A 121896-nucleotide genomic window follows, 5' to 3' on the forward strand; every position below is an offset into this window, starting at 1 on the left:
GTCAGAAAACCCCTTCATTTCGTTTGTTAGATATTCATGACCGTCGCGGCTATGAATATATAATGAGCTCGGAGGACGCATTTTAAAAAATCCAATTCGGGAGTATTAAATACTCTAACGGACAAAAACTTTCATAAAACGGAGTAATAATGTTTTATTGTACCTACAAAAATTATTTCATAATTTTATGTATCCAAAAATAAGAAATATGAGACAAAAAACATTACCCTCTTTGTGCAGAAATAATGGTCTTCAAAAACGTCATCTTTTTAATATTTAACCAAATTGTGCAGAAGAATTTTATAGATGGACTGTTAGGTAAACTATTGATGTAGTCTTTCGCTGTATTCGTTATTTCCAAGGTAGCTCGAAACAGTCAAGTTCACCAAAAGAATCCGTCTTCGTCAGCGTGACCGTTCAGAATCGAGAAATCCGCCATGTCTCGCTTGTAAAATGAGAGCCCACACGTGATTGGTCAAAACATGGACCATGCTCAATGTCCTATATAACTAGTGTAACCAATCAGCTGCTGCGTAAGGAAACGCTAGTCATTTGCCTAGCGTTTCCGTACACTTCAGTCATGTCTGGTTCCCTACTTCAAACGTTACACTGATTAATGCGGTGTTGGGTAAACATTGAGGTACCAGGCTTTTCAAAGGATTGTGCATTTGTCTAAAAGGGATTCGTTTAAAGAAGGTCTGCCGTACAATGGCTAAATCCATTAAAATTATTTTTTGAAGCTTTTTAATATGCCATTCCACCGAAAATGGTAGTAGATATTCGCTGTGGTTTATACCTTGATGAAAGAAACACTATTGCATTTCAAGGGTCCACCATTACTTGCCCATTTTCATGCTTTTATTCTGTGAGGATTGGTCAATTGTTAACAACATATTTTTTATTAAACACTGCAACATTCTTTTCTTATTTCATTTATTAATTTATTTATTTGATTCTTTCAGCTGTGGGAATGTCTCATGCAATTATCCACATTTTCCTTTACAGAGTCTTAATTATTTAAATAATTGTTTAATGCTAGGTCAGCTCAGAGAAAAATTACAAAAAAGTTGTTACAGGAACACCCAGGTATTAGGAGATCTGTAAACATATAAAGTGGAAATTATACTTTCTAATTCAACTAGTTTCTTATTTTCCCTATTATCTATAAATATCACAAGCAACTTGCAATACAACATTAAGTACTATTTTTGTCTGCCAATGATATTGATTAAAATAATGTAATTTATCTTGATGGGAACCCTGTAAAGCAATGATTGAACAATGCTTACTCTTTATCTTAAAGTTATTGTACAATACTATTGGCAAAGATCTTTTCGTTGAAAAGCTTACTGGTCGTTAAGTTCACATTTGAACTATATTTTCTGTCTCTGATCTGAAATGAAGGTTCACACTTCCTGCGAATGTCAATGCGATACCAATGTTGATATCAAAAGTTCACAAATAACTTGCAGAGGTTGAATTGTGCGAATATTGCATTGTGCAAATATCGCAACGAAAACAGAGTTGTGATGTAAAATTCAAGTAAAATCCATATCGAATTCACATTCGCAGTAAGTATGAACCAGGCTTAAGACTTTAAACTTTAAATTAAAAAAATATTCAGAAATATAAATTCACAAGCATGCAAAAGTTTCAACTCAATTCGGGGTCTGTTAGCTTGAGAAAAAAAACCCCAGCAAAACATTTCATTTAGTACGAGGTACTAAAGTATCTTGTAAGAAGGTACGAAGTGTCAAAGGTACGAAGTGTCCAAGGTACGAAGAGTCCCATAGTCAGTTCGTACCTTGCAAAGGTACGAAGCGTCTAGGGTGCGAAGAGGCAAAGGTACGAAGTGTCCTGACACCTTTCATCTCGGAAGACTGTTATTTGACCCATCCAAGCCTAGCGATACCAACTACATCTCTGAGCACGGCATTCCCGAACAGTCATAATTACAACACTCCGTAGAAATCTGGCTGGGTTACAACATCAGGAAGAAACCAGTCAATGTTCAACTTCACGTTCTCCGACAAGTACTTTGTGACGGAATTATCCAAAAGCTAGAAACAACGGTAGGTCATCAAGGGTAGGCCTGAGGTTTGGAGGGAAAAAAAGTATCATAAGATTTTAATTTTACATTGTTTAGATCCCATCATATAGTTATTTAAAAAAAGGTTGACAGAAATAACCAGGCTAATTCTCATTGTATATGGACCTAAACTGGGGGCACTGTACTCCGTAGCACGCTAATATAAGGTTTGCGGTAGACCTAGTGACTGGGGCGCTGTACTCCTTTTAAACAATTTTTGACTTCATCTGTCGTACTAGCGAAAAACAGGGTATTTGTTAAAATTCTGTGCCATTCCCTGGGGCGCTAGTACGACAGATGAAGTCAAAAATTGTTTAAAAGGAGTACAGCGCCCCAGTCACTGGGTCTAGGTTTGCGGTATAAACACATCCGGTTATTAAAAATTTAACTTTGTATAATAAGATGACAACTAACATGACTAAAGAAACAAATATATTAATGCAATAAAACAAAGTGCAAGTTGAAGACAAAAACTTGTGTATTGTAAATATCATGTCCAAAATAGCCTAGAACTGTCACTGACTCACTGTGTAGTACGAGCATGGAGGGTCTATTTCTTCCTCCATGGTATAATTATAACAACGTGTAAGTTAAACCAGGTCCCTACTAGTACTACTTTCTGATATTTAAAAAAATGTTTTATAAATACATGCCACGACGACGACGACGACGAAAGACAAAACAACTAAACAGCAGCCCCAGAAAATCGTGTTTACTGTGACGTCACGCAACAATGAGTGCCGCAACAACGGAGAAATTTGTGATTTCTCGTGAAATTACGAGGCCGAAAACACGACAACGGTTGAACGTGCAGAAGTGAATGTACCATCAATAGGACCAGAAACCCTTCGTCTACCATAATATCGACCTCATTTGTCTCCATTATGCTCGAAACAGTCAAGTTCACCAAAAATGTGAGGCTATTCTTCGAAAAGTGTGAAAACTTAAGTACACTTCAGTTGAAAATATAAATGTCTTAGAGGGGTTAAATTCGGTAAAAATTGGGTTCTAAATCTTCGTTAGATTGTCGAGAAGGCTACTTACCCCACCACGTTGGTCTAACTCCGAAGGAAATGTACTTCCCATCGGTTTGAAGGCGCAGTGTCGGAACGCTCGCATTTTCACGCGAAATCTCGAAGGGGTCCGAGGCCAGCTCTCGCTGCAAATGAAATCGAGCGCTATGCTTCATTATCGAGCACGGTGCGCACGGACTGTCTTCCTTGGCCTGGTGCCAAGTTCCTGGGTATACACATGCTTTACAGAGGGAGCCTGCTGTAGCGCCACAGTACTCCCTAGATCGGTAACAAATTATCCACAACTATGACATCATCCTAATGGTATGCACGTGGTATGCAATAAAATTCACGACATTGCAAAACAAATCGCATTCGTGTGCGCACATATTCACGATTTGGTTCACGAGATTGCATACGTGTGCGCACATATTTGCGATTTGTTTCACGACATTGCATTCGTGTGCGCACATATTTGCGAATTGTTTCACGACATTGCATACGTATGCGCACACGTTTACGATATGCGATGTCCCTTCAGGGCCACCATAATTATTGCATCAGCATTACACACACGGTGCATTGATCACAGCATTGACACACACGGTGAATTGCATATTGCTGGCTCGCACGTGGCATGGGGGAAATGGGGGTGAAATGCGAACCGATCAGAGTTGGGAAGGAGGTTTTAGAGACGATCGTAATAGAATTTTATGGTTTGTAAACCATGATTTGTGTACGCAACTTTTTTATGGTTTGTAAACCATGATTTGTGTGAGTGCACATTTTTTTAATGGTTTGTAAACCATGATTTGTGAGTGGAAGTTTTTTTATGGTTTGTAAACCATGATTTGTGAGTGCACGTTTTTATGGTTTGTAAACCATGATTTCTGAGAGCACATTTTTTATGGTTTGTAAACCATGATTTGTGAGTGCACGTTTTTATGGTTTGTAAACCATGATTTGTGAGTGCACGTTTTCATGGTTTATAAACCATGATTTGTGAGTGCACGTTTTTATGGTTTATAAACCATGATTTTTGAGTGCACATTTTTTATGGTTTGTAAACCATGATTTGTGAGTGTACGTTTTTATGGTTTATAAACTATGATTTCTGAGTGCACATTTTTTATGGTTTGTAAACCATGATTTGTGAGTGCACGTTTTTATGGTTTATAAACCATGATTTTTGAGTGCACATTTTTTATGGTTTGTAAACCATGATTTGTGAGTGCACGTTTTTATGGTTTATAAACCATGATTTTTGAGTGCACGTTTTTATGGTTTATAAACCATGATTTCTGTAGTGCACATTTTTTATGGTTTGTAAACCATGATTTGTAAGTGCACTTTTTTTTATGGTTTACAAACAACGTTTTTGAGATGTGCAAATTTTCATGGTTTATAAACCATGTTTTTTAAGAAGTCTCAATTTTCATGGTTTATAAACCATGTTTTTTAAGAAGTCTCGATTTTCATGGTTTATAAACCATTGTCACAAACCATGATTTTATGGTTCATTTGTTATGGTTTATAAACCATGATTTGTAAACCACGATTTTTATCTTAAATTTTCATGGTTTGTAAACCATGTTTTTAGATGTCTCAATTTTCATGGTTTGTAAACCATGATTTGTAAACCATGAATTTGATGCTTTATTTTTTATGGTTTATAAAACATGTTTTTAAGATGCGTAAATTTTCTTGGTTTATGAACCACGATTTGTAAATGTTTTTTGTATGTTCATGGTTTGTAAACCATAAACTTAGACACAACAAATACTTTTCTGGTATGTAAACCATAACAGGATGTGGCAACAGTTTTTATGGTTTACATCTAATTGCTGTAAACCATGGTAAAAACATGCCTTAAAATTGTCAAACAATTAATGGACAAACGGCGCCCCATAGAAAACTTTCATTTTCTGTAAAAGCAAAAAAAACCCATCATCAGTTGTTTTCCACCCGGAAACACCACTGAAGGGAATATTTGGGGGGTTTTCAAGTCAAAACATTATTGCATTAATAAAAAAAGTGAAGCATTTTCACTGTGTCAATGTGTGTTGAAACATCCACAGAATAAAGCATGGTTTATTACTTTGATTGTGGCCAAGTTCAATCAAGGGACATAAAGTTGACTATTGTCGACCATAAGGCGATTTTGCCTGGTACACAGGATTCACTTCATACATAGGTAAACATGGAACACTGACTAGTGGGTGACAAGATTGTCGCTGATCGAACTTGCTCCATATTGAAGCATTGACCAGTGTTAAATTGTACATTCTTGGACCTTAAATTGTAGCCTTGAAACAGTGTTAGAGCAATTTATAAACGCAATTAGTTTAAGTTAATTAAATTAAGTTAAGAGACCAGGGTTGCAGTGCACACAGTTTTAATGACACAAGAAGATACAAATTAACTGAATGTTCTGCCCTTGTTCGGGAGCTTTATTTACACACAACAAGTCATTATACACGCGAGAGAAGGCCCAAACCAGAGGACGCCCTCTCTGGCGAGCAGATTCCCCGATCGGACTGCAAGGGCCGCCATCAGTGTTCTGACTAGACTGTGGGCCCCTGTCTTTATCCGTCAGATGTTCAGGCTATGTTCCGACAGGAAGTCATGCTGGCGTCCTCAAATGGTCGATCGGCACAGCCGCTCCAATATAGACCAAGTGACTTTTTTTTACAAAAGTGGGACTGGGACCTTGTACATTTTAAACATTCTTGGGCATTTTGACCAGGCAAGATCAAGCCTGATACATCACAGAGCCAACGAAGGCGATTACCTCCATGTCCCCTGGTCATTGCGTTGGTGCCCTTGACATGCTCGAGTAGAAATTTACAATTTCCTCATAGGATGCCCTTTACCAAGGAGAAAATGCCTTGGTACCCTTGCCCTGTAAAAAATGAAGCACCAACTTCTCTGTTAGACTGCAGGCTGGTCGCTTCATGTTTGATTTCTGTTTACCTTTCAAAGTCATTGTCACTGTCCCAGTGTGCTAAGGATAATGGCGGCCATCGTAACTAAACAAGCTTAGTAATGGTTGTTCGGACAGGTATTTCACTACTTCTCACTGACTAGGCTAAGACCGGCTTATTGCACCAGGCTTAAAGGCACTGGACACCTTTGGTTATTTTCAATGACCAGTATTCTCGCTTGGTGTATCCAAACATATGTATCAAATAATTTTGAACTCTATTGATCATTGAAGTTGCGAGAGAACAATGGAAGAAAAAACACCCTTGTTGCACAAGTGTGGTTTCAGATGCTTCAATTCGAAACCTCAGTTGAGGATGGTTGAGGTCTCCAATTCAATTCAAATATTTCAGTGAGAAATTACTTCTTTCTCAAAGCCAACAGTACTTCAGTTCCTTGCTCTATGTTCAGCCGCTTCTCACAATGTTTTATACTCCATCCACAGCTCTCCATTGCTTGTTACCATGCAGGTAAGTTTTTATGCTAACAATTATTTTGAGTAATTACCAATAGTGTCCATCCCAGTGCCTTGATTGACTGATTAAGCTTAGACTGTCAAAGGTGATAGCTGGCTATAACTGCCTGGTCTGAGACCACTGGCTAAGACCATTTTATTGCTGAATGCCCAGGATTGAAACCCACATTTCACCACTCTCTTTGCATAGCACAAGATATATTGAAGCCTTTTACATCGGGAACCCTGATCAAAGGGTTTAGTTTTTTGCCATAAGAGTTCCTTAACAACCAGAACACCACTGTCTTTCTATAGCACAATGACTCGTCCATTCACCATCGCTGACTCGCTGGTATGGTTGTTATGTCACCTTTTCTTCTTTCCTGTTTTGGCGGCAAGCTCTAAACCTTGGATGTGTTTCTTTGGGATGTTGTAATGATCTGTATGCACATAAGGGGGGAATTAATAACAATAAATAATAACTAGATTTTATACAGTGCTTTATCTTCATGCATCTCGAAGCAGTTTTGTTTTTAATTATGAGACTATTTGTAGCACTTCTTAAGGGTTCACAAGGTGCAACGGCACATTCAGCAGCTACTGTCAGAAACACAGAAGCAAACCCCTTCAAATAGTGATAAGTCATGTTAGTGTTTACTGGGTTCTTTTACAACACACAGGACCTACAACTTTAAGTCCCATCAAAAGGAAAAAGAAATAGCGGTTAAGCGTCTTAAGGACACAAGTTTCAACGCCAGAGCTTAAATCAAGTGTGCAACACAGGGACTTATTTTTTCCTCTTTATAAAATCTTTAAATACATCAGAGCATGATGTTAACACCACTGTGTAGACATTTAATTTAGGCTTAAAGAAACTCAACACACAAAGTTAATATTATTGCCCCTTAGAACAAAGCTTTGCATAAAAACCGAAAGAAAAACAAGGAGAAAACAAAGAAAGACTTTTACTGACCCGTTAGTAGTGTCTCAATGAACCGAATCTGTTTCCCTTGTATGATGACCTGCGACCCTGACCCTTGACCTGGCATCTGACTGATGGAGCTACTGGCTGCCACGCCTACTTGAAGTCGGTGTGCAAATTCCTTGGGCTCTATGCCATAAAACTCCAGGTTTTGTATGACTGTAACCTGCACACACACAAACACAGAATGAGAGAAACGTTTTTACCTGATCATTTTTCAAATTAATGAAGAATAATCTGATGCACACTGCTTAACAGCCTCAAAGGCTTTGGGTACTTTTAGCCCAACACAAACACAAATTCCACAGATTTACATTAAACTTGGAAGTTTTAAGATAATGATGGTAAAAAGGTTCCCTTAAAATACTACTTGCAGAGGCACTGTAGTTTTTGAGAAATAAGTATTAAAAAATTTCACAAAACTAGATTTCGTCTCAGGAGATGGTCTAGTCGTGAATATCCGGGGCTCGAATTCACGAATTCATCGTCACATGAGTTGTCAGTATCACCAATCACCATAGTGATTTGAATTGTGACATCACACTTTACTAAGCAACTACGATTGATTTGCAGATAAGACCAATCATAGTTCTTTGTGAAACCATAGTTCTTTGTGACATTTTGAAAATATTTTTAACCTGACGGGGGCCTATTCCTAGGCATTATTGACAATGACTATCACAGAGAAATCAATGAGATGAAATGGAAAAAAAATAATATATATCTTTTCTTTTGGGGCAACATTGTTATACTTTTCTTAAAGGCAGTGGGCACTATTGGTAACTACTCAAAACAGTTATTATCATAAAACCTTTCTTGATTACGAGTAATGGGGAGAGGTTGATAGTATAAAAAATTGTGAGAAAACAGCTCCCCCTGAAGTAGTTTTTGAGAAAGAAGTAATTTTCCACGAATTTTATTTCGAGACCTCAGATTTAGAATTTGAGGTCTTGAAATCAAGCATCTGACGCACACAACTTCGTGTGACGCATTGAGCGACAAGGGTGTTTTTTTCTTTCATTAATATCTCGCAACTTCGACTACCAATTGAGCTCAAATTTTCACAGGTTTGTTATTTTATGTATATGTTGAGATACACCAAGTGAGAAGACTGGTCTTTGACAATAACCAATAGTGTCCGGTGTCTTCAAACTGTTTCTGTGTAATTTTCTTATGGCATTTTTACTGTTATATGCCCTTAAACAGGCTGGTCCTGGAGACAGCGCAATAAAAATTCAATAAATTATAATATAAAAAAAGGCAAACTTACATTCTTATTGCCAGATTTTTTCTCAATCTTGAGCTGGATTGGCTGCAATTTTCCCTTTCTTACACTTTTTGGATTTGATGACCTTTGACCTCCAACTAGGACCTCATAGCCAGATGTCATTTTTCCATTACACCTTTTCCAGAAACAAGACAAAAGTAAATTAATCCGTAACTTTTAACAAATTTATTTTTTATAAAACTCAACTCAGCCTTTAGCTGCGTTGTTTGAATGTCATAATAGAGGACCAGATTTAGACATTTTTTTCATATCGAGTCACACAAATTGCAAACGTTTGTTTTATTGTTGATTCTTGTTTATAGGGTGGTTATTGATGACATATCCAAAATCGGACGAGAGTTTCAAGCCAGAAGTGACCTAATTTGCATATTTAAATTAGGTGGTAATTAGCAATCTTTAAGGTCAATTATCTCTAAAACTATTCATTTTATGGACAAGAATTGTGTTAGAGGTGAATAGAAACCTGACCTTCAGAATCTAAAAAAACACATTTGTATACTCGATTGACCCTTTCCAAATAACTAGGTCAAAGGTCAAGGGGTAAAACATGCGTTTAATTGGTTTTCTCCATTAAAATGCATTTACATGGCATATCATGACAGTGTAATAAATACCATGAATTAATTCTTCGGGTTGAATGAATCCCCCTGTACCAATTGACCTTTATCAATGACATTCAATTAAATAAATTTCACTCAAATGACCTCTCTAACCAGCTAGGTCAAAGGTCAAGGTGTCAACTTCATGTATTTCAACAATTGACCAGAGCTGGATTGTTGTCCCTTTTCTCTGGTAGCAAACATTCACCTCTAACATAAACCTTGTCCATAAAATGAATAGTTTTAGAGATAATTGACCTTAAAGATAGATTGCTAATTACCACCTAATTTAAATATGCAAATTAGGTCACTTCTGGCTTGAAACTCTTGCTGATTTTGGATATGTTGTAAATAACCACCCAATAAACAAGAATCAACAATAAAACAAACTTTTGCAATTTGTGTGACTCAAAAGTCTAAATCTGGTCCTCTATAAACCAATAATAATAATTTAAAAACAATATTAATTGGTACAAAAAAGGAAGAAGAAAATCACAAAGCAAGGACTTAGGTTGTAGTGTTGGTACAGGTCCTGGGGCTGCCACTTAAAGGCAGGGTATGACTTGGGTTATTTCTCAAATAATTCATGGCCATAAAAATGACTTGGTGAGAAGCACTGCAGCTGTTGATAATGTATACCATTTTGAAACTGAGACCCTTCTAAGGAATGTGGTTTTAGAGAAAGGGATTCTAAAACATGTCAATCTGAGAAAGGTTTCATTCGCATATTGTGTATTTCAATTGTGTATTCCTGCTTTGACACAACTGCTCCAGATATTTGGCGATATCTCAGAAATGCTACCACAAGTTGTAGGACCTATATATCTACATTAATAGAGGATTTTGAGATGTTGAGATTACTGACTGACCTGCTAAATAACTGATCCCATCTTAGCTTGTCCACATAGCCTTCAGATCGGTTGATGAGAGCATCGTGCAATGTGCCGTCTAAATAGACAAACCTGTAAAAGAAGTAGAAAGTCAAATGCTCGGTCAAATGTCTCGTTTGATAGGAAAAAAGCTTTGTTATACTTTAAAATTTTGGTTCTACTTTTGCATGACCAAGACCTTTCTTATCATTATCCATTGTTTGTTCATAAATATTCTTAAATACCCCTGACAGTTTTGCTATTTCTATTGGTGGAGAGCGCATCAAGTGGGGGTGTTTAAACAGTTAATAAAGACCAGCCGGAGCTGTTTAAGACCTGCTGGGTTTCCGCGTGTTGGGCCCGCAAGCTCATTTACGCCAATTTTATTACGCGGAATGCAATTAATCATAGCTTTTATAGAAACAGTGCGTAATCTGTTTTTAAACACGAACACACAAAACCCAACACACACCAAACAGATTGTTTAGAAAGTTTTTGAAACAAATATGTTTGTTACAAAGGGGCATTTATGAATGGGAATAAAAGAGTAGTGACTCGTTCTTAAACAGCCGTTTAAAATCTTGCAGGGATGGACAAGCATATTACTTGAATTGTAGTTACAGAGATGCAACCAGGTGTTGAAAAAAAAATCTGAAAATGTTTGTGGTGATGTTTTGGACACTTAACGCAATAAACCACCCCAACCTCGCACCCAGAAATAGTTACAAACCTGGACTGATTTGTTGCGGTCGCCGAAGGTGAACATACGGAATCTGTATATTTTACTAGTTTGGGGGTCAAACAGACTTTGGGTCGCACAAAAAAAGTTTCAACAGCCCAATTGTAACATTAATGCAAAAAAAATTCAAAACATTAAAAAAAAAAAAAAAAAAAAAAAAAGTTTTTTTTTTTTTTTTTTTTTGACGATCTTACCCGCTAAAAATTGTTTTTTTTAAATTCTGCCCTTAATAACACTTTTTTTCGTCAACAGCCATTTTCATGGGTTTATGATTTGAAGATCGGTTGTATAAAAAACTTATTTTGCAAAAAAAAATGTTCGGTCAGCAATGACACTTGTAAATAGCGCGGAGGTAGAAATACATGTACCGGTACAAATATTATGTAGGCTGGTAGGGTCCTACCTAAATACTTCCTTGCCGTTAACTAGTCAACTCGCTAGGTGCCGTCATCTCGCTGTCAACACCTCCAATTTGTTTTTAAAATCCACAAAAGAGGCATAAAACTGTAGTGCATTAGCTTAAGGAGAAGTTTCATAAGTTTTAGGTAACATTTCGGTGTACAAATTTAGGTTTTTTTTCTCATGAAAAAATTATCTCTCAGCAGAGCAGAGCTGCAGTCGGCCGCCATCTTGCATTTCACAGGCTTGTACAACACAACAACAGAGGGGTCCTTTTCTGCATTTGGAATAGTCTTGACCTAAGTCATCAATGATCGGTACTGCATGGTGTTTTATGTACTGTGCTAGGTGTAAATTGATCGGTGCCGTCTTGGATCAAGACTAAAACTTATTCATGCCTTCCATATCTGCGTGGTTTAGAGTCGACGACGAATTGACTGACACAAGCGGGTTGATGGCGAGTTGGTGGCAATTAGTAGGACCGGGTGCATGCGTTGTGATTCGCGCGCGATCGCTGACAATACCAGACGGGATTGTGTTAGTTTCTCCATGGTTTTAACGGCGGTAAAAATAAGAAAAGTCGGTTTTCCAATTTAAATCGGAAAAGTTGCGTCTCTGTAGTTCTTATTCTCGAGACCATGAAAAGCTTCAAACATTACTTACTTGGCATCAGCTTTATCAACAAGGTCATTGAGTCTGATGTAGTTAGTCACAGCATCTCTCAAGGTTTCATGGGTCATCCAATCACCTTTGCTGAAATGATGAAATGGTATTGTAAAACATTATATATTTGTAGGATTTGAAACTTTGCATGGTGGAAATACGATATAGAAAGGTTTGCTGTAACACCATGTAATGACTATCTCTATTGAGTTGGGGTGGTTCTGAAAAGAACTCGTTGGTTTCAACTCAGCGTTTCGATCAGTTCGATCAGAGCATACTGATCGAAACGTCGAGTTGAAACCAACGGTTCTTTTCAGAACCACCCCAACTCAATACAGATAGTCATTACATGGTGTTACCGCAAATCTTTCTATATTAAATATTTGGTTTGCGGTGACACCATGTGTGCATCTACTTGCTAGGTAGATTTTGTTCTTTTGAGAACTTGTCTTTCTTTATATTCTACTACCACTAGTGTAGTTTTTTGGACTTCGAGAGACTTCTGAGTTTTAAAAAGAACTGTCCTGTGAAACAATTTTATTGTGAAACAATTCCGAATCTGAAGCCTCGGGCATTGTCCAAACCTCGGCTCAGGCTCCAGATGCAATTTGATGGTGGAGATCATCTATAATGCACACTGCACACTGATGATGGAGCCCATGTTGGAGCCTAAGCCTGTGCCTAGGTTTAGAAAGGCCCATTGTGACTTTGTGTACTGAATGAAAATAAATACTGGAGGTTAATAACATCCACTTCAGACTGGTGCTCAAGATTTGCGCCGCACCTAATTCTGAATACGGTACGTAACAAGTTTGTCATCTGAAAACCATTTAGAAGTCGAAAGATCAACTGTTGCAGTTGCTTAGGTTAACATTAGTTCGCCTGTCTTAAAGCCATTATACACTTTCGGAACAGAAATAAAAATAAAAGTTCACACATTTACAAATAGCTTACAGGGTTTACAGAAGATAATGGTGAAAGACTTCTCTTGAAATATTATTCCATGAAATGCTTTACTTTTTGAGAAAACATTAAAACAATTATCAATTATCGATAGCGAGAATTACGAATTTATTTTAAACACATGTCATGACACGGCAAAATGTGCGGAAACAAGGATGGGTTTTCCCGTTATTTTCTCCCGACTCCGATGACCGATTGAGCCTAAATTTTCACAGGTTTTTTATTTTATATATAAGTTGTGATACACAAGTGTGGGCCTTTGAACAATACTGTTTATCGAAAGTGTCCAATGGCATTAAACTAAAATTTATTTGGGTTGACCTAGAGTCGCTCCTAACTAATCTATTTGGTTCAGCCGACTCTAGCGCGCCTGTCTTTCACCGTGGTGCAGCTATTCTTCATTTACTAGTCAGCTCATTAAAAAAGGTAGATCTAGGAAAAGCATGACATTTTATCAATATAAGGACTCCATGTCAGACCTGTTGTGTGATTTTAATAGCGTTTGAGTGCAATCTCCTTTTTACAATTATATAATTATTTTCTTATCAATGGCAGGGGTCTGGTTGTACACATCTTAAGATGACAGTTTTTATACTTTTCTATAACCTTGACAGCCCCTGACCAGTTTGTAATCATTGTGATGTCTAAAGATTTAAAATAAATAAATCAATAAATAAATCTTACCTGTACCCCGACGAGCGTAGTACTGGCAGCATATCACCAGAGACACCACATAGAAGTTTGACCTGGAATGAACCACCACCAGACGCAGCAGGTTGATTCTTACTGTCCCTAGGGTCCTGTGTTTCACTGGTTGATGTTGGCACAATGAATGAGCGCAGGCTACAAAAGATTTTTGTTTAAAACATGACAAGATGATTTGTTTGTATTTCATAACAATTCTACATATTCGTTTGAAGTTGTTATTCAGCCGGCAGATAATTAGTGTAATTTTGTGGATGATTGAAGAAGTTAAAAACTTAATTTTGTGGATGAATGAAGAAGTTTAAAACTTCCCAACCATTACCTGCTTCACTATGACAAACAAGGACAGACGTGCCTTGTGAAAACCACATTTTTTGCGACCCATCCGAAGGATGCAGCAATATTGTCTTGCTTAAAGACACTGGACACTATTGGTAATTGTCAAAGACCAGTCTTTTCACTTCGTGTATCTCAACATATGCATAAAATAATATGCATAAATGTCACACAAAGTTGTGTGCTTTCAGATGCTTGATTTTGAGACCTCAAATTCTATATCTGAGGTCTCAAAATCAAATTCGTGGAAAATTATTTCTTTCTCGAAAACTACGTCACTTCAGAGGAAGCCGTTTCTCACAACGTTTTACTATATCAACCTCTCCCCATTACCAAGCAAGTTTTATGCCAATAATTATTTTGAGTATTTACCAATAGTGTCCACTGCCTTTAAGGACACAAGTGTCACGACTGCAACTCAAACCCACACTCTTCTGAACAGAAACACCAGAGCTTGAGTCCGGTGCTCTTATCCGCTCAGCAACGACATGCCACACATGTGTGTAAACATCTCTGTGTCTAAAATGTGCAGTTATAAACAGAGCAACTTATACAGAATCCCTTATTCATGTTAACTCGGTCTCAAGAAACAATGAAGTAAATATCTTACTCTGGATGGTCTTTGTCCACAGACACGATGAAGTCAATTCCTTTCTTCTCCTCTTTGACCTTGAGTAACCCTTGACCTTGCAGCATTTGAAGGAACTTAGACAGCTTCTTGAAGCTGGACTTCTTCATGTCCAGCGTCTGGTCCTCTGGACTTGGTAAAAGAAAAAATACCTTCAATCAGGGGGTGAGAGTAATTGCTGACAAAAACATCTCAAACTGGGATCCATACTTTAGGAGGGTATGTTGCAATGCTGACATTTCCATCTGTTTGTGAACATCAGGGCCCAATCTCAAAGAGATGCTTAAGCATAACATCCGTCGATATATCGAAAATACTCAAAAACTCGATATTTTTTTGACATCGAAATCGCCGATGTCACTTTTATAATCATATCGTAATATCGGATTTTCGATATATCTAAAATTTCGATGTTTTGAAAATTTCGATGTTCTTAAATGATATCGAAAATACCAAAAGAGTGTCCGATTATTTAAGAGAAATCTGTGTATGAGTACTAGAAAAGCCGTCGTCGTTATGTAGTTTCATCATTTTGAGTTGCCGTATTAAATAAAATACGTTTTACAACCAAGTATGTCTGCTTGTTCTTTGGGCTTTCGCCGTCAGCCGCTGGCCCGCCGCAGAAGTTCACGACTCCGCGGCGAGCGTACGGTAAAACCTCAAAAGAAATCACTGCTACTTTGCAAAAATACCCCGCAAAAAATTTCCCCGAATCAACAAGACATAACAAAATAAGGAAGAAAACAATCTTACGTTATACAGAAAAATAATCTTTCTATCAATCCAAGGTATCGTTATGGCGTCATTTTGGTCAAATAAAGCCTACACGTTGTGTTCGTAAACAAGCTAACATTTCCGAGGAACTATGCTTCGCAGACCACGTTGTCGACGGCTATTGCGTGCGTACCAGCGAAGACTATGGTGTTGTACGGTTTAAGCGTGCACACCAGCGTGTGTAGTTATGTATTCGGGGGGAAAACCCGTTTGCCCAAGCATGCACAGACACGTGCAGTCTTTTGTCAACGCGGTATCGCGTGATGCACTGCGTTATTTTGACAATAGAGGGCGTTCTAGCATTCAATGTTTCATGCCTTTATAGAATGCTAAGTGCTACGAGCCTTTATTGGAGAGTATGTGACTGCATGCTGTTTGCGTTGTATATTGTGAGCGCAGAATGGTAGGTCTGTGTTTCGCGGGACTTTCTAGTGATTTTTTTTTCGATGATTATCTCAACCATTTTCAACCGTAAAGGTAGTGTAACAATATTGCCGTGAATTGTCGTTATTTTTGAGGGCATTAGACTCTGAAAAAGTTTAGTAACTAATTCATTTAGTGTTGAAGTTTGAAGCGCCACGCTCCCCTAACACACTTCACTCTCCACATAGAACAGCGGGCCTGTCGCACCAATTTTTTTTCCACATCGTACCAAAGATCTCAACCCAAAGCCGCCCGCCCGCGCGCCCGTCGGACAACTTGATTGACACTTTTACGTCAATGCATCGGCAACTGACACCTTAATGTCGGCGAGTCACGCAACTCACAAAGGCTCCGTGTCATTTTGAGACGGTCAATCATGGCCAATCATGAATCGAGAATTGTGGTGAGCGTTCACCAATATTGGCCAAGCCAGCGGTAGCGGCGATCATACTTTGTTGTAAAACCAGAAATAATCGGGGCGCGGGACTACGCAATTTGAAATTTTTGAACTACAAACAAGGTCGGGGCCCCCCAAAACAGGTTTAAATGTAACCCTATTAAACTGTCAGTCTACGGTATATATATTTCTACTCTCCATGAGTATACCAAGTGCTGTTTTTAGGCTTCATCTTGCGCACGGGAAATACTCGATATATCGAGTATACTCGATATTACATTTTCGATATATCGGTAATGGGAAAAAACCGATATCGACGGACGTTACTTAAGCACAAAAAGTAGCATAAGTACAACAACATTATGCTTACCAGAACAGGGTTACCAGCCAAAATACCATGTTACATATAAAACAAATTGACTGGTATCCTGCTCATTCCTTTTCAGCAGAAGATTGTTAAGCAGCTCTATGAAATTGGACCCTGGTGATGTAGATTTGTAGGAGCTGCTGGGAACAGTATCTCAAAGAAATAATCAAAGAGCATGATTTCCTGATATGTAAGGAACACAAGTGCGCCCTCAGTGTTCTAGTATCTGATCTAGCATATTTACAACAACAAGGTCAAGTTTGGGGTCGCAAATTTGGGGCTCAATCTCTTTTCCATTTTAGCTTTGAGGCTTTTATGGGCACTTATGTGCAAGCCACCTCTGATGGCCACTATGGTCTATAAAGGGTTAATACAAGAGTAGTTTATTGGTAAACTTCTGCATTGTCAATCTGTGGCACTGATCGATCATGAATATTTAAAACATTGGGAATATGTGTCACAGGTTATCTCCTCACGTCTGTGTGCACAGCATATTATGAGGCATCTTCTAGATAAGGCCTGTACATGATTGGTTTTTGAAAGGGCAAGGGAACCAAGGCATTTTTTCCTTTGTAAAAGGCACAAGAGTAAATTGTAATTTTTTACCCGAGCATTTCAAGGGCACCTGAGCAATGACTGGGGAAACTAGGGGAAATCACCGCCGTTGCCTCTTTGAAGTATTAAGCTTGCATCTTAGAGTACATGTATGTGCCTTTATAGGAGGGTTACTAGAAACTAAGACAAATAATAAATAATAAGCTAAAACTCACCAGCAGGGTACAATATGAGACCTATAGAAGTTGCTTGTAAGGAGGGGTAAATCAGTGGACTTGACAGACGATTTGAGACAATGCAAAGTGCATTGGTATAACAGCTTATCCATCCGATCTGCAGAGGACCAACCAGATAATAAACACTGTTTGAAAGATGAAAAACAAATACCCATTGTAAAACTACATGTTGTAAAACTACTATTATGTCTTCTTTTTTTAAAGGCACTGGACACCTTTGGTAATTACCCAAAATAATTGTTAGCATAAAAACTTACTTGGTGACAAGCCATGGCGAGCTGTTCATAGTCCAAATCATTGTGAGAAACAGCTCCCTCTAAAGTAATATAACTTTTGAGACAGAGGAAATTTCTAACCCAAATAATAAAAGACTTCATGCCTGAAGCCTTGTATTATACATCTGAAAGCACACAAATTTGTGCAACAATGTTTTTGTTCTCTTTATTGCAACTTTGATGACAAATTGAGCCAAAATTTTCGCAGGTTTGTTGTTTATATTTAATGCATGTTGGGTTACACCAAGTGAGAATACTGGTCTTTGACAATTACCAAAGGTGTCCAGTGTTTTGGTTTTCATTGGTTAGTCAACACACCGAAGGCAGGAAAGTTTCTTGCAAAATGATCAAATCTTCAAGATGGCTGCCTCATCTTACCTGATGCAGATATCGGATCTTCTTCTTCTACTTCTTCCTGCTCCCCAACTCTTACATCATCACCTGCAGCCCTGGCTGAAGCATCTTCAAGACTCAGTCCATCAAGATGAAGTCCCTTCTCATCCTGACCAGCATCAGGAAGAGGATTCCCCTGCTCCGGAGACGATGATGGGTCAGAGGAGTTACGGTCTTTGGAATCAACTTCTAAGTTAGGCAGAGGAATATCAGGCAATGGTGATTTATCTCCAATGGACCTGCATCACAGAGGAAATCATACGATCAGCGCAACAAGTTCAAAACTCAGCTCCGTCAAAAGGTCACATTATATAGATTTGTCAGTACAAGATTTTATAATCAGTCTGGTTACCAAAATCAATCCATTAATAGATGTTAAATAGATGTTAAATTTGCACCAGGGATAAAGAATATTAATTTTTGGTTTTTACCCATACATTGATGTGTGTAGCACTGTATACTCAGTACTTTCCCCCGAGCCCTGTGAAAAAAATCACAGGCATTTTACTCGGGTGGGATTTGAACCCACGCCCTTTGCAATTCTAGAGCAGTGTCATACCAACTAGACCACCAAGTTGCCCGGTAGCTAGAGGCAGTTCGAATCCTATGTTTTTAGCAGCGGGTACTGCAAATCAATCCAATTGAAAAGTATTGTATTAACTTACGCATAGGCATTGGTGGCAAAGACTCTACTTCAAAGTATTCTAGCGCTGTGCACACAGCTTTATAATAACACAATAGTACAAATACTTGCTTTTCTGTCCCTTGGTCTAGAGCTTTATAAGCTTTACACTCGAAAAGTCAAGACATTTACACAGAGCAGAAGGCCTAAACCAGAGGATGCCCTCTCTAGCAAGCAGATTTACCGAGCGACCAGCAGTGCTCCGAAGGGGAGTCATGCTGTACCACCTACCAGTTGAGCACTGCCGCTCCACTATGCTCAACACAACAGGGTTTTACCCTAACTTGCATAAACCTTAGAAGCTTGGGAAAATCTTATGAATAAGTACCATAGGTTTTATTCACTCCATCAGTCACTAAAATAGTTGTACATCGCAAGGAATATTATCGCAAGGTAAAATTTGGACTGTTCCATTTCACGAGACAAAGCCGAGTGAAATGCAACAGTCCAAATTTTACCTATACAATAATATTCCTTCCATTCCACGAATTAAAGCCACTCAATATTTGTTTTATATAACTGACATATAGATCCTTGTCATCTGATGTATTTTAAAAGTATAATATTATGAAAAATCACACAAATTACTGACAACCAAAAATCATATAGCGCTGCGTAGCGGCAACGATGCACAAATCGGATCACAACCTTTTGCACAGGTGCTCCTTTGTTTTAGCAGCGGCGCGGCGGCGCTGTACTGCTCAAAAACATTGAGAACAAGGATGATTCTAACTGTTGAATGGGAAATGCTATTCTCCATGGGCAAATAGGTCTTTTTGATCGCCGGTGTGGATGGAAGTATTAGTGAATGTCACGTGAAGTAAGTTCCACCAATCAAATGACAAGGATCTGTATGTCAGTTATATAACTACAAATATTATTTGTTAAAGGAACCTCCTTTAAATTTGTCACAAAACTTTCATTTCAAAGCATTTTCCTTTTCAAAAAGGGAGATTTTTCTTGGCTTTCCTTTAGTGCTCAAACCAAAAAACTGTTTATCTGGGAGATGTTCTAGAACTACCATCAACCACTTACTTTTTTCCCCTGATTTATAAGAGGTACTCACCAAAGCATATCTTTAAAACAATGAATGACCTGAACACCTCTCCCTTTCATTCCATTGGCTACCATATCAACGGTTGCCATGGAGGCGCGGCCTATAGCAACAGCGGCTTGATTTCCAACCAGGGCAATTGCACACAGCTGGCCTTTGCTGAGTTGTGGTAAACCTCCATTCTGTGGTACAACGCCTGGTAGCATTAGGTCTGTCAACATTTCAAGGGATGAAGGAAAACACAATTTATGTGAATGAAAAAATGCCATAGCCATCTGACCATTCAATGTCATCCACTTTGGTTTTGAATATGGGAATAAAAGAATGATCACAAGGTCCTAAATGGCCGTTTAAAATCGGCAGGGTCTTGGTCATGTGACAAGGAACCTGACATATCTGACAGTAATGTTTTTCAGATATCCATTTTGGGGGATAAAAAATGCGATATCTTTTTTCATAACCGAGTTTCCAGTGAAATGATTCTCAACACTTTTTACTATAAAAAGCTACCGTACTTCTGAGTAAGATTTTATTGCCATTAATTTTATAAGTAGTTACCAAATGTATCCTTCCCTTTATTACAATAAAGCATTCAAAGTTGTTTGATGATTTCCTATATGAGTTATTAAATAACTGACATACAGATCCTTGTCATTTGATTGGTGGAACTTACTTCACGTGATATTCACTATTACTCCCATCCGCACCGGCGATCAAAAAGACCTATTCGCCCATGGGGAATAGCATTTCCCATTCAACAGTTAGGATCATCCTTGTTCCCATTGTTTTTGAGCAGTACAGCACCGCCACGCCGCTGCTAAACAAGGAGAACCTGTGCAAAAGGTTGCGATCCGATTTGTGCATTGTTGCCGCTACGCGGTGCTACATGATTTTTTTTTGTCAGTACTACTTTGTGTGATTTTTCATAATGTTATACTTTTAAAATACATCAAATGACAAGGATCTATATGTCAGTTATATAAAACAAATATTGAGTGGCTTTAATTCGTGGAATGGAAGGAATATAATCCCTCGGTAAAACTTGGACTGTTCCGTTTCACTCGGCTTCGCCTCGTACACTGGAACAGTCCAAATTTTACCTTGACACTCTGAGCCACTCAATATTTGTATACTATAACATACTACCAACAGCTCTGGATTTGTTTTTTTGACCCTGTGAGTGTACTGTCAAGAAAAGTTTAAACATTGAAATGACGCATAGTTAGATTAGTTGTGCGAAAATAAGTCCAACAAGATATAAATGCTATGGAAGACAAGGAAAGGATTGTAAAAGATAACGGTTTGTGAGAGATAAGGGAAAACAGTAGACATTCCCCATCCACCTAAAAGAACCTAAAACAACAAAAAACATCAGTTTAGACAGACCTGCTCCTCCAGATATCTTGTCCAGGACTGGCGGCCATGTTGATAGACTGGGAAGTAGATCTGGATGCTTCCACAGTGTGTAAACTGCAACATCAAAATAACACATCATCATTATTAGTGACAGTTTCTTTGGTTCTCTGCATTTTATACACACTGTACTCAACACCACTTTAAAATCTTAAAGGCACTGAACACCTTTGGTAACGTCAAAGACCACTATTCTCACTTGGTGTATCCAAACATTTATGCATAAATTAACAAATCTGTGAACATTTGGACTCAATTGGTCATCAAAGTTGCAAGAGAATAAATGTGTGTGCTTTTAGATGCCTAAAAGGTCAAAGATTTCAGGCCCGAGACCTTTTAATATTTGAGTGAGAAAAAACTTCTGTCTCAAAACTACGATACCTCAGAGGTAGCCATTCCTAACAATGTTTTATACTATCAACAGCTCTCTATTGCTTTTTACCAAGTAAGTTTTTATGTTAACAATTGTTTCGAGTAATTAACAAACATGTTCAGTGCCTTTAAGCAAGACACTTCACCATGTGATGATTATTGGGTGATTTTATATGCGTGGTATTCAGTGAGTATGATTTAAAGGCAGTGGACACTATTGGTTTCCTTTCAAAGGCTAGCCTTCACGGTTGGTGTATCTCAACATATGCATAAAATAACAAACCTGTGAACATTTGAGCTCAATTGGTCATCGAACTGGCGAGATATGAATGAAAGAAAAAAACACCCTTGTCACTCTAAGGTGTGTGCATTTAGATGGTTGATTTCGAGACCTCAAGTTCTAAATCTGAGGTCTCAAAATCAAATTCATGGAAAATTACTTCTCTCTCGAAAACTATGGCACTTCAGAGGGTGCCGGAATGCCGTTTTCTCACAATGTTTTATACCATCAACCTCTCCCTATTACTCGTCACCAAGAAAGGTTTTATGCTAATAATTATTTTGAGTAATTACCAATAGTGTCCACTGCCTTTAATGTGTATTTCGATATTTTTAGACAAGCAAAACCAAAGTGCATTTCACTGGTGTGTCGTGAACGAGCGGATAAGGCCACCGGTCTCAAGCTCTGGTGTTTCTGATCAGCAGAGTGTGGGTTCAAGTCCCGGTCGAGACACTTGTGTCCTTAAGCAAGACACTTAACCATTTTCCATTTTCCTTCGGATGGGACGTTAAGTCGTAAGTCCTTTGTGTTTGTATTGCATGTAAAAACCCTGTGCACTTTTTATTAAGAAAATGGGTTTTCATCAGTCCCGACCTGACTGAATGGGCTTTTCCTGTAATTTTTCTATAGGGATTTTCCTCAAACATCTTACTGAAACTCTCTCTCCATTGGGTTCTTAGTTAATTATGGTGATTAAGTTTGCTTTTCTGAGAGTCCTTGCTCACAGGCGAAATAGATAATAATAACAGTAATACCCTTTTTATCATACCCATAGGGTGGCACGGTTGGCTTGTGCGTAAAGCGCTCGCCTCTCACCAAGGTGCCCCGGTTCGATTCCCGGTCGGGGCCATATGTGAGTTGAGTTGTGCGTTGGTTCTCTGCTGTGCCACGAGGGTTTTCCAGACTATCCGGTTTTCCTCCCTCAGGAAAAATCAAACACTTTCGATCTCTGGCTTTGCTCCGTGGTCATGTGGTCATGCTCCGTGGCTGGCAGCCAGAGGCGCCCTTGCTTGCCTGCTTCTCGAACACGTTGTAGCCGCGTCCTTCGCAATTCAGCACTTAGCTGCGAGTAAGGATGATTAGCCCCCAAATTATTAATTAATTAATTAGGGGCGAAACAAAGTGCCCAATATTTTTCTTCATCATGGCCTTCATCATTTCTTATACCACCATATAGGCCTAATGGTTTTTACAAGGTGCTGTGCACGGAGCATGCTACCGAACAAACCGGGAAAACTGGGGCGAACCCCTTCTCTTGAAATGAAATGAAATGAAATCATACCTGTTGGATAAAGCTGTTTCTCAATCTGGAAAAACACAGGTGTCCCCGTCAAGCAGTAGACATACACAATACAATCTGCATGGGTAATAATCTTCATGACAGTCATATCATCTTTGTTGGGCGTGAGTTCGGCAACTTGATCTGCATCCAACCTTGGAAACTGCTCACAGATTGTGCTGCGAAGCTTGCGCCTGCACATTAGGTAAACAAAATAAACAAGATAAAAATAATTCAAAAAATGAAATAGACATTTGTAAGTAGTTTATCTTTAAGTAGGCTAAAATCGTTGATTCTGATTGGTCGATCCATAGCAACAAGAGTGTAATATAAACCTATATAGCACGGCCCATATCACACCGTGCGCCTTGTGTGTTCTAACTGCACGCAAAGTTTAGTTGAAGATACGTTATCAAACACGTCCTTGTGGAGTACAAACGTGCGTCTGCGTCCCATTATATCCAACTCGGCCTCGTTGAATATGTGATAACTTGCAATAGCAAACAGCCGCCCTTAGTATTGCCACAGTTGGGACCTCCACCACCTTTATCTGGACCTTCACCAGCGACAATTCCCAAAGAAGAAGTTGGAGTAACTTGTAGAAGTGCCCGCCATGGTTTCCTGCCTTCTGGTTGATGCAGTAATGCCATCCCTCTACGCCGTTGTTGGTTCTGATACATGAATACTGACCATTACAGACTCTTGTCTGCAATATTTAGGCAATGAGCAAACTCCAACAGTCCATCATACAAATGTAGATGCCCCAAATCACCTCGTCTTTAAGGTACAGTTCCACCCCCTAGGGCCTCCTTGTTACACTTCCTTGCAGAGGATTTAGGTCATACGTAGGAGTAATCGTTGAATGTCCTTGGTTCTTAGTACTTATCAAGACAGTACCAAGTACAATTAGTTCAATGCATCTTCCTAGTTGCGATAACGTAACCCTCCTCTCTTCATCGGGAGGAGAGTTCTGATGCAACTAGCGTCATCCATGCTCTGTCCTCACCTCTTGTTTGGAGTTATCGCAATTTCCGCTAGGCTGATTTTGCTGAATTGCCGAAAGGCACCGTATGGGAAGGATGTACTTCTAGAAACTATAAGGCTCCCCCATTAGCCTTATAGGGGTCTTTCATTTTGGGCCTCCTTAACGCTATATGTTTTTAGGCGTTGATAGATGAAAGTTTTACGACCGTTAGCCACCAATAACGGAAGTTTCCTTTGAACTACACCACCAAAACTTATCCCACACACTCAATTATACATTCATAATGCTTGCTATGCCTTTTTGATGAGTGAAATTAAAAAACATCTTAAAATAATGCAATTTTCTGCTCGGTACTCACTGTTGTTTTTCTGCCGCACCGCCCGTTTTTTGACTTCTCAATATGCTCAACGCTTAATTGTTTGGGTCTCCAAGTGCTGAACCATCGGGTACCAGCCTATTGGTTTGATGAACTGCCGAGCTGCAGCCGAGTTGGACTAAACCATTCTGTGAAAGGGGTGTTATAAGGCAGTGCGGCAGTGCGTGCAAGCTATATGCGTGAATGGCGGGTATTATAAGCGGGACAGCGCCCAAGCACTGCCGCACTGCCTTGTAACACCCCTTTTACAGAATGGTTTAGTCTGACTCGGCCGCGGCTCGGCAGTTTGTCGGTCTAGTAGGCTGGTGCCCGCATGTACAGCGCTTGGTGACCAAATACATAAAGCGTTGAGCATATTATGACGTCAAAAAATGTGTGATGCGGCAGAAAAACAACCGTGAGTACCGAGCAGAAAATTGCATTATTTTAAGATATTCTTTAATTTCACTCAACAAAAAGGCAATGCAAGCATTATGAATACGTATATTGAGTGTGTGGGGAGAGTTTTGGCTGTGTAGTACACAGGAAACTTCAGTTATTGGTGGCTAACGGTCGTAATACTTTCAGCTATCAACGCCTATTTTTTTAAAACGTATAGCATCAAGGAGGCCCAAAATATTAGACCCCTATGTATGGCTCACAGGGGATCCTTATAGTTTCTAGAAGTAGGAAGGATGTATACCTAGAACTATGTATTGAACTTGTATCTGAGCACATAAAGGTCTCAGCTGGAGGGGGGCAAGTCCCTCGCACAGCTGATGCACCAAACGGGGGTTGAACACAGGTTGGGTTCAGAAACACGACTGACTCGTGGCTTGGCCGACTGAGAGCAGCGGCTGAGCCGCGGTCATTTCATAAAACCCCAATGGGGCTAGCTCACTTATGTACTGTATATCCTCCTCTTACCAGTGTTCACGATATTATGCCTTTTTCTTTGAATTGGGAAAAAAACAATGATGCCTTATATCAACCGATGCCCTAGTTATCTTAATATGAAGTATGCAAACATAACTTGATGGACATTGAAATGTTCACACCACACACCCATCTTCGATGATTTCAAATTCTACCTCCATGTTTCAACTGGCCCCATTTGTTTTGAGTTTTTCCTGCTTTTCACGGCAAACAAGAAAGTATGGTTTCCCGCTGAAGCCATACATGGAAGAAACATCTGCAGTGACTAGAAGTGTTCTTCGAGACTCTGTGTATGAATCTATAGCCAGCAGTTGTCTTCATTTTATTCAAAATATTGGTTGGATTCCTATTTGTTTACTAAATTCTAAAAATTACCATGGTAACTTGCAAAAAATTTTAAAAATTAAAAAAATAATAAAAAGTTTGAATAATTAGGCCTACTGGAGTACTGGCTTTTAAATCTGATTTTTTTGGCAAATAAAACCACACAATTTAATCTAGGGACTGTTTACATCGTACCTATCAGATTCTAAAAGCCCAGTGTGGTGGACGGCAGTCAGTACAGTACCGGTAAGTGCATGGAATTCTACCTCCATTTTTAATATGGTCAGTGCCACCATGGAGGTAGAATAGAATAGTGGTGTGCCACCACTGCAGTCTGCACTCCACTTTTGGATTGGAGTCCAACCTGGTCTGGATGCACAAATCATTCTCACTGCAAAATCGTTTCAAAATATGGTCTCTTAAAATGTGTCATTAATACTTACCGATCAGACCCACGAATGGCGATATTCGACCTGGTGTGGAACGCTTTTCGAAACATTTTTAATGTTAGCTGTCATCAGACGATATGAACATGTGTGATCCCTCCCGGCCTTTGCAATGAGTTGTTGTGAAATATTTTATGTGTTTCATACATACCGCCCTCAATCGGTGGTAATTTTTAGAAATGATTATGAAAGATAAAAACTTGCACAAAATAATTAAAATAGTAATGTCATTGAAGTGAAAACTATTATTCACGCACTCGGATTTAGAAAGATTAAATTATCATACATTTTTTGAGGAGTATTTCCACTTTTCAAATTTCAACCAAAAAGGCTTTTCAGATAACAGGGTACTTTGATATAGGCCTAGAGCAAAAAAATGCTCTTTGTCTATAAAAAAAAACCGGTCAGATTTATAATACTAACATGAAATTAAAGTTTTTTAATTGAACATCTTACGGTTTGTAATGTCCGTCCCGCCCCCCCCCCCCCCCCCCCACACTCCCCCAGATGCACACACAACACACAAAGGGACATTTTGTAAGTGTACCAAAAAACTGTAATTGTTACAATATGTTTTAGTTTTTGCTACAAATCATGTTTAAAAAAACAAAAACCACCCACTTTGAGCGAATCTGACAACAACTGACATTCTATGCATTGTGAGGGACTTCGTGCACTCATATTAGGCAACTATTATGATTGTGGAAACATTTCTCAGGAGATATAATTTCAGCTCACTGTCAGGGGGGTCGGTGGGGGACTCTAACCATCTGAAATGTCTAACACAACTGAAGAGTGCAATTCTACATTAAAATAATTTTTACTTAAGTGAATGGGGTGGGGGGGGGCGTGAGACAAAAAAGAGAAACATAACAATGAATCAATTCAATCACAACTCCATTCATGATGTTTAATGATTAAATTCTACAGAATAATGATGCCATTTGCAATATTAATAAACAAAACAAATCTCTCTTAGGACAGTTTCTACTTGAGAAACAAAATGACAAAATGGAAGTTTGGTTTCATAATGTTAATAACTCTACAATAATAATTTTATAAATGAAGCACATTTGATTATAAGGGATGGGTTTGGCAGGGGATGTTACCTAACCTTAATCCTTTGCCTTTCTGCGTATAAAGTTCTTTTATTCTAACTGGATCTGACAATGCTGCTTACATTCCATTCTCAAAATAAAGAAACATCAAACAGCACACCATGTACATTTAAAATTTATTTAGTGCCAAATCCATCAAAATCAATACTCCATTGTGCTTACAGAGTACAATGATGGTTCAAATGGTGGAAAACTTCTTTGGAAATGTTTTTACCTGAAATGCTACAATTTTTGAGAAACGCATTTTATGAAACAATTAGCAGTTAGTTTTTGAAGTCTGAAATCCGATGTGAAAACAGTGATAAGATTTTTACTATTTTTGAGTGACTTCTTAAACATTCATAAGGTTTATTATTTCATGTGCATATTGGGCTACACATGCAAACATTAATCTTTGACACATACCAATGTTTGCTTTAAAAATACATTTTACTAAACAGCAAACAAACTGTAAAATAAATCACATTCACAACACCAGGGAGTCTCACTAATTTTTGTATCTTCACTTTATATAAAAACCAACTACAAATGGTCCTGAGAATGAAAGAATACAATTGCATACAAATTTTGTTACAAATTATGCCCTGCAGAAACTTGGCACAAGTAACAAACAATTCTTTCTCACAGCAAATGATGTGAAGAAGACTGCACTTTCGTTAAAAGGGTGTATTGCCATGATTAAAAGTCTTGTGGCTGTACATTGAATTATTCATATTAATTTTTGTGTTAGCAGTTAGCAGTTAGCACTGTGTGCTTGACAGAACTTTCTCGAGCTCTGTGAACAAATCACAGGCATATTACTCTGGTTGGATTCGAACCCATGACCTTTTCAATTCTAGAGTAGTGTCTTACCAACTAGACTTATGAAATGATTCTCACCCAGTTACTGCATGCTCAAATCTTCCCTTTATATATATAGAGAGTGCACATGTGCATGCTGTAACTACATGTAGGTGCGAGTTCATAATTCTATGTACAGCCAAAGGCCTGCTTTGATAATGACGATACAGCACCTGAAAAAAAATTATACACCAATTGTTATGAAAGACCCTAATTCTCTATTAAAAACAAAACATAGCGCTAACCTGTAAAACAATTATGCAAATAGGGTATAGTCACACTTTGATCAAAACACTGAATAAAAGTTAAAGTTTGTGTGGGATTTTACGAATAATCACATAAGTATGCTTAATAAATATTGATTCATAGGAAAAATTGAAATAAGAAACTTAGAAGAAACTACATGGTCGCAGAACAGGCTAAACAGTTCTCAGGACATTTGATACTGATACCAAATTTTTAAAAAGTAAAAGCTTTAAAATGAAAAACAGTGTTGTAGACCGTAACCAGTCATGTATTTTATACATACTTTATTTATAACCAAATCCAGCATTGTAATGAAGACATAGAAAGTGCAAGACCTCAAGACAAACAAATTTAAGTACATTTGACCATTTACACCATCAAGCAAGGAACATACCAAGTTCAGGTCATTGCTCAGTGCCAGTGTTTGTGCTACTAATTAGACATGTAGGGCACACTCTTTCTCTAGCGTTACCCTGGTGCTTTGGTCAAATGTGCCAGCAGCCTGTGTAATGAGTAACAACATTTAAAACATGGCAAGTCCAAATAATGGTAGAAAACACTGCGACAGGACATTTGAAAAAGATTGGTCTACATTCAACTACAATGATGAAATGTCCATTTTATGCTTATCTACTCCATTTCAATAGAGTTGGAACTCTATACCCAAAATCGCACTTAGAGGGTTTGGGTACTTTTTGTATGACACAAAACACAAAATCCACAGATTAAAATAAACTCATACACGGTTTGAAGATAATGATGGTATATTACTTGCTAAGGTGCAGTGCTGTAGTTTTTGAGAAATTGAGTAAAATAATTTCACAAAAATAGTTTTCGTCTCATGTGATGAAAATTATTTAAGCATCAACGTATGTACTGGTAAATACAGTGTACATGCTAAAATAATACCATATTTACTTGTCTCTCCTGAAAACATTGCTCTGTGAGTATCACTTTTTTTCCTCAAAAACTTGAAGACTCATGAAGCAGAAACTTCTACAGGTAAATTATATTACATACATCTTCATTCACCACTGTGAGTAGGGATTCACGTCATGGCCCAAAACAAAAGGTAGGCCTATCAAAACCCATAAAAGCAAGGGGAGGGCCAATTCAATTGGATAAATTTGTTATATTATAATTCTCTATCTCTAAAATCAGTCAATGTTATTTTTACATGAAATTCATGGGGACCTACTCTCAATGTTGGTATAGATATATTGTGAAGAATATTTCAGATAATAATTTATGACATTATTTATCCTTTCATATTTTCTGTATTTCATTGAGAGTTGGTCTTTCATAAGAGAACCGACAATGCAGCAAAATATCTAAATCAAATTTATATTGCTTGCTCCACTGCATTCTTTCCTCCTGGCATCATCAATCCGTCTTCTTTGACGTCCGACCCCGGGCACGCGCCATGTTGGCATCTCTCTTGGCTTTTCTCTTCTTATCCTTTTCCTTCTTATCAATATCCTTCATGAGGATGTAAGACAAGATGGCGCTGATGATGAACAGCGGAGTTAAGCAGAGGAACACAGTGTACAAAAATCCATAAGGGTCCTTGGCAACCCACATGATGATGTTCTTCTCCAGCCAGTATCGCCAAGTTCCATCATCCACCCCTGGGAATTCTTCCGCTGCCCCTGTGGGTGCCGTTGGGTCTTCTGATCCGTCCTGACCATCCGCCATTTTTACAGATATCGTTCGATGAGTAACAAAAAGTTGTTGACTCTGTAGAAAACAATGAACATTTATCATAAGATTGATTAATTCTTTCTCTTCACAGTTATGAGTTTATGAAATTAAATGTTGTAAACAAAACAAATCGAGTGACATTAATTTCATTATTTGCTCTTGGCTCATAACAAAAAACTATGTTTGTTGTTTGTTTAGAGTAGGGGATATTATAAACACCAAGCTGGCAACAGCCTACTCCTAGAACTACATGTATATCAGGTTCATTTCGCTATCAACTCCACGAATGAGACAATAGCGGAAAAAACCATAGTTTTACACAATGTTCTAGGACTCGGAGTATAGCAACAGCCTCCTCCTAAAACTATGAGGTTCACTCCGCTATCATATCCATGAACGAGACGATACCAGAACAAACCACACCTCAAACTCTCTCGAGTGCTACAAACATTTATTTATTTAAGCAGCAGGAAGGTCTATGATCGATTATGATTAATGAATTGCACAAATCAAGAAAATGTGATTCTTCAGTAACTTTTGTTTTTGATCAATATAAAATACAAACAATCAATCAATTCAGTAAACTAAGAATGAAGAATTAGCGAGTTTGGAAGGATTCAAATCCACAACTAAAAGTCTAATAATGTCAGTCAGTGTCGTGATTGCAACTTGCAAGTTCTGCACTCTGCAGTCTAACTACCTGGACCATGGTTATAACGAGAAAAGACTAATATTATAAGACAATATTTGATATTTAAGTAAGGAGCAGAACCATTATTTTGGAATAAGATTTTAAGAAACACTTTAGACAAATTGTGAAAAAGCGCCCTCTCGTGTCTTGGCCTTCACTCTTCAGGACTTGCCCTTCTTAAATTTTTAAGTTCTTGTTGGTAGCCTAAATAAAATAAAACAAGGAATCGTGTGAAATTAATGCTTTATTCACAACATTTTGCATAAAACGTTAAAGGAAATAGCTTAAATCGACTTACTCTTAATAACAACGCCAACGGCTTGCTAATTGTGTATTTCCTTCAATGTAATCGTTCTCAAAAAGTATTACAGGACGTGCAAATCAGCAGAATGTAAATTGACTATGGGCGCTGCCATTATTGTACACAGAATGCTGGGTAATATTAGTCATTATTTTATACCAAGGAACACAGTCGAAAATGAAAGTTCGTAATCTTTATTTTTTTAAAATAATAGGAAAAAAAACTTAAAATCAGAAATAAGCTTTAAATATTATTTGATTTAAAAAAAATGGATTTGTAGTATTTTATACATTTGTATATATTTTAACCATTTGCAAGGCTGTTACAAATATAAAAGAACGATTAAATAACGTATTACGCAAACTTTCCTAATACACTCTCACGCGCGTGTAGAATGCATAGAAGTTGTTTGGTTGCGGTAACGTTTTCTTGCACTTCCAATTTTTTGCAGCATTTATTCTTAGTTTTCCCCTTTTCAAAAACGGCAAGCGCTGTTGGTAAGTTATCATTGTTTAGAATTAATAATAATATGTAAACAACTGAATTTTAAAAAGTTGTTCGGGTCAGCAAACTCGAACACTCACCTCTGAGTCTGACACTCCGACTCTGCTGATCTCAGTCTGAGGTCTGAGTCTGACTGTCACTCAGTCTCATCAGACAACGATATGATTATGATGATGTCTGACTCTGCTCTGAGCAGTGAGTTCTCGAGTTTGTTGACCCAAATCACCCCCCCCCAGCTCTCAGTCTCAGTCACTGTGCTGTGTGGGTCAGTGAATGCGTCTCGTTCATTTGAATTTAGTAAAGAAAAATAAACTTTACTAAAAAAAAGTCTAAATAGTTAAAAAGTAACTTAAATTAAATACTTTATAAAGTTTAAAAGTTGAGAAACTTTTTTGAGAAATACAGTGTATACTCCAGGTGAGTCCGGCGCAGGGCATAATAAGGTTTATCACGATTCAGAACCTCGATGCGTTGTGGGAAGGCAGATGGGGCAGTTTGCTATGATGTGTTGTGTGTTGTCTTGCACGACTCGCGCACGCATCACCTATATCTTTGTGTGGAAGTGTGGGTTCAATGGGGCCCTCTCTTGATATTTTGCTATTCGCGATAAACCTATGGAGTTGACCCTCGCCTCAGATGGCTCTCTTTTCTTAGACTAGAGTTATGTATACTCTTTGGAAGGCTTTAAATGCAATTAAGAAAAAGAAAGAAAAACCTACATACAGAACTAGGTTTAGTGACAGCAGAATATTTATTTAGTTTTTATTAAGACAGAACAAATTGGTGTCAATGTTGGAACCAGTTCCACCAAACTACATAGCCCAGTTGCAACAATTATCCCTCAATCCTCCTAAGATTTAAATATGTTTTTAATTATTGATCTGTTCACAGCAATAACTCACAGACAATATGGGCGGTGCCAGCTCAGCACAGGTCCAAGCTTCCACACTAGCGACGAGTATCATACCCTCCAAACACTCATCAACAGAGACATTAGATACTGACAATGTGAACAGAACAGTAGCACCACCAAAAGAATGTCCAATGCACACATCTAAAGGAGATGGTGATTCTTCATTGGACATTAGGAAGATGGCTCAAAGTGGTCAAATACCCAGTGGATGTCCAATGCATAAGGGTGGGTCATCAACAGGAGCAGCAGTGTCTGGAGGCGGGGACTCGGTCAGCGAATGTCCAATGACTGGTGCAACGTCTGCTACACTAATAACTGATAGTAGAACGGACGATATAGATCCACAGAACATGGTGAGTGAGTTAAGACCTCAGACGATGGGCATGGTCGCCGGTCAGCAGGCCTTGAAATAATCCACGGCACCCCCAGCAACAGACCGATGCAGTAGGCTCCGCCCACGACGCATGTGTGAGCAAGAACACATGAGCCTCTCCAATGCTTTTCTGCACAACTCTGTCGCGCGTGCCAAGCATATGCGCACGCATGGCGGACCTTATTTGTCGGACCTTTGTTGCGTTGTGATTGGTCAATACGCAAAGGGGCGGAGCTTAAAGGAACAGGTTGCCTTGGATCGGTCGAGTTGGTCTTTGAAAAGCGTTTGTAACCGTTTTTGATAAAATGCATATGGGTAGAAAGATGTTGTAAAAGTAGAATACATTGATCCACACAAACATGCCTCGAAATTGCACGGTTTTCCTTTTACCTCCTCGACTAACACTGTCGGCCATTTATTGGAGTTAAATTTTGACTCCAATAATGGCCGACCGTGTTAGTTCGCACAGTATAAGGAAAACCATGCAAGTTCGAGGCAAACGTGTGGATTATTGTATTCTACTTTTAAAACATCTTTCCAACCATTAATGCATTTTATAAAAAAGGGTTACAAATGCTTTTTATAGACCAACTCGTCCGATCCAAGGCAATGTGTTCCTTTTGGATTGGTCTATTGCAGTGTTGCCCTGTGTTTTTTACTATGGTGCCCTTTGCAAGGTTCAAATACAAATTTTAATTTTACTTGAAGAAGTGCCCCCTTGCCACTCTAATATGAATGGCCAACTGGATTCTACAACTGTTTACACTAATTTTTGCTTTGATAATCTTGCAGGCCTGGAATTTCATTCTTCTTTTTCATAATGAAAGGGCAAGGCCATTTTCATTTTGCAAAAGGCACTCCCAATGGAAAATCTTAAAGTGAATAGGAACATTTCGAAGGGCACCAAGGCCAACACGAGGGGCAATGGAGCCTGTATTGTTTTGCCAAAAGTTTAGTTTTTATACCGTACTTTAACCCATTAATAATTGTATCGACGTCTGTGTTATTTAATTAGTTAAGTTTCAACCTATTCAATCCTCAGATGCCACCACCAAATCAGAGACCCGCTCCCGATCAGCCTTTCTCCCTCCCGATAGATCGTCAAGTCTCCAGCATCCCCAAGGGGGGCAAAGAGAACGAGAAGTGGGTTTACCCTTCTGAGCAGATGTTCTGGAATGCTATGCTTAGGAAGGGCTGGAGATGGAAGCCTGACGACATCTCTCAGAAAGACATGCACGACATCATCAAGATACATAATGCTAACAATGAACAGGCATGGCAAGAAGTCCTGAAATGGGAGGCTATGCATGCCAAGTAAGCAATTTATAAATAAATGTGATCAAGCTAAACGAGTCCTTCGATGGAGATATCAGTATGAAGAAACAAGCCAAAACATGCCAACAGTGTTATTTTCAAACCATTTTCAAAATATATCTTATTTTGTATAAGCAATTTTCTTCCTGATAAATAACACCAAAACAACTTTCATGCACAACTTTGTGTGCTTTCGGGTGAAGAGTAAAAGGCTCCAGGCCTGAATGTTTTATTATTATTATTTTATTATTATCTCAAAAACTTTGTTTCTTCGGAGGGAGCCATTTCTCACAATGTTTTCTACTATCAAGAGCTCTCTGTTGCTCGTTACCACGTACTTTATTATGCTAGCAATTGTTTGGAGTAATCACCAGTTCATCATATTTAATTTTATTTAACAGAGAATGCGGAGACCCAAAGCTTTTGAGCTTTGGTGGCAAGTACACTGATGTTTCACCTCGAGCAAAGTTCAGGATGTGGCTTGGGTAAGATTCAAAACAATTTAAAAATATTTCAACATTACGTGAAACGGAATAAATAATCTGTTTCAATTCTGAAAGTGGAAGTTACAATTGTCATCATCATTGTGCAAACAGGTAACAAGACAAGGCTGTTTTAGTGTGACATGTTCATGATTGATATTATGACCTGCCATCCATTTTATTATAATTTTTGATTTTGTTATAGCTATGAACGTCCATTTGATCGCCACGACTGGACAGTTGACAGATGTGGCAGAAAGGTCCGATACATCATTGATTACTATGACAGTGGAACAGTTGAGAAAGATTACAAGTTTGCCCTCCTTGATGTCCGACCGGCACTAGACTCTCCTGGTGCTTTGTGGGATAGAATGAAGGTCGCTTACTGGAGATGGATGTACGATAGCAAACAGGATTAGAGCTCATTCAAGTTTCATTTCATGTATTTTGTATTTGATGTTTTTCTTGAAAGTCAAGTTGTTTTTTTCATTTAAAGTCTTAAATCTGTGTGTATCACTCTTCTACTGTGCAATTTGATGGTAACTTAAGATAACATTGCCGTGGCTATCAGAAATCTTGATGTCTGAATGGGTTTTATGTCTTGATATGATGTTGTTTGAAATTGATAGACATTTCAACATCAAGTTGTAAAACAATGTTTCAGACAACCATGTTTTGGTAGCTTGTCAATGTATTTTGGGTGATCATGCAGTTGCAGTTTTTTTACATATAATTTAGGGGCAGTTGGGTCAAGCAAGTGCCATCTATCTTTGCCTTCCACCTCGGGGAGCCTGGTTCAAAATGGGTTTTCAGTCCCTACCTGACTTCGTGGGTTCTCCTGTGAATCATTCTCTGGGTTTTTTTTTCCAGTATCTAAGTATAGACTTCCTTCTTTGTCTTCTTTCCATTTGGGTTCTTCGCTAGTACAATGATTAATGATAATGATTTGCCTTTCTGAGAATCCTTGGCCTCACAACCAGTATTAACAAATGAATAAATTAAATTATTTAAACATGTCAACATTCACAGAAATTGTAAAATTTTGCTACACACAAGATTGTAAACCTTTGGTTTTACTTGAACTGTTTTCTTTTGTTCCTTGAAAATTCTGGATCTTTGCATGAACAGAAGTTGAAATTATGTAAAATTTGAAGTGCTGCATGGTGTAGGACACTAGAAGTAAGAACCAAGTCGGTTGATAGGTAACGACTATTTGTGAGTAAAATCGCTACCGGGAGAAGCGTTTGTTTTGAGAAGAGCTGGGGTTGAGGAGATATACATAGTGCATGTAGTTCGAGTCTCAACATTTTGAATAGAGTGCTTCTGCGCTGAAATATGTGTGCTAGCATTTGTCCATGTTAACTCGATGGAGCACCCAAACAAAAAAGAGTGTGTTAAGTAAATCTTTCTTAAAGGTTAGCACAATTTAAAATGTTTTAATGTTTTAAATTCGTTTGACTTTGTACTGTTGTGGAAATAATAATGGTATCTTTTCCAAGAACTTTGCCAGCTTGTGGAATAATTTTAATAATACATGTACATATAATTTTAAGGAAAAGATTGTGTTGTAGTTTGTATGGAATAAATAGTCCATGTTTTTTTTCATTCTGCAGAAACATGTGGACGTGTTTACTTTAAAAAATAACTTGAAATTTATAGCAACAATTTTTAAGGAATTGTTTATTTCAGGGAAACTAAAGTCATTTAAATTTGTTTCAAATTCCTGATGCAATCTTGTAATTATTAAATGTATAGTGATAACATCATTTACCAATTAAAGCATTTTTAAATGGAATTTGTGAAAAGACTGTGTTATTGGTTTGATTATTTCTTAATAATTCTTGTTGCTTTGGCAAGGTTTTAACATACTATCGTGTTCTATATCTGCCATCTCTCATTATTGAATCTCCCCTTTGGTCTTTCACTCTTAGCGCCTTGAGCATCACTGGGTGACAGATATGTGCCCTAAATAGACCATGTGAACTTTGTTTACAATAAGTGTAACCTTGTACATTCTTTGAGTTTTCTGGCAGGCACAATACTGCACAGGTCCTATGAGAAAGTTTACAATTTGTGTCATAATTTCCACATCAATCCAAGAATTATAAAAGTAAAAACTGGACAAGTTTTTAGATGTGTCCCTTTCATATCAAAATTGATAAGAATTAGAATCTTCACAAAATATAGGATTTTATGATTTCTTCCATTAGGCTGTGTACAAATCGTGCCTGCAGGAAGTACAGGCTCTTTGGCTCGTTTGTAAACATGTGATGTCACAGGTCACATTGTCTATAGGAACCCACTATTTTTTACAATTGTTGAAGAAACTAAACTTCAACAAGTACATCACAGTTGACAAACCCGGTTGTATCTGTGTACATAGAACATTGATAAAAATTAACAGGTCCAGATTGCATTTAGTGATATTTATATTTTTAATGAAACACATCTCAAATCTGAGTACGAAAACTTCTATTCTACTTGGACAAAATCTGGTTGGCACAAAAGTCATTATGGTTAACAATCCTTATAGAATTTGTAAGAAAAAAACTTGTCCATGTTCACATATTTACATACCAACGTACCACACTGCCAGCAACTGTTCTGTAATGTTACTTTAACCAAAAAAAACCCATTAAAGCCATTGGACCCTTTCGGTACAGAAAAAAAAAAAAATGTTCACAGATTTACAAATAATTTACAGGGTTTATAGAAGGTAATGGTGAAATACTTCTCTTGAAATATTAGTCCATGAAATGCTTTACTTTTTGAGAAAACGGTAAAACAATATAAATTAGCGTTAACGAGAATTACGGATTTGTTATAAACACATGTCATGACACGGCGAAACGCGCGAAAACAGGAGTGGGTTTTCCCGTTATTTTCTCCCGACTCCGATGTCCGATTGAGCCTAAATTTCCACAGGATTGTTATTTTATATATAAGTTGTGATACACGAAGTGTGGGACTTGGACAATACTGTTTACCGAAAGTGTATAATGGCTTTAAAGCAACAAACTGTAATGAAAGTGCATACATTTTCCAAGTGTACATACATTGTTTGGGCACAACTATTTCAACTGAAAATTAACCAACCTAAAAAACAAAATCCAAAATGAAAACTTAAAAACAGAACTGTATTTGCATTTATTTAGTAACATTTAACTTCTGTTTAATTATCTACTTCTGCACAACTCAATGTTTCTTTGCAAGGCAAGTATTATTTATGTTTAAAAATGAAGAAAATATTTCAAAAATACTCGAAACACTTTTTTGAAAGACTGGACGGTATCAAACTAAACAAAATATTGACTTTAACTTGTTAAAGGTAAGCCTTGAATTATAAATTATAATAATATTAAAACAAAATATGAACAAAGGACATCAAATGCCAAGCTCTGGAATAAAATGCATACTACTGCTTTATGGCAATTACACACAAAAAGAACTCAATACAAATGGGTTTTCTGAAAAATAATTCTTAAATGTACTTGTAGTAAATTTAATATACATTGTGCACTCTGACAAAATGGCAAAAAATTATTCAGACTAATTTTCGGTTTCTATGTGTGCATACATCATGTTCTGCAAGATTGGTTTGGAACTATGTAAACTGTAAAACTAATCTTAAAAGCCATTGGACCCTTTCGGTTCAGAAAAAAAAAAAAGTTCACAGATTTACAAATAACTTACAGGGTTTACAGAAGGCAATGGTGAAAGACTTCTCTTGAAATATTAGTCCATGAAATGCTTTACTTTTTGAGAAAACAGCAAAAACAACATAAATTCTCGTTAACGAGAATTACAGATTTATTTTAAACACATGTCATGACACGGCGAAATGCGCGGAAACAAGGGTGGGGTGTTCCATTGTTTTCTCCCAACTCTGATGACCGATTAAGCCTAAATTTTCACAGGTTTGTTATTTGATATAGAAGTTGTGGCACAAAGTGTGGGCCTTGGACAACATTGTTTACCGAAAGGGTCCAATGGCTTTAATGAAGATTTTGCTGGAGGGCATTTTAGATATAAAGTAAGTTGGGTAGTTCCAAACCTTGTCTTGGGCTCCGTTATCAACTTTTGAAGTCGTGTTACAAGGTGTTTCCAACATCCAACATACCTGAAACCTGAGAAGAACCCCAAATTTGGAAAATACTGATGGTCTATTATCATGTAAAGCGTGGTTCATGTTCTGCTGAATGCTTCGAGCGAAAGTGAATTTCACTGCGTCTCTCTCAAAGGGAAATGGAGCCACACCAACTGTTGCATCACCAAAATACGCTTCGCATTTGCATTTACAAAAAGTTTGAACCGGATTTTAGATGTCCACATTATTAAACCGGCCTTCTTTAAAGCTCACTCTTTTCAGCGTGTTGTTTCACATCCTTCCTGCTGACAATCTCAGACCCTTTAATGTTGCGCAACTCTTCCATGTACCTGACGTTAAATCGCTGACCTTCGACCTCCATGACATCATCCATTGTCAATACGTCCTTGTCATCAGCCATGTTGTTTCCAGGTAGAGTGTGTCGAAACTGGATATTGATGCTGTATAGGAACCTCACCAGGTTGGGGTAGTTTAGTTCACCTTGTCTTTCCGCGCTGAAGCCTAAATGGTGTAAAAAGTTGGTCAAAACAAAATAGTGTTAAACTCTTAAAATTTGATGCAGCATGTTTTACTTCATCTGGGTTGCTCTGATTAAATTTGCATCGGGATAAAGAATATTAATTTTTGGTTGTACACCCATACACTGATGTGTTTGAGCACTGTATACTCTGTGCTTTTTTTCTGCGCCTTTGATCATTTTGTATGTAGGGGGCGCAATATAAATTTTAAATATTATTATTTATATTATTATATTCCCTTGGGTACCGCAACAATTTAATAGTTAGTAATTTGATCTGGATAAAGCATATATAAAGCCACTTCCATCTAATAAACGAACAAGCCAGGTTAAATTAGACCCCCCTCTCATCATCCATACCAATGCTCTGAAACTTGTAGTCGCCCTCTCTCCAAGCCTCCTCAGTGTCACCATCGTCCTCATAATCCTCAGACACCAGAGCAAGGAGTCCTGGGATAGCAAGGTCATAACTCAAGTTCTCCAGGTCAACAGAAGTTGGATTTCTGACCACACCAAAGTGAAAATAGCGATTGTAGTGTAGCGCTATGGACTTGAATCTGGCAGGCATTTCATTCTCTGGGAGATGGAAAGACAATATAGGTTTTCTCGGTCAATTTCAGAAAATGAGCAACCAATTTAACCACCAAGCTGTTCTGTTTTGCGCGACAAGGGTAATTCAATTACGTTTTATGATTAGTAAAATGTAATGTTGCGTCATTCGGTTTAACAAAATAACCATTTAATTTAACAACTCATCAAAGCAGCATTTAAGTTCGCAGACGCTTCTTGAGGCGTGTGTGTCATGAAAAAGAATGACGACGCGCTAAATTGAACAGAGTGCTGTAAAGGAATTTGCCTCGACTCAAAACGAAAATGAATAGCCGAATTCTGAATTTGAAACGCAGTAACTACTGGAGAGGCAAGACAGCTTTAATTCAAACTCATGAAAATTAAATTGGCTGCTCATTTGACGAGAAAACCAATATTAAAACATTTAGAAAACTAGTTTATGGAAAAACAACCCCTTCAAAATTTTTATTTTAAAGCATGCAGACAATGTTGGCAATTTCCATAACATAAAGTGTCCTAACATACACATAACAAACTGTAAAAGAACAAACTGAATGGATTGTTGGAGTCACAAGCAAAATATAATATGATTTCATTCTTTTCAAACATTCGCTAGCCACCGGTTGGTGCATAAAAGAGTTAGCAATTAAAAAAAAAAAACCAAGGAAATGGATGCATTTGTCTCTTAAGACCTCCTCGAGTATCACTAGAAACCCGTAGGAGAAATGCCAGTCTTACAATGGTGTATCTGATCTCTCACAACCAACTACCATACATAAATCCACTCAACTTTCTGACTCTTGTTCCCCCCGGTAAATCAACAACCAGTTACCATCCACTGAAATATAATATCCTTTTTACCCGGCACCAACATTTACAACAGTGCCCCCCTCTCCAGTTCAAAACCACTCTTAATCTACCCTTGTTGCTTCATCGGTCAAATGCATGCGTAATCTTGGCGTGATATCCCATCATGGGACTTTGCCGATTAGTAAAATTAGAAGTAGAAGCAGCCTACAGTACAACAACTCAGGGGGGTGGCAAGCTTACCAATGACGAAGACTGCAGGCAAACATGGTGGTAACATCAGATACGAGTCATAGATAAACTGGTTCATCTCCTTGAGGTCAATCGTCTCGCTGATATCTGGTAAACTATTAACAGCGATTCGTTCAGCCTCCTTGGGTGACTGAACATCTACCCATTTACCCTTCTGCTTTGTGCCGCCATATGGATAAACTCTTGCAGGCGGATTCTTCCGAACATTGAAGTCCTGTTGAGATAACAACAACACTGGACATAGTGACAATTAAAAGATATATCATGAAGAGACATGTATTCATTCACAGTGAGTAGGGAATAGGGATTCATCTTATATGGCCAAAAGGTTGAACATTTAACTGGACTTACAATTTCTTCTAAAAGGTCCTCTTGTTCTAGACGATTCAGAATACCAAACCACACGACACCCCTGAGCGACACGGCTAATGTTTTCCATTCTTTCTGCAGCATTCCTCCGGTGAACAACACAATCCAGGGATCCTCCGTATCTAAAACCATCTCCTCAAAATTATCTTCTGTCAACTCGAACATGTCTTTAAATTTTTCATTTTCGCTGAAGTTTTCAGTCGCAGAACCTGTGTCCAGACGGATTGTTTTCTTGGTGACATATGTTTCCGAGGTGGTGTTTTTTATTGAGAGGAGGCATACGAGCAATAGGAATAGGCAAAATGATGGGTTGGGACCAGCTGAAATGACTGGTAAGCTGCACATTTTTTCCGAAGCTCAGTAAACACCTCAACTCTTTAGTGATCAGCCAAATTATCTGCTTGAAAAGAAATTTTCAGAAAGTAAACATTATTTGAACATGTTTAGGTTGAAGTGTATAGTAATATTTCACAAAGACACACAAAGCAATTGCCTCAATGCCCTAAATGCCCCATTACCTTGGTTGTGCCCCTGTAAATGTTCATACTATGTTGAAACTAAACTATCATAGAAATAGTAGACCTCTAGACGTACATTACCCTTGTTTTAGGAAAGTACAATTTAGGCCTAGGTACTAGCCCCATTTGGGGCCAATCAACTTTGTACATCTTTGTCCCCAGCGCCGGAAACAATCATATTTTTCTGCCTGATGACTCTTGAGCATTCTACAATTTACTTGGAACCATCGCACTGTCGGGGAAAATCAAATGATTTTCAAGAGTGAACTTTACAAAAAATCCTTGTTGACAACTTTCTCAAAACCAAGTTTTGTAGGGCCCCCTCAAAAACTTCATCAATCTGACTATAAACTGGGTTGGTACCAGACTAATTTACTCTGCACGGTGCGGATCGGGTGCTTCATTGGGCAGTGGGCACAACAATATATTTGGTGATTGGGCCGAGGATATAAAGTGGTTGACCCCAAATCAAATGGGGCTAGGCGTATATGTTGGGCGCGATCGGTTAATCTGCGCGATCAACCGATCGCGCTGCCCTATTAAACAATCAAATTAAGATCAATCGGTCGCGCAGCAATCGGTCGATCGCGCAACAATCGGTCGATCGCGCAACAATCGGTCGATCGGGCAATGACATCTTTGCGCGATTGACCGATTGCGCTACGAGTATTTTTTCCCGTTATCAGCGGATCGCGCAGGAAAGGCCTTGCGCGATCAACCGATCGTGCAGGAATGGGTTTGCGCGATCGACCGATAGTGCAGGAAAAGTTTTGCGCGATCAACCGATCATGCAGGAAAAGTTTTGCGTGATCTACCGATCGTGCAGGAATAGGTTTGCGCATTCGACCGATCGTAGATCGTGCAGGTAAACTATTCCTTGAGGCAATTTCTCAAAGCAATAAAATTCACAGCACATCAAATTTTCAGTATCACCCTAGTGATTTATATAGTGACGTCACACTACGATTGATTTTCAGCTACAATCATGTTACATCTTTGTGAATTCGGCCCCTGAACATCAGCCGATTCGCGCCAAATAGTTCCTGCACAATCGGTCGATCGCGCAAAAACATTCCTGCACAATCGGCCGATCACTCATAACCATTCCTGCACAATCGGCCGAACGCACAAAATCATTCCTGCACAATCGGCCGATCGCGCCGAGCCATTCCCGCACGATCGGTTGATCGCGCATGTTCGTTGCCGAATGTTGCGCGATCGACCGATCGACCAATATATATTTCAATAGCGCAGCGCGATCGGTCGATAGCGCAGCGCGATCGGTTGATCGCGCAGATTGACCGATCGCGCCCAACACATACATCTTCATATAAAGCTTTGTAATAATAACTACCAATACCATAGCATTTTTAGGACTCTTGGAGTTCAGGACGAGCCTACCCAGAGGGCTTTATAGGACCTAGGATATCCCCACTTGTGTTGCCAAGACTAGGGAAAAGTTTCCGTATGGCGCCACCACTTTTTCATTCGAAATAAAATAATATAGTATCTAATTTACCTGATTGACATATCCCTTTTTGTAAAAATTAGTGAAAAAGTGGTGGCGCCATACGGAAAGTTATCCAAGACTAGCGCGGTAGAGTGCACTGTTTGTGATATTTATAAAGGCCTAAAAAGGCTAAAGCTTAAGAATTACTCAATACCAAACAGTGCAGTTACATGTCAACCATCCATAGGAAACTAGTCAAAGTCTGTGGTGCCGTGATAATGTGGTAAAAATGTGGTATAAACATATTACATTTAATCATGGAGGTAGAATTAGTGTCAAATTATTAAAGAAAACAAAATTATTTAATTTTTAGAAAAGCATTTCACATCAAATTTTACACCAGCATCGATGATTGTTTAGCCGCAAGGATCAAATATATTTTAGATTCAAGAAATAAACCACAACACAAGCCAAGGCTCGGTTAACTTTTACAGAAACTGGCTATCCCCACTACAATACACGCAAGTTTCACAGGGCAGGGTGCCGGAAGAGAAAAATAAACGTGCACACAAGTATGCGCAAAGTAAACAACATTTGAGCCGTTGGGTTTGCGCAAGTTCCAACATACGCACGCAAAATGATAATAATGTCGTGAAATTAGTGCGCTCCTGAAAGAGTTGCGCAAAATGTCACAAAGTGAGTTGCACAAACTGTGGAGGAGGAACTTTAAAAGTTTTGACCTAAGATAAGGAAAGTGAATGTTTCATGGTCATGAAGCGAGCAGGAAAATGGTTTAAATAAAGCATTAGCCTAGCAAACAGATGAGGTTCATGCTGCAACTTCTAAATACATCATTCTACACTACAGAATGTTTTAAAACCGGCTTTTAAAACAATCAATACTCACCCAAAAGTCGGCAAGCCTATGATTATGAGATCCACACACTACACTTTCAGTTCACTGCATTGCACTCCTCTGGTTTGTTTTCCTGGGGACGAGGTATTGCGCAATCGATCCCAAATGGCATTGTTTAAGTATTGTACACGTGTACTTATGAAAATGGCGGGCGTTCAACTTTTGATGCATTTCAAATGAACTTTGCGAAATTGATAACCATGGTTCGCATGATGATTGTTAAAAAAAATATTAAAAAAAAAAAAAAAAAAAAAAAAGTAGGCTATGCCATAGTTGCGATAACGTAACCCTTCTGCCGACGGCGGTTACGTTATCGCAACTAGCTATGCCATATATGTCTTAAAGTTGATTTCAAAGTTATAACCCAACATCAGGTCTAATACTTCACGGAGGCGACGAATGCGATTACCTCCGTGTCCCCTGGTTACCTCCGTGTCCCTCCGTGTCCCCTTGGTGCCCTTGAAATGATCCAGTACAAATTTGCAATTTCATCAAAGGGTGCCCTTTACCAAGAAGAAAATGCCTTGGTGCCCTTACCCTTTCAAAAACGAAGCATACAGCCCTGCAACATTTTTGTTTTGCATTTTAAATTGAAATGCTTGTATTGACCAAAATTAGTGAAAGGGATACCATAGAGTGTACACTTGATAAACAAGTATCCTCGTGAATCAAAAGTTTCACTAAGATTTCTATGTTTAAAAATCTTGATTTATTCAGTTGGTCATCTTCATAAAGATTGATTTATTCAGTTGGTCATCTTCATAAAGATTGATTTATTCAGTTGGTCATCTTCATAAAGATTGATTTATTCAGTTGGTCATCTTCATAAAGATTGATTTATTCAGTTGGTCATCTTCATAAAGATTGATTTGTTTAGTTTTAGAGTGGAAATCCCGACCACAGCATCCGTTATTGTAAACCAAAAAAATCCATAATGTTTTTCTAAAAGGTTATTAACTTTTACACAAATCTATTCATTTTACCCAAGACATTTTTTAAACAAAATTCAAACTGAAGTATAAAATCAACACAGGAAATCCAATTGCTTGTTAATACAATAATATAACTTTTATTTCTTAATTTATAATTTTGTACAAGTTTTAACAAACAAGAATAGTTGCATCAAATACAAAAGTGTTAACAAAAATTATTTACTTTTGTTCAGTATAGTATTTTCAAAATGAATGTAATAGAGTTCATTCAATAAATTACTCAAAGTCAGTAAAAGTCATGACAAATTATCAAGCGATTTCTCAAAGGAATAAGGTTCCTTTCACATTTCTTGTATGATACCTTCCCCTTGAACATTAAACAAGAAATGTTGACAAGTCGCTAAAAAGTTGTTTAGTAAGAATACAACGATCGGCATTATCTTCAATTACGCGCTAATCCTCCAATCAGATTCGCAGAATGGATTGGTGATAAAAACCTATATTGCATGGCTAATATCACTACCTGAACCTCGTATGTTCTATGTCACGCGCCAAGTTTGCTTGAAGATAAATACATTATCACACGCGCGCTCATGGAAATACAGAAAATAAAGCGCATCTGCATTCCAACTCGGCCTTCGGCCTTATTGGATATGGGACGCAGAAGCGCTATATTTTCCGCATTCCACTCGCGCTTGTGTGATAACTTGTAATATAGTTTCATCATGACTAGCTTCATGTCACATATTTTCGGTACAAAAACTTTCAAATCTTTACACTACATATACCTTGGCTTGTATCAAATCAAACATTTGATTTTATTCTTATCTACGATATTATTTGTTACTAAACAGTATAATGTTCTCTACAACTTTGGACATTACCTAAACAAAGACGGATTAAAATTGAGAACAGTTTTACTCCAGGCAGACCAGTCAGCCTTCCATTCCCTCTCATAACCCCACCAAAGTAATGTCTTTGTGCCGCCAATTGCCCCCACTCCCAACTGAAAATCTCTTGGAATGCCACTGCTAGTCGTAGTGGTACATCACAAAGAAAGTAGTCAAACTCAAAGAATAAACCTTAGTTTCAGTGCAATCTTTGCAGTGAGTAATCAATCAGAGAAGTGACAATTGGCGGAGAGGTATAGCGTTCTAATTCCCTAAGAACCTTAAATGAAAATGACAATTTTGGATGACGCTGTCAGGAAAAGTTGTTTAAAAAGTGACAACTTGGAGTCATACAGTGGAAAAAACAGTGGGACAAGTGTCCTTGTGTATTAGTTTTAGAACTTTTCAAAATAAACAGGTTTTATCGGACAATCCGGACAAAATTTTCACTTGCCACAAAAAACTTCAACCCAACCATACTGAGATATTCATTTGGGATTCATTTGGGTCATAAAAATTCATCCACCATGTGAATGCAAAAAATAAACATTTAAGTAATTAACATCATGTCTATAAATACTTTGATAGTTAGTGTTTGAAATTTAAAAAAAATTGCCAACATATTGCTGAAAATATATAAATATGACATAAAAGAGTTTTGACAAAACCAAAAACATTTTTGTAAAACACTCTTGTAAAACACTCAAACACAATAATCATCTCTGCATTATTGGTTTTAAAATTATATCAAAAAGTAATGACTCATTAACAGAACTGGCATCCGATTGCGTACAAAAATACATGTCAGTGACTCAATCAATTAATCAATGAACCAATCAACCAATCAATCAATCAATAAATACTTTCTATAGACTGTTAATTTGAAGAATTCAAGAATTGTAAGGTTTTCAAAACCTTACAAGGTTGTTCATACCATACACTGAGACAAATCCTATTGCTTGAACACTGAATTCAGTATAACCCAAGCCAAATGGTCTTTTTGTAATGGTGGGAGAAACTGACAATATTTAGGTGCTTTATGGTTGGCAAACAGTGACTTTGTACAATGTGCCTGAGCATCAGAATTCTCAAAACTCAACAAGGCTCTAGAGTGTTGTGCTTCAGGAATTTGGGCCACCATATCAGCTAAAACTGGTTCAGACTTCAGAGTTACTTTGCAGAGCAGTTTGGTCTGCAGTTTCCAGTACTTTTTTGCTCAAAAGTTATTGATGCACAATAGTTTAGTCTGCAGACTTTTCCTCTCTAGAGTTGATGTTGCAGAGCAATTTGTCTGCAAAATTTCAACCTCCATAGTCGACTGTACAGAGCAATATGGTCTGCTGAGCTTCAACCTCCAGAGTTATTGGTGAAGTGCAGTTTGGTCTGCAGGATTTTTCACTCCAAAACAGTTTGGTCTGCAGAGTTTCAACCTTCTTAGCAGATGATAAAGACACTGGACACTATTGGTAATTGTCAAAGACCAGTCTTCTCACTTGGTGTATCTCAACATATGCATAAAATAACAAACCTGTGAAATTTAAGCTCAATTAGTCATCGAAGTTGCGATATAACTATGAACGAAAAAAATCTTTGTCACACAAAGTTGTGTGCTTTCAGATGCTTGATTTCGAAAATTACTTCTTTCTCGAAAACTACGTCACTTCAAAGGGAGCCGTTTCTCACAATGTTTTAAACTATCAACCTCTCCCCATTATTCCTTAATACCAAGTAAGGTTTTATGCTAATAATTGTTTTGAGTAATTACCAATAGTGTCCACTGCCTTTTAACAGGTTTGGTTTGCCGAATGCAGAGCAGCAAAGGTCTCCAAATGCTGGTAACAGCTTCATCTGAAACCCTCCTCTAGAATCGTTGTTGCAGAACAGTTTGGTCTGCAGAGTTTCAACCTCCAACGTCAATGTTAAACAGGTTTGGTTTGCCGAATGCAGAGCAGCAAAGGTCTCCAAATGCTGGTAACAGCTTCGTCTGAAACCCTCCTCTAGAATCGTTGTTGAGGAACAGTTTGGTCTGCAGATTTTCAACCTCCAACGTCAATGTTAAACACGTTTGGTTTGCCGAATGCAGAGCAGCAAAGGTCTCCAAATGCTGGTAACAGGCTCATCTGAAACCCTCCTCTAGAATCGTTGTTGCAGAACAGTTTGGTCTGCAGAGTTTCAACCTCCAACGTCAATGTAAAACAGGTTTGGTTTGCCGAATGCAGAGCAGCAAAGGTCTCCAAATGCTGGTAACAGCTTCATCTGAAACCCTCCTCTAGAATCGTTGTTGCAGAACAGTTTGGTCTGCAGAGTTTCAACCTCCAACGTCAATGTTAAACCGGTTTGGTTTGCCGAATGCAGAGCAGCAAAGGTCTCCAAATGCAGGTAACAGGCTCATCTGAAACCCTCCTCTAGAATCGTTGTTGAGGAACAGTTTGGTCTGCAGATTTTCAACCTCCAACGTCAATGTTAAACACGTTTGGTTTGCCGAATGCAGAGCAGCAAAGGTCTCCAAATGCTGGTAACAGCTTCATCTGAAACCCTCCTCTAGAATCGTTGTTGCAGAACAGTTTGGTCTGCAGAGTTTCAACCTCCAACGTCAATGTTAAACAGGTTTGGTTTGCCGAATGCAGAGCAGCAAAGGTCTCCAACTGCTGGTAACAGGCTCATCTGAAACCCTCCTCTAGAATCGTTGTTGCAGAACAGTTTGGTCTGCAGAGTTTTAACCTCCAGCAGATTTTTGTGGTTTAGGCATTCTCACAACTGGCTCTGCTTATATCGAGAACAAAATACCTGTGTGAACAGTGTTTGCTTTCACTCTTTTATTGCATAAAGCAGTTAGGTACGTAGAACGCTGTGGAATTAAAAAATTCCAACAACTAGCTGAGCTCAAATCCTGCTTCTGAGTCAATAGCGTATAATAGTTTGGTCTTCAGAGTGCTGTCATCTTTAAATTCAGGCAACTTCAGAAGATTCATACAAGTGCTTGCCGATGGAAGACGCTCCTCATCGCTTCCCCCGTACTGGATGCAGAAGGGTGGATACAATTCCTAAAATTGACCCCAAAAAAAGAAGAAATTATACCTTTGAATACGCAATGACCAAACACCCTTATAGTATTATTGCAGCCATCTTGGTCATATTCCCTGTTCACTTAAACTAAATGAATACACAGCACCAGACCATTTTTAAGTCCGTTTGGTAACATGGATTTGTACTATACAAGATGGCTCCCGACATTGATTGTACATAGGCCAATTCTCAAAACCCACTGGTTAGGCTTAAGTTCTGGCTCAGGAAGTGTCCGCCTGGTTTCAAGTCCCAGACCGAACCGTAGCTTGAGCTGGAACTTAAGCCAAAGCCGTGGTAGTGAAACTGGTGAAATATTTGTGGTACTCACACAGCCTGTGACTATTTCAAACCTTTTGCTCAGCAGATAAATTTGTCCAGCAATGTGTACTTACATCATTGAATAGATGGATTACACATGGTGTCATCAACCGCCATATTTGATTATAAACAATGGAAAAGTGCAGCCAATGATAGCCTTTTATGCGTGCACATTTCACCAAAGATGGTGGTCAATGGTGGCGATTGCAATCCATCTATAGTTTTATGATTTGGGCTCCATTCTACCCATCAGAAGGAATGCATCCTTACCTTAAAGCCAAGGAGTGGAGGTCGGGAACAGCTGGTGACAAACTTGAGTAGACCTCGCTTCTGGTTGTCATCCATGGCATCAACAACCTTCCAGAAGTTCTCAATCAGAGGATGATCAACCGTGTAGCCACCTAGAGGGATTATTTAAACAACAATAAGTAGGATTTAAAACTTTGCGTGGTGGGAGAACAAGTAGGTGAACTTTTGCGGTAGCAGGCCTGATACTTCACGCAGGCAACAAAGGCCAAAGGATACTGCCTTGTTGTCCTTCAAATGCTTAAGAATAAATATACAATTTCCTGATAGGGTGTCCTTTACCAAGGAGAAAATCCCTTGGTTCCCTTGCCCTTTCAAACACAAAGCATACAGGCATGTGGTAGTACCATGTGTCAATCTCTCTTGAGTAGTGGTGGTTCTGGTGAGGACACACTGAATCCTTACCCACTCCTAATAGGTTTCAGTTTAGTTGTCAGTTTTAGCTCCAGAATGGTTTTAGCTCCTTTTCAGTCTTGTTATTGGCTTCCAAATTTCTATGAGAAGATTTGAAACCAAACTCTATCTACATCAAGGGGCTAGTAGAATCTTGGGTTTTATGAGTGTCCCTCTGACATACCTGAGTAATTTGTGTTTCTTTTGAGATCATCCACGTCGATGGGAACCGAGGCTCCAGAGATCAGGACCTGTAACTCTTGATGATCAAACATCTGCAGCCACTCGGCATCAATCACGTTGGCTAAACCCTGACGGAATGCTAGAATGTGGGGACGCATCTAAAGACAGAAAACAAGGAATCAATCTTTGAGGTTTGGCGAGTTTCAAGGAAGGTATAATAATAATGCAGTCTTATATAACAAGTATCCACCAATACGGTGCTCAAGGCACTTGAATTAAGAGAGACACTTTTTAAGAGGTTCTGAAGTTTTTATGAATTATAAGACCAATTTATGTAGCACCTTATAAGGGTTTTACAAAGTGCTACGGCGCACTCAACAGCCACTGCCAGAAACACTGGGCGGACCCCTTCACTTAATGATACTCAAAGTATCCTGGGTTCTTTTACAAGCATTACAGAACACAAGGGACCAACGACTTTACGTCCCATCCGAAGAATGTGGCATTAATGGTCAAATGTCTTGCATGAAGACACATGTGTCAAGACCAGGACTCGAACCCACACTCTGCTGATCAGATACAACAAAGCTTGAGTCCAGTGTGTGCGCTTGAACTGCCCCCCTTACCTGTTTATTGAGTCTGTAGTCGGCCATCAGGTGAATGTACTCAATACGATTGCTTGCAGTTACTGGGATATCATGACCTCCAGTCTTTAACTCATACACACGCATCTCCCCAAGGTCATTATCGACTACGGTGAAGTTCAGTCCAAGCTCGGTAATGTCTCCTGTGTAGTCCTTCAAGAACAGAAGATTCCTGTGTTTGGAAGTCAATAAGTAATCAAACAAGGAAACAATATGTTGGGGACAACAATGTGAGTATTCGCTCTTGTAAGAAGTGGTGGTTCTGAGAAGAACCGGAACTGATAATTTGTCAACTCCACTCATCCTGCCTTTACCACACACTGACAAACCCCCACATGTTTGTAAATTCTGCTAATCCAGGACTTCTCTTAATTCTCCCACTGTTTGGACTTTTTTTTAAGCCCGTCCCTATTGGTTGTGTACATGAACATCCTCGCTCTGTCAAACACCTAGCCTTTTGTAAAGACCTTCTTCTTGGCTTATGATCCCAAGTGACTTGAACAGGAGACAGCCCACACACGCAGGTGGCGAAGCCACGAGGGCCTTTTCCAACTTATGTGCGGTTTTAAATGTTTTTCTGTATATTTTTGATTTTGGATTTCAAACCAATCATTTTGTATATTTGTTAATTTGTATCATTTGTTAATGTAGGCCGACCCTCTGACCCCCGTCGCTTCTAATAGGTTTGGAATTTGTCCACCCTAAGGGTGCAAGTAATATTTTAAAGGAAGCGTTCTACCATCATAATTGTCTTCAAGCCGGGTAAGTCTAATCTGTGGACAGGGTGTTTTGTGTTGTATAAAAAGTACCCAAACCCTTTAAAGATAGGGTGGAGCAATGACTAAACTGAACCTACTTGTACATCTCCGGATCCAGAGAGGCAAGATGGTGGATGTCCACATCAGCGTGTTTGCTCAGCAGCTTAGTCAAGAAGAAACTGGCAAAGGGAAGCTCCACTAATAGATTCTCATACAGTACCTGATATTTGAAAGAAGGAAGGTAGACAAAATACAAAATCAAAAGCAGTTCCAATGTTGCTGTTTACAATACTTGATGGGGAGTTTACAGCCTGGGCTCAATGGACCCTTCCCATGAAATATGCTAATTACATTTACGCATGCGTGCAGACCCTATTGGTTGGCAAACGCCATAGAGTTGTGCACTAAGCAGACGCGCAATCGCGTCTGCGTCAGGCAGCCATTAGCCATGTACAAAACAGCGCAATTTTCCCTCATTTTGCCAACCAAAATGTTAGTGCGCATGCGCTGTGTGCAATTTACATATTTCATGGGAAGGGTCTATTTCATAGAGCTGCTAAAGCACAAAAAGTAGCTAACCACAGCAAAGGTCGTGGGTTTGAATCCTGCCCAAGTAATGTGCCTGTGATTGTTTTCACAAAACTCTGGAAATTACTCAGTATAAAGTCCTAATACACATTGGTGTACATGAGTAAAACAAAATAGCAAATCACATGTACAATCTGTGACTGGTATCCTGCTCAAGTTTTCTGAGCAGAAACTTTGTAAGCACCTTTTCTGCTTAAGCAGCTCTAAGACCCTGGTCGAATTATACAACTTCCTATGTTAAAGGGTGACTGTCGAAGAGCTGCCAACATCTGTATCTTGCAATCAGTGAGGTTTTATACAACAATCGGCGAGATCATATAATTACATTCAGCATAATATGGAAAAGGTTTCCATAATCAGGGAGGTACATGTATTACATTTGTTCATCAGAACGAAAATATATCAATTTATATTCAGGGAAATTTCTGCAGAATCAGGGAAAGTTTGCAGCTGAGAGTGAACATTCCTGTAAAACTGCTTGCATGCCTAAGTTCCTTCTCATTCTAGAACGACAATCTCCGTCCCAGATGTTACATTCAGGAGGTTTACAGATCCTGTACATCACCAGAAATACAAAACTACAGGTTTGGACAAAATGTGAGTTGTTTATTTCTACCTCATTGGTAACTTCTTGACTTCTTTCAAGAAATTTTGAAGGCTCATCATGAAGGTTTGGAGAAAAAATGAAATCTGGAAAAATCTTGTGAGATCACAAGCCTATTCAATAAAAGCCCCCAACTTACCTTGCCCAGCATTCTCCCAAAGAAGTAGTAATGTTTCTGGTAGTCTGGCACCAGCTGTGAAGCCTGTGGGTTCGGATACAGAAGCTCATCAGCAGAAGACTTGAAGAAACCTCGGTTTGGATCAAAGGAAGACTTGAGGAGCTGAGAGAGAAACTCGCGAGTCAATCCTCCTCCATCGATTCCCGCCTCTTCAAGACCCTGGACATTTCTCATGATAACTCGCAGCTTCTTCCTGAGATTGGGTTCTGCAAAATTGCAACAAATGAGGAAAAGGGTGTCAAGTTAGATTGATTTTTAACCACAAAGCTTACTCGTTACAAATGATTTTGTCACTGAATACTGACCAGGTCTCAAATTTGAGGGAAAAATCCTTGTGGCTCAGAATCTTTACTGGACAAGGAGTTTATTTACATGACCAGAATCAAAATGAAAAGAGACTAGCACTAAAATGAAAACAGCACAGTTTTATCATCTTAACCGCTTCATTTAAACAAACCACCTTGAGAACATTTATCTCTTCTGTTTTATGGGCGAAACTCGACCAGATTGAAAGATATCTGTGAGACTCAAAATCAACATTTGAAAATCATTTTTTTGAGACAAAAATGTTGAATTGAAAAAACTAAAACCACCGGACTTGTCCAGTCTTGAGCTTACATGCCTGAAATCACCATCCTTGGGCCAGTGGTCAAGTGTAAAATTCTAGCCCTGCTGGTGCCTGGATTTTATAGGTATCTGAAAAGTTGTCACCTTGTTCTCAAAGAACAAAAAAGGAGGATGAACCTTCTAGTTAGCAGATTCTAATGGCATAAACAAACACTGGTGACCAGTTTGTTGGACCACTCATGCATTAAGCACACAATCTCACACAACAGAAACCTTTTATTGACAGGCATATTTTACAAAACTCTATTATTACTGTCAAAATTTCATTTTAGAGCAAATTAAATCATAAATAATGCCTTATTTATTATTTAATTTGACTAAAGTCACTATTGAGGCTGAAGAAATGTCTCTTACCATTTTCTGGTCTAAGGCGATCGTAGGCATCTTCATAGATGTAGTTCCTCCTGATATTGATGTCTATCGTTCTACCGGCAATGAATCCAGCAAACTCACCCTGGTTCTCTTCCTTGTCTCTATGAATCCAATCCCGGAAAATCTAATCAAAATCAAAAAATGTGTATAATTATGACATTTATGACTGAGTTTTTGGTATAAAATAAGCAAAATAACAATTCGTTGGCAGTACTTTGTAATTATGTGATCAAGACTGGCCTCTATCACCAGTGGAGCTCAGGGGTCTAGTGGTTAAGTCATCTCTCTTCTAGAATGCAGGTAGGGCTCACATTTGACACTGGACCGCAGGCCCGAGTCCTGTGATTTTAGTGTCAGGGCCAGTAAACTTTGACAGGATAAGTCTGTTGGTCTTGTGTTTTGAGTAATATCACCTCACCTTGTTTTACATAGTTAAGAATCTATTTCTCATGGGATTTGAAAATACTTTTCCTTTTCTTCTGAATATCAAAATGGTTGAAAAAGATAAATATTTAAAGCTGATTAAAAATCAAATTTTCATTTGATTCTTACCTTAACTCTGTCTTCAAATGGGACTACGAAGGGCATTTCAGCCAGGATGGTCATCTTCCGGGTCTCATGGGTGGACATTGGGGGTGGGCCTTCTTCAACGGCCATACTTGACCGCATGAAGTGAAGCCGCCGTGGACGGAATGCTGGATGGAAGTGACCTCCTGAACCTTTCATCTGAAGATATATTAAAAAAACAAAATACAAAAATTTACCCCCAAAAATATACTTTTTTTTAAATTAATTTAACTGAATGTACAGCGAGGCCACAAGATGGCCCTATTAGGGATTACAGGAACACGTTGCCTTGGATCGGACGAGTTGGTCTATAAAAAGCGTTTGAAACCGTTTGTTATGAAATGCATATGGTTGGAAAGATGTTGTAAAAGAAGAATACAATGATCCACACAAGTATCACTCAAAATTGCATGGTTTTAATTTAACGTCGCGAACTAACAAATTTGACTCCCATAAAAGGCTGACCGTGTTAGTTGACAAGGTAAAAAGAAAACCAAGCAATTTCGAGGCACATTTGTGTAGATCATTGTATTCTACTTTTACAACATCTTTCAACCATATCAATTTTATAACAAACAGTTACAAATGCTTTTCAAAGACCAACTCATCCGCAAGGATAAAGACAGGTATTGGTTTTACAGAACCAGTGATTTCATTGGATACAATAATTTGATTGGATAAACGTGCAGTGACGTAAGCACATCTGTGTTTTGATTAGTCCGATGTGATGTTTGGCAGCTGCACGTTCAGTTGTCTGCATGCAGCAGCCTGCGTATACAAATCTACGTAGGATTTGACTGCGAATCTCCATGTGAAATGAAGGAAAGGTCAAAGGTGTTTAAGCTAGCAGTACCTATTATTTGATTTGACGACAATAATAAAAGTACATAGTAGTTGCATGAGATATCTACATAGGATTTCAGTTTCTGAATAACTTACCCTGTTATCAGTAAAAACATTGACGTGTGAAGCGAGCCAATGGTTTGGTGGACAGAATGGCTTCCTTGTATCTCGATCATGAAGCTGTTTCACAAGCTGGGCTGTAACCTGAAAAACAAAAAACAAAGACAAAGATTTGAAATTTGCCCCCAATTTTTTAATCACATCTTTCAATAACTATAACTTGGCCCAATTTCATATTGCTGCTTAAGCAAAAACGAGGGCGCTGAATTTGAAACAAGGTCTTCGGAATGTTTTCTACTTGGAATGTGTTTATCTTGGTTTTTAAATCCCAAGCATTCTCGATGGTTTTTCTCTTTATGATGTAATCGACCAAATTAGCACGTATCGGTATGCAAATAGTGCGTATATGATCTGCTTGGCTATGTTTACACCATGCGTTGTGGTGTGCATGGACGACCAGCAACCACAAAGTCACAAAATAAGTATAAGGCTGATTGGTTTTTGGTATTCATGTTCAGGCACATGAAAGTAGCAAAAACTTGTTAAACCATTTTATGAAAATATGTAAAACAGATCCAGAAGACAAGTTTTTAAATATCCTTAAGAATTTACCTTAAAAACATGCATCCATGTAGAAGCCACATCAGAGGATCTACCATGGGCCGAGACACCAACGCTTGCCATTGCTCTGGTGTAGTCCTTGGTGACAGTGGGTCTAGTCTCAGGGTGGGCGCACTCAATCATTCCAAGACAAGCATTACGTAATGAAAGACTCATGTGTATTAGTTCATCCAGTCTAAAGGGCATCAGGCTGTGATGAGCTTCACCTGATGGGTCAAATGGGTTGAAGGAAAGAATGACAAAGCATAATAGACGAGGACAAAATTTCATAAAGCCTGTATTAAGCACAAACAACTTGCTAAGCACAAAAAAGTATTGCTTAAAACATAAGTATTGTTTGAAGCTTTCCATGGTGTAGAGAGATAAGCAGAAACTCTAAATAAATAGTTCGACGTTTCGAACAGTATACAGTATGCTCTTCTTCAATTCTCCTGAAGAAGAGCAGAGTATACTGGTCGAATCGTCGAGACCCAACCGGCTCTTTTCAGAGCCAACACTCACCCTAAGAGATCAACACATGGTTGTACCTGCAAGTTTACCATTTATTTATAGTTTCTTCTTATTGCTTAAAAGTTAACCAGACAAAATTACATTTATTTTTCCATTATTGTGACTGGTGCCCTACTCAATTTTTGCTTTGCAAAGAAAGTTGCCAAGCAGTATTTTTTGCTTAACAGCTTTTTGAAATTGGGCCCTGGGCCAAGGGCCCAATTTCATTTAAGCAGAACATTTTGCTTAAAAATTTCATGCTAAGCAAACATATGTAAGAAACCAGAAATCAGTTTAAATTTAAATTGCAGTGAGGTGTTACTATTTAAAATCACAAGTTAAATCACTGGCTTCAAGCCTGCGGTCCAGTGTTAGTTTCAGGCCCTGCAATAGACCCTTCTCATGAAATATGCTAACTACATTCACGTATGCGCACAGACCCTATTGGTGCACAATAACGTCTGCGTCACACAGCCATCAGCCACATACAAAGCAGCCCAATGGTCCCTCATTTTAGCAAACAAAATATTAGTTCACACGCACTATGTTCAAATTACATATTGCATGTGAAGGGTCTATTGATAGAAGTTACTGTAGAATGCCTCTCAGGTTCCTTAACCTTACCTCTTGTATCACCATGGAACTCTGCATCATGCAGAGACAGGAGTAAATGTCCAAACAGAGAACAGAAGACAGATAATAGAGGGATGATACGATCACTGTCTGTGGACGTCAGAGGGAAGCCGCTGGATAACATCTGAATCAAAGGAGTCTGAGACCTTCAAGGAAAAACATGGGCAGAAAAGTTGGTATCTATTCAGGTTTTGTGAATGTTGATTACTAAAGCTGTGGTTTAAAGACAGTGGACACTATTGGTAATTGTCAAAGACCAGTCTTCTCACTCGGTGTATCTCAACATATGCATAAAATAACAAATCTGTGAAAATTTTGACTCAATTGGTCATATAAGTTGCAAGAGAATAATGAAAGGAAAAACAGTCTTGGTGCACAAGTTTGTGTGCTTTCAGACAAATAATAAAAGGCTTCAAGTTTTTAAATATTCGAGTGAGAAATGACTTCTTTCTGAAAAAAATACGTTACTTCAGAGGGAGCCGTTTCTCACTATGTTTTACACTATCAACAGCTCTCCATTGCTTGTTACCAAATAAGTCTTTTTGCTAACAATTATTTTGAGTAATTACCAATAGTGTCCATTTAAGTGGCTGTTTAAAGTGGACCCATAAGACAATGATAGTGAGTTTATATTCACCCTGTAACAGCCGGTGTAGAAACTGACTTGATCGCCTCCCAAAGATGCCTCAAAAACCGCTCATTAAATGCTAATAAATACAACAATCTGGGTGAAAGAAAGAACGAGGAAACCCAAGGTAAATTTATCAATGATCTATACATTGGTAGGCCAAAGAACTGAGACAATAGTTTATACTTAACACAACAGTTTTAATGGGAAGTCACTTTTAAATATAGAAATAATAACATCTTGTAAATTTCTGTTTGATGTATTTTTAAACATATTTGATGTTGGCATGTGCAATTCAGTTTTAAACTGCAATACATGCTTTATTATTAAACCATTTTTTAATTGAATTGAAAATATATTAACCATTAGATTCAGAAAAGGAAATGAATGTTTAAAATTTCCTGTGCTATGCAAGGTAGTCTTTTAGTCTTTGAGGGGCAACTTGACAACTTGCTACTGCCACCGCCAAATTAACCAACTGGGTCTGCGCATCAACTCCAGCAAAAAAAAAATATCCCGCCCCAAAAAAGTTTGAGAATAACTCCCAAACTAAGCATGCTCAAGAGAGATGCAGTTGAGATACAAATGTACCTGACAATTTTGGAAAAACCTAAAGAAAAACTGGCTCAATACATTGTACATTTTCAAAAAATGTATACACTGTGTAAAATGGATGCAGTTTATGTAATGACACACTAACACACCAACAATGCATGCCACATCACTTTTAACAAAACAACATTCTGAGAGAAACCAACGTCTTACTTTGTTCTTGGCACATGAAGCTTATGTTCCACCATGAGTGTATGACAGATGCTACACAATGCTGTTAGGACCGAGACGTCACTCTTAGAGACGGCAGTCAGAAGCCAGTTGACATGGTCAGCTGAGTTCAGGGTCTGAAGACAGTGATCTCGAATCTCAAACAGAGACGAGGCTCCCTCGACCTAAGACAGATTAGAAGAATCCAAGGCCACATATAATGAAAGGGTTTGGGTACTTTTTGTAAGATATATAACACAAATGTCCATAGATTTACATTAAACTTACACGGTTTAAAGATAATGATGGTAAAAGGATTTGCTTTAAAATATTACTTGCTGTGGCGCTGTAGTTTTTGAAAAATTAATAAAATAATTTTGGGAGAAGCCTGTTACACCCTGTTGGCATTTTTCCTGCTGTAAAAGTTTAATAGTAATGAAGAGTATATAATAAAATAAAATTTCCTCCTATGGGGGAAAATTTTCAGTTATACGTTGAATAGCCACTGACAGGCACCCCTAAACAAAGATAATGACAAAGTAGGGAGACTGCCAACATTAGGACTAGATGGCTTAGTTACTAGAGTGCCGCAACATTAATCCGGAAGGTAACAGGTTTAAATCCCGCAATAGTAAATTTATCTTTGATCAACCCAAAATTCATAATTTTTAAATTAAAGAACAAGAAGTAAAACAAAGGTGACTGTACTTGATTTTCCATTACGTCCATATCATCTTCCGAGTCGGAGTCATCGTCATTGCCATGGAATCGACGATCACTGGTCCCCGGCAGCATGGGAAATATCAGCTTGATGAGGTGAAGGTATCGCAGGATTTCATCATTATGAAGAGTTGCTATAGCAACAAGATAAATTGCATGAGAAACAAATCAATTATTGGTTATTGCTTAAATATGTCTAAAATTGGTGTGATTGGAGTCATCAAAGAGTACAGTAACCATGGCATTGGCTCAACCCCAGATGATTGACATCCAGCCTTTTATTCTTTGAGCCATTTCATTTCATTAAAAAAAAGAAAATTGCCTAGGTTTTATAGGTTGTTATAGGCCACAACACGCCACAAACAATAAACCTGGGAAACCACAAGTCCCGAAAGTGTTTAATATACAAGTAAGACTTCTACACTCTATTGGAGAGTCTGGCTGGTTTTACACTCAATCCACAGATCCTTGTATCACCTCTAACTATCTCATAAATGATTAAAATAATGAACCGATTTGTATTGGAAAAGATAAAGTCTTCTAAAAAATTGGATTAAATATTGTTTAAAAACATCTCTGTACCTAGAAGTGGTTTCACTAGAGTCATCACAGAGTACAGTAACCATGGTGTTGGCTCCACCCCCAGATGATTGACATCCAGCCATGTATTCTGATTGGTGGACACAATTGCTTGTAGCAGCTGGGTTACTGGAAAGGCAGAAGGGGATTGGCTGATGGCTGGCAGGAGGAAGGAGTTGATTGGCTCGGTGAATTGGAGACAGAAGAGTTCTTTGCAGAGTGAGCACAGGACAATATTCCTAAAAGTGAACGAAAGAATTTGGGAAGTTCACATTTGAAAGAATTTCCCATCAAATAAATCATTTACAGAGTTTCTGTCCAATAGTTATTTCGGACAAATTTGGTTTTACATGTAATGCTATTATATCTAAAGAAAATTTGTTTCAATTATTTTATAACTTGTTTTGAACAGTTTTGTAAACGAACAATACTTAAATTCACTTATTCTGGACTCTCAGAAAAGCGAACTCAATAAATGTACTAGCAAATAACCAATGAAGAAGACAAGGAAGGATTGTTAAGTTTTAAATGTGGGAAAACCCACACAGTCACAGGCAGAAACTGATAAACCAACCCACATAGTGCCCCAGATGTGATTCGAACCAGGTTCCCAGAAGTGAAAGACGAGGAAAGATACCACTAGTCGACCTGAACAATACAGTAATTCTAAGAACAAGTTTGCTAGATTTAAAGACAGCCACTTGACCTTTGACCTCATTACCTGCTTGTCGTCTCTTCTTGTAGTCTCTTGACCAGCCTAGTTGGTCTCAGTACTAGTTCTAAGGCTGTCTTAGCCAATGTTGGTATATTAGGATATTCCATTCCTGGTGGTAAGCGGTCATCGATAAGAGCTCTGAGATATCTGTAGTAACCTGGAGAAAAATGTATTGAAAAGTTATTATACAGGATTGGCAGCACAGCTGAAAAAATTGTCACAGACATTGCGTCTTTTGTGTGATCAGCCATAAATGAAATAATAAGCCTGTCGAAGTTGAGCTTAATCTGTTGTGTGAGTCAGGAGGAAATAGTGTAAAACAATGCAGTGTTCAGGATGTAAGAACATTGTCCTTATTTTCGGTTGCTACAACTGAAAACAAGATTTACACAAGAAGTCCAATTATACTATGGATATTGTTTGAGCAGAAAGTATTACAAGTCTGGTCAGGAAATTTGTTAAAACGATGACTAAACAAATCTTGAGATTCTTATGGACTGGAAACCAGGTGTCTGTGTTGCACACTTTCATTGATTTGGGTATAATCAATAAGACAAAAGAGTGTCCTTGGGCAATGAATCAGGCACACCATAAGATGTAAACATTGCTAAGGGCAATATGATCTTATAGGGAGTCAGTCAACATACTTGCGGGAAAAAGTACCTCTTACTATGACAAAAATCATACCCACAACTTATCCTCAATAATTTACCTATTATGTGTACACTTTTCTACAACTTAAGCCTGGCTCGTACTTCCTGTGAATGTGAATATGAATTTGAACATCTTAAGGTTGCAACTATTAATTGAGCTGTGCGAAACACTCGCTTCGAAAGGAGCCCTGTGAGGTCAAAATTTGTATCCCATCCGCATTTGCAGGAAGTATGACCTAGGCTTTAGCATGGACTAGTTTTTAGAAGGTGCCTTGGGGAAACCTTAGACTTACCTTGCTTTACAAGGTACAGAAGAATATCACGCACTGCTTGGCTTATCTCTGTCTCTGTGATGCTTTCTGATTGGCTAAATACCCTCTCATCGGTAAATACTTCAAGCATCCTCAAAGGCATAGCGATGGGTACCGATGAATTGCCCCTTAACATTCTGGCAAAAAAAATTACAATATTTCTTTCATCCTTCAAAAGCATATTTTCTTTAGTGACAGAAAAACTACAATGAAAAACTGCTAAATGGTAAAACAAAATCTGAGATTATTCTGATCATCAAAATATTTGACTCTAACTACTCATTTTTAAAGAAATAATTATTTCTTCCAGCTGCCATATTATTTTTTGTTCAAGAGGTATTTTTCTTCATTAATTTTCAATTAAAAAACGCTAGACCGCTGCACTTGTTCAGACAAAAGTTTACTGGTCCAACACCAAAACTAATGGACTCAGGCATGTGGTCCAGTGTAAAATTCAGGCCCTGCTTTTGATTTAGACCGAGACCGAGACTGAGTCTTCAAAATTCAAGACCTGGAAACAGCCGAGATCTCAACAAATTGGGTCTCAAAACCGGCTCAATATCAAAAAAAAGTCTCAAGATCTACAACACTGATCCAAATCTAATTTTTCAAGTCAAAATAAACTTACCTGCAGCAAAGCAGCAATAATCTTCTGATTTGATGAATCCATGTCGACCGGTGATTTTTTAACAGTTCTGTACAAAGACTTTTCTGCTTTAATATCACTTGACAGAGAACAGTCTGAAAAGAGAAGTAAAAAGGGTTCCACATAAGTAAAGATTGGAGACTGAAAGGGTGACCATACAGACATTACATCAAGAACAAATCGTACAAATTTTCAAATTTGTATGAAGTATTGCATTAGTCTTTCTTTAAGGCTTCATGAGAAATACTCAGTTAGGGTTGGAACGTCAGTCCATTAACGTTTTTTTTGCAACCTCAAATGTTGGAACAAAACTAAAAAGCAAAACCATGTTTAAAGCATCAACACCGAAACATAACAAAAACAGCACTAAACTTACTAGTTTTAATCTACATGAAAATAAATTTTAGATTTAAAATATGATCAAATTATATGAAAAGTGACAAGCCATCTTCCCAATGATAAATAAACAATACCACAATAGATACATAAACCATACCAACATTAAATGACAAAGCCATTAAGTGATTTTTCATTTCCTCTGGAAAGAGAGACCAAGGTAGACATTGGTTACCAATACTGGCTTGAAATGATTTTAAAGCTTTGCTTCTGACTTATCAATGTATCCATGGTATTGCCCCAGTTTAAATTCAAAGCTTAGCTCAGGAGTACAAATCTGCGATCTTCACATAAATCCCTTCTGACTCCTCCAGTTATCAAAACCAAGTCGTACGGTTCCCGCTCTTTCCAATATGCAGCAGTTCAGTTATGGAACAGTCTTCCAGAGATTGTCAAACAGGCTGAGACATCAGAACAATTCAAAACCCAGTTGAAAACATATCTGTTTACTTTGTACAATAATTGTTGGTTTTCTTTTTACAGCGCAGAGGGACCTCACAGTGATGTGCGCTATATAAGAATGGTTTTATTATTATTATTATTATCAAATAAACACCTAGGATTCTTGGCCAACTTCTGTGGGAACAATTCAATTATCTTTTGTTGAGTTTTCAGATTCTTACCAATCTCTGTGAATCAACACTTTCTTTGAAGAACAGGACCAGATGACTCTGCAGTGCTAGTAATGTGTCAGGATCTAGGGAAGTGGCTGTCGAAGCACCCCCCCCTTGGACCCGCCCCATCTGAACATCCCACTGCCTCCTTAGCTCGGCCTTCAGTCTCTGTCTTGACAGTGAACCACGGAGGAAGGATTGTATTCTGGTTGCACTCAGCTGTTTATTTCTCTCTTCCTGCAAAAAGAAAATAGAGATCAGTATTTGTAGACTTGCCTCAATACAGTGTATGCTGGTCCAGGGGTTGATTTCACAAAGAGTTAGGACTAGTCCTAAAACTTAGGACTAGTCTTAGGAGATATTAAAAACGAACGACTAGTCCTAAGTTAGGATGAGTAACTCGTCCTTCGCCAGCATAGTTGTATTTTATGCCTTTAAGCAAGTTTTTTTTGCTTACAGGCTTCATGAAATTGGGCCCAGATATCTTGGCCACCAAGCAAAAGAAGTTTAGTCTTGCTCTTCAGACAGGGCACTTATGACAAGACATGTTCCTTACCTGTCTCTTTTTTCTCTCATCTTGATTTCGCTGAAGGAGAGATGATGTTGGTTCCTAAATCAGAAATAAATGCAACAAAGTGGATAATAAATTAGTTTTAACTAAAGTTTCTCATCAAACTGTGCATTAACATATTTGCCATCAGTCATTTCATAATCACATCAGCCCTGGAATTTCATCTTTTGAGTGAGCAAGGCCATTTTCAATATGCAGAGGGCATTTCCGTTGTAAAATCTTTAAGTCTATGCGAAATTTTGAAAAGGCACCAAGGTCAAGACATCTGTTACAAGAAGACTTATTATGCATCTTTAATTTAATTCTCGTTACATCAATGGGGTTAAAAAACAAAATAAGGGATAACTTGCCGTCTGGCGCCACCACCTTTTCACTAATTTTTACAAAAAGGGATATCTCAATGAGGTTAATTAGATACTATATTATTTTGAATGAAAAAGTGGTGGCGCCATACCAAAACTTTTCCAAAATTAGTTTGGTTTTTACACTTTTACAACGACAAGTGAATCTAGCAAAGAGTGGAGGGACTTTGAAAAGTTCTGCCCAACTCCTAATTACCTTTTTACTGGCTCCTCTGAGGGACACCACAGGACGTCGTTTGAAATCACCTTCAAAACTGTACATCTCTGGATCTCTGATGAAAGAACAATACCTGTACGTCTCTTGATCTAATGATCTATTACCTAATACAGAAAAACAAAGCTAAAGTGAATGAAACGGCACCATTATTTAAAGAGCAAGTATTTTATGAAAAACTCATTTGTTGATACTTTGCTAACCTAGGATCACTGTGTTCCATTGTCGCATTGGAGACATTGGTATTATTGTAAAACTTCCTTATCATACAGATCATGGAGCAAGGAACAGAAGGAGTTACAACTCCAGTCTTAATCCCCGAAGCTCAAATTAATCCGATTAACGCTGCATCTACCTCCAGTGGAAACACTATGGATGTTGCAGTGCTACAGTGCGTGCGCGCCATTATGAGTGAACGGCGTGCAAAGCAAACGGACAGCACGCACATGCACTGCAACATAGTAACACCCCTTTTACAGAATGGTTTAGCCCAACAACAAAATAATGCATTTGCAAAGCGATGCGACAGGTTCAAAATATGAACCTGGGAATTCGCTCTGGGATCTGGTAAGTTTTTGTCCATTTTTTCTTCGAAATATTTCCTAAATGGTGTTTTGAGTATTATGGCAGGCTGCATTAGATATTGTGGATTAAGTTCGTACCCTCAGAATTTGTGTCATGATGCTTGAAAGTGGTAAAAATGGGGCAAATCTGGTGACAAGCTGTCGAAATTGTACGTGTTGGACCAGATCAACCGTTTCCGCTCGAAACAAACTCGTAACTCGTAAACTCGTGAGGAGGGTTACGTTATCGCAACTAGGTTAGTGTTAGTGTTAAACTTAAAGCAAATTGTGTCCATTATTGCTATGGCATGTATGGCATTTGCAATTACTGAACAAAATGAACTGTGAAATGACTGTTCTATTGTTCGTTTTTAAAGCCATTGGACACTTTCGGTAAACAGTATTGTCCAAGGCCCACACTTTGTGTATCACAACTTCTATATAAAATAACAAACCTGTAAAAATTTAGACTCAATCAGTCATCGGAGTCGGGAGAAAATAACGGGAAAACCCACCCTTGTTTCTGCACATTTCATGGCATGCATGTGTTTAAAATAAATCCATAATTCTCGATATCGAGAATTTATATTGTTTTAATGTTTTCTCAAAAAGTAAAGCATTTCATGGAATAATATTTCAAGAGAAGTCTCTCACCATTACCTTCTGTGAACCCTGTAAGTGAAGTTATTTGTAAATCTGTGACATTTTGTTTTGGAGTAACTATAGAATACAGGTACACTCGGAGCTCTATCTGCGCCTCCGCGGAGGCGGAGTCGCGGTCACGTACGTTTTAAGTAACTTGGTCGTAGCATGGAGGAAGAAAATAGCTCTTTACTACTTGATTGTATTGAGTGCGATTGATGAATACAGCAGATAAAATGTTAGGGTCGTAGGGAGTCAATGTGTGACGTGAGTGGTGAGGTAGGTGAAGCAGCCGATAGAGGGCGTTTTAGGAAGACTTGCATTTGATGCAATCGTGAAGATTGGGAAGCTGGAAGCGTGGAGGCGCGGAGGCGCGGAGTTGACAATGGCCGATAGAGGGCGTCTTTAGGAAGACGAGCATATGATGCAACCGTGAAGACGGGGAAGGTGGAGGCGCGGAGGCGCAGAGTCGCGGTGTTGGCAATGGCCGATAGAGGGCGTTTTTAGGAAGATGGGCATTTGATGCAATCGTGAAGACGGGGAAGGTGGAGGCGCGGAGACGCGGTGTGGAAAATGGCCGATAGAGGGCGTCTTTAGGAAGACGAGCATATGATGCAATCGTGAAGAAGGGGAAGGTGGAGGCGCGGAGGCGCGGAGGCGCAGTCGGGCTTTCTTTCCCTTTTTTAAACAATCCTCTAATGGGGTCAAGTGTATGAGGGCAATATTAATAATTGTACGGAATTCGGGCTTTCTTTCCCTTTTTTAAATAATCCTCTATTGGGGTCAAGTGTATTAGGGCAATATTAATTATTGTACGGAATTCGGGCTTTCTTTCCCTTTTTTAAATAATCCTCTAATGGGGTCAAGTGTATTAGGGCAATGTTAATAATTGTACGGAATTCGGGCTTTCTTTCCCTTTTTTAAATAATCCTCTATTGGGGTCAAGTGTATTAGGGCAATATTAATTATTGTACGGAATTCGGGCTTTCTTTCCCTTTTTTAAATAATCCTCTAATGGGGTCAAGTGTATTGGGGCAATAATAATAATTGTACGTAATTCGGGCTTTCCATTTCCCTTTTGTTTAAACCCTCTAATAAGGTCAAATGTATGAGGGCAATATTAATTATTGTACGGAATTCGGGCTTTCTATCCCTTTTTTAAATAATCCTCTATTGGGGTCAAGTGTATTAGGGCAATATTAATTATTGTACGGAATTCGGGCTTTCTTTCCCTTTTCTTAAATAATCTTCTATTGGGGTCAAGTGTATTAGGGCAATATTAATTATTGTACGGAATTCGGGCTTTCTTTCCCTTTTTTAAATAATCCTCTATTGGGGTCAAGTGTATTAGGGCAATATTAATTATTGTACGGAATTCGGGCTTTCTTTCCCTTTTTTAAATAATCCTCTATTGGGGTCAAGTGTATTAGGGCAATATTAATTATTGTACAGAATTCGGGCTTTCTTTCCCTTTTTTAAATAATCCTCTAATGTATTAGGATTCGGCCTTTAATTTTTTCCCTTTTGGAAATAATCCTCTTTTGGGGTAATATGTAGTACGGCAATATTAAAAGTTATTAATTATTTGTACGGAGTTCCCATAATTATTTAAATAATCATCTAATGGTCTTGTGAATTATCGTATAAAATAAATTGACATCACAGCGCAGTTGTGTATCTCGAGCCTAATGAGGGCGCTGTTGTGCATCTTTCAGAGTGCCCCCTAGGTTGCCAAATATTTATAGTTAAGCAACAGAGCGCGACCTCAACTCCAGTGTACTGTGTACGTATGAACGTCACCGCGACTCCGTCTCCGTGGAGGCGCAGTGGAAGCTTCGAAGTGTACCTGCATTCTATAGTTGTGCCTTTGTTTTTGTTTCTGTGCCTACCGAATCGAACTGTAGAAAGTGTCCAAATGGCTTTAAACAATAGCAATTTCAGCAGTTGCATAACACTAACAATTGAATTTAAATACGTGAATATCAGGTACAATAAACACACACATTACAAATGTACCAAACAAAAGTATTTTAAACTTTATCACTTACTATTTTGTTCAGTAAAATCGACTTCTCGGAGATTCAACTTCTCCTATGCTTCACCACACACTCACAACAAATCAGCTGTTTTCAAGTTAAATTTAATTTTACTGTTTCTATAGGCTGCAAAAACTCATCTCTCAATTAGTACACCATCAACCACTCACGACATCAGTAAAAGTGGGTTATCCGTAAAATATCTAAACATTTTAAAACCAAAGTGCAGAAATTTCTGGAACGATTTTCCTGATACAGATGTGTTTTCTGCAACTCATCGTTCTTCTTCATGCGTTGTGCGTGTGAGAAATTGTTTCTTTTCCCACTCGTCGAGTCGCCGCCTGCTATTGCTAAAAATTGCGGTGTAGTTTGTTTGAAAACCAGACTAAATCTTTACACACTGGAGCATAAACGTTCGGTACCAACAAATGAACGATTTTAAGTTAGATGTATTTAAAGTCGTTCCCCATAAAGACCCTGCCTTGAGCGTGCATAGTACACTATTTTAATTGAGGGCGGTATAAAAGAGTGCTTGGACGGTTTGAGATACAACTAATGAATCCCTTTATTTATGTTACATGCATTTTGTGCTGGTAATCAGTAAAGGGGCACAATTTTGCAGAGAATCTACCTTGAAATGACGTGATTATCCTGGTGAAGTTGAAAAATAAAAGGTTTTATATACTTCCAGATATATAGTAAATTAATATGTCATCCTCACAAAATAACTCTTCAGACGTGAAGCGTCCTAACAAGATTGTAAGGTAAGATTTAAAAAAAGAATTGGTTGGGACTTTTAAGATTTAAAAGACCCTACACCTCTTTGCGTGTAACATTGTCATTTCGTATCCAAATACAAAAGAGCTCATGTTGTTTTTATGATGTTAATATGGAATCGGAAAAGTTTCCGTATGGCGCCACCACTTTTTCATTCGAAATAAAATAATATAGTATCTAATTTACCTGATTGACATATCCCTTTTTGTAAAAATGAGTGAAAAAGTGGTGGCGCCATACGGAAAGTTATCCATGGAATCCGTTAATATTGTGATATATCGTTGACTAAACTAGCCTAAATGATTGTTATATCGCGATATACTTTTCTGTTGTTATGTCGCTGTACTTAGAGAGTCTTAGCATGATCATGCCGGTTTATATTATAAAAAATTAATCGCCATATTTGCTCTTTTTCTTTGTTGCCCTTTTTTGATTAATTAAATAGGGCAATTGCCAACGCAATGCCAATGGGAACCCTTTCCCCTCCTGTCAACACCTGGCCCTACTCCTAGAACTATTTCGGTTTCGTCCGGCTATCGTCTCCCGTAACGGGAGACGATAGCCGGACGAAACCGAAATAGTTCTAGGAGTAACCTGGCCCTACCCCCAGTAACCCCCCCCCCCCCCCACGCTCCAACCCATCCCACACCCCACTTAACCTCCCCCTCCATGGCCTCTTTATCCTTTTTCCTCCCCTTTCTCCACATCGTACCTCTCCACATGGCTGACCGTTCCACCACCAAACTATCCCCCGCCCTGTCCCACCATACTTCCACCTCTGGCTTCCCTCATCTCACCTGATTTTTGAATCACCTGGGTCAAGCGGACTGGCTTGCGAGGCATTTATTATGTTTACCAAAGTCCAAACACAACTTTTCTAGTTTCCATTATTTGATGCAGATACAAAGCCCCTGAAGATGCCCCACCAGATGACCCAACGGCTGATTACATGAACCTGCTGGGAATGGTGTTCAGTATGCTTGGCCTTATGATGAAGGTCAGTGAACCTAGATAAACCTTTGAAGCTTCAACCAGGAAGGAACCTTAACCCCGAGGAGCCTACATCACATTTTGAAAAATCTCTAAAAACGGGAATATCACTAACAAAAGAACTAAGCATCACTGGCACATTCATGCTACATAAACACATACAGCACGATCTGTCATCATACCTTTCACTTTTGCTTTACCCAAGGTTTTAACAAATGACCAATTTCCTTAATGAAAAGGTTTTTTTCTCTGAAAAAAAAACACTGATCGGAAACGAACACTTACAAAGCTCTGTAGTCGGTCGGCCACCAAAATCTACCAAAACTTAGCAATGTAATACTAATAGCAGTGCTGTAAAACTAATTCTCCCGACCATTGTACTTGTAGACTTAAAGGCAGTGGACACTATTGGTAATTACTCAAAATAATTATTAGCATAAAACCTTTCGGTTTTGGCGGAGCATGTTCAAGTTTAGAACTTGAGGTCTCGAAATCAACCATCTAAACGCACACAACTTCGTGTGACAAGGGTGTTTTCTTCTTTCATTATTATCTCGCAACTTTGATGACCGATTGAGCTCAAATTTTCACAGGTTTGTTATTTTATGCATATGTTGAGATACACAAACTGTGAAGGCTAGTCTTTGACAATTACCAATAGTGTCCACTGCTTTTAATAATTATGAAAAGGTTTGCAAAAAAGGCACACAGCATATGATTATTATTATTATTCTTATTTATTCGACCAATACAAACAATTCATTTACAATAGCACAAGACAGAACATTAACGGAAAAACAATTAAAAAAAGCAAGAAATAAGGACAATAAATACATAATTAAATAAAATAATAAATAAGGTTAAATTAAATTAACTTAAACAAATTATTTGAATAAGAAAACAAAAGCAAAAAATAAACGCTATAAGAGGGCGGCTGAGGGGGGAGCAGGCAGGAGGAAAACAAAACCAAATGGGAACGACAACCAGAAGGGATAAAAAACAAGGACAAATCATGCGGGTCAGGCGTAACAAAAGTAAACCAAATTAATGTTGCTCGGAAGCATGCTGCCCCACACATGATCAATATGCAAGTTGTTTCTCCAATGTTTTACAAGCATTATAAGCATAGCATTTTGTGTTGAGTTCTTAAGTTTACAGCACTCAAGCATGCATTGCAATTTATTGTGTGTACACACTTCAGGACATTTGGGGACTACTCTAACAGTTCGAAAACAATTCAGGGTTTTTGTTTACTGTCAAATGCTCAGTAGATCCAAACCGGAGTCACAGTTATTTTCTAATTAAAAAAACTAATTTGAAGACAAGTTGACTTGAGCGGTATTTGACCACTGACCGTCTGTCTACCCAGTCAGTTTGCCTTGTGGTTTATAACTTTATATTTGAATAATAATACATTACATATTTGTGTCTTTCCGTAGATGAAGTGGTGTGCCTGGATTGCAGTGTTTTGCTCCTTCATTAGTTTTTCCAATACAAGATGTACAGAAGATGGCAAGCAGATGTTTAGTAGCTTCATGTAAGTGTACACCAGACTTAAAATTCCCCAACTTAAATCATCCCAACATTACGGCTGGGCCAATTTGAGCCATTAACCCAGATCAAACCTGTCACCAACTCCTGGGGCTGATACAGGGTTACCCTCATCACAGTCTCAAGAGATGTAGGCATGGGTATCATCCAATAGGAGCCTATTTGGTAGAGTAGAATGCACTACCGTACAAACTCAAACACAGCTGAGAAATACAATACAAACTTGCTGCTTTGTAAGAATGTTTAAATCAAAGAAAATGAATAAACCTAATTTAATACAACAACCAAAAACTTGTCAGCTTTTTCAACAGATTGCTGGATCGGCCTCTCTTCGGGCAAACTGTGGAGCGCACACTGAATGATAAATTGCACAAATTCAGACATGGTCTAAAGAAAGGCCTCTTGGTAAATGTTCCCCATGTTGGGAACACAAACAATGAGACAATGCTGGACCAGATAAAAACACAGATTTAAGGAAACTTCTTTTGGTTCACCTTATTTCCCCACCCCTTTTGCTCACTTTGTGTGTACTTTTTATCAAATCAGTGACAATGAAACTTATTTGTTTGTTTTGTTGTCGTTACAGGTTGTCTATTTCAGCTGTAGTAATGTCCTATCTGCAGAATCCTCAACCGATGACGTTACCATGGCAATAGAAAGATTTGTTTCCTCATTAAATACTTATTCTCTAAATAACTCATCGATTTGTATTTACCTTTCCAATATTGACTTTACAAGTCTTGCAAAGATTAAAACTTGTGGAATTTTTGAGTACATTATTTTGTTTTCTAAAAAGGCAATCTACGTTAGAACTCAAGGTTACCACAACATTTCAAACATGCGCAACACATCGTATTGTCTGTGAACTTGAAAGGTATCAGAAAGGTTTCTTATAATTTCTGAAAATTTCTATGGGGTGCAAAGGTTTAGATGTAATAATTCAAATTGAATTTTTTTTTTTAAGAATTTAAAAACTGATCGAAGGCAACACTTTTTGTATAAACCCAGTAAGATTAGGATAAAAAATGAGCCATCATAATTAAACAAAAGAAATCGCTCCTAAATTCTCTTCATTTTATTTATTTCTTTGAGGCCTCATTAATAAAAACAATTTATGTGTAAAGTAATAAATATTTAAGATCAGAAGACAAAATAGCACATAATTGCTCAGGGAAACTGCAAAAAAGATAATAATGTTTAAGGGGACATTTCTTACATTAATTAATTTAATTTTAAAATGATTTCAATATAATTAAACAATGGCACGATACACACTTCTCTTTTGGATTGATGAATTGAAATAAAAAGATTGAAATAACAAATTTGGTGACAGACTTTTTTGATGTTTTGATGTTTGGTTCTATGTTTTCCTATACAAGAATTTGCAACCTGCATGGTTAGACATCACCTGGGGACACAACTAGCAGTGTGACAGGAGATTTAAATAGAACAGAGGTTAAGGCTCTTGGCACGTTTGGTAACTGTCAAAGACCAGTCTTTTCACTGTGTGTATCCCAACATATGCATAAAATAACAAACCTGTGAAAATTGGAACTCAATTGGTCATCAAGATTGAGGATGCAAGAGGAAAAAAAATGCCCTTGTTGCACAAAATCTTGTGCTTTCAGATGCGTGTAAAAGGCTTGTGTGCTATTTTAATACCAACAAACAATTATTTTGAGTAATTACCAATAGATAGTGTCCAGTGCCTTTTAACAAAAGTTAAACATGGAATTCTTTGATTTAAAGACCATCTAGCTGCAGCTGTTGGGATGCAACCGGGCCAAGTGGGTGATTGTCTTGTAGAGGTGGGTTCGTGGATGGGGGATGAAACAAGAAACCTTCAGGAAGTATTGCAAAATTATGTAAAACACCAACAACTTTGTGTTTAAAAGTCCAATGAAAACTTCACTTCTTCATCCACGTATATGAAAGATGGACAGTTTTGATGCTCTGTGATCCCCAAAAGTATCCGAATTGCATAGGTATTTTATGCATCAGAGTAGACTGTCTCTGCTTGGCTTCCATCAGGGTTTGATTGAAATAAATCTTAGGGCCCTTGTCCGATGTAATACCAATGATTTAAAGCTCTGACCGGCTCTATCAGTTGAATCTGCCATCGAAGCAAGCTAGGGATAAAAAAAGAAGAGATGACAAATCAACAATAACCCACATGTTAACTCAAAAGTTTTCTGTTATTCAGGGACCATTAGGAAAGTCTTTGAGACATACTTAAGCTGTCCAACAGGCAAGTCTTTGAGACATACTTAAGCTTCCCAATAGGAAAGTCTTTGAGACGAACTTAAGCTTCCCAATTAGCTGTTTGTGAGTTAGACTTGTTCTCAGACTGTGACTCTCAGTGTTACTATGTCAAATGGTTTTAGGATTAGGCGTTTTCTGGGTAATCTTGGTCAAGTTTTTGGCACACCAGTCTTCACTGGTCCAGAGGTTTCAATACAAAAGCTTGCCCCAAACCATGTGACAAAGCAACACTAGATTTAGTCTGTGGAATTCAAATTGAGCATTTATTTGTAACTGAAAGAAGGCATTGACCAGTCAATCAACTCCAACTCGCAAATACATTATTCCCTGGCCAATGTAATATCAATGCCCTACCCCCTAAATTAACCCCTTAAACCCACCAATTCTTCAGATAATTTCTTCAGAACAAAGATGTACCTCCAAGCAAAGCTGCATCTTCCCTCCTTTACTGAAATGCACCTGGATGCCCCAAGTAGTAACCCAGTACGCCAATACCACTCAGCAGAATAATAGCTCCCAGGAACTTAGCAGCCGTCACTGGGAGTGATGACCCTTTGTCTGCAACTGGAAAATCCTCCTCAGTTTCCTCTGGTGAAGCCCTTATGTCTTCTTCACGTTCACTTGACATGGTTATTGTGGTGTCTAACTGTCATTCGTCCGATAAAGCCACGATGAATTTAGAACAAGGTGTAAATTCGATGTATCTGAACACAAGTTTCAATGCTTCCTATGGCCAGGTGTAACTTTCAAGAAAATGTCGTCAAGTTGCACAACATTGGACGAGGAATCATACAATATCACTAGTGTTGTCATCATAAATATGCAACCAATTGACCATAAACATGCAACCACATTGACATAGAAAATATCTGTAGATACTTTCCAGAACAACGGCTGAGGACTAGAGTCCTGAACTTTAGACTTGTCGTCATTAAAAAAAATAAATAAACACCTCAAATCTTATCTACTAGTCAATCATTAACTGGCTCAAATTTAGTGGATGTAAAAACTGTATCAGGGATAAAGCATATTATTTTCTAGTTCACTGTGTACTGGGTCCTCAGTACTCAATACTCAGTCCTACACAAACAAATCACATATTTTGGTACATTTTTTTGTACTTAGGCAAGACCAAACCATTTCTGTATAAGTAAGGATGTGCCTCTATAAGGAATGTACTTCACAGCAGTGACCAGAGCAAGGCATGTCTTTATTCCCGAAGCAAAACCAACATCTGTTAAACTCTTGCTAACACATAGGATTCCAACAGCCTTTAGCCACTGGGATAGCTCGGTGGTCTAGTGATAAGACATCTGCTTTAGCAATGCAAAGGTCATTGGTTCGATTCCCATCTGAGTGATTGTGTTACCCACTGCTAACACATAGGATTCCAACAGCCTTAAACCACTGGGATATCTCGGTGGTCTAGTGGTAAGAAACCTGCTCAAGCAATGCAAGTGTTGAGGGTTCAAATCCGACCCCAGTGATTTGCTCTAGCAATGCAAAGGTCATTGGTTCGATTCCCACCCGAGTGATTGTGGTACCCGCTGCTAACACATAGGATTCCAAATGCCTCCAGCCATCAAGATAGCTAACTGGTCTAGTGGTAAGAAACCTGCTCGGGTTCAAATCCCACCCGAGTGATTTGCTTGTGAATTTTTCACAGAACTCAGGAATGTACTGAGTATGCAGTGCTTAATACACATCGGTGTCAGGGTTAAAATAAAATATTTACACTAAATTTTGTACTCCTTTTGATGCATTTAAAATGTATCGTTTAATTTTTTTTCACCAATTCAGAAAGTATTACAGACACACGTCATCCACAACATAATTCTAAAACTTGGCATAAAAGCTGCATATTGGTACCAGATCTATGATCATGTTGCATAACATTTAAATACTGCCAATAATCTTGCCATTACAAATAAAAACAAATATATTACTCATCACAGTATGTAAACAAACTGCTTCACACTGAATACATCTTTGAAAAAAAAAATGTTTTACTGTATAAATTTGTTTATATGGTGATCAGCGAAACTGACTCATGATAGATATTGAAATAAGACCATCTTGATATACTAGGTTCAAACAACGAAAGGGGGTACACTCCTTTCCCTCTACCCAGTGGCAGAGGTACCTTTGTGGCACCCGAGGGCAAGGCTAGAGAGGGTACCCCAACGCTAACTTTGTACTTTTTTAAACCACAGGCTAAAAAGTCACAATCCAGGAGGCACTTTAATCTAAGCGGATATAATCACCATGAAAGAAAACAAATAGTTAAAAATTTTAAAAATATTTAGAAAGCTTTGCCTCATTTTGGCCCCCAATCAGGTGACACAGTGGCATGGGCCCTCCACCCCTCCCAAGTAGCACCACAGGGGTCAATTTCACAAAGAGTTAGGACTAGTCCTAACTTAGGACTTTTTTTCCTAGGAGATATAAAAAACGTATGGCTAGTCCTAAGTTAGGACGAGTAACTTTTCCTAACTCGAGATGAGACTAGTCTTAACTCTTTGTGAAATCCACCCCAGCACTGCTCAACCCCAACATCCAGTACCCCTGAATCTTGGCACAAATGGGTGGACTGTAAGTTCCACAATGACTGAGGTCGAGGGGAGGATGAGGGTGAGTAACATTGATAACTAATAATTCATGGTAGCACACTTAAGCACCCATCCCAAGATTCTGTGGTTCAATTCTAGCAACAGCAAATTTCTTTGTGCAAAAAAATGTACACTAAACCATTAATAGTACATCTATACAGTAAAAGACCAACATTTATACACATAATCATGCACTAAATTTAAGTTAATTAAAATAGACAAACAAGTTTAACAAGATTTGTCTTTCTTTCATTTTGAAGGCAGTAGAAACCCTAAACGAGGCAAACAGACCCATGTTGATAGCTGTGGCCATGGCGGGCACGCAAAAGCATCCGGCCAATTCCGCTGTCACATTGACGGTTTAGGAATTGGCCATCATAGAGCCTGAACCACAACCAAATCACACATTGGAGTTTGCCTCATTTACATGGTTTCTACTTCCACAAAGTGACTACATTCTCAAACAACTTCTAAAATAATTTATGTTCTACCTTTGAATTTGTATCCGATTTTTTTTCAGGATAACAGGAAAGAAAAGCTTTAACTTTCCCTTGTTCAAAGCGGTTACACTTAGTTCCAGAAATAATGTTTTATCGCTGCACAACTACTTAAGTTCACCATGGGCAGTACTAGTAGCCATGCTAGCCAAAGATCCCTGTTGGTCGGAGTGTTAAAGGGCAGTTCTGTAACGTACAAGGATTCTTGCATTAACCCCACAGTACTTTATATTAAGTTCCTGAATGTGTAATTCCTGCATCTTGGCTAGTAGAGCAGCCACATATTCAGTACCTCGGACAAGGCTCGCTATACACTCACATATTTAGGTGTGTGATTTTTATGTTAATACTACCATATAATGTTATCAGTGGAGGATTTCACAAAGAGTTAAGACTTGTCTTATCTTGAGTTAGGACAAGCCTTATGTTTTTAATCAGGCCTAGAGAGTCCTCGGACTAGTCCCAAGTTTGGACTATCTTTGTGAAATCAACCCCTGGTTGTATTTGATGGGTGCTCCAAAGCCAACACTCGGACCAATTTAATAGAGCTGTTCTAGTTCTTTACAACAACAACAAAAAGTTGTTATGTTCTTTGCAATGTTTCTGCAGCTCTATGAAATTAGGCCAAGGTCGTGATTTTTATGAATGTCAAATGAGTCCTTTCCTGAAAAAACCCATTTAACATATTTTAACAGCTTTGAAGAATTTGTTATCCAAAGTTCCCTTTGCTAGATGAAATGACTATGTCCTATCAATGAACAACTTCCAAACTAGAACTGCACTTTCATAATGCACATATATTTTTGTTTTTAACATTTTAAAGTACTGATACTGGAATACAATGAATACAAGTTCATCTTTTCAAAACCATGAAGTTGTAAAGTTCTGTAATGAGTTAAGTTTAAAGGTGACTAGAAAATGTTCCAGCCAAACTGCTCTGATGGATGTCAAGTTCTTTCCTTTGAAGATTCCAGCAGGACGAGGCAGGATGCAGGAGATGACAACTTAGGGCTCCAAGTCGCAAAGTTGATAAGAAAAACACACACATTCAAGCTAGTAACTTGTTTCTACTTTAACAAAGAAGTTGACTGTGATTGTCATATTTGTCCGATTGGCAGTCGTTGAGATGGATTGTGAAGATTCAGCTTATTCTGGTTTGTCAAACTCCTTGATAAGATCGCCCTCAATATCCTGCAAAAGATAACCAAGAAATCAAATTAATTAAATTCCAAATAGGATATGAAACTTTGCATGGAGGACAATAACTAAGAGAGGTTTATGGTAACACGATGTGAATATCTCATTATGAGTAGTGTTGGCTCTGGAAAGAACCGCTGGTTATCAGTATGCTGTGATCATCTTCAGGTCTCCAAAACGTAGGACTCTAACTGCCTCTAGCTACCAAGCAATCTTGGTGGTCTAGTTGGTAAGACACTGCTCTAGAATTGCAAGGGTTTCTGGTTCGAATCCCACCCGAGTAATATACATGCGATATTTTTTTCCCAGGACTCGGGAAAGTACAGAGTATACAGTGCTTACACACATTGGTGGATATGGGTATAACCGATATTCAGGTCCCTTATATCCCCGATGCAAATTTCCATCGATTAAATCATTGCGATACCCACTGCTAAAACATAGGATTCAAACTGCCTCTAGCTACCGGGCAACATCGGTGGTCTAGTTGGCTCTGGCATTGCAAAGGTCATGGGTTCGAATCCCACCTGAGTAATATGCCTGTGATCTTTTTCACAGAGCTCAGGAAAGTACCGAGTTTACAGTGCTTACACACATCAGTGTTCTGGGTTAAACCAAAATTAATATTCTTTAAATCCCGATGAAAATTTAACATCTATTTAATGAACAACTAGAATCTTAAAAAATAAACTTAATAATTGTCATTTAGAAGAACTATTGTTATATTTAAAAAAACAAAATTGCAAAAAAATAATGTCTTCAAATATGAAACAGCTTTAACAGTACATACCATTGGGCTTGTTTGGGGACCATATCTCTTCACTGGTTCTCCTTTCTTATTGATTAAAAACTGAAGAAAAAACAACAACAAAATCATGAAATTATAGTAAAATGTGAGTAATAAGCAGCATACCTTGCTTTTGAACAAGTTATGAACTAGAAATTCCAACAAAATCCATTCTGGTTCTGCAATCGTTTTAAAATCTGCGGTCTTGTGGCATTATGCCCCCAATTAAGTTCATGTGATGTGACCATTTAACATTGTCACCTTTTATGTATGAAAGTCATGAATTCTGAATCAACCTAGTCCTTACCTTTGAAAAATTCCATTTGATTGAACTGCAAAAGAAAAGGAAAAATTATGTTAGTCTTTAGTCAAGTTCTACAAATCGAACAGTATCTTAACTCATACTTTTGCAAGAAGATGATGTGGATCTTAGCTCTCCAGCTAAAATCTGTTAAAGCTGCTTAAGCACAAAAATAGCTTACCAGAATAAGATTACCAGCCAAACTACCAGGTCACATGTATAATCTGGACTGTATCCTTTTATATTGCATAGCAGAAAGTTGTGAAGTGTAATTATCTGCTTAAGCTGCTCTATGAAGAAACTAATATGAGAGCAAAGCAAACTTTCTTGCATCCAAATTAGAAGGCAGCACAAATTGCTTGTTTGCATCACCAAGATTCACATTTGTGTGATGTATGAACAAGGCCTCCCTACACCAAAGGTGAACACTCCAAACATGGAGCAATATGTCAATGCCAAAACCAGGGTTTGAAAAAGGGCCTTTAAGACTGGACTTCCAAAATGCGCAACTTGTGCACATCCCAGCAGAAGAACAAAATACAAACAAATCTTTTTCTCACAGGACTTGGGAAAGTACTGAATGCACAGTACTATTTTAGTAAATAAGATGACATGGTTAAAAGCAAACTCTAAAAAGCAAAGTTATAAAATGGAGACTTTTAGAGACTATAGGTGGCAGCAGACTTACCAGGTAAAGCTGTTGTTCATGGAAATGAGAGCATGCTCAAAACAATTTAGAGTTTGGAAATTTACCTGGTAAGTCTGCTGCCACCTAGCGATCAAAAGTCTTCCAAATCAAAAACAGTCATCGTTGCTGCTAATATAAAACTATAAATACATACTTAGTGAGTAATCCTGCTTGCTTCTTCTTAAGGAACTTGTAGAGAGGATCAGCGTCGTTTCCATTGACATCGATCTTAGCGCAAAGGTCAAACTCGGCACCCTTTTTTTCTGCAAACTTCTTGATTTCTTCATTGGTACCCGGTTCCTGTAATGAAAGATACAAGTTGAAGCTCAGCTAGCCCTGTAGGATTTTTCCTTTTTTTATATATTTTTTTTTCAGAGAGATCTTGCAACTTCACAAGGCCATTGATGGCAACGTCAAGGTGAGGGCTACACTTAACTGATTAGATCTGTCAACCCAAAGAACTGTTACCAGGGGGCACGTTACTACCTACTCCTGGGGCCGAAATAGGGTTACCCTTCACAGTCTCAGTAAGGATGTAGGCATGGGTATCATCCACTAGGAACCAGGACCGCTTCCTTCCCAAATTGCTCAAAGGCACAATTGTCATGACTTTAATTTTAACCCACACTCTGCTGCTGACAGCACAAGACCCTGGGTCCATTGAACTAGACCACCCGTCCATGACACACAAATATATATGAAGCTTTCAAAATAAATGTCTGAATTTAAGCTGGTTGAATATAGACCTACCTGTCCACCAAATTGGTTGCAAGGAAATGCCAGGATTCTCAAGCCCTTTGACTCAGCATACTTAGCGTGCAATTCTTGTAGCTGAGCGTAGTTCTTGTTGGTTAAACCTCATTTAGAGGCCACGTTTACGATAAGACCAACATGACCCCTGGAAGAGAAAAACAAACAGGTATTAAGAAAATGCAGAGGTTACACAGCTATGCAAAGGGACCCTAAGGAGATCAGTGCCTCAAATTTTGATACGGCATCTCTGGGGTCGATTTCATACATTCGTCCTAACTTAGGACTAGTCCTAGGAGATATTATTAAACATGAGTTGTGAAATCCAACCATGGACAACTGAAGGTAAAGTACAGGGATTTGTGAAATATTTTCGTTTGAAATGCTGCCAAAGTCAAGAAAACAGCATCTGCATGCCGTACCTCATAAATTATTGAGTACAGAGGGGGATGGATAATGATGGTGATCAGAAAATAATGAAATATCTTAGCACCCCTAGGGTTGAGAACTGACTTATATCTACAACAACATCATCTTCAAGCAAATCTTAAGGAAAATTTGTAATTATTGGACCCCATTGACCTTTACACATCTCAACATGAGTAAACTAAGTCTGAGTCTGTACAAAATGTTTGTTTTCATTTGGTATGAGGCCGGGCACCCCACTTCTTTCTGAATCCAAATATTTTGATGTTGAGTAGTTGTTGACTGGGGTTCTTAAAGGAACAGGTTGCCTTGGATCGGACGAGTTGGCAGTATAAAATGCATTTTGTAACCATTTGTTATAAAATGCATATAGGTTGGAAAGATGTTTTAAAAGTAGAATACAATGATCCACACAAATATGCCTTGAAATTGAGTGGTTTTCGTTTTACCTCGTCGGCTAACATGGTCGGCCATTTATGGGAGTCATATTTTTTTAACCCCATAAATGGCCGACCGTGTTAATCACAAAGCAAAAGGAAAATCATGCAATTTCGAGGCAAATTTGTGTGGATCATTGTATTCTACTTTTAAAACATCTTTCCAACCAGTATGCATTTTATAGCAAACGGTTACAAAATGCTTTTTATACTGCCAACTCGTCCAATCCAAGGCAACGTGTTCCTTTAAAGAGTGATTGATGTTTGTACAGGTAAGCTAAATTACATGAGACCAGCAATAAGGCTTTTTTATCACACTATGAAGAATCTGTGTGTTGGACAAGGTTCAGATCTGGCATTGACACTTGCACAGCCCTGTATCCCTGTCTATAAACAAACCCTGCTCCGGAGGTGTGTAGGTTTGGCATCGGCAGTGGGAAAGCTCAGTGGATTTGGACCTTGTTGAAATATGATGAAGTCATCTGGGATTGAAACCTTGCTGCTTTCAGTGCAGATCAGAACTTGATCATGTGAAAAGGTCAATATTGTACCAACTACATCCTAGTCTATACATTGAGGTGTTGAGTTACCATACTTCAAATAGTTTCCAGTGCAGAGTCTCAGTCTGTTAAATTTTGAAGTTGTTTTCTCAAAGAATATTGAACAAATACTTGGAAACGTCAGAAAAAAAATGCTTATCATAAATTATCTTTAATAGCAGACTTGCGGGTACAATGGTACAACCATGTTACAATTCTCTTTTGAGGGAGCCGGTTTGGTCTTGATGTTTCGGACAGTTTACTCTGCTCGTGTTCAGGACAAGATAATTTTCTCCTGAAGACGAGCAGAGTAAACTGTTCAATCTGTCAAGACCAAACCGGCTCTTTTTAGAGCCAACACTCCCTCAAAGGATAATTAATACATGGGTGTACCTGCAAGTTTACTATTATCAAAAGACAATATGAAATATGATGTGCGTGCAAAACCGGGAATGCTGCTTCTGCGTGCTTCATTAATCTATAATGCAAAGACATGCATACAGCCTGCCCCACATTATGGCCACTTTCATAGCAACATAAAAAGGGTTTATTTGATACGTTTTACAGTATTACAAATACTTTGAGTGCTATTACTTCGAGTGCTATGGTTAAAACTAGTACGACTCCCGAGGTGATCCCCGAGGCGCAGCCGGGGATCACCGAGGGATTCAGAGTTTTAACCTTAGCACAAGTTAAAGCAGTCAATATTTGTTTTATAACACCCCCAACAGACTATTTATAATCTTCCTACACATAACGTTCGTAGCACGTTTCAGATACATAGATGCACAACTGATTGGGTTTGAGGCGGGTAAAAAGACGTCTGGGTACTGCACGCCGTGACACGACCGCCGTCTAGTAAAACTAAGACATATCATGTGACATGCTCTAAACCAATGAAAAGGCAGAATATTTATAAGGGGTGTTATAAGTTTGTTTATTCTTATCATTCACACCATGCAAAGCTTCAAACAGCACAATCCACTGAGTCTACAAAGCTTCTTACCTGTACTTGGAGAGTGAGACTTCATTTCCATCGATGTCTTTAACTGAGAATCCGTAGATATCATTGGGGCCATCAGTGGCCTGTTAAGGGTAAACAACACAAACAGATACAGATCAATTATTGACCCAATTCACCTGACGTCATCATCAGAATATCTTGGATGTGTCATACTGGTGGGCAATGTCATTTGTGTGTTCCATTCAGTGAAGTGCACATTTTAGGCGACGCAACGTTTACACATAAACCTATTGACCACCAAAATGGTGAGAGTGGTACAGTCGCCGCGTGTGACATGCATGCAAGGGGTCAATAGCCAAGGGATACAGCTTTTTAAAGGCACTTGGACACTTTTGGTGATTAGTCAAAATAATTGAATTGAAGCATAACAACTTATTTGGTAACAAGCAATGGAAAGCTGTTAAAAGAATAAAACATTGGGAAAAAAAGATCACTCGGACAAAACGTATTTTTTGAGAAAGACAAAGAGGAAAGAGGAAAGAGGGTGTTTTATCTCTTTGCAATTTCAATGACCAATTGAGTCCGATTTGTTATTTTATGCATATGGTATGGGATACACCAATGTCAATGCTGGTCTTTGACTATTACCAAAGGTGTCCAGTTTCTTTGAACTGGGTGGGTTGTAAGTGTAGTAAATGGAACAAACGGATCAGCAAACATTTTAGAAAAGGACCTTGGACAGGCCGACACTTCTGCCATAGGGTTAAAAACGACAGCTAATTTTTCAGCAAGTTGACATACATGTAGAATGAAAAAGAAAGACATCTTGTCGCTAAGGGGAAAACTACAGTACACCCCAAATTTTACCCAAGAGGGGAGGGGGGTCCCCCCCCCCAGTCCACGCCTGCTGAAGATCCATAGACTACTTCATGTATGGTATGCATCCATCTAGCTATGGAATGAGGTACATTGCTGGTCTTAATTGACAAACTTGGTCGTTAACAAGACCAATGAAACTAAAATCCTCAGACCATGTGACCTGTGACATCACATGTTTACAAAAGAGCCACAGAGCCTGGAACACATTTTGTACACAGCTCAATGGAAGAAGACATGAAATCTTAAATTTTATGGAGATTGCACTGCCTAATTCTTATCAACTTTTGATATGTTAAAAGGGGACACATCTCAAAACTTTTCCAGCTATTACTTTCATAACACTTGGATTTATGTGGAAATTATGACACAAAATGTCAAATTTCCCATAGGACCAGTGTAGTATCTAGCCTGCCAGAATACCTAAAGAATGCACAAGATCACACTTATTGTAAACAAACTTCACAGTTTATAATATTATGAAACGGTCTTTTGCATTGTTACCGTCTACCAACCATGCCAACCTGTGTACATGTAGGCCTACAGCCAATGTCCAAATTGCATCATCATGTTATTGAGTATTAAACCACGATACTTTAATACAACTGTATTATTTTGTGCTCTGTCATGTGAAATCCAATAACTAAATGCCAAATCACAAGATTTGAGTTTGAGGGGGAAATGACAATTGACGATGTTATTCTTCCTTCCTCAAACATGAGGCAATAGCTTTCAGTGGTTTTAATGCACATTCCAAATGGTGAACTTTGCCAAACTGGGGACCCTATGACCTATTCTATTGTCCTCTTTTGTCAAAGGTTCCCGGATTTAATATAAAACTACTCACACACCCACACACCAACATAAAATGTTAATAGTGCTGTTTTGTTTTCATACATGTAGTTCATTAGAAGGTTACGAGGAAATAAGCTCATAACTTGAGCATGAATGAAATGGGACAATCCTGGGCAATATAAACCTAACTTTCATTGCCATATGGTATTTATAGTACAATGTACAAAAAGTAAAAATGAAACCTAAATTTCTTAAGTGATAGTCAAAAGTTGCATTCCTTAGTTCAAACATCAACTGGAACTGGTACAGACTGTTGAAACATTGGATGACTGTTTCATTTTTGTAACTTGATTGATGTGTCAATCAATTAATACCAAATTTAAACATAAGAAGCAACTATAACTTGCGGGTACAACCATGTTTAAATCTCTTTTGGGAAAAGGGTTAACTCTGGAAAGAGTCTTTGTGGTCTCTGCGTTTCAAACAGTAGGGCCTATTACTCTGCACATCTTCCAGAAACAAGAAGAGCATACATGTACTTTTCATAACGTCCAAGATGAGCAGAGTAGGCTATACTGTTGGAAATGTCCAGACCAGAATGTCAACTCTTTCAGAGCCAACACTCCTCAAAAAAGAGAATTGTACCAGCAAGTTGACAAGTTAGTTACTTCCTATTTTAAACCACATCACGCAAAACTTCAACCATCACATAAATTTCACACATAAAGTAAAAAGAAAATTATTCCGAAAGCCAGATTTCTCTTGTCTTGTGGTTAATGTAACACGAGTATACATTGTAGTTTACCCCAAAAATTTCAAAATACGTTACCGTGGCTTTGGGCATAGTTAAGTACTACAGTGTCGCCTCGTTTACTTGCTGCAAAACTTGACCAAATGATTTCACATTAAATTACTAGTAATTGAAACAGCAACCTCTTCTGTGTTGATTTTATAATTACTCACAATACCCCCATCTAGTTACACTTTGACCCTGTGTAACACATGAGAATAATGTAAGCTTTGAATCAATAGAGATAAGAAATATGGATGTTACATAATCTCTACTGAGTATAATTTATACTGAAGGGCGTGAGAAAATAATGCCTGTATGACTTCTTGCTCTATAGTATGCATTGAGGATTCTGTGTGTGTACACCCAAGCAGATTCTTGCCATTTCATGGGAGGATTGTCAGTCATGAATGTGTAGCAAATATAAATGTACCATTGCACACTACGTCATTCACTGTGTATTTTTTGTTCCATTCACCGTAATTCTTTTGTCCATCTAATTTGTCCAATTGCACGTTCTGTCCTCATCACGATGCATGGCACACATTACATGTTTATTACGCATGTTTTAAAACTTACAGCAGTACAGTTGGCCTTTAGTCACTGTTAACTCCAAACAGTCAGAAATGGGTGTTATGTCACAATTAAATATTGTTTGCTTAGTGATAATATATGTTCATCTGTTTGAAGATGGAATGTTCCATTCATACTCGACTCTGTTGAAAAGAACATTCCATCTTTCAACCCATGAAAATATTTGCACCATTGCACTCATAAACATTCATTGTTTGTATAGCAATTCAGCATATTTTTTGTCTCTATATTTATTATTTGTTGTTAACCTTTGATCGTAGTCTGAATGGCTTCTGACAGACACAAAAGGGAGCCAGCAAACATTAAATTAGGGGTAGATGTAGATAGCTCAGTTGGTTGAGCACTGGCACACTACTCCAGAGGTTACAGGTTGAAATCATTTTCTTGTTTTCAACCGAAAAATACAAACCAGTCTGCCACACAACAAATGAAACAAGTGATAAATCACCATCCAGCTTTAAAAGAACAGTTAACTTGTGTACATTTTTTCAGAAGTTAAAGATGTACTGCTGTTCATTATTATTACCTTGTATTGTGTTGTCAAAATTAGTTAAATTGTCAAAATTGGCTGAAATATTAAAAGCTCTCAGACTCAGATATTTTCCTGTAGTGGAGGAAGTTATTAAGACTCACTTGAAACATTGAATGAAAATATCTGTCAGTGATTAATCATTTTACTTAGTTATAAAGATGACCCAATGCATAGAGGTCATACAGCCAAGGTAAACCGACTATGAAACAATGGAAAAAACACAGATATGTATGCGTGGCGCACAAGACTAGCCAACGAACAACCGACTGGCCAACAAACAACCTCCTTTTGACCTCTATGCCTGGGTGCCCCACTCAAATGACAATGGGCCGAATAAATAAAAACTAGCAACTACTTATCAAGTTAAAGGTTCAGCATTAGCAAGAAGACTGAAAAGTAAAAGATCAGACATGAACATTTTGCTCGCTGGATTACCTTTCACTTATAGACATATAAATAAAAACGACATTTTACTAACATACTGTAGCAATTACTTGTATTTTTACAAGCTACTGTACGAGGAGCTTGAGATTTTACTTACACAACTACAACAGTGTTGCATATATGGCTCGGTATAGCGTCAGTATTAACCATTTAGCCACTGGACCGCCCAGCCGCCTATCGATATACTGTATGTGGTAGGAGGAAACCTTGCCAGCTTGTGTTTGTACAAAAAAAGGAACGTGATGATGAAATAATTTAGCTTTTACATGTTACCCAACAAAACGCTTATTAGTAAACACAAAGGAAACTGTATTTATTCATCATTCATGATAATATTGTCGAAAACTCACGCCTTCACATTTAATCAGTATAATAATTGAGTCAGATAAAAGCCTTGAAAAGCTATTGTGTCCATTTTATCCTTACAAACAAATATTCGCCATAAAAATTACCGTAGCCGTTTAACGAGAGACATTCATTGTTCTCATGCGACCTTGTACTTTTATACAAATATTAAGGTTCAAATTGTGCATAAAGTTAAGCTGTGGCTATCTTTTAAAATTTGGACTACGATTCCAGTAATTAAGTGCAAGAATCTTGATATATACTAGTTTTCAGCAAACTCGGGCGGTGCAGGGACTACATGGTTAAAGGGTTATTTTTCCCTTGGCCTAATGATCCAACTGTAAATGTTACTTATAAATTTGTTGTGTACTTTAATTGCTCTAAAAGAACCAATCTCTGGAGCTCTGGCGTGGAGAGGCTGGCTGTTTCCTCAAATGGCCACTGCCGCCATCAAAAAATTGACTAAGTGGAAACTGCCACGCCTGCATTTCAGTTAAACGCTATTGATCTGCGAGTCCATGCCTCTATTGTTATACTCTTGAATACCCCGCTATTGTGCTTTTCTCCGACCACTTACTAATCCGCTCAAGTAAATGGTGTTTTTCCAGTAAAAGGTTATTTACAGAGATTTGAGCAAATTCTCATGCCTGATCTTAAACTTATCGACATTTTGTTAATGCTGGCCTTTATACGGCCCAGTATCTTGTGAAACTATCAGGTAATAGTAAAATGTCGGTTTTATTTACATTTCAATAAGAAGAGTCCCTCAAGCATTGATTTTACCTTCTACTAGTTCGACCAATTACTAGCAATATTAAGGCTTACTTTTATTTAGAAGGATTTAAGTAAAAGACTAGTAAAAGCAAATGCTAGTTTTTATTTATCTGGCCCATTATGCTTATTAATTGTCTACTATGATTTCTTTTCAGTACCCAATATTTCATGCATTGGGCATGGCATGCAAGAAAGCATGGTGTTTGTTTTGAGAAATTGAAACAGCATCATCTATTAAAATTTGTTGAGAGAACAAACATTCTTATAATTCAAGTCCTTTCAAAACAAAGCGTGATGCAACTTTTACTCAAAGTCTTCTGGAAATTTGTAAAGAAAGCAAAAGGAACCCGCAATTACGCATGGCATGCAAGAAAGTATGGTTTTTGTTTTGAGAAATTGAAACAGCATCATCTATTAAAATTTGTTGAGAGAACAAACATTCTTATAATTCAAGTCCTTTCAAAACAAAGCGTGATGCAACTTTGACTCAAAGTCTTCTGAAAATATGTAAAGAAAGCAAAAAGAACCCGAAATTACGTTAGAAACAAAAATTCAACAAATGCCGTTAGTTGGGGTTCAAATCACCAGGTTGCTGGGCTGAAAGTTGGGGGAAAGTTACACTCTAAATTAATTTTTTTAATATCAAACCACAACAGAAAATGGTAAACTGACTGGGTAAATTTTCACTTAATTTTATCAGAAGGGGATTTGAACCTGTGACATCTGGATTTAAAATGTGTCGGTGCTCTTCAGACTAAGCTATTTTTTCAGACCTCTAGTAAGAAGCCAAAACAAAGATATTGAACAAATAGAGAGACTACCTTACCTACATGTACATTAAGGTGAGATACATAAAGCTCAGTTGGAGGAGCACCAGTACATTAACGTAGAGTCCACACAGGTTCTAGTCAATTATAATTTGATTACTTTATTAAAATTGATTTAAAATTTACCCAGTCAGTTTGCAGCTTAATACTAACAAGTCATAAGTGAACTGCCTGCCACGTTCTCGGTTGTATCCTGAACTTGGGCACAATACCTTGTTTCATTGACAGTTTTAAGTTAAATGGCTTCTGACTTGACACATGACATGGTACTTTGGCTGACGTCGATTTCACCAAACTCTTTCCAACTTAGGATTAATTTTAGGACTTAGGACAAGTTTAGTTCCCTAAGGACGCAATGAACCCATCCTAAGTTAGGACTTGAAGTTACTCGTCCTAAATCGAGATAGGATTAATCCTAGCATTTGTGAAATCGGCTGTGGGTAACCTTATTCTAGTAAGCAAGATTGTTTAGTGCATGGCTACGTCCATGACTTCAGTGAAACTCCAAGTCTGTACTCAAAACACAACAGAGCAAAATTTCATTGCTCTGCTTATCCAAAGAGAAAACTCGAGCTACTGTAAGTAGAAAGGTTTGTCACACGTTAAGCAAACGCTAGGCAAGTAAACTTAGGATTCTTTATTCATGCTTAAGCCCCTTTCACAAGAGAGCGATTTAGCAAGGGTCCCTTGCTAAATTGTAGCCAGGTTGCAAAATTTTACAAAATGTACCTTGTGTGAAAGGACCACAATTTTTAGAGTGTCCCGGGTCGGTCCCTTGTAAAATCTTGTCCAACATTGCTACATTTTGTCGGAGCTCCGGACCTACGACAAAATCTTATACTAGCGGAATTTTTGACCAAGGACGTGCGCTACATCATCGTGTGAAGGGAATCCTTGTTTATTGACTGACGTCCTGGGTGCAGTTGCCCATACAGTGCATGCTATTGTAGGTGCTAACTTGTCCCATCGAGATGATCAGGATTACCAATACTTTCATGGCACACAAGGGTTGTTAGTTTTTATTCTTTGCAGTGTGAAAGCTCACAAAATTAGTCACACAAGGAGATAACAAAATCCATGCTCGTAAATTTTGTAGCAAGGGACCCTGGCTCTATTTGTTGTCGTGTGAAAAGGGCTTTACACATCACTTGTTTACAAGGATAGAGCACTAAGCAGAGAATGGAGGGTGTGAGCACAGAATTCTACTCATCAAATAAGCAAAGCCACAAAATCAGGCTCATGTCACCCCATTTACAAAGACAGCTCTTGAGAGGCAAGGAACTGGAGTTAAAACTGTGGATTATGGCCGGGACTACATCGGAGCCCCTGCAATTTTTGCTAGCAAAACAATGTACTGATTAATGCTTGTAGTATCTTTGGGGGGGGGGGGGGTATTGTGTGTAATCCCGGTTTACAGATGATCTCTGTCCTGTTGCTGTACGAATTGGGCATACAAGAATGGACAGGCTGTCTTTGAATTCGGCTCAAACAGGAATAAGTCCGAGCATGGTCCGAGTATGGTCCGAGCATGGAGTATCCGAGATTCCAGCATGTACCATATCAGCCATAGGTCGCGGTCAAAGTTCTGCAATTCACAGTGATTGCCTACTCATAGTTTCTCACTAGGCAACATCAACTCCCAGTGCTTAATATAATGTGAACCTTCGTTGTCTTTCCTTTGTCAAGCCATTGTTTCATAGTGGCAGTGTTTTCAAAAGTATACCTGCAAAAGCTGCAAAAGGTTCTTGAAAATAATACCGCTGTTTGGCACGAACATTTTTTGGGAAAAGCAACCGGAAGTGGTTAAAAAGCAGGAAACATTTTTAAATGTACACACATCGATGTATTTGGGTAAAACCAAAATGCATACTCTATCTACACGATGCAAATTTAAGAGTCAGTTCAGGTAAATAATTGACATAGTTGCTCACGGTCAAAAAATGATTTTTTTTTTTATACTTTGTTGGTGGAAGGGCCTTGGGGTGCAAGTAAACAAAACTGCATTTTCAATTCTATATATAGCCCGTTGCCATGGTTACGGCTCATTTTGTTTTTTGGCCATTTTAGGCCGATTTTGGGGTTTGAACAACTGGTTTTTAGCTCATATTTACAACTCCACCCCACCAAAATGCAAAATTAGTTCAAAAAACCTTTTATATCACTACAAAGTATCATCCTTGGCCTTCCTTGAGAAAAAAAATTATTGCTTTAAATATCACCCTTGTGCTATTTTTGCATCATGCATTACAGTATGTTTTTAGAACTTGCAAAATCGACATTTTTACCCTATTTTTGGACCCCAAAATGTCAACTTGCCAGGGGTCTCAGAAAATTTTCCTTTCAGCTGTGATTAGGGCCAACATTGGTCTTTCCATATCTGGTGTCAAAAACTTGGGCAATTGTATCCTGTTGTGACAGTACTGCCTCAAAACTAGACTTTTTTCCCCAAAACGTGAAAAATGCCTTTTTAAGGGTCTTTTCACATAATATCGACATACATGTCCACGGTTAAAAAAAAGAATATTTTTCTTATACTTTGTGGATGGTAGGGACTTGGGGTCCAAATAACATCATTTATATTTCAAATCATAATACAACACGTTGCCATGGTAACAGTTCATTTGTGTTTAGGCCACTTTAGGCTGATTTTGGGGTCTGAAAAACTGTTTTTTTAGTTAATATTTACAACTCCACCCCACCAAAAAACAAAAATATTTCATAAAACCTTTTACATCACTACAAAGTATCATCCTTGGCTTTACTTGAGACAAAAAAATATTGCTATAAATTTCACCCTTGTGCTATTTTTAGAACGTGCATTAGAGTATGTTTTTAGAACTTGCCAAATCAACATTTTTACCATATTTTTTGCCCTCAAAATTTCATTTTTTCAGGGGTCTCAGAATATTTTCCTTTCGGTTTTGATCAGGGCCAAAATTTGTCTTTGTATTTCTGGTAAGAAAAACTTGGGCAAGTGTATCCTGATGTTAACAGTACTGTCTCAAAAATAGACTTTTTTCCCCCAAACAGAAAAATGCATTTTGAATTGTTTTTTCTTCATATTCAATTTCTAACATTAAAAAGTAATAATTCTATCAATCTTGCAGCTTTTCCTAAGCACTAGTGGATTACCCAACATTGATCAGGAACTGTTGATGACCTTAATTTTAGAATTTGCCCGGCCCCGGCCCAATCATATTTCTTGACATTGCATAAAACAATGTTTTGTGAATAGCGCCTATTTTTTTTAAAGTGTTCCCTTTCGGTTGTTATTGGTGTTTTCATGTCTTCTGGGTAGAAACACTGTGTTTATTGTATCCTGTTGTGACTGATCATGCCTTGAGTATGTTTCCATGCCCTTTGAGTAATTAATACAAAGTTTTTATTTAAACATAATGGTATCCAACCAAACCATAACCAATGCTTTGCCACTGAGAGTTCTTGATTTGGCTACTTTACCTATTGTACAGGTATGATTCCCATTGCAAGTAGAGTGCGATGAGCATTCTTTACAAGTTGTCTTTAATACAGGGCCTACTCTCCTTGGTCCCTGCCTGCTACCAAATGTAAAACTTTTCATAGAGATAGAGATCATAAACAATGTAGTTTCTGTGCTTGAGGCAGATGGTTTGGAGCATCCAATCATGTCCAACACAAATGTGGGAAATTAAAAAACCCGCTTAAAAGTGTTGGAAAAGTTTGCCAAGATCTCATTAAAAACAATGATACTAACGATTTGCAAGATGAGCGTAAAAGATCAGTTAAAAGGAACACGTTGCCTGGGATCGGTCAAGTTGGTCTTTAAAATGCGTTTGTAACCGTTTGTTATAAAATGCATGGTTAGAAAGATGTGTGGATCATTATATTCTACTTTTAAAATATCTTTCTATTCATATGCATTTTGTAATGAACGTTTACAAACGCTTTTCAAAGACCAACTCGACCGATCCAAGGCAACGTGTTCCTTTAATGAAACAGCATTGAAAGAAGTTGTAAATACTTGCACCTGCTCAACATAAATAAGTAAGATGCATTTGCAGTGACAAAAGTTTATTCAGGCTAGTTTGATAATTTTTCCATTCACTATCTTACTAATTCATAATTATTATATATGTCTCTGAGAACGATCAACAAAAAACATTGTCAAACACTACCTGCTGAATTGTTTATAACGTTAAATAAACCAACTCTTTTATTGTTTGCAACAGTACAATTGAAAGGAACCCCACCATGGATTGGGGAACTGCTTACAGAAGGCCAAAGCAGGTGAATGGCCATTTAGATACTTTGGATACAGTACTTGCTCACTTTTAGAGCCTCTTTGTTCTGATAGGGATGAAAATGTTTAGTTTGGTAGCGGGCAGGGGACCAAGAAGACTGTTATAAGGCCATGTATAGACAAGAATAGTAAAGAATGCTCATAGACTACTTCTCTTCTTGCAATGTGAATCATACCTGTACAACTATATAGGTAAAGTAGTCATGACAAAACAAGAACTCTCAGTGGCAAAGCATGGTTAGTAACTTTTTAATTGTTACTTAAAGATTATGGAAACAGTGCCACATTTTTTTAACAAGCATGCTAGTTTTTGTTTTTTATCATTTCAAACTAAGGGATAACTTCAAAATGCATTTTTATTGTTTTTGGAAAAATTACCATGTTTGAGGCAGAAGTGTCACAATAGGATACAATAAAACAAAGTGTTTCTCCCCAGCAGACATGCAAACCATAATGATAGCCCAATCACAACAAAAAGGGAAATATTCTGAAAACCAATACAAAATTAATACAGTACAAACGTTTTTGATGTGCAAGGGGAATTAAAAAATGTGACTTACAAAAAAGAGGCGCTGTTCACAAAACTTTGAAATTTTTATGCAATGCCAAGAAATATGATTGGGCCGGGGCCGGGGTGGGGCCGGGCCGGGCAAATTCTAAGATTTAGGTCACCAACAAGTCCTGATCAATGTTTGGTAATGCACTAAGCCTACAGAGTGCTTATGAAAAGCTGCAAGATTGATGGAATTATTACTAACTTCTTAATGTTATAAATTCAAAATGAAGCAAATATTATTTCAAAATGCATTTCTCTATGTTTTCGGGGAAAAGGGTCTATTTTTGAGACAGTACTGTTAACATCAGGATACAATTGCCCGAGTTTTTCTTACCAGAAATACAAATACAAATTTTGGCCCTGATCAAAACCGAAAGGAAAATATTCTGAGACCCCTAAAAAAAAGAAATTTTGAGAGCAAAAAATATGGTAAAAATGATGATTTTGCAAGTTCTAAAAACATACTCTAATGCACGTTCTTAAAATAGCACAAGGGTGAAATTTATAGCAATATTTTTTTTGTCTCAAGTAAAGCCAAGGATGATAATTTGTAGTGATGGAAAAGGTTTTATGAAATATTTTTGTTTTTTGGTGGGGTGGAGTTGTAAATATTAACTAAAAAAAAAGTTTTTCAGACCCCAAAATTGGCCTAAAGTGGCCTAAACACAAATGAACTGTTACCATGGCAACGTGTTATATTATGATTTGAAATGTTAATGTTGTTTATTTGGACCCCAAGTCCCTACCATCCACAAAGTATAAGAAAAATATTCTTTTTTTTTACCGTGGACACGTATGTCGATATTATGTGAAAAGACCCTCAAAAAGGCATTTTTCACGTTTTGGGGAAAAAAGTCTAGTTTTGAGGCAGTACTGTCACAACAGGATACAATTGCCCAAGTTTTTGACACCAGGTATGGAAAGACCAATGTTGGCCCTAATCACAGCCGAAAGGAAAATTTTCTGAGACCCCTGGCAAGTTGACATTTTGGGATCCAAAAATAGGGTAAAAATGTCGATTTGGCAGGTTCTAAAATAATACTGTAATGCATGATGCAAAAACAGCACAAGGGTGATATTTAAAGCAATAATTTTTTTTCTCAAGGAAGGCCAAGGATGATACTTTGTAGTGATATAAAAGGTTTTTTGAAATAATGTTGCATTTTGGTGGGGTGGAGTTGTAAATATGAGCTAAAAACCAGCTTTTCAGACCCCAAAATCGGCCTAAAAAGTCCAAAAACAAAATGAGCCGTAACCATGGCAACGAGCTATATATAGAATTGAAAATGCAATTTTGTTTACTTGCACCCCAAGGCCCTTCCACCAACAAAGTATAAAAAAAATATCATTTTTTGACCGTGAGCAACTACGTCAATTATTTACCTGAACTGACTCTTAAAGGAACACGTTGCCTTGGATCGGACGAGGTGGTCAAAACAAAAGCGTTTGTAACCGTTTTTTATAAAATGCATATGGTTGGAAAGATGTTTTTAAAGTAGAGCACAATGATCCACACAAGTTTGCCTCGAAATTGCGTGGTTTTCCTTCTACTGTGCGAACTAACATGGTCGGCCATTTATGGGAGTCAAAATTTTGACCCCCATAAATGGCCGACGTGTTAGTCGACAAGGTAAAAGAAAAACCACGCAATTTCGAGGCATGTTTGTGTGGACCATTGTATTCTACTTTTACAACATCTTTCTACCCATATGCATTTTATAAAAAACATTTACAAACGCTTTTCAAAGACCAACTCGACCGATCCAAGGCAACGTGTTCCTTTAACATCTATTAACTTGCATCATGTTTACTCACCATGATGCTACATGTAGTGTTGCTCAACAGTCTGTATGTTAAAATACTTAATGCTGTTGCCTTCAATCGCTGCATTATTGATCTACCATAACTGAACAAAGAGGAAAGAAAATCGAGGCAGTCCAACTTTACTAGGAGGCTAATCTGAACAAGTTCCCAATGCTTTAAGAGGACACAAACACCCTCAGTGCATGATTGCAACTGTAAGGACCCCACTGTGTGAATACATTGTACATTATAATAACCTATGGTGCAGCACCCTCATCAAAATCAATATCAGAATGTGAACTTATGCATTGTGGGGGAACACCATACACATGTAGCCTGAAGCATGTATTATCGGGACTGTATACTTTATTTTTGAAAGGGGAAACAGCACCAATGCATTTACTCCTTGGTAAATGAGGAAATTGGAAATTTCTATTGGAGCATTTCAATGGCACCAAGGCATGATTAGGGGGGCATGGAGGCAATTGCATTCATCGGGCATGTATGTAGGTTCCATACCATTGAATTGAGAAAAGCTGCCAAATTTCAATTGATGATTTGATTGCCAATTCATCAGCAACACACCGTTTCTACATCACAGTACATGTAAGGTTATGTTAGTTTATGTATAGTCGTTGAAGGGGTCAAACTTAAATGGCTGCTAAATTGCTTTAAAAGTGTGGACCAAAATGATACATTGTGCAGTCAGCATTCAAGATGAGGAATTGTGGGCTCACAACTCAAGCAGAAAATTAGAGCTTGTCATGGCCAAGTAGTAGGGCCTGAAGAGCATTAAACTCAAGCAGTCAAAAGAGAGTGGGTTCCCATCCCGGTCATGACACCTGTGTCCTTGGGCAAGACACTCCCAGGAGTAAAAGAGTAACTGCAAGGGTAGAGATAGTTGATGTGAATGATTAGCAACCTGTGTCCTTATTTGGTTGTCGGTGGTGCAGACTCTGGAGAAGTTGAAATGGTTTCAAGGATAGTAATTAAATCTGTAGCACTACAGATTTGTGCTTTGATACAAAGTTTAAAAGCGCCTAATAAATGGCCATTTATCATGATTTAGCAATTGGATGTTAACCACTGCAGCTACAGCGTAAAAAAAACTTGTTTTGCTTCTTAAAGGATAATTGGTTTTTGCTAACAAAACAGTTGCTGGCAGTGTAAGCACTTAATGTAATCCACCATATACCTAAACTGACAAACCTGTAGAAGTTTGAGGTTGGTTGGCCATCTTGGTCACGAGAAAATAGTGAAAAACCAATTACAAATTTTTCATTGCATCGATGGCAAAGTAAAAATGAATAAAACGCTCACTGAGCGATAAACTCCAAACGCGAAGTTAGATTATTTATTTTTCATGAAAAACGTATGATATTTAAGACAGAAATATTTCAAGAGATGTTTATTACTATAATCTATACTATAATAGCGCTTAAATCGTATGGGCGCCGCTATTGTTTCACGTCAAGTGGTGCCCACACCCTGCCGAATTGATGCGTCCCAGGGTCAATTTCGGGGTACCCGTGGGTTGGGGGTTTGTGTTGTTTGTGACGTCACAGTAACTTCAAGTTAGGGGCTACCCTTGGGTTGTCAGGGGGTCTCCGTTGTTTCACACCTGTCAGGCGCCCTTTGTGATGTCACAGTCATCATAGCACGAGCATCCAGTAACTTTGCGCATACAAGTGGAAGCAAGTAACAATGCACGGGATTTTATACACCATAATTTTTAGTGGGGTTGCCACGCAAAGCGCGGCATCCTGCGTTTTATGTAAATCTGTGATCTTCACGATTTTTGTTTCTTACCAATTCTGTAACCTTCCTTTAAAGGCAGTGGACACTATTGGTAATTGTCAAAGACTAGCCTCCACAGTTGGTGTATCTCAACATATGCATAAAATAACAAACCTGTGAAAATTCGAGCTCAATCAATTTGAGCTCAACATCAAAAACATCAGGGTAATGATATTGTTTTTTGGTAAAATGACTCTCGATATTTTTGAAAGGGGATGTTTTGGTTCTTTCTTGACTTTTGATAATATTTAATAAAAAACGGCCGTGACCTTGACATTTGGACTGACAAAAATTCCTCTTCGGAATGTAAATTCTGTTAAGTCTTAAAATTTAAGGATTAAATGTTTCAAATCTCCATACACTAAATTCCATCAGATATTTTTTATGCTGACCAATTTTGCACTGGATGCTGGAAGGGTATCAAATATAAGGCAATTTGCACCATTTTAGTGTAAGATTTTGAAATACTTGTAACTTTTTTTTACACAGTCACATAAGTTAAAATAGCATGCGGTAAGACCAAGCTAAGACCGATAATTGCCAGGTGACTATGGAATAAATAATAATAGGCTGAACAAAACAAATGGTGTGATTCACTGTGGATAAATGCATTGCTCTTAGAAAATAGTTACGCCAAACCTCTTTAGGTGATGGATTTTTAAAGGTACACTGACGGGCCTGGATGATGCCCTTAGTTAGCTTCATCCCTTTAGCCGAGTAATCCAGATGGTTTTGAACAATCTGCACTTCAAAATAACCTTCATGCCTACTCTTTTCCCTAATATTAATCTGTTTAATATTCATTTCCAGACATATCCAGTTATACTAAGTGTTTTTTACAACACATTTATGGAACAGATGTCCAATGGTTAAATGATCTCTTCATCACACAAGCAGACAATGGTATAATTGTCCTTAAAGGGAAAGTACACGTTTGGTAGTTGTCAAAGACCAGTCGTCTCACTTGGTGTATCCCAAAATAAGCATAAAATAACAAGCCTGTGAAAATTTGAGTTCAATTGGTCAGCGAAGCTGCGAGAAAATGATGAGAGATAAAACACCCTTGTTGGACAAATTTGTGTGCTTTCAGATAGGAATAAAATACTTCTGGCTAGAAGTCTTTTATTAGTTTAGTGAAAAATTCTCAAAATCTATGCTACTTCAGAGGGAGTCGTTTCTCACAATGTTTTATACTATCAACAGCTCTCCAATGCTAGTTACCAAGTCAGTTTTTAAGTTAATATTTGTTTTGAGTAACTACCCAACGTGTACCTCCCCTTTAAAGGGAGTTTTACTGGAAATTTATTATTGGCTGGTCTGGTCAGTTGGTACAAAAGTATGCAGGTAAGATTCTATTTACCCATTTCCCACCAATGATCGGTGTCAAACTCACATGTTTTATTTCTAGTCTTATTTAGATTGGCATTGTAACATGTCCACCAGGACCATGAATTGTTTAAATTTCTCCTTTTCTGAAACCAGCTGACATGGTAACTTACAGACTTTCATATCAATCAGAGAAACCTATGATATTGCAGAAACATTGTATTTTTAATAGAGAGCATTGGCTTTGAAGTGAGGTTCCTTTCATCTACGACAGAAAAGTATTACCACCTGCTTGTTTTTTTACTTGGGCAGAGGTGATGGCCTTTGATAAAAAGGTTGTTGTAACTCCTTCTAACTTCTCCTCCAGTAGACCATTGTTGAGTGTTCTGCGAATTTAAAACTTTTCTTGGTAGTTGTGTGTGATGACAAAAAATCTTCTTAGATTGTCATGGCTGAGTGGTCAAGAGCATCAAATTTAAGCTCTGCTGTAGTCACTGGAGTGTGGGTTCAAATCCCGGTCGTGACACTTGTGTCCTTGAGCAACATACTTTACTAATTAATTGCTTCTCTTCACCCATGGGTACAAATTATTCTGCAAGGGTAGATGTTGAAAGCCCCCAAGCACCTTACAGGCAGCTCAGGGTGTATACTCCCAATAGCTAAGAAACATTAAAAAGGGATGTTATGGCCCTATACCCAGGGCACTAATGTAAAGCGATACGTTTATTGTGAAATGCGCTATATAAATAAGAATTTGTTAGTCACTTTTTTTCAGTATTATTATCATTATTATTATTATTATTATTATTATGATAGAGATGAACTTCTCAAAAAGTAGGCCTAGTTCAACATATTTTTGTTGTCAAAGTTACAGGGGAATACAATTCGAAAATAAAATCATGCTTATTAGGCCTAGACCAAGTAACTGGGGCGCTATACTCCTTTTTTCGAAATTTTGACATTCTCTGTCGTATTAAATTGGGGCACATATGGCCAGCGCCCCAGTTACTGGGTCTAAATCAAGCACCCCTGGCCTTACGTCCTCACTTAAGGATTCTGCCAAGTATCAACGTAAACGCAAACGTAAACGTAAACATCTAGATTAGGCCTCCCTAACAATTGGGAGACAAAAAAACATTCCTATTATTATTATTAATAAATCAAACAGCTTCATATTAATCCAGTCACTTGCTTTACCCGGTCTCTTTCTTACCCCCCCCCCCCACCCACCCCCGGGCAAGGAAGTAAAGTGCCCTTTACAAAATGAAAATGCCTCGCCCTCTCCAACTCAAGAAGCAAGGACTGCAAGAGCCTGCTATAAAAATGCTCCACTTGAACCAGGTTCCACTTGACTGGCTACTCAGTCCTTTTTATAGCTCCGAGTCCACTCCATGGTCTGACACTGATTACATTATGACACCAGCTCAGCTGACTGAACGATCAGGCTAAAAAATAAAATAAACAAAGTTCTTCTTCAATCCTTCATAAATAAACTAAAATTAGCTTTAAATTTGTCAACTTACCATGTCAGTTTTACTGTCAAAAATGTTCCACCAGTGCCACCAAAAACTTAAGAGCACTACGCCAACAATGAACAAACAGGAATAAGGTCTTTGAAGAGCATAATAACCAATTTCAACGAGTGTGTTAGTCATTTGGACAGCATCAATGAATGAATTTGCACTCCAGATATGTACGGACGACGTCTGGCTGGCTCTTTCGCCGGTGACCAACTAAATACCGCCCTCTTTTGACCGTCCTCTTTTGTCGGCTGATCTCGCGATCGAAATCGTGGAAGTTTCTTCTTTTCGCCGGAGTACCGGCAAAAATCGCTGCAAAAATGGGACATTTGTGGTCTGCATATATCACTAATCCGGACACAGCACCAGATATTTCCAAGCACTCGAGTTTTGACCCCTTGTATGGATTTCCAGAAGGCAGAGAAGAAAGGGGTATGTGAAAAAATCAGGATAAATAAAAAGTTTTCATTTTGCATTCAATTGCAGCAGAAAACTATGGGTGTGTGTAAGTCTATGCGAAAGATTATAATTCCGACAGTTGTTCTTTGTTTGTATGAAACTTTTGTTTGCTGTCTCTATAACAAAATTCCTGTTTTAAGATATGAGGTAATCCAGGTAGGGGATAACTTTCCGTATGGCGCCACCACTTTTTCACTCATTTTTACAAAAAGGGATATATCAATCAGGTAAATTAGATACTATATTATTTTATTTCGAATGAAAAAGTGGTGGCGCCATACGGAAACTTTTCCCAGGTAGGTACACATTTTGCCAGTCCCAGCGAACTTGTCGCTGTACTGTTATGTTTTTGATGGCCAGATTTTGACAACTTTTGCACCCTTTTTTGTGTCTGCGACTGTGGAGAGTTGAGCCCTTGATTTGAACTTGAATTTGATTGACTTCTTCTTCCAAGATAGTGCAGAATTCATTGTTTGTTAGCCCCACTTGTGTGGCCCCACTTGTGTGGCCAAGGCTAGCTGAATCCTTATGCAGGCGTCAATTTGAAGCGTGGACCGACCCTCCTCAGAGGTCGCAAAATATCGACGCCGTTTCGATGCCGAAGCCTGAGGTCAATAATTTGTTGTTATAGTGAAGCCGTTACGTTCCTTTTTTAATAATTGGGTTAAGTGTTACCTATAAAGTTTATGAAAAGGGTGAAGCGTTGACGAGCCTTATCTGTGTTTGGTGATGTGACATCAAATCCACGACATCGGTCGCGCCAAAAGTATGTTGAAGTCGTGGCGTTTCAAACAACTGTAATTGTGATGCAATCTTTGAAGATGGCCTGTTTGGAAATTCGCACAAGCCAACTTGGAATTTGCGTGCGCGCAATTTTTGAACTGAAGTTTGCCCACACAAATACACACATGTAATTCTTACATTGCGCGCCGCACCACCTTGCAAACTGCATCCTGTGGTGCGTTCCACTTGCACAAGCGTTGCCAAGTTTGCGCACGTTTGCTACCGATCTCATTTCGAGTGGAACGAGCTGTGCGCCGCCAACGTTAGCGAAAGTTAGCAACGAGGCGAACTAGACTGGTCCCCTGGGTCCCCTGTCTATACCTTATCAGCAAGGAAAGACGTCAGATGTTCAGGCTAGCGATCGCGAACGTGTATTGTATAATAATGTGTGTTGCGTGGTGGTTTTTTCCGTTTTGACATGGCTGACAGTGTCAGTACAACAACAACCGTGAAGCTTCACCTATGGAAATAATTCAAAGGGTGAAGCTTGGACTAACACATTTGTTGATAGAGTGAAGTGGTGGAAAAATCCTGACCCTATACATAATTGGCCCAGGTGAAGAAAGGTGATGACGTGAGGAGGGTCGGTCCACGCTTCAAATTGACACCTGCATTAGTAGCCACATGTCCATACCATTTCTTTATGCAGCTAAGCATGCTAAGAAATAACAAAAAAAATGTGCTAGGCATGGCGCATTCCCTACGAGCCACTCGGCAGTTTAAACTGGGTCCTACTAAAAGCTGACAACAACTTAACTTACTCGAAAAGCGGTCGGACGCCATCTTGGCTTTAAATCGTGTTTGGACCAGTCCATTATGATGCGGCTAGATTTTGTGCTTGCCAACAACAGAGGGCGGCCGTCATGTGAAGACTCTGCAGTTAGATCCAGTAACTGGGGCACTGTAGTACTCAGAGATATTTGGAAAGCTTACACAATTTCCTTTACAAAGACACCAATTTCAACCAATTTGACCTAAAGGTTACCGATTTATGGTCGTTTGAATGTCAGAGGTCAGGCGCATTTTGAGCGAAATCAACAAGAAAGAGCATGCCGTAAATTTAAAATTTGAGCTTGTTAAGCCACGATTACCCCATAAACCAAATATGGGCAAGATTGAAGAGGGTAGGGTTTAAAATTGCCTTTTTTGGGGTGATTTGACACGGAATGACCCCTTGGTGCCCTTCAAAATGTTCCCATAGACTTTTCACTTTTCAAATTTGCCTGTTTAAAGACCAAATTCCAGGCCTAGTTTTTTCAGTGAGTGCTACAAATGATTACAGTCCTAGCTCATGGAAGAGGTATGTCTTTGCAACCAAACATCCGATTTTCACATTTTAAACCCTGAATCCCTTCTTAAAAGGTGTTTATTGTCAGTCAGACTGCAAAGTTTCAGAAAGTAACCCTTTTTTGAACATCGTATCATTTATAATCTCATGATTTACACTTTGACTTTCAGTGATGGTAGCCACTCAGCAGGAGATGAATAATGCTCAAGTCCCTCTGCAGCACAGAGATTACTGCGCCCATCTTTATATTGCGTTCTTCCAATGTAAACGGGATAACTTCCCCAATGTGTTTGCCTGTAAGCACGCAAAACATGAGTATGAGCAGTGTGAATATGGAGAGTAAGTTCAATTTTTGCTGTGATTGATTGTAATAAAATAGTTGCAGGGCTCAAATTCATAAAGCTGCTTAAAGGCACTGGACACTACTGGTAATTACTCAAAATAATTGTTAGCATAACTGACTTGGACTAATTGGTAATGAGCAATAGAGAGCTGTTGATAGTATACAACATTATGATAAATGGCTCCCTCTGAAGTAAAGTAGTTTTTGAGAAAGAAGTAAAGCTCACTAAAAATTTTGAATTGAATTTGAGACCTCAACTGAGGTCTCGAATTCAAGCATATGAAAGCACACAACTTATGCGTGCGACAAGGGTATTTTTTTCTTCCATTATTCTCTCGCAGCTTCAATTGGTCGCTGAAGTTGCGAGAAAATACTGAAACAAAAAACACCCTTGTTACTTGCTTTCAGATGCTTGATTTTGAGACCTCAGCTGTTCATCAGCTGAGGTCTCAAAATCAATTAAGTTATTTTACTGAGAAATTACTGCTTTTTATACTATCAACAGCTCTCTAGAAGCCTTTTTGAGGTTTGGCGGACATGATAGGAGAGTGTACTGTTTGGTTTGAGTGAATATACACAAATTTACCCAAACCTTATTGTGTTGTAGCATTGTGTCCGCCATATCTCAAAAAGGCGTATTGCTCGTTACCAAATAAGTTTTTATAACAACTATTTTGAGTAATTACCAATAGTGTCCAGTAGGCCTGGGCGAATTATTTGAATATCCGGTTAATGGCGAATAGGTTTTCCTATCCGTGACCGCGAATGCCTTTTTTTTCTTAACTGGATATCCGCACAGGGCGCGAATACCTATTTATAAACCGGATAGTTCTGTAATTACAACCAAGTAACCGGATATTCTTTAATATCCGAATATCCGCGGACGTCGGGCGACAACTGATAGGAATGTTTTGTCTGAATCCTTATGAAACTTCTATTAAGACAGCATAAAACAGCATAAATTAAGTATTTAATTATGCTCACCTCCGTGAAGAGCTAAAACAATGACATTTCTGACGTAGTTTGTTCAAAGATTTCGAAAGTTTTCCTTCACGTAGAGTCAATCACGATCACAAGAAAAAGCAAATCGCCATCTTTAAATTAGATCCGGTTATTTTTATGAATGAAATCCGCCCAAAATGATGAATCAATCCGCTTAAAAGATCTCATTCACAAACGAACAGCGCCCTCTAGCAGCAAAAAATTTGTTTTTTAATATATATATATATTTTTTTTAATAGCGCCCTCTAGCGGCAAAAAAACTATTCGAATATCCGGTTAATTTCGGATAGTTGGCCAGCGGTATCCGAATATCAAAATTTCACTGTTCGCCCAGCACTAGTGTCCAGTGCCTTTAACGCCTACTGATACACCATTCAAAATTCACTTACCCCCATTGTTTTTGTACACGCATAGCAGTACCATTTGAGCAGGGTTGATGATTAGCTGTACTACCACTCAAAACCATTCAGATGGTTTTGAGCTGTGCATACACTGTACCTGTGTGCATTACCATAGCCGAATGATTTCAGATGGTCAAATCCTGTAGCATCTATGACATAGTGTATGGTAACTTATAGCCAGGGACAGATTGGTCACCCCCACACCGCCTGGTATCACTCAGTCATGACAAAGTGGGATCCTTGATGCACCACTTAAAACAATCCTCATAGGATTCTGCACCAGCTGCACCACCATTCAAAACCATTTGGGGAACCAACTTAGTGCACAGCTATCATACCAGTCAAAACTATTCACCTGAACAGTTTCAAATGGTGTATCAACTTATTATGTCTGTCATATTTTCTCATTTGTCATCAGCTTTGTGATTCGGATGAAGGAGTATGAACGAGAGAGAAGACTACTAGCCCGGGCCAAGAGGAGGAGGATTCAAGCCGAGAAAGAAAGCCTCAACGATTAACATCTTCTATTTCATTGTTCTGCCTGCCGTGTGAATTTGGTTTTCAAAATTTGCAAGAATTATTTTAGTATATTTGAGTTCAGTCAGAAAGAAAACAAAAATCCAGGCCTCAAGAAGTTGGAAAAGCCTAAAGAAGTTTAGTGAATGAAATCCTTGTTAGTTCTTTATGAGTGATTCTACTAACTGTTTCTAGAGAACATTAGACATGTTTGCGGGATATGTAAAATTCACCTAGGCTAATACTGGGTGGGGTGGGTGGTAGGGGTGGCTGAAGGCTCTTTGGCTTGATTGTAATTCCAGCCTAGAATGCACTAAGGACACACAGGAACCAGCGTCATGGCACTCGTGCTAACCACATAGTTCTGCATCATTAGTTTGCAACCCTGTAAAGTGTGTAGATCTATGCATAAGTGCAGAATTCCTAGGCAAGCAGTGTCATAAAATTGATAAAACATTGATGTTCGCCGTTTGCCAATTCCATAGATCTGCTTTAAGCACAAAATGTAGCTTAGGATAAAAAGCATGTGTTTCCCAGAATAAGGGTACCAGCCAAAATACCATGTAATGTGTGCCATCTTTGACTGGTTTCCTGTGCATTTTTGCTTAGCAGGAAAATGTGAAGCAACATGTTCTGCTTAAGCAGCTCTATGAAATTGTGCCTTTAGCATCTGCCAATGCCTTGCTGTTCACCAACTGACCATGACCCTTCTTTATGTGCTTCATTCATGCATAGAACTGGGGTGGATTTCACAAAGAGTTTAGACTAGTCTTATCTCGAGTCAGGACTAGCCTTAAGTATTTCATATCTCCTCTAAGAGGCCTAACTCTTTGTGAAAACGAACCCCCTGGACATTTTGCGCGACACTAACTTGATTGTTAAATATGTATATGAGACTTTTGTGGCAGTAGATTTAACAGATAAATCCATTGTTAACAAAACCATGAACATGCTTAGAATTATTATATAACAATGGAAATTTACCTGGTATGTCTGCTGCCACCTACATTGTAGTGTTCAAAAGTCTCACTTTGCATGCAGTTTTTACCAGGATTCCTTCCAAATCGAGATAAACCTTTGAAAGCAGTTTAATCTTTTCTGTGTTGGCTCTTGTTGGTCACTTAAATTTTATGTTCTTACTAGCTGAAAATATCTACTCTGAATAACATTGTTTATTTGTAAAGAATATAAATCATACCAAAATATTCAGAACGGATTGGCACAATGTTTCCCAAATGTGTTTAACTATAATGTGCAAAATAAAAACATCAATACTTAGTGATTCATCACAACTTTAAAAGACAAAGCCCTGATTTCCTAAAGCTGTTAAGCACAACAATTTGCTAAGCACACAAATGTCTTGCTCAACAGAAACAGACCATCTGCTTAAACAAACTTTAGGAATAACTACTGGTGTTTAATCAGCACATTGTACATTTATAAGAATGTTATCAGTTATGTTTAAAACCCATGATTTGATTTCAATAGTATTATTAAAAGTGATTTTAACAAAATAAAGTGTGTCACACGATGTCCTTATTGTGGGGTTGATTTTCTGTAGATATTCACTTTTATGTTTTCCCTGCAAAATTTAGTAAATTCCAACAACATGGATGGCTTGACTTGTAGTCAGCTTCTCACACAATGAGTATCAGTTGATATTGCAATTGATGGTCACAAAATATTTCCACAAAGTTTTATTTTCATCAGTTTGTGCACATTTTATTTAAATAAAACCTGTTCACACAAAATCCGTTACAAATGTATAAATTATACAAAATAAAACACTTGCAAATGGTGCAGTTTAATACAATGATGTGTCTTTAACTGATAAACATATGAAATCATCGGAAATTAAAACAAATTCCTGAACTATTGGTGCTGGGCAAGTTTTGTGCAACTTTGTTGAAAATTTATCTTATTTATGACGAATCACAAAACAACCCCCTTTTTACATTATGCTCAAACAGAACAGTCATTGTCCAATTGTTAGGCATGACCTGTACACCTTATGCATTGTCATCTTTGGTAGCGAGAAAAGGAAGAGGTCTGTGGCATTACATAACAGCGTCACAAATTTGGGTTCTAATACTGGGCCAAATTTCGTTGCTAAGCACAACATCATCTAGCTTACTACAGTAAGGTGACCAGCCAAAATACCATGTCACATGCATTTTCTGTAACTGGTATTCTGCTTAATACTTCTGCTCGGCAGAAAATTGGCAAGCATTATTCTGACATCCTCATTAAGTAATTTTTAAATTACCCAAAAAATGTTTGTCTTTAACCCACCCCAGAACTATGTAAATAAAACCCTGGGCAGGTGCTACTGATTATAATACAGTATACAATTGTTGCAAGCTGTGACGGGGGTCCATGGTGTTTTGTACACCTGAGTGCGCCATTTGCCCTGGAGGGTGACAAAACCCATGGACTCCCGTCACAGCGTGCACCAATAGACCGATCCATTAAGCTCCGCCCCAATGCGTATTGACCAATCACAGCGCAACGAAGGTCCGACACTAAGGTCCGACATGCGTGCGTGTACGCTTGGCGCACGGCAGAGTTGTGCAGAAAGGCATTGGAGAGCTCCACGTGTTCTTCTCACACATGCGCCGTGGGCGGAGCCTACTGGATCAGTCTATTGTTTTGTTAAACCATGGTTACATATTCCTCTTCTAAGGAGGCGCTCTGTTGTCATCATCAAACATACAACAGAGTAGGCAAAGTTTAATAAGCGGACAAGCAGTTGTTCAAATCAAAACCAATTCTTCACTGTTTCCTCAAACCCAAGGTTGTTTCGTAGTTGTATGTTAAACACACAATAAAGGCGCTGTTGTCCCTCCGGAATGACCGTCATAGGAACAAACTGGGCAACTAGTAGGTAACATTGCAAGATAGCTACATAGGTTCTTCTTTCAACTAAACCCGGTTCATACTTCCTGCGAATGCGAATGTTGTCATCTTCAAACATACAACAGAGTAGGCAAAGTTTAATAAGCGGACGAGCAGTTGTTCAAATCAAAACTAACTCTTCACTGTTCCCTCGAACCCAAGGTTGTTTCGTAGTTGAATGTTAAACACACAATAAAGGCGCTGTTGTCCCTCCGGAATGACCGTCATAGGAACAAACTGGGCAACTAGTAGGTAACATTGCAAGATATCTACATAGGTTGGTCTTTTAACTTATGCAGCTAACATAACAATGTGACCTACTTCTACAGCCACTAAGCCCTCACAACACTGCTCCTCCCCGCCCCCCAGAAAAAAAATTATAAATCAATGAAAAAAATTATAATAAGATACATTTATACAAAAGCAGTTGCAATGTGAATTTGAAGTATACAGTAGCAAATACAAATTACCAAGCCTGAGGTTTGTGTTCCCATTATTTCAGGGTCGTTAAAGAGTAATGGCCGGTTTATAGTCGGTCGCTGATGGAAATCTTGACAAGCAATCCTACAAACACATTTTACAGTCATCACTGAAGCATACATGTATAAACTGTGTGCTTATAAACTGTGTGCTTTTATATTTCCACCACGCGACCGACTATTATCCGGCCTAAAGTACACCTTTGGTTTTTGGAATTGTTTGATTGTTTTAATCCTTTAAAAATGTAGATATATACAATTTAAAAAAAAAACAGAGAAAATTTCATTTTAAACGGTGGTAGCCTTTTTGAGATATCGGAGCAGTTACCTGTTCATGCAGGAAGAATAATCCATAATTGGAATACGCAATCTTTATAGACAGTGGACACTATTGGTAATTACTCAAAATAATTATCATCATAAAACCTTACTTGATTACGAGTAATGGGGAGAGGTTGATGGTATAAACCATTGTGAGAAACAGCTCCCTCTGAAGTGACGTAGTTTTCGAGAAAGAAGTAATTTTCCACGAATTTGATTTCGAGACCTCAAGTTTAGAATTTGAGGTCTCGAAATCAAGCATCAGAAAGCACACAACTTTGTGATACAAGGGTTTTTTCCTTTCATTATTATCTCGCAAATTCGACGACCAATTGAGCTCAAATTTCCACAGGTTTGTTATTTTATGCATATGTTGAGATACACCAATTGTGAAGACTAGTCTTTGACAATTACCAATAGTATACACTGCCTTTCAAACAGATCTGACATTAAGGCTTCTGTGATTCAAATTTTGGGGGAATAATACTGATATCTTTTCTATAACCACATTACTTTAAGGTGAAATGATTCTTAAAATGCTGCTGCTCTTTCTAACCAAGTCAGTTTTTATTGTCTTTAATTCTAAGAGTGATTATCAACACATACCTTCCCTGTAAAGGTACGGAGCTCAAATCAAAAGTGTTCTGAACAATATTGTTTTAAACATCATGGGTAAGAACACAGAGACCATATTGTGGTTCGCTTGTAAGCAGGCTTTAAAATTGGGACAAAGGGACATTCCACAATCAAGCAATGGTTGAATTATCAAAAGTCATTACTCTCAACATTTGGGAAATGAATTACATTTTTTTTAAGTCAAGATAAGCATGTTTCTCAGAATTGAGAAATTCTTTTTATCTGTTGTGATTTGGATTCAGCTGCAAAATATTTATTGTAAAAAAAATGTTTATTTATACATTATTATCCAATAATTTAAAATGAATCGCATAAATATAATTTACATTTCCCTGTGCAGAGCATCGTTAAAACCTTTCAACAGGAGTTCAAAACCACACGTGATGAAAACCTCATTACTTTCATGAAATAGATTTGATAAACCTCTTCTGTAAACCAAAGCTAATATGGTTGAATCTTGAAATTCCTGGACTTGCCTCCAAGTGAGATGAATATAATGACTGATTAGCAATGGTGGCTGCCAGTCTATTCTTGTACAGCCATATTTGTATAACAAAAAGGACGAAAGGTCTGGATTCAGGGTACTAAATCAATCCCCATATTGCAAGCTGATGAAGTACACATATACAATAATTTAATAATCAGACAGTAAGCCACAATGCAGCAAACTTCAATTCCTATCCACTACTCTAGGTTTAGATTCAAGGCATGTGTGTGTTGCATAACACTTCAGCAATTGATCTTTCAAAAGATTACAGCAATAATATCATCTGCAAAGAGACTGGAAGCAAACTAGTACACAATACTGATAGGATAATGCCTGAGGTGCGCACCAATCATGGGTGCGAATGACCAGAGGGCGAACCCCGAGGGCCATTGGTACCCACGAGTGGTGCGTATACCGAGGGCATTATGTGACTTAGCCCACACCTGTGACATCATGCTATATTGTTAAATCACTCCATTACTTCACACGAAAGGCGCCATATTGTTTAATTTATAGTCAATTGTTTGTATGTATTACAAAAGCATGTTCACTCCAGTGAACACCACCAGCATTTTGAATTAATTTTTAAAAGTACTGGTTAAAGTGAAATTTGTTAATCTGACTTTGTGACCTGCTTAAAGGACTGTTGTAGTTATCATTTTTAAACATGTCTCAACTAAATAATAGTAATGTAGCTGGTTCACGTGTGGAAATAAAGTCTTTATGATCATTGCGTAGCTCTAACTTGTGTTAAAAACATGGTCTATGACGTCATTTACTTAATTATTTAGCTTCACTACTTTGCACAACTGGCGCAATGGGTGAATTGGACCCATCTCGCCATTCCTGTAAAATAATGGAGCCATTTAACAATAGCATGATGTCACAGGTGTGGGTTACGGACTTATAATGGACTGCACATTAAGTATCCTAATATGTACATTATTGGTCCTTGCTCTTGTCCAAACCATTCTGTTCACCACTTCTAAGTGCAGACTTCTTCTTGTATGTCTTACGGTAGAAGTCCATGAACATGACAAAGAATATCAGGCCATAGGACCAGATGACGATTGCAAAGAACTTTGGATACGGACAATCGATGAAAAGAAGTTGCCCACTGTGGATCATACACAAGGCAAACTGGGTCTGCAAATAAATGTATAAATGAAATAAAATGAAAACATGAGTAGGATCAATTTCATAGAGCTGTGGAGCAAATATTTGCTAACCACATAAAGTCTTCCTAAGCATCAACAGAGAGGTTTAACTTCATGCTGACTTTGAATATGTAGAGAACCTTTTTTCTTAAAATAACAACATGTATAGAGAATATGACGCGAACCTTTTTTCTTAAATTAACAACATGGTCCGATGTCGAGGCAATAAATATATTTTTTAGCATAAAAACTAACTTGGTAACGAGTAATGGAGAGTTGTTGATATATTAAAAAAGTAGTTTTCGAGAAAGAAGTAATTTTCCACGAATTTGATTTTCGACACCTCAGATTTAGAATTTCAGGTCTCGAAATCAAGCATCTAGAAGCACACAACTTTTGTGTGACGAGGGTGTTTTTTCTTTCATTATTATCTCGCAACTTCAACGACCAATTGAGCTCAAATTTTCACAGGTTGTTATTTTATGCATATGTTGAGATACACCAAAGTGAGAAGACTGGTCTTTGACAATTACCAAGAGTGTCCAGTACCTTTAAAGGATGACATTTGGCATGTGGTCCATAAATCAAACGACAAGAATCTATGTATGAGTTATATTAAATAATACATCATTACTCAGGCCTGGAATTTCATCTTTGAACTGGCATGTTGAAAAGGGCAAGGCCATTTTCATTTTTCAAAGGGCACTTCCATTAGATTTTAGAGCCATTGGGAAATTTTTGAAGGGCACCAAGGCCAAGACCAGGGGCAACACGTTGCCTGTATGTAATTCAAGGCCTGATAACTGGTTTGTGGTAACACCATGAATGATAATATTGAGCTCGGTAGTCTTCCAGTTTCAAATCAACTGCAGTAATCTACACAGCGAAGTAAATATCATTACATCGTGCTACCATACACCAAATAAGTAATAGATCATTCCAATACGAACCAGTTGCATTGTTGTCATGTACTTTTTCCACCACAGAAACTTTTGGAAGGCTGGTCCCAGAGCAGCAAGGAAGTAATAAATGTACATCATGAAATGGATGAAGGAATTCAGCAGAGCGTGGAAAGTCCCAAAGCCACCTGTGAAGAAGAGAAAGAAAAAAAATATGGGAAAAAGTTTCAAAATGTGAAACAAAAAGGTTTTTTTTTTAAATAAAGTTAGGAATGTGTTTTGGGCGAGTGGAGTCTTGATCCAATATTATTATCATTTATTTCTTGTAATGAAACCAAGGATGCCTCATACATAAGTGAACTTAATCACTGTAGCTCACAAGCCTGAGGGAAACCTGTAAACAAGGGCACTTTCTATGTGGACCAAAACACCAAGATTAACCCCTCCCCTTCCATGATAAGTGTTCTGGTTTCTTGTACGTGCTCTACCAATCCTAGTACATGGGACCTTCAGCTTATTGTCTTATCCGAAAGACAAAGGAATTATGGTAAAGTATCTTTCTCAAGGACACAATTCAACGACCGGGGATGGAACCTACACTCGGCTGATCAGAAACACCAGATTTTTAGTGTTATCCGCCACAACCATGGGCACAACATATCAGTAATTGGCATTTAAATTTCACTATCACTAAGTGGGATTGGATCTCACTACCAGTCAATTGAGAATCAACTACAATTATATATTAGGTGTTAAATTTGCACCGAGGACAAAGAATATTCATTTTGGATTTACCCATGTGTGTTAGCACTGTATACTCTGTACTTTACCCAAGTTCTTTGAAAAAAATCACAGGCATAATACTCCAGTAGGATGTGAACTCTCAACCTTTGAAACTCTAGGGCAGTGTCATCCCCAACTAGACCACCAAGATTACCTCTAGCTACCGGGCGGAGTACCAAGATTGCCTCTAACTACCGGGCTGAGTATACAGTGCTAACACACATCGGTGTAGAGACTGTATTGAATATTCCCCTACGTTGCTATAAAAGTCCCCATCTTGTAGAGCAAACCATATGCGTACATCAATGAAGCACGCAGCGTTCCCAGTTTGATTTCTACGGCACATGCACACGCACCCCCACGCACATGCTCACAGACACCATGTTAAAGGGCAGTTATTTGATTAATGACTTCATATATAAAACGGTCAATATGGATAAAACCAAAATGAATCTAACTACGATTATGTTACAAACCTGGGACAAATTTGACTCCGATCCACCATGTGAATGGCATGAGGGCGTGGTGGAAGACATGGAGGAATGATATCTGGTTATTCTTCTTCCTCAAGATGAAAAATACCTAGACATTTGGTGGAAAAAAGGAATTGGAACAAAAGAAACAAAATTATGGTGTTCTGTCCATTTCATGCCGAGTGTATATTGTCAGTCAAATAACTAACCATCATAAGCATGCATTTAAAACACATCTTTAAGATGCAATTGATTTTTACTTTTTAACACCCTTTTTTTTGTCCGACTTCAATACTCGTCCTCTGGACTCGAGAAATCAAAAGAAACACAATTCCTTGTCTCATACAAGGAATGTCTAATGTTCAACCTATCGTTCGATTTCGAAACTCCTCTGTTCTTAATGTCACACGACACGGCTCGCCCCCTGAAGAGCTGCTCATAGTTGTTTTTATTCGGCGCCCCGAGCTAGGACGGGTCGTTTATGCATTTCCAATCATGCCACGCACTCTCGAACGCCTTGCCGATGAAAGCGACGATCTTCTCGGCTTTCTCCTTCGAGGAGCACAAGAACACATGGCATATCAAGACACTACTGTATGTTTTACAGATGAGAGCCACAGCTCTTGGGTAGCGGAGGTCCGTAGCGCAGTACGCAACAGTCGCAATGGGGATTGTTTCATTGACCAGTTTCTCGTCATCGTCGATAACCACGCATCGCTTGGTGATGCTCAGACAGCAGGATTTAAAGAAAGACTTGCTGGTGGATTTCGGGCGAGGCGACTTCGGGTGGCAAGCTTGAACTTCGCTCTTGAAGGGGCACAGTAATTTCCCTCTGGTATGGGCCACTCTAGGAGGAAAATGTTAATGTGTACAGGAACCTTGCACAGGACTTCGCAGCAAAAGCACAGGGCACCATGGCAATTGCTTTGGGTGCCATAGACTATTTGAGGCCTGGATCATTGACAAGCAACCTTGAGACTGTGCAAACCTTGTAATTGTTGTTTGTCCTTCTACATTATGTAAGTTTTATACCAAGCTCTTGAATGTACATACGCCTATAAAGAGGTTCGTTTTTCTTACACTTTCATTCTACAACATGGACAATCACTTGCTTTACTGTGTTAGGAGAAAACTTACCGTGTCTAGCATTTCAATAAACTTAGAGACGTAGAATACCCAACATACACTGGCCATCTGAAAATAACAAGAAGTAAACAATGAAATGGTCATGGAAAAGCTTTTGGAATATATTAACACTTTAGAGACTATACGCCTCTCTTAATATTTATGCATGACGTCATACTCTTACCCAAAATGAGGCTATGGGCGCACGTTTGCCATCACTTGCAGTGGGGGTGCCCATCGCCTCGTTTTGGTTTAGCATTGTGACATACCTCATGCATAAATATTAAGAAAGGCGTATATGGGCTGAAATTGGCTTGTACGAAAATTCTCAAAGCTGTCGCAAACGGTTGCAAGATTTGACCTACTTCCACTCAACCAAAAAGGTCAAATGTAAAGGTCATGAATTTTAAAATTAAAACCCTGACAGACAAGGCAAATTGGCTAGCATGTTACCTCAATCCTTCAATATCCTCCTCTCCTATGTCATTCCATTGTTTGGACTTAGATAAGATTGGAATGTCTGACCTTGTACACTGTACAGTAATTGTTATATGTGCCCACAGGCACCAGTCCTTGTGGATCCTTCACAATTTTAACAGACCCTTCTACTGAAATATGCTGTTTACATTCATGCATCCGTACAGACCCTATTGGTTGGCAAGTGCCATAGAGATGTGCACTAAGCAGACGCACAATCGCGTCTGCGTCACGCCTGCATTAGCTGGATATAAAACAGGGTGATATTCCCTCATTTAGCCAACCAAAATGTTAGTGCACATGCACGACACTGTATACGTGTAGTTTACATATTTCATGGGAAGGGTCTATTGCATACAGAGGAAATTGGGACTGTAACATGAGTTAACTTTGGAGCATTACCTGGTATGCCTGCTGCCACCAAGCAACCCAAAGTCTCCCAATGTTCAAATCTTAACCAAGTACAACCTCTTGTTTATAACTTACCCTCATGGCTTTAGGACTTGTTGAATAGTCGACTAGCTGACACCCTAGTGTGTACCCTGTCATCCAACCACCCATTATGAACTAAACAGTCAAGAAAGAAAAAAGCACATTGGCGTCATATTGGTAAAACCAAAATTAATATTCTACAAGTGGAGAACAAAGCATTCTCTATTAAACTTAGTAATTTATCAAACCATTTGTTTATATACTTCCTTATTTTTTATTAATTACACTTCTTTACCATAGGTTTGCCAAACTGGTAACCATCATGCCATACATACTTTGTTTAATATTAAGATTTAGGTAGTTTGCTCAATGTCTTTTCCATTCTTCCACATGACATGTTTTAGAGAACTTCCTTAAATTATGCATAACTCCGTAATAGAGCAATAAATAATGGTTTTCAATGTAAATATCTTACAAGTGAGTCACCCTTATTCCACCAAAGAGAAGAATTTGAACTTGAAACCAAAGTGATTCTAACTGATCAAGAAAAATACAGAAAACAGAAAACAGATAAATTAACCAGCAATTGTTACAATACCACTCTGTTCTTCTACTCACTTCCCAGCATGTGTAAAAGGACAGGATGACCATGAATAGGTTGAAGACGAGAAGAACCTGCTTCAGGCTGTAAGGAGCGCGGTCCTTCATCATCTTAGGGCCGATCCACACAACAATGAGGTAGATGATCACCATAGCGGTACCTGGGATAGGGCTCTGCATCAGGGGCCAGTCAGCCGTCCTGGGGTCTGTACAAACCAAAAGAAAAGAGCTAATCAATGAATGTGATGCAAAATTTGTTGTTTAGGAGCTGTCCAACATCAATCTTAATTTTATGATCAAAGACTAACTCAGTCAGTTAGAATCATTTTGGTGGTTTTTTTGGTATGTTTTCACTAATTGTTACTTTGCTTTTTTGATCTTTCATATTATGTTTTAGTGTGTGCCTGGTATCGCTCGGCTTGGCCAGCACGTTCTTGTCATAGAGAGACCGGCTTTGGCGGGACTTTCTTTGGCTCAATGCTGCAGGTCTGGTTGTGGTTTCCCTCCTGGTTTCTTCCCATTGTTGTTGTATATAAATGGTGTGTATTATTATTGTTTGTTTAGCATTCACTGGTTATGTACTTTATCATTATTAATAATAACAATAATAATAATAATAATAACCGTATTTATAACGCGCCTTTTGCCAAAGGATACAAAGCGCCAGGTATTATTACTGCAAGGAGTTTTGAGATAAGACCTAATCCTTAAGCACCATATGAGGGTTCTTTTACATGCGTTTATACAACACATGGGACCAACGGCTCCACGTCCCATCCGAAGGAAGAAGCAATGGTTGTGTGTCTTGCTTAAGGACATAAGTGTCATGGCTGGGGATTCGAACCCAGACTCTGCTGATCAGAAACGCCAGAGTTTGAATTCGGTGCTCTTAACCGCTCGGCCACGACACTCCCATGTCTCTCCAACCATGAGTACAAATGGGTAAGGCAGATAGCTCTGCCTTCGATGGACTGGCATCCCGTCCAGGGGAATAGAAATATTCTCAGTCGTTTTTACACCAACCGGATTTTACACCAACCTGAAGAGTAGTGCTGGGCGAATAGTGAAATTTTGTTATTCGGATACCGCTGGCCAACTATCCGAAATTAACCGGATATTCAAATAGTTTTTTTGCCGCTAGAGGGCGCTATTAAAAAAAAAATATATATATATATATATTTTTTGCCGCTAGAGGGCGCTGTTCGTTTGTGAATGAGATCTTATGGGCGGATTGATATTAGTTTAAGACAGTGTCACTCGGTTCATTCATAAAAATGACCGGATCTAATTTAAAGATGGCGATTTGCTTTTTCTTTTGATCGTGATTGACTCTACGTGAAGGAAAACTTTGATAATCTTTGAACAAAATACGTCGGAAATGTCATTGTTTTAACTCTTCACGGAGGTGAGCATAGTTAAATACTTAATTTATGCTGTTTTATGCTGTCTTAATAGAAGTTTCACAAGGATTCAGACAAAACCGCGGATATACGGATATTAAAGAATATCCGGTTACTTGGTTGTAATTACAGAACTATCCGGTTTATAAATAGGTATTCGCGCCCTATGCGGATATCCGGTTAAGAAAAAAAAGGCATTCGCAGTTACGGATAGTGAATGAGATCTTATGGGCGGATTGATATTAGTTTTAGACAGTGTCACTCGGTTCATTCATAAAAATGACCGGATCTAATTTAAAGATGGCGATTTACTTTTTCTTTTGATCGTGATTGACTCTACGTGAAGGAAAACTTTGATAATCTTTGAACAAAATACGTCGGAAATGTCATTGTTTTAACTCTTCATGGAGGTGAGCATAGTTAAATACTTAATTTATGCTGTTTTATGCTGTCTTAATAGAAGTTTCATAAGGATTCAGACAAAACCGCGGATATACGGATATTAAAGAATATCCGGTTACTTGGTTGTAATTACAGAACTATCCGGTTTATAAATAGGTATTCGCGCCCTATGCGGATATCGGGTTAAGAAAAAAAAAGGCATTCGCGGTTACGGATAGGAAAACCTATTTGCCATTAACCGGATATTCAAATAATTCGCCCAGGCCTACTGAAGAGCCATATTGGCTCGGGGCAGACATAACTTAACTTAAAAGATTCGGGTACTTTTTCAAAATGTCCACAGATTTACATTAAACTTACAGGGTTCGAAGATAATGATAGTGGAAAGCTTCCCTTTAAATGTTACTAACTGAGTTTCTGTAGTTTTTGAGAAATGAGTTAAAAAGGTCACAAAATAATTTTCGTCTCCTGAAGACAAAAATTATTTTAGCGTGTTAAATCCTGTTAACCAGTTATAATATTACACCATAATCATAGCATAACTGGTTAATGTAAATCTGTGGACATTGTGTTTTGTGTTAAAAAAAAAGTACATAGACCCTTTAAACCGCACACTCACTAAGAGTTTAACACATGATGTCACTGCAAAACTTAATCTCATTGAGTCATTAACCCTGCAAACCTTCAAATCATTTGTAATATCACTAACCATCTTGACTGATGGGTTGGCTAGACCTAGTAAACCTAATCCTAGCCCTGGTTCATTGCCAAACTTTAAACCATGTAGACCACAAGCATCAAAGCAAAGTGTCACTTACCTGCATTGTCTTCAATGAGCCTGTCCAACCATTGTATTGCAGCCGCCATCTTCAACTTCAAAATCTTCAAATGCAGTCAGCAAGATGAAGAAAAACCTACATTGAAAAAAACAAAATAACACAAAGACACAGTATTTATACGATGTCGATGCGGTGCAATACATCATTCAAAACCTTTTGTCTGAATATAGCCTTGACTAGACAATCATAAAATAAACATCATACCATTTTAAGATATATATAGACTCTATGTGTATGTGTCATTAACAAGATTATTATTGAGTCATTGACCAAGGTTAGCAAATTGCAGCAGACAGATAGGGCATTCCATGTCTTATAAACCAATAGACCTTTTAAATGGGTGCATCCCCACTAAATAAATTGAACTCCCATAGCGTACAGTGCCAACTGCTAAATATTCAAAAATGCATGAAAACTAAAATTAAAAGTCTCACTATTAAGAGTAAAGGACAAATTATTCATTGACCCCTGAACTTTAATCCTCTGCTCAAGTCCCAGTTCCCGCTGAGTTATTAACCCTCTAATAAATAAAACACCCCTAAACCAGTGTAATTTCCCAAACGTCAGAGCATAAATCAATCTGGAAAAATGTCCATACACCTCTGAGCTCCGGCTATATAGGACCATTTAATTCAAGGCCTATTATGCCATCCAAGATACATCAAATCCCAGGTCACAATTGGGCAAGATTTGTATACTGTCTGTGGAGGCCTATCCCTTTTCTTGGGCTCTTGAATCTGTCAAGAATAGAATAGAACATTTTGAGGGCCTACTCTACTACACAAAATTAATGAGGCCGACAGCGACGGCGACGGCGACGGCGACGGCGACGCTCTGTTTACTCCCTCTGTAGTGAGATGCACCCTTTAGTTTAATCACCAATCTGCCTGATTTTGATAAATGACCAAAAGGTATTGTTATTTGTGGGGTGGAAAAAGGGGCTTGGTTAATTGTGGAGAATTTGTGCTAACCCTCCTCCCGACAGCGAATTCACCGACAGCGAATTCACCGACGGCGAATTCAGCGTCGGGTGGAGGGTTATGTTATCGCAACTAGGGCTCAGTAAGCCCAATTTTCCTTCACATAGTGCCTTGTCAAAACAAGTGTATCATTCTCATCCCCTTTCTATTCTTTTCACTCAATCACTGCATGCATATTTTTACTGGCTGCTGAACTTTAGTTGAAACACCTTCATTTAATCAATTCAAAGACTAACTTACTATCGTAGAGTCATACGATATCGACCCTCATATGTTTTCGAGCCCCAACTTTGATTACTGTTTATCGCGAGATTGTGCAAGCTGCACCAGTTGCAGAAGCTATGCAGTTTACTCACGGTCTGTATTTTTATCAGGCCTAATCATGCTGAGAATAAAGTTTCCTGACGTTGGTTATGCTCAAATATTTATAAAATGATTGTTTTTGGGTACAAACCACTAGTGCATTATTATGCCAACATTCAAATGAGTCAAAGAAACATCATCCAACCTCGAAAGTTCAAAACAAAATTACTATCTGCTGCAAGATTGAGTTTCATTCTGTTTTAGTCACTAGATGGATCACGTGAGGTGGTTACTATTTGGGATTCTATGGTGTGCCAGTATGAGGAAAAAATTAAAATATTTTAAGTGAAAATGACAACAACAAATTTTTTTATTAACTGCATACTGTAATCAATTCCGATAAGCGTAAAAAATATTACGTCTATATTAAAGAGAATATATCATAGATTGGTTTCTTATCAAACCAAACAAAACATTACTGGTCTAAAATGGGGGAAAACGGATTGTTATGAAGTGTGTGTGTTTTAAGGGGGGTGGGGTGTTTTACTACCATGGCTTATGATATCTCTCGATTCTAATATAGTAGCCATAATGCCGTGGGACAAAAATGTAATTAAATTTGTTAAGTAGTAGTTGAATAATATTTTTGATTTATTTTGCACGCCATACTAGCTTCGGAGTATTCAACAAAATACCAACCAATGAAAGGTGTGAAAACATATGACGTTGCTCCATGTCGTGCATGCATAAGCACTGTTAATGGCGGACCGTCTCTCGCAAGGTAAACCAAAACTTTAATAAGGATAACTTTCCGTATGGCGCCACCACTTTTTCACTCATTTTTACAAAAAGGGATATTAGATACTATATTATTCTATTACAAATGAAAAAGTGGTGGCACCATACGGACACTTTTCCTTTAAAAATTTCAACACACCAAGAGGTGCAAGTGTTATTGTTAAAAAATTGGATAGACGATTTGAAAAAAAAACATTCAGTTTTTGATTGTGAACAATTTTCCTGTTATCCTACTGAAAACACATGACACCAGGATACTATTATTAGTACTAGCCTATCCTACCTCCATGCCTAAACTGAGGAATAATTTAATAAATTCCCCTTTTTCAGACCCCCTTGTAATATCAATCAGAAAAGCTTGACTGTGACCGATGTGACCGATGTTTATTTCCAACAAAGTGGGCTAACTAAACTACAGTATAGTCCCCCGTTATGTAATTATAAACCTTGCAACGGACAGCCGGCCGGATATGACAGACAGTCCAGTCCAATGCCGTCCATCAGTCCAACATGCATGACACGCTATCTTCCCTGTCGAGAATTCAGTTTTTATAACACAATTGTTTCAAAATCAAAGCTATTTCTTCATACCACAAGTACTGCCCAGATGGACCACGAAAGAACGAACTTACCGAGAGTATTTCTGCCTCGAAATCAGCTTTTTATGAGCCGTTATTAATGACCATCACCTTCAAATTTAGCTTACTCTATGCTCCAAGCATCAGCATTCACCGGCACTCCCGACGACGGGGCCGGGCGGGGACACGCAGTTAACACACGCCGCACACAAGGCGCGCGGGAATGCAATGTTGACACGGGCAAAAAGCAAACTATGCAAAGGATCCGCTAGATTTGCTCAATCTTGAAACTGAGAGGCACAGTTGCATGATTTTTGTCCCGCTGTTTTAGGACGCCGTTTTCGAAACCACGGCTCGAGCTTGGGCGGGCTTGGGGAATATGCGCTTCTCTCTTCATGGGACTTTATGACGAGTAGACGAAGTTTAATCCCGTGGTTTCGAAAGGGCCATAACCTCTAGACTGTTGCTACGTCTCCGCCCCGCTCCATCGGGGGAGGGGGGGCCAACCTCGCTACCATAGGCAGCGCGCCGTATCACGCTAGCTCTGCGTACATCTTTAACTCCTGGGAGGGAAACTCCGATCCGTGTCTTTGATTGGCTTTCATATACGTGCAAAACCTCGCTACCATAGGCAGCGCGCTGTATCACGCTAGCTCTGCGTACGTCTCTAACTCCTGGGAGGGAAAGTCCGATCCGCGACTTTGATTGGCTTTCATATACGCGAAAAATTTGAAACGACCATATATATAGAATTAAATAACTAGATCGGCTGCGCGTACATACGCGCCATTACCTGTGTAGAAAATAAATCTGTTCGCCATGGACGTGGTAAGAAAGGCGACGCGCAAAAATGAACACGAGAGATAGGCCTTTGACGCGCTAAATGTCACGTGCTGACGGCAAAAAGTCACGTGCTGACGGCAACGCACAGAAAATGTACACTGGAGATAGGCAATGGCAGCCCCCATACCACAACCCGCGTATGTACGCGTGGCCGATCTAGTTATTCTATTCTATATCTATGGAAACGACGTGCGGCTCCAAAAAGCTCTATACGCCGAAACGCATGCGTATGAAGATGTATGGATTCACTTTTTTTGTCACACAACACTGAACACACCAAGGCAAGTTTATGACTTTTATTACACACAGCAGCGCATGCAGCGTGTGCGCGATTAACGCCCAACACAGAACGGATCAACCACAGGACTAATTGTAATATCCCTTATATTTGAATATTTTTTAGTTACACTTTATGATTGAGCAAGGCATGCTGGGT

At 38.4% G+C, this 121896-nt stretch overlaps 9 protein-coding genes, 1 long non-coding RNA gene and 1 other non-coding gene across 14 annotated transcripts; 3 read left to right on the forward strand and 8 right to left on the reverse strand.

Moving 5' to 3' along the window:
• Positions 1 to 5525: 5525 nt before the first annotated feature.
• LOC139946127 (eukaryotic translation initiation factor 2D-like) lies at positions 5526 to 26367 on the reverse strand. The gene is made up of 13 exons (XM_071943743.1): positions 26253 to 26367; positions 23213 to 23403; positions 21252 to 21335; positions 19878 to 20076; positions 18115 to 18368; positions 17441 to 17558; positions 14692 to 14841; positions 13725 to 13883; positions 12078 to 12167; positions 10277 to 10369; positions 8791 to 8923; positions 7512 to 7686; positions 5526 to 6978 (listed from the first exon to the last, which is right to left on the reverse strand). The coding sequence occupies exons 1-13, from the start codon at positions 26306 to 26308 to the stop codon at positions 6905 to 6907; spliced, it is 1776 nt and encodes a 591-aa protein (XP_071799844.1). The 5' UTR covers positions 26309 to 26367; the 3' UTR covers positions 5526 to 6904.
• Trnas-aga (transfer RNA serine (anticodon AGA)) lies at positions 18634 to 18706 on the reverse strand. Its single transcript has one exon. It is a non-coding gene; the product is annotated as a tRNA-Ser (tRNA).
• A 772-nt stretch (positions 26368 to 27139) lies between the features above and the next one.
• Positions 27140 to 31272, reverse strand: LOC139946129 (small integral membrane protein 15-like). The gene is made up of 2 exons (XM_071943744.1): positions 31150 to 31272; positions 27140 to 30196 (listed from the first exon to the last, which is right to left on the reverse strand). The coding sequence occupies exon 2, from the start codon at positions 30152 to 30154 to the stop codon at positions 29843 to 29845; it is 312 nt and encodes a 103-aa protein (XP_071799845.1). The 5' UTR covers positions 30155 to 30196; positions 31150 to 31272; the 3' UTR covers positions 27140 to 29842.
• A 246-nt stretch (positions 31273 to 31518) lies between these two features.
• Positions 31519 to 38720, forward strand: LOC139946070 (holocytochrome c-type synthase-like). The gene is made up of 5 exons (XM_071943670.1): positions 31519 to 31649; positions 32548 to 32922; positions 33985 to 34256; positions 34658 to 34741; positions 34944 to 38720. Exons 2-5 carry the CDS (start codon positions 32566 to 32568, stop codon positions 35155 to 35157), a joined length of 927 nt encoding a protein of 308 aa, XP_071799771.1. The 5' UTR covers positions 31519 to 31649; positions 32548 to 32565; the 3' UTR covers positions 35158 to 38720.
• LOC139946069 (uncharacterized) lies at positions 35198 to 44321 on the reverse strand. Of its 2 annotated transcripts, none has more exons than XM_071943668.1 (5): positions 44236 to 44321; positions 41344 to 41758; positions 40984 to 41206; positions 39724 to 39939; positions 35198 to 39347 (listed from the first exon to the last, which is right to left on the reverse strand). In XM_071943668.1, exons 2-5 carry the CDS (start codon positions 41704 to 41706, stop codon positions 39088 to 39090), a joined length of 1062 nt encoding a protein of 353 aa, XP_071799769.1. In that variant the 5' UTR covers positions 41707 to 41758; positions 44236 to 44321; the 3' UTR covers positions 35198 to 39087. The 2 variants fall into 2 exon arrangements, with proteins under 2 accessions (XP_071799769.1, XP_071799770.1); XM_071943669.1 differs by having other exon boundaries at positions 41344 to 41761; positions 44236 to 44285.
• A 999-nt stretch (positions 44322 to 45320) lies between these two features.
• LOC139946096 (ubiquitin-protein ligase E3C-like) lies at positions 45321 to 68029 on the reverse strand. The gene is made up of 22 exons (XM_071943699.1): positions 67741 to 68029; positions 64470 to 64594; positions 63897 to 63950; positions 63350 to 63577; positions 62313 to 62425; positions 61667 to 61821; positions 60727 to 60877; positions 60009 to 60244; positions 59415 to 59560; positions 58710 to 58891; positions 57954 to 58040; positions 57308 to 57462; positions 56186 to 56400; positions 55610 to 55717; positions 54656 to 54829; positions 54086 to 54227; positions 53066 to 53310; positions 51833 to 51954; positions 50959 to 51148; positions 50334 to 50490; positions 49721 to 49851; positions 45321 to 49110 (listed from the first exon to the last, which is right to left on the reverse strand). Exons 2-22 carry the CDS (start codon positions 64533 to 64535, stop codon positions 48940 to 48942), a joined length of 3228 nt encoding a protein of 1075 aa, XP_071799800.1. The 5' UTR covers positions 64536 to 64594; positions 67741 to 68029; the 3' UTR covers positions 45321 to 48939.
• A 273-nt stretch (positions 68030 to 68302) lies between these two features.
• On the forward strand, positions 68303 to 72004 carry LOC139946419 (PAT complex subunit Asterix-like). Its single transcript, XM_071944060.1, has 4 exons — positions 68303 to 68492; positions 69406 to 69502; positions 70935 to 71032; positions 71633 to 72004. The coding sequence occupies exons 1-4, from the start codon at positions 68437 to 68439 to the stop codon at positions 71700 to 71702; spliced, it is 321 nt and encodes a 106-aa protein (XP_071800161.1). The 5' UTR covers positions 68303 to 68436; the 3' UTR covers positions 71703 to 72004.
• Positions 72005 to 72012: 8 nt separating this feature from the next.
• Positions 72013 to 74201, reverse strand: LOC139946420 (uncharacterized). The gene is made up of 2 exons (XR_011787238.1): positions 73726 to 74201; positions 72013 to 73175 (listed from the first exon to the last, which is right to left on the reverse strand). It is a non-coding gene; the product is annotated as an uncharacterized lncRNA (long non-coding RNA).
• An 848-nt stretch (positions 74202 to 75049) lies between these two features.
• On the reverse strand, positions 75050 to 99959 carry LOC139945718 (glutathione peroxidase-like). 3 transcript variants are annotated; one of them, XM_071943078.1, is made up of 8 exons: positions 99765 to 99905; positions 95131 to 95221; positions 82546 to 82625; positions 80138 to 80285; positions 79542 to 79687; positions 78706 to 78730; positions 78402 to 78461; positions 75050 to 77605 (listed from the first exon to the last, which is right to left on the reverse strand). In XM_071943078.1, exons 2-8 carry the CDS (start codon positions 95203 to 95205, stop codon positions 77561 to 77563), a joined length of 579 nt encoding a protein of 192 aa, XP_071799179.1. In that variant the 5' UTR covers positions 95206 to 95221; positions 99765 to 99905; the 3' UTR covers positions 75050 to 77560. The 3 variants fall into 3 exon arrangements, with proteins under 3 accessions (XP_071799179.1, XP_071799177.1, XP_071799180.1); XM_071943076.1 differs by lacking the exon at positions 95131 to 95221 and having other exon boundaries at positions 99765 to 99959; XM_071943079.1 differs by lacking the exons at positions 95131 to 95221; positions 99765 to 99905 and adding an exon at positions 85004 to 85119.
• A 35-nt stretch (positions 99960 to 99994) lies between these two features.
• Positions 99995 to 106084, forward strand: LOC139945719 (NADH dehydrogenase [ubiquinone] 1 beta subcomplex subunit 7-like). The gene is made up of 3 exons (XM_071943080.1): positions 99995 to 100193; positions 102462 to 102630; positions 104456 to 106084. Exons 1-3 carry the CDS (start codon positions 100082 to 100084, stop codon positions 104553 to 104555), a joined length of 381 nt encoding a protein of 126 aa, XP_071799181.1. The 5' UTR covers positions 99995 to 100081; the 3' UTR covers positions 104556 to 106084.
• Positions 106085 to 106235: 151 nt separating this feature from the next.
• Positions 106236 to 120789, reverse strand: LOC139945717 (very long chain fatty acid elongase 7-like). Its single transcript, XM_071943075.1, has 8 exons — positions 120672 to 120789; positions 117938 to 118033; positions 115336 to 115523; positions 114772 to 114852; positions 113821 to 113877; positions 112687 to 112792; positions 111479 to 111615; positions 106236 to 110517 (listed from the first exon to the last, which is right to left on the reverse strand). The coding sequence occupies exons 2-8, from the start codon at positions 117984 to 117986 to the stop codon at positions 110314 to 110316; spliced, it is 822 nt and encodes a 273-aa protein (XP_071799176.1). The 5' UTR covers positions 117987 to 118033; positions 120672 to 120789; the 3' UTR covers positions 106236 to 110313.
• Between the last annotated feature and the right edge of the window lie 1107 nt (positions 120790 to 121896).

Source organism: Asterias amurensis, chromosome 13, assembly GCF_032118995.1.
Source record: "Asterias amurensis chromosome 13, ASM3211899v1".
NCBI classification, from domain to species: domain Eukaryota; kingdom Metazoa; phylum Echinodermata; class Asteroidea; order Forcipulatida; family Asteriidae; genus Asterias; species Asterias amurensis.

Bases quoted from the DNA above. Each gene is read 5' to 3' on its own strand.
- LOC139946127 (XM_071943743.1), bottom strand. From the start codon at position 26,308: ATGTTTCGAAAAGCGTTCCACACCAGGTCGAATATCGCCATTCGTGGG. The intron at 20,077-21,251 runs GTCTGTCTAAAC...AAATGTTGACAG, and splicing joins CAAGATATCTGGAGGAGCAG to ACCTAATGCTACCAGGCGTT. The intron at 6,979-7,511 runs GTCAGTAAAAGT...ATGTGCATACAG, and splicing joins CATTGAGACACTACTAACGG to ATCATTACAACATCCCAAAG.
- LOC139946129 (XM_071943744.1), bottom strand. From the start codon at position 30,154: ATGGCGGATGGTCAGGACGGATCAGAAGACCCAACGGCACCCACAGGG.
- LOC139946070 (XM_071943670.1), top strand. From the start codon at position 32,566: ATGGGCGGTGCCAGCTCAGCACAGGTCCAAGCTTCCACACTAGCGACG. The intron at 32,923-33,984 runs GTGAGTGAGTTA...TTCAATCCTCAG, and splicing joins ATATAGATCCACAGAACATG to ATGCCACCACCAAATCAGAG. The intron at 34,257-34,657 runs GTAAGCAATTTA...TTTATTTAACAG, and splicing joins TGGGAGGCTATGCATGCCAA to AGAATGCGGAGACCCAAAGC.
- LOC139946069 (XM_071943668.1), bottom strand. From the start codon at position 41,706: ATGTGCAGCTTACCAGTCATTTCAGCTGGTCCCAACCCATCATTTTGC. The intron at 39,940-40,983 runs GTAAGCTTGCCA...TCCATCTCCCAG, and splicing joins GCCTGCAGTCTTCGTCATTG to AGAATGAAATGCCTGCCAGA. The intron at 39,348-39,723 runs GTATGGATGATG...TACACCATTTAG, and splicing joins CTACAAGTTTCAGAGCATTG to GCTTCAGCGCGGAAAGACAA.
- LOC139946096 (XM_071943699.1), bottom strand. From the start codon at position 64,535: ATGTACAGTTTTGAAGGTGATTTCAAACGACGTCCTGTGGTGTCCCTC. The intron at 61,822-62,312 runs GTAAGTTTATTT...TTTTTTTGCCAG, and splicing joins TTATTGCTGCTTTGCTGCAG to AATGTTAAGGGGCAATTCAT. The intron at 53,311-54,085 runs GTAAGAGACATT...GCAATTTTGCAG, and splicing joins TCGCCTTAGACCAGAAAATG to AACCCAATCTCAGGAAGAAG.
- LOC139946419 (XM_071944060.1), top strand. From the start codon at position 68,437: ATGTCATCCTCACAAAATAACTCTTCAGACGTGAAGCGTCCTAACAAG. The intron at 68,493-69,405 runs GTAAGATTTAAA...TATTTGATGCAG, and splicing joins CGTCCTAACAAGATTGTAAG to ATACAAAGCCCCTGAAGATG. The intron at 71,033-71,632 runs GTAAGTGTACAC...TTGTCGTTACAG, and splicing joins CAGATGTTTAGTAGCTTCAT to GTTGTCTATTTCAGCTGTAG.
- LOC139945719 (XM_071943080.1), top strand. From the start codon at position 100,082: ATGGGACATTTGTGGTCTGCATATATCACTAATCCGGACACAGCACCA. The intron at 100,194-102,461 runs GTATGTGAAAAA...TTTGACTTTCAG, and splicing joins AGAAGGCAGAGAAGAAAGGG to TGATGGTAGCCACTCAGCAG. The intron at 102,631-104,455 runs GTAAGTTCAATT...ATTTGTCATCAG, and splicing joins GAGCAGTGTGAATATGGAGA to CTTTGTGATTCGGATGAAGG.
- LOC139945717 (XM_071943075.1), bottom strand. From the start codon at position 117,986: ATGGCGGCTGCAATACAATGGTTGGACAGGCTCATTGAAGACAATGCA. The intron at 113,878-114,771 runs GTAAGTTATAAA...TGTTATTTTCAG, and splicing joins CAAGTCCTAAAGCCATGAGG to ATGGCCAGTGTATGTTGGGT. The intron at 110,518-111,478 runs GTTCGTATTGGA...ATTTATTTGCAG, and splicing joins ACATGACAACAATGCAACTG to ACCCAGTTTGCCTTGTGTAT.